General features: G+C 41.9%; 2 protein-coding genes across 7 annotated transcripts in view; both read left to right on the plus strand.

The window, feature by feature from the left end:
* The window catches only part of pacrg (PARK2 co-regulated), a 123,260-nt gene extending 98,371 nt beyond the window's left edge, over positions 1–24,889 (plus strand). The window contains exon 5 of the mRNA XM_023407472.1: positions 24,424–24,889. Coding sequence (XP_023263240.1) covers positions 24,424–24,584 — 161 coding nt within the window. The 3' untranslated portion in view covers positions 24,585–24,889. The remainder of the gene's footprint in view (positions 1–24,423) is intronic.
* Positions 24,890–34,964: 10,075 nt separating this feature from the next.
* On the plus strand, positions 34,965–107,736 carry qkia (QKI, KH domain containing, RNA binding a). 6 transcript variants are annotated; one of them, XM_087174287.1, is made up of 8 exons: positions 34,965–35,387; positions 60,537–60,679; positions 73,838–73,954; positions 81,557–81,700; positions 101,961–102,048; positions 103,512–103,952; positions 106,013–106,106; positions 106,225–106,878. In XM_087174287.1, the coding sequence occupies exons 1-8, from the start codon at positions 35,243–35,245 to the stop codon at positions 106,277–106,279; spliced, it is 1,227 nt and encodes a 408-aa protein (XP_087030413.1). In that variant the 5' UTR covers positions 34,965–35,242; the 3' UTR covers positions 106,280–106,878. The 6 variants fall into 6 exon arrangements, with proteins under 6 accessions (XP_087030413.1, XP_023263222.1, XP_087030412.1 ...); XM_023407454.2 differs by lacking the exon at positions 106,225–106,878 and adding an exon at positions 107,363–107,736 and having other exon boundaries at positions 34,966–35,387; positions 106,013–106,087; XM_087174286.1 differs by lacking the exon at positions 106,225–106,878 and adding an exon at positions 107,363–107,736 and having other exon boundaries at positions 34,966–35,387; positions 103,512–103,811; positions 106,013–106,087.
* Positions 107,737–134,642: the final 26,906 nt, after the last annotated feature.

Raw genomic sequence — 134,642 nt, forward strand, 5'->3', positions numbered from 1 at the left:
CCCCCCCCCCCCCAAAAAAAAAAAAATCTGGCAGAGAGCTCTCCTCCCTCCTATTTATGACTCTGCTTTCACTCAAACCGCAACTTTCAATTTACACACTACCACAAATCTCCCACACTAACTTTGGGAAGCTGAGTTGTCTACATTGTAAGAAGGTTTGATGGTGCGAGCTTGGCTAATAGGCTGGAAGTAAAAGATGTAGTGAGAGTGCAGGTATAGGTTTGCTTGATACATAGTACTGAGGAACTTGTTTTCAAAGGATTGGATGATGATACCACAAGCTAAAGCCAGACGGGTAGAGGATGCAGTTGTATCACTTTAATCTCCCTGATGGATTTTAGTATTCAGCCAGAGAAGACACTATTCTTTGTCATATTATGCCATAGTGTCCTCTCAGTATTTGTGTCCATCTGTACTGGAAGGCAAAGCCAAATAATATTGAGGAGTCTAGGGCCATCCTCCCCCTGAAAGAAAAATTAAGTCCGAAAATCGCTGCTTTACGACAGACTCAAAATGTTTCATTTGTTGTTTAAATTGCTCAAGCCAAGTAATTTCCCTTAAATTTAACACTGACCACCTTGACTATACTTAAAGTCTAGATCCCGATAGCTACCTTTCATCAACTTAAGTTTCCCTCAGATGTTGGCTTTTCAGATGTTCAGTCTGATTGAGGTACTGAGGTGAATTTAAGATGATAGAGAAATGTGCTGCAACTTGATACATGCAATATTTAACATTCTGGAGTATCTCACCTGCCTGATAATCTAAGGAGGCAAGCTTGAGTGAGACCTGGCCATGTGTGTACAGAGCAAAGAGGCCAGATTAGTAATGCGAATGTATCAAAGCTGATGTTTTTTAAACCTTTAGGCCACAGAATTACCTCCAACTGTTATGCCTACACTGTGGTTTGTAGTTTTTTAAAATAATCATAAACATTATAATCTCGTTTTTGCACAAACATCTTATCATAAAACCACAGCAAACATAAAACATCATTAAAGCACTGAACATAAAAGCAACATAAAAGAAGTCAAATAAAACAATGATTAGGAGACTTTTTTAAACTCAAGCATAAACAGGCATGTAAAAAGGGATTTATTTAAAGGGAAAGATTATGCTTATTTTGCCAAATTGCACAAATTCATGTGCATGGCTGCACATGACAATGACCCAACCACTGTTAATTTTCTAGACTCTTGGCTGGGTCTTGGTTGTGGAAAGCGAATCTGCATCTTCCTAACAAAGAGAAGCCGACTTGATTTCTTATCTCCATCTTTAATTTTTCAGATGTTGGCTCTCTAAAAGTGAGGACATGCCTTTGTTTATTCAAAGCTGCCTTTGAAAGGTACCATGAGAAGAAGATGAGAAGAAGAGATTTGTTTGATAGCAGCGCACACATGCACCCTCACGCGCACACGTACGCACGCCCCTGCACAACACAAGCCCATACCACGCAGCGGCCAAGGATGGCAGGCTTTCACTTTTAAAAGACTGTTATGGAAAGCCCCATTACAGTGCAGAAGGTTTCAACCTCAATTATATGGAGAATATATAGTAGTCAGGCCGCTAATGAAAATGGAGGAGAGTGTCTACTCTAGCAAACAGCTTTCTGTGAAAGATGGGGAAGTAATCTATTCTCTTTACGAGGAGCAGTACTTTTTTCCCCTCTGATTGCCACAACTTTAATGAAGAGCTTACATACCTGAGGGGAATGATTCAGGAGCAAAGCATTGGGCAACATATTGGATGTGGCTCGAAAATGGAAGTCAGGAAAGCAGGTCTTTACATTATATATATATATATATTTGTGTGTGTGTGTGTGTGTGTGTGTGTGTGTGTGTGTGTGTCTTCTTTCCTGACCACTGATGGCCAAACATACCTACACACACACACACTAGATATGCAAGCAAATCCAAACACGTGATGGAACACAGGAAGGTGAAAACATACAGAACATTCCGCATGAATGCCTTTGTGTCTTGACACTTTGTGTGTGTGTGTGCGCGCGCGCATGTGTGTGCATGTGCGTGCGTGTAGCCAGCCGAGTGAAACCAAAGACACACAACATGAACACACACTTGTCAACATGTTGACGTCCTCTATGTCATCCTGCAACTCTCAGGCCAAACTCTTCTTGTCTTCAGGCTTATAAAAGATAAAAGTTCACCATTCTTTAACAGAACAAACAAGCTGGTCTTTACATTCTCACTTGTACACAGTGAAAACTCCGCACTACGTGTGTACATGTAAGTCTGGGGAGGATTTGTATTTAAAAAGTGGGTGAAACCAATAAAATGGTTAAACAGTTTTTTTAATGTCTGTACCAATCCAACCCTTCATGAAGGTGATGCCTGTTTAAAATTGTATGTTTGTTTAGAATTTAAACAGGAAGTTGTAACAGAAATGAGGCCAACAGTCTGTGGGCACTTCAATCATTTATGACTAGATGTATATTATGTGGTGACAAGCAGTAATCTGTCACCGCTAATTACTGCCACACTGTTTGGGAACCTTTTCGATATGATAACAGAGTGCTGAGTTGAAAACTTGGAGCACTTAAAATGAGTAACTACAGTCAATTGATTACGTACAATAAAAAGAATGTAAAATTGGCAAGGTAACTTGTTTATATGAAAAATTCATAATCCTCTTTGTCAGTAAAAACTATTCTTGGCAGCAGGTGTGTTTATTTATTTGATTTTCTGATTTTTATTGTTTACCAGCACTTGGAGGGGGATACAGACCCTAATCTTGGACACTAAGTAAGAGTTCCTGTAGACAATCTGCAATCAGTGTTGTTTACACTACAGCTATCCTGCAATCGAATCCAATCAAGGGAACTATACCTGCTTGTCTGTGTTACCTGTGGTCAAAAGAACAGCTTGTTTTGTTAATCATTTGTCATAAATATTGGTCTTGGTAATATCGACTGAAGCACAAAATTCTGTCTAGACTAATGTCTGCTATTACAAAAAACTCAAGCAACGCTCAGAATAAAGAGCGAGAACTCCAGTAAGTCAGGTCTGAGCTGCAAAAGATCACGCCCGGGTTAATACACCAAGCCAGAGGGAGATAAAGACAAAGAGAGAGACAGGAAGAGGGAGAGGAAGAAATAAGATTTCATTTAAGAGTGCGTGCTGCTGCCTCAGAGACTGTGCAGTGATGTGAGGCTGACCTCTGGAAGGAAAGCAGCAGCAGGGGTCACTGAGGTTGATCCAATTCTGGGCAGTCAGTGCCAACACTCTGATTAAGAGGTGATGAAGAGGGCAGGCTGACCATCATCTCTGCAGGCAGATTCACTCTCGGCTGCATGTGGGGTGGGAGCAACAAGGGACGAAGAAAGTTCAAGCAAAATAGCTTGATAGATCATGAGTAAAGGCACTAAGATTGCAGTTCTTGCATACTTTTTGTCTGTTTCGATACTTTGTCATCACAGTAAATTAGTGAGATCAGTGTGATTTCTTTTGTGGTGACTGATCATTAATTCTGCTTGTCCAATTAATTAAAGTAAGTTTAGAAAGAAGAAAGAATTTATGAACAGAAAAAAAAAGCTTAAACTGGTTACACTAATAGCTGATTGTAGCTAATGGTAGCTACCAATTAGCAAACTTTACATGAAACTTTACATACGTGCTTCTCTGTTGTTGTTGCTGCTGGTGCACTGCATTTTAGAATATCACAGATAAAATTTTTATTGTTTTATCCCAACAATAACACAAGAAGTAAACAACACCATACCTCACCAGCAGACTCTCAGTCACGTCACTTCATTATGGATGTTTTTGAAGCAATTACCTCAAGAGAATCTTGGGCAATGGAGAGAAATTCAGTGCGCCATCATACTGTGAATACCACTTGCGGCCACAGCTGGTGCTGTTCAGCAAAGTCTTGCTTTATTGCCATGGTTACTGTGAGACATGCAGTACAGCCACATGCCCATGAGGAAGTAATGTATTCTGTTCATAGTAGTTTAACGTGAAACGTTTAAGCAGCACAGTTCACCCTAGTGTTAAAATGAGTGTCCCGAGGATATATCTATTAGCTTATTAGGTGTGACTATAAATACATAATTAGGGGCGTAAAGGCGTAGTGGTTAAGATGGCATTTAATTGGAATGTCCTTGATTTGATTCAAGGAGGAGACCACTGTTGCCTGTCATCACCTTCTTACTACCGATGTTGTCTGTGTGTCTGTAATATCGCAAAAAAAAATTCATTTAATTTAAATGGACTGAAATGGACTGTAACAATGTAGACAAAAAGAAACAAGAGATAGCAGGTAATGATAAGCAAGAAAAACACAGATGACAGTTTGCTCCTACACAGACAAGGAAAACACTGAGGTCAGCTGAAGTGAGTTTAGTGTCTTCTCCCAGCTAGTGAGCCAGTGTATCACCAAGTATTTATCAGTGAGTGAGTGTGTGTGTGTGTGTGTGCGTGTGCGTGTGTAGTGGTGGGGAGTAATGGCATGGAGGTGGTGGTGTGGAGCTCCCCTGCTGGGCCAAAAGCTGGGCGACTGCTCAACTCTAATTAGGCCTGTCTCAGCAGCCTTTCCCCGCCCTGGGTTCCCACACCTCTTTCTACCTGTCTGCCAGCCTGCCCATGCTGGGCCAGACCTCAACACACACACACACACACACACACACACACACACAAACACACGCACGCACGCACACACACACACACACACACACAGAGTGACAGCTGTAACACACAAAGATGGAGGGGAGGCCTGCAGAGAGATGTGAGAGAGTGCGTCAATCCACACGCCGTAGCATTTCCTCTGTGGATCTGTGTGCATTTGAACTTTTCAAGGGGAGGATGGCAAGAAGCGATCGGCCACTCTGTAAATGTCAGTGGATCTGAACAGCCCGAGCCCAGACAGCCTTGCACCGTCGCCTGCCACTCACACTCTTCCCGTCTTTATCCAACCTTCTCTTTTTTTTTTTTTTTTGTCTCTGTCTGGGTGCTGTTTATTTTCTCCTCTCCTCCCCATCCTCCATCTCCTGCCCTCGCCCATACTTTTATTATTTTCTTTTACCTCTGCCTTGCCATTGCCTGCAGGAAAATAGCACATCCTGTAATATACAAGGCTGTTTTTTGTTTCTGTGTTTTTCTCTCCTTCCTCCCCCTTTCTCCATTGCACCTTTCCTCAGTAGCAACCTCTCTGTCTCACATTGCTCAGTTTCATAGACCATATAGGATTCTGGCTACTAGACTTTATTTCTTCCTAATTTATTGGCCTACCTTTATTATGCTCTGCTGGTAATTAGATTTTTTTTTCTCTTGTAGAGGGAGTTGTTGTTTTATTTCATTCTTCAAAACCATCTTCAATTTCCTAGAGAGTTACCAAGGGAGAGTTCCTTCATTTAATTTGTACGGAAATTAATTTGTCAATGTGAGAAATAGGATACTTGCTAATCTGGTTAGGCCAGCGTTTGCCCCCCCTCCAGCCCCCACCACCCCACATTAAGCCTACTCTAACTTTCATTCCAGTGTTGAGGACTACGTGAGTAAAAAGACAGAAGACGTGCAGCGGGAGAATTCAAAGACAAATGAAATGAATATATGGAGCTTCTTGTGACAAAAGAAACACAGAGAGGGGAAATGAGAAAGACAGAGGGAAAGAGGTAGAGAGAGGGAGAGTATTAAAATCAAAATGCCGAGAGGCGGGGTCATAAAATGGCTGCCTTTATTGAGCAGGGCACAGTGGGGCAGTTGCTGCCTACAGGCCTTTTCTAGTCTATCTACTTGTACTGCACTCTCTCTGTCTTGCTCTCACGTCAGTTCAACACAGTGAACCTTTATTGTTATGCCATTTTGATTGCAAAAAAAATTTGCGTGACAGGATAAGGTAAGTGAATTCAATGTACTTGTTGCCCAACATTAGTGCCTGATCTCACTAATACTCTTGCAGTCAATTGGGAGCAAAACTCAGCGGCCAGGATCTAAGAAGAGTGCATCAAATTAAGCAGTTCTTGTACAGATTGGGAAATAAACTTATTCACTTCCTTGGTGACTCTCATGTCTGTGTGATACATAAGGCTATAATAAGGCCAGCTAGCTTTAGCATGACATAAAGGAAAACAGCTAGCCTGGCTCTGTGTAAAGGTAACAAAAACTGCCTACCAGCACCTCTAAAGCTCCATAACTGACACATTATATCTTGTTTGTTCACACACAATGTAATTTCTGCTTTACACGGGGCTTATGTGTTGGTTTTTGTAAAGATTAAACAAAAAAGATACACTGTGAGGTGCAGATTTTTTTATCTTATCCTTGGACAGAACCAGACTAGCTGCTCTCCTTAAGTCATTTAGCTAACCATCTCGACAGCGTGTCTGTCAAATTGTCAAATTTACATACTTCCGCATGCATCTGTAGGACATAGAGTGAAACAAGTAGTTAAAATGTATGAAGTCTGAATGAAGTTGGTGGTGCTCATTGATTAAAGAAATATGGAAGTTTATGTGCATTGCAATATCTATCAAAACCTATGAATAAGCGAAAGAAGGAAAGGAAGAAAAGGAGCTAAATAAAAAATGTGTGTGTATATGTGTGTATGTGTGTGTGACAGTGTGTCCCTCTTCTCAGTCTCATCCCTCCTGGCCATCTCTTTTCTAGACTCAGGCAGACTCTTTGGCTGTTGTGTGTTTGTCTGAGATATGGACTTGGATGCGCACTGAGCGACCGCCCACTCCACACATTCCTCTGTAGTCCGCCTGCTTCTCTTGGACGTTGAACAAATTGATTTGGGCGTTGATTATTCAAGGGGCATATTTCATAACTTTTGACTGGCTTCTCTCTACTTCCTACTTTTACTTTTCTCTGTGCATCTGCCTCTCTCTCTAATTCACACTCATATCCAGCTGCTGCTCTGCAGGATACAGCTAAAGGAGGCCCGTGGGCCATGTAGTTCAAGGCTCTGTCTCAAGTCTGATTGCACTGTAGCAGATCAGCGGTGTAACCTTTCTCCTTAGGGAGCCACGCAAAGTGCCCGGGCACAGCTGAGAGTCAGAGATAGGGAGACAGAGAGGATCCATAAGAAACTAAATCACTATCTTTGTTTGGAACAGAGACAAACCTTCATATCAGGCTGTTAATTTCTCAGATTGCAGTGGATGTAGTTCAAAGAAAGTTTGTGTATTCAAGTTTTGTCTGTTGCTGTTTTTCAGCACAGTGTGTTCTGACACACAAGAGCCAAATTCTTGCGACAACATTTTACACGTGTGTAACCTCACATAAATATGTCAACTTTTCAGGCCATTTAATTATTTTGTACCACTCCCATATAGATTAAAGGGAATTGCAATATGGAATGAAATCCATGACTGCATAAAACCTATCTACTGATAATGAATATTCAAGAAAGATTGGACACCAACCAATAAAGCATTCATCATAGGGACATGAGCTAAGGCACGGCTGCAAGCACGCTCCCGCTTGTTATTAATATAAATGATCTTCACCACAAATGACTAATCGACTCTACTCCATCCCTCTCTCTTGGATAAGGAAGTCAAATTCTTTTTCCCTGAAGATTAGTCCTTTTAAAATAAAGTGATAAACTTAACAAAGGACAAAATCCTGAGATCATAACTTAAAAAGCATCGATTTACAATGCACTGTGACTTATATTTGTACATCCGGTCAAGGCAAAGATTCAAGAAGAACGGGAACAGTTGGAAACGGGGCTACAGCTGTGGATTATTTTCATTATTGATTAATCTGCATATTATTTTCCTGAATAATTTATTCATTTTTTAATCTGTAAAATGTCTGCCAACATTTCCCAGAGCCAAGTTGACATCTTTAAATTACTTGTTTTGTCCAAAACCCAAACATGTTTAATTTTTAATGACATAAACAGGGAAAAGCAGAAAGTGTTCATATTTGAGAGGATGGCATCAGAGAGTGTTTGAAATTTTTGCTTGACAAAAAGAGTCAGACAATTCATCAATTATTTTCTGTCAATCAACTAATGAATTAAAAGACAAATTGCCGTCGCCACAGAAAGAAAAACTTCTAGGTGCAGCTCAAACTTTAAAATCAATCGTTGAACCACAGAGTGCCGGTGGAAGATCACAAACAAAACCTGATTCTTCAAGATAACAGAATATCTGCTCTCTCAAATTGACAAACCATCCAGCTGAGACGCATTTTGCAGACTCAGATCCACAACTTGAGGCATAAAAGTTCAGTTCATTCAGGGCTGAATAGGCATGACAGGCACTTGTAAGAGTTAACAGAAAGTAAGCCATCAGCTATTAGAAAACCAGTAACAATCCCCGCTACTGTCATCAAACTCCATATAGCCAGATAGATTAGCAATGAGAAAAGACAGCGAGGGAAGAGTGACGCACAAAAATGAGCCACAGAGTAAATGAGGGTGTTATAGAGAGAAAATGAGACACTAGTGATTAATTAACTACTCTCTCCTCCTCGTCCTCATAAGGCCAGGATAATTTTGTGACTTTATACGAGTGCTGCAGTGCTGTGTGCTCCGACTTGGTCTCCTACATCCCAGTCAAGGCATGAAACATAGATCAAGAGGAAAGTTTGAGCAAGGAGAGAGTACGTATTATATGAGCCTATGGTTGATTGCTCTGAAACCAGAGGAGAGTGAGGGGGAGGAATACCTCTGGTGAACTCACTAGTACGTCTGATGTATTTCTTCCTCTTGAAACACACCTTATATAATACAAAAGTACTTGTAGATATAAACAGTCCACCCCAATGTCCCAATCCATCCTGAAAAGCAAGTTGCAGCCGCTGCTTCCCATTGGACCGTCAGCTCCTCAGTGTGTGTAGATTTTGTGTTTCTGTTCATGCCAATTCATATGCATACGTATTTTTTATTGTCCCCCAGCACTGTGCTGTAATCAGGTAAGCGCAGCGGCAGAGTAATCTCATTCAGATACTATGAACCACTACCTGACTCCTCCGCTGCTCCCCTCACATGTTTCATCTCTCTTCTTACTTTTCTTCCTCCCTCTCTTCCTCAGCAGCCTCCAGGCGCTCTAATCTGCCTTTCCCCCACTGGCTCACCTTCCTCTCCTCCCTCATCTAGTCCTCCCCTCGGGCACTCTCTATCGCCACATCACCAGCACCTAGCTTGGGTTTGTTTCTCTCTTTCTTCCGGATTTCCTGGGAAGACAGATCTGTGTCGTCTCATATTGTGTGTACGTAAGTTCATGTGTGCGTCGGGTGGTTGGGTGGAGTGGCACGTTTCTTGGGTTTGGATGCAGCATTAATTCACCCTATGATTTGTGTGGTGATTTGAGTGTGGGATGAAAGTGATCATGTGCACAATGGACACACATGTACCAACAGAGCAGGAGCTTGGACACAACTGGGGGATTTACACATCATCAATCAATGATGTTAGATATTAAAACAGGCTGCACCACACAAACAAGTAATAACTAAATATATCGCTACTAAATATTTACACCCAGTAACCGCAAGGTGTATCTGCTTCATTGTTAACCAAGCTAACTGTGAAAAATTGGTGAAATTAAATATGGTTGACATCTGACCTGAGAATTAATCAAAATGATAAAACTGGATATGTAAAAAAAATTATTCCATAAAGAAACACAAATTATAAAACTGAAATTCTTTACAAGCTAAAACATTTCTTTTACTGGTGAAACCTTATTTTATTAGTTTGAAACTGGCTAGCAGTTGCTGAAACTCAACAAGCACTTTACACACAAACGTTTGAGTAGCTGGTGCAACGCAATCCAGGTCTGCACATATAGCTGCCTTCAGTTTATTAAAAAACACAAGCAAATGCGTTGGTGGTCATATACACTGACAAAACAGGAATGCCTCTTTTCCAATTCCTCCCCAAATACACACAACACACATCTGTGTTCACACCCTCCGACCTGTGTGTGTTTGGATTGGAAATGAAAGCTCCCAGTAAGAGTGTTTGCCAAGGCGTCTGTTTGGCGAATAGATGATTTAGTGGGTGATTCTATGAGGAGATTCCTCTGTGGTCTCAGCTGGGATGGAGCGAAAGAGATAGTGAAGAGACACGAGTGGAGGACACTGCCCTAGTCGTTTGATGGAGAGGTGGAGTGGGATAGGAGCCTGGGTAATAAGGCTTTGCTTGTGTTCATATGCACACACACACGCACACACATGCACACACACGCACACACATGCACACACATGCACACACATGCACACAAACCTGAACATACACACAGAATTATCCAGATTAAATGCACTGCAGGTTGTATGAGACCAGAGAGTAAAAAGAGAGACAGGGAGAGGGTGTTGAGTCAGTGTGTAAGCCGCAGGGCAGCAAAGTCTTCCTCTACCACTAAGTCAGCTACTGATCTCATTTCTCCACAGATGGACTCCTAACACACTCTCATCAGGGGACAAATATATATTCCCTCTATTTCTTTTCCTTACACATTCCTGCACCAACGACCTCTCTTTATTCGTCTCCCACTCTCTCTTTCTTTTCCTTGCTCCTGGTTCCTTACTCTTTGCGTTTCCTCTCCCCTGTCTCTTCTTCACTCTGTCTTTATTATCCTCCTCCACCTCAATATCCCTCTCATTCTCTCATGCACTCTATTTTTCTCTGTGTCTCTGGTTTTAACCCTCTCCTCTATCCCATCACTTCATCCCGTGTCAGACTACACACCATTACCCTCTCCTCTATTCCTTTGATCAATCACAGCCAACAGGTGCTGTAAATTGTGCCTACTGGCGAACCGGCTGCCGCAGTGTCTCCCGTTTGCGTTCATTCCCTGCCCTGCCTCCACCCCTGCTCTTTCACTTCGTTCCCCTTGCCACATCCCTCCAGCTCTTGCCCCAGTTTGTCAGCGAAGCAAAACTGGCCGTGTCTTGGAGCCCATCATTCATCTCCCCCCATCCTGTCATGTTGGCGGCTTGGCTGGTCTCAGACAAATAGCTTCACAGCAGATAATACAGCCACAGCCAGAAAAGAGCCAAATAAATGGCCCCGGCTCTGCCGACCTAATGGTCTTGCTCTCCACTTGGCCAGGGGACAGCGCTCAGCCCAGGGACTACATGGACATAAACATCCTCATCTAATGACGAAAACCTATAAGCTTGCACTAGCCATGACATACCCGCATCACCTATACACACCGTATGAATAAAACCTGTCGAACGTCAACACAACCAGTCTTGCAGTGACAAACATTTTATTTGCCTGGGGATATGGTTATTTTGTAGAAATCGCATGGTGATGTACAGCTGTGATGTGAAGGCTTCTGTTGCAGGAGTACACAACACTGAATTAATTCACATCTCAAAGCCCTAATCAAATGACACACGATATCCTGTACATACACACACACATACATACATACCAATGAAGCCCTCTACAATCTGTAGGGGTATTTGTCATATGTCAGGAAATTACAAAATCTGTGTTTTTATTCAAATGTTCAGCAAATTTTAAGCCATTTTCCAAAAAGGTGGCAAAGGGAAATGCTAATCACTGTGTGTTTCTGTCATTTAGTGCTGCAGCATGTGAATATTCTCAGCAGAGTGTAATAAGATTGCATAATTAAATGAATGCGAGTAACTTGTCTGTAAATTCGGCACATCGTGGCGTTTCATTTTTGCCTCCCACCTGAGATGGTATTTGTTATGGCGTATGTTAAAATTTGTCTCTCTGTCAGCACACCAGGTGGTGATTTCTTTTTTAGCAATCATGAATATTTGGGTTCCCTGGTAGAGTAGAGGCTGTTGCAGAAAGAAATACCAATATGCAATCTTCTTTTCTCTGTAGAAAAAGAAGTGGAGGCAGTTTCGATTGTTCAATCGTTGCTACAATTACATTTTTTTTAGGATACCAATTTTTCAACTTTAGCCAAGATTACGCAAATTTAAAATGTTTGTTAAAAACAGGTACACTGTAAAGTATTCATTAAGCATATATATTTCTGTTTTTAAGAATAAGTAAAATAATTCAACTGAATGAATTTCCACACTTTTTTGACACTAGACTTTTATGGTCTGACAACAGCATCATAAGCTAATTATCTAAACCAGCACAGTGAAGGTTTTCATTTAGGTGTGTCAATTCAGGCCTTCAAACAAGCCGGTCTGAAAGGTTTTTATCTTCCCACATCCTAACAAGGGAATTTAGTGAATTTCACTTCAACACTTGTTTAACACACAACTACAAAACATATAAGGTTTATTTTTTCTAACCCTGTTGGAAAGAACATGAAGAACCCTAAGTAAACAACATCTTTAAATTTAATGAGAAAATGTGTTATTTATAATTACCCTTAAGCGGTTTCTGATCTGAGCCAAGGTTAAGGTTTCTGTAAGGTTTAGGTGTAAAAACAACTTGGTTAAGGTTAGGGAAAGATTATGGGCTATTAACTGGAAAGGGACGTGGACGGTGGTCTTCTGTGTCAAAAGTTCGACATTTGCTCGACTTGTCCATCCACCCTGACCTCTTTCTTTGCCCCTGACAGGAAAGAGTCATCATCCCTATGGCCGTAGTGAACTTTGTCACTTCAACATTAGTATATTCTCTGTTTAAACTGCATTAATTTGATCATTAATCACTTATGAAGAAAAAAAGGAACAGAGAGTTTTAAATGAAAATATTCAGTCTGCTGTGGGTGTATTTATAAGCATCTGAAAGTTTTTGTGCCATTATCAGTGTAGGACTGAGAGAAGTGCCACCACCATAATTGCTGACTGCATCGTCTCTGTCTGCCTCTCACTGATGCGCCTCTGCTATTCCCCTTGATCATGGCTACTGTTGTCATCTCCTCTCCTCCAGTGTAATGAGTCAGTGTGTGATGTTGGATGGCTGCTGACAGTGTGTCCTATGACTCACATTGGGGTGGTACTGCTGTCCCTGCACATCTCAATACAGCCCCCCCCCCCATCCCTGCTCTTCTCTCTCTCCCTCAGCTTCTGTTTGGACTGTACCTCCCCCAGTGGGTAGCAACATCAGCTAATAATACGCAAACATAATGTAAATGTGACACACACAAACATGAACCCCCCCCCAACACACACACACTTACATACGTGCGTGGTCCAGTTGGGCAGTTGTGCAGCTAAGCCATGGTGTTTAATGTCTTTTCATCAGTCACATACCTTTTTCTCTGTGGAGTAAGAGAAGCAAAAAAATAGATAAATAAACTGGGGAAAAAGGGAAAGAGCTGGCAGAAGGCACAAAGTGTTGGCCAGTGGAAAGTCCAATGATGATAGGGGCCAAATTGACTTTGGAACTGAGTGGGACTGTGTGGGTTTAATTGCATGTGCACGTGGTATGAAGGTTTGTGGCACAGTTTATACTTTGAGGGCTATTGGCTTTTGAGATTTAATACACGTGCCACTGCTAAGGTGTAAAACATAACACAACATATTTTATACTTGCCCTTGTCTTTATGACATTATTTCAGTCTTCATACCACAACAGTATTTTTTCCAAGTAGGATTTGTTTATTATTTAGATCCACAGACACAGAAAGATATTATTATTGCTGGTCATGTCAGTGTCATTTTGTCAATGTATGGCAAACATAACACAATTCTGTACTGGTGTGAGGTCTGCTTAAGAAATACAGCTTTGCCTGCTTTATGTAAATACCACACTTAAACACCCTAGCTTTAAAAGGCCTGTGCACACGTAAACCTTGACGGGGGGCCTCAGGCCGTGCCGCTGCCTGTAAAACACTAACTGTTTATGGACGCCTGTACCTGCATCCTTCCTCCCATAAACACTTTGCTTTGTCCTCCTGAGATGAATGGGTGAGGAGGACAGAAAGAGGAAGAGATTATGTTTTGTGTTAGGCCATGTCTGTACTAATTTCAAAACTACAGACGATCTGGTGATGGGATCACACCAGCTGCGGCGCCCTTGTCATGACTACATCACCAGTACTCAGTACTCCTACATCAGAGAACTTAGTCTTAACTTGGTCTTTGTTTTGATCTCAATTACACACCTGTAAAGTTTTGTGACTGTGTTGTGACGCTAACACTAAAATCTTTGCAGAGACATATTAACACCTGCAAAATTACTCAACACCTCTGTTGACTCACACATACACAGACTGACAAAGTGAAAACAACAAAACAACGTTTCTTGGCCAAAAGTTTTCTGTCCGGTAAAAAAAAAGTTTTTTTAGGTTGTTTGTGGACCACATTAAAACACCAAAACAATGCAAAGGCACGTATATCTCTTCAAGTGAAAGGACATTTATTTTTTATTTTTCAAGCATTTCTGGCTGTTTTCAAAACATTGTTTGTAACCTGAGCAAGCGTGAAGAACTGAGTGTGCCAGCAGGTCACAGCTCTCAAATCACTTTCACTTCACAGTTAACACCTGTCACGTGACAGTCAAGTTAGCATATATCAGTATTCTTAGAAGTTCTCTTTCACTTCTTGTTTATCCACTTAGGTGAGAATCTCTTTTCTGTGGTTGAAAAGCTTGATTTTGTTTGCATGGAAGGACTTACTAGAGAAAAACAATGCATTTTCAAATTTATTTGCATTTGTATGGACATGTTTTTATTCTCCCTTGTCCATTACCCTTGGAAACTGCTGCCCTCAGACTTCCCGTTGCCTCTCCCATGTTCGTTCCTGCTCTGAATGCAGACAGACTTTGTACTGTCCGCTTGGTGCCATTGTCATTGTTGAACCAAAGTTCTTTTTATCACACTGCTGCCCCCAACCCACTGTGATTTACTAGCTCTCTTCATCCATAGGCATCCACTCCAGCCAATCGCATTAAAGAGATAAATAACCAGACCAATAAAAGTGTTGTGAGGGGGCCGAATGGGCCCTGGAATGCTCATCGTCCATTTGGTGCAGTAAGCAATGGGGGGTGAGCCGGGGGAGGGTGGGGCTTTTAGTGGAAGGTTTTTTAGGGGTGATATCGTGATTGGTGGTGGAGGTGATGTCATGTCATCCATCTTAGGGAGCCACTTCATTAGGCTAATGGAAGGGCTGGACCGCTCACCGTTCATTACTGTACGTGAATGTGTGTGTGTGTGTGTGTGTGTGTGTGTGTGTGTGTGTGTGTGTGTGTGTGTGTGTGTGCCAGTATTTCCACCCAGTGCAGTAATGACACTGTTTTTGGTGAGAGGAGATAATACAGTGCACCTGAGGAGCTAAAGCACACCTTATTCCTTTGATGTTTAAACTACAATCACGTTCTTTCAGTGACTTGCAAAAATGTGAAGTGCAGAGAGGATACTCACCACGCTTTAGGGTAATATCAGTGATAGACTTTGATTTGTCACTGACTTAAATTAGTATGTCACTTCAAATGTTCATTTTGTGACGAGTAAAGAGGACAAATGGAATCGCTCTTTGAATTTACTACGCTGCTCGACCTCCCTTCTCTCTCTGTCACTCTTCCTCTCTCTTTCCGTGTCTCCCTCTTTGTCAATTTTTCCACCTGAAGCCCACATGATTTTTTGTCTGGACATGTGCTGTCTCTACGAGAGTGATTCCTCTGATTCCATTCCTCCTTTTGTTGTCCAGGTCACTCCACCTTCAGCAGCGTGTTTTATCCATTTCCTTATATTTTTTTGATGTCATATGGGGCTTGACTCTGACGCGTTTTGTAACACCTTGTTGTGATCAGTGTTCTGTCCTTTACTATTCCTGTCTCTCAATTGTCCAGCAGTAAACCCTTTGTCATGTTCTCTGTTTATTGATCAAACTATAATGAAATGAGTTGACGTTTGAGCTCTCATGGTGCTGACAACAGGCTCCCATTTATCTCTCATTCAAGTCTCTGTTTATTCTAACTTTCATGTTAATACCTTAACAACGATAGTGGAATTAAGGGTGACATCAGACAAAGCATAATTTAAATCACAAACCTGGATTATTGGATTTCAAATTAAATTACATCTACACCTTCATTTAAATTAAACCCTTTATTTTGATTTTGAACACGAGAGATCAGGAAGTGAACCAGATGCAAAGTGTTTTTTCTATTCACAAACCTCAAATTAAATTCATCACAGGCAACATCAGGAGAACCCCTCCATTGGCAAACTCTTTCAGTTTCCCTTCTCTTATTTTGTGGCACCGATAAGATGTCTCCACAGGACATTAACCTGATATTCCTTTAATCTTTTTATTCACCTTATTTAGACTATAGTTTCAGCGTAAGTGTACTATTTGTGCATCCATACTTGCACTGCGGAGGTGTTAATGAAACAGAATAGCCACACTGTGCCCAAGCTGTGCTTTAATGTTTTATTCAAAAGCCTCCATTTCTCATGGAAAGTAAATCTCAAAAAACAACAACAATGAAAAAGAAACGGAGTAGTTTCCTTGTAGCAACTTAAACATATGCTCTGTGTTGCCATTAAGATGTGTAAATGAGAGGAAGGGGTGGCCGGTAGCCTTAGCAAAGCCACCGGTATCCCCCATTCATTGACACCTGTTACCAAAGCAAAGGTACACCAGGCAAGCTGTTTCCTATGAATATTAATTCCTTCACTTTTAGCTTTTGTTACTGAAGGTTGCAAACTACTCCGAGTAGAAATAAAAATATTCCTTGCTTTTCAGTTATTATTCTTGGCAGCCATTAATTTGACGTGACGAGATCTGAGGAATGAACTGTGTTGTGACGTTGTCAGGCGAACATATGTAGCCGTGGACGTTTTCTTTGTACTCTGAGATAAACTTTGATGGTCTGATGGATTGAAGAACGCAAAAATCTGTCAATGCTTATTGGATTCCTGTCTAACATTTTAGACATGCGAAGACAGTCTTTCTGCTGACAGCTCTGAGTAAATATTCGTTAGCTTTTTATATAACAAGGGACAACATTATCCGAGGACTTGGGGATGTTGTTGTCGTAACTTGACGTAACCTGTAGCCCACAGGTTGCGTAAGGCTAGGCGTGGAACAGATATGTATGAAGTGATATATTTGTACAGGTTTTTACCCAAGGTATTTCAGCACCTGCTTTTAAGTGATAGCACTGAAGAAGATAAAGAGTCTTCCATTATCTGTATGAAGCAAAAACAGATAAGACAAAGCCTTTCGACCACTTACTAGATATGGTTCCTGGTGGCATGTTTGCTGAATTCTTCTTGCGTTGGTAAGTGCAATGTGTTTATATGTTAATCTGCAGTCATTTCGCATGGCGTCTGACTCTATAGTGTGCTTTCATAGCTTTGTGTACATATGTTACGTGCCTATGCCTGTATTAGTGGGCTTTTGCATTCCAGTTTGGCTCATGTGCGGGTGTGCGCATTTACACACCACGGTGGCCTTTAACACCTGTCCCTGGTGCAGATCGATTTTGTGCCTAGCCAGCAGCCCGCTGCTAACCTTGAGGTAAGCTGGCGTAATGAGATCGCATCTGACGACATTGACTCACACCTGACAGCACTGACACTCTCCTCCCAGCCAGGGAGAGACACAGGCAGGCAGTGGGAAAAGCTACATCCTCAGTGGTAGACTGTACTGCTAAATGCTTTGATTGTTTATTCTCTTAATATCACTTTATTATATGTTTCTGCTTTTTTCCTTTTGAATGCATAAATGGGTGACAAAATGACAGAAAAATATTATTACAATAAAATTTCTTGTCACAGCAGATTTTAATCACATTCTCCTTAATATGTTTAACTTGCAAGTGACAGAGTCAGTGTGTGTTGCACCATTGCAGACTTCTTTTGATAGCCCATAATCCCTAACTTATCCAAAACATCTCTCGGGAGAGAAAGTGGTATGTTGGGCATGTTTGCTCTGTGAGAACACCAAGATTTCAGCGTGAACCTCGCTGTTGTTCTTGAGACCTCAGCAGCTGCAGTTTCTTTGCGTGCAGCACAGTCGAATTCAGTCGTGTAGATTTGCTGTTGCATTGTGTGCGATCTGTAGGCACTGCTGCGTAATGCATGGCCCTCTGTCTGGCCAAAGCTGCGATAAGAAATCCTCTGTCTGTATTTTCTGACCCAGATGAAAACCTTGCTACAGCAGACCACAGAGATCATTCGTCACCAGCCAACACACACGCATTTGTGCACCCTGAACAATGTGGAATCTAATTTGAAAATAATTCAAAAGTTGCTGCCTGTCTGAGCCATCAGTGTAATATACTTGTGACCATAACATGAGATTACTCTTTCCTTTAGACCTGTGACAAGCATACTGAAACTGACTCACACATGCATGTATCAGGCTACAATTGGATGAGATGGGACTGGCATAACCATTATCTGAGTGGTGGTAATTGAAACAATAATAGACATGGTAACAGCTTGGAAAATAGCATTGATCCATCATCTCAGATGAGCCCTCTTTGTGCATTAATGCCATGACTAAATGGTGCAAACCGATATTGCTCTCGGTCATGGCTAGGTCTAGTTTGCTAATTGAAAAAGAAATGAGCAAGAGGAGGGGTTTGTGAGGTGTGGCAGAGTGATTCTCCCACCTTGCCTCAGCAGGGTTTTGAATCCCTCCCACAGCTGTTTTCTAAGGAAAAGATTAGTCAAAGCCATGGCACGATTTTGGCGGAAGTGTGGAATTGGAATTCAATTCTTGTATACCTACGCACAGATGTAAATGAGTAAGCCAGTGGGAACCAGATCGATAGGAATCTAACAACTCAGGAGCATCCTCAGTAGGTTACATCTTCTTCTCAACCTCGTCTACACGTTCGTCCTGTCTTGCTTTCTGCTGTGCAATCTGACCTTGACACATTTTCCTCTTCCTGGCCTACTGCTTTGCTGATGTCCAACTTTCTCCGGGTTGAAATGGCACTGAACTGCAGCTAGCCTATAGACTGAGCACTGCTGGGCTGGATGAACACATGGAAAATGAGATCACTGACCTACAGCAAAGGTTAGACTTCAGTAAGCATGAGCAGTCAGATGATGGCTGGTATAGGGGTTGGGGGTTTAATAAACTACTGCTGGCCATAAGCCTATTGTTTTACTTCTCTGCTCGCAACCTCATGTGGATATGTGTGTGTTGTGATGTGACTAAAGTTGCAGCTCTCATTGTGGCTAGCTGTATTAAGCTGAAATGCTGTTATTGATTACGCACAAAGGTTGAGATGGAAAAGCAACAGAGTGGGAATGGGCCCAGCTCCAGGTGCGTGTGTGTGTGTGTGTGTGTGTGTGTGTTAGTGTGATTGTGTATGTGAGCCGCAGCTGTGCCATCCGTCAGCCTCTGGCTTATCCATTAGGGGAAAAGGGGGCTGGAGAGTTTGGCAGAGGGGAAAACCAGTGTGAGGGAAAGAATAGTGTTTGAGACAGAACTGTAAAGTAACAAAGGAATTGTACTTTACTCATGTACTTTTCTGAAGTACTGGTACTTCTCTTGAGTATCTCTATCTGGTTAATATTTCTACTCTATAACTATAATTAGCTAAATCTATTTCTTATGCAGATTTGCATGTAAAACATATGATCAGCTTAAAATAAAAAGCACTGCTGCAGTTTAAACTACCACCTGGACCAAATGCAACACCATAACAGTTTCTGCATCAGTCATTTAACAGGGACCATTCTTATGAATCAGTGCATTTTGCTGTTAAATCTTTTGTTTATTTTCTTTGTAGTTTTGTTCTAGTTGCCGTTACTATTTTAACTAAATGAAGGATCAAAATACTTTTTCCTCTGCAAGTCCTCGTGCGTCTCTCCCTCTCTCTCTTGTTCCACTCACTCTCTAACCCTCTCTGTCCTTGTCACATGTAATTACTCACAAGCACACGCATTCTCTCTCCACATGTGTGCAAATCTCCACATCTATGTGTTTGTGTGTGTACACATATGCAGTATACACACAAAAATACATGGAGTAATTACGTCTACACACACACACACACACACACACACACACACACACACACACACACCTGGTCTCTCCCACGTCTGTGCCAGAGTGTGAGTCTCTTTATGAGAGGCCTGTCTGCACCCAACTGTGAGGCCCTTTTAATTAGAGCCCTGCTGTTAAGCACAGGCCTCCTCCAGTGGTCTCATCCACTCCCCACCACCTCCTCACACCTACACACCCTCTATGACACACACACACACACGCGCACACACACACGCACACACACACACACACACACACACACAGACACACCACCACTATGCTCCTCTTCCTCTCCCTGTCCATATGCCCTGGTTCACACATAGTATCCACATACATAGAGATTGTATATACTGTAGCTCAAATTGGAATTCATACCACACCTTCAGAATTCATGTCAAGAATCAGTTTATTATCAGATTTTAGTCTCCATCTTCAGTTTGGTTTTATTTTTTAAAAACTTCAACCAGTTATAAAGGGAAAAAAAATGCATATTTGAGTTTGGCCATACATTTATAAAAGACCTTTGCAGTGGTTGCTTGAATTCTGTGTGAAATTCACAAAAAGTCTAAGCAAGACATGTAGTTTTGGTATATTTATCTACCAAATGTCATCGGGATATTAGAGAGTATAATATTTTGTTAAAGCCTTTTTTAAAATGGAATAATATGAATTAAGTAAATTTAAGCTTGAGGGAAACATTTGTAAACCATGGCTCTCTTCACAGACGCAGAAGAAAAGGGAACTAGTTAGACTTTTATGTTTAAGATTAATAGTATTAACAATTCAATATATAACCTAATTTATTCCCAATGGAAAATAGAGAGTTTTTGCATCAGGAAAAGTTAGTGTACACCTGTATGTAAAAAGAGTATATTGATGTAAAAGACAATATGTATTCCTTAGTCTTGAAGTCTTGAACAAATGGGTTGTTAATGAAGGATGACCTGAGCAGCATCTCTCAGTGTGTGAATCGGTAATAGGACACAATGACAACACAAGCACTCATATAACACCCTCAGCTGTGCAGCCACAGTCAACTTCTCCACAAAGTATTCCTGGAACTCAAGCTGTTCCATCACACTCATAACCTACATTCCTCCATTTCCCTTTTCGAGCAAGGCCAAACCTCTATGAAAAAAAAGAAAGAAAGAAAAGAAAACCATGTCTCCCTCATTCATTGATTCTCTTGGTTGCTATGATCAAAGAGCTGTTGTGTTTGGGAGGGGGACCTCCCTCTCTAAGCCGCTTTCATAAGGAACCTCCACAATCAGGGGTAAGTTGATTAGAAACAATGGCAGGTGGGTTGATATTATGTTAATCAGCTCTGGAATTTTCAGCTAAACTTCCTTAAGCTGCTGCAGTGTGTGTGTCACCCGGTTCCTGGCAGGAGGAGAGATTATAACCATACAACATACACATAATGCTTGCTAACCTCGGTCAGAAGTCTTACGACAGCACAGCTTTGTTTGAGGTTTAGAGAAAAAAAAACAGTAAGGAGATCTGATAAATAAAATTAGTTTGGAGGAAACGCCGAGTACTTCCTGCGTCTGTGACTGCTTGTCTTCAGCTTGATGTGGGAAGACAGGTTGTTTAGGACCGTGGGGAATGAGGGATGGAGAAAGAGCAGGGTGGAGGAGGAGGAGGAGGAAGGCTGCAGCTGTTGTTGTGTGTAGTTTGTGGTTTGCCAGAAATCACAGCAGAGCCCAAGAGAGGCACAGCCCAGGTTGCCTTAATGAAAGAATAAGATAGATAGATAGATAGATAGATAGATAGATAGATAGATAGATAGATAGATAGATAGATAGATAGATAGATAGATAGATAGGTTGATTGATTGATTGATTGATTGATTGATTGATTGATTGATTGATTGATCAATCTACCTCTTTTCTCCTCGCCTCCCCTGTCTACGAGTTAAACACCCCTCCAATCCCAGGGATTTAGCATGAAAGGCAGAAACAAAGCACCTTTTCGGTGCCACCTTCCTTTTCTTCCTCCACCTTCTGTGTAGTAAATGTCGCTGTGCTGAGAATCCTCCCCTGTCTCTATCTGTATCGACCCTTCCTCTTCCTCAGAGGAACAGACAGCTAGCTCCTGCTAGGGCCCTTTTCCTTCTGTTCACAGGGCGGACGTTTTTATTATGATTGTTTTTAAAGATTTTTTTTTTTACTCTCTCTCTCTGTCTCTCTCCCTCTGCCCAGGGTTGCAGATATTGCCGAAAGCAGAGAGAGAAAAAAAAAGGACAGGGAGGGGAGAGAGGAAGAGCGAGAAAGAAAGTTATTTTGCTGAAGGACATTTGCAGAGGCAGCTTTTAACACCCCCCCCCCTTCCTTTTCCCTCCATCCCTCCTTAAACACACTTCTCCCTTTTCTGCTTTTGAAATATTGAGAATCATTGCAAATTCCTCTGGCCTCTTCCTGTTTGATGCTACTGTCCTCCCCACAGCTCAGCGATGGAAATGCACTTGGAAAGGGCTGAGCAGCAACAATTCCCCCCCTTGCAGGACCTCCTCGCTCCCCCCTCCAGGCCCCAGTAAACGGGTCTGAGCTTTGTTGGTTCCCAAGCTGCACCTCTTCTCCGGCTCCCCGTGCTCTTTGCCTGAAGGCCAAGCTCTCCCTCTGGGCTGGCTTTGGCTGCTCATTTCTACTAACAAGGGGTGGCTCTCCGAGGGCTTGCCTTTTTAACCTACACCAACATGCATGCACACAAACACACACACACGCACACACTCAGCTGAAACAGATTGTAAGAGTGACCCGGCTGACTCCTGTCACTTTATTCTTTATTTTTCACCACTCTCCCAGCGTACACACATCACAGCAGACTGTTGTCCTCATTTCTCCCTGATTGCTTTGCCGTTTTTCTTTTAGTGCACAGATGGATGCATTTTAGATGCTATTTAGGTTTTCGCTAACTAGTAGGGTGCAGATGCCTGTGTTGTGGGTAGCTCAAGAATAAGCAGCCTGAGCTTAGATATGAACAAGAGCTTTTCTTTTCTTAAAGGCTGCATTCTTTAGCGTATGAAGCTATTGCTGTCGTTTCTCCAAAAGGAAAACAGTAAATAGCTGCTAAATAAAGCCAATGCTGTTAAAGTTGCACTGCGCAGAGGCTAACCAACGGTCAAACCACGGCTGGAGAATTCTCCCCCGTCGCTTTCATGTAAAACAGGAGAGCGGATCTTGACGATGAAGCGAGTGCAGCAGACTGAGATCATAGACGTGTTACTGCTTAACAGCCTGCTTTATGGGACTGGCTCTCTTTGTGTTTTAATGAGGAGGCCATGGATGGGTGGAAAGGCGAGGAGAAAGAGAAAGAGAGAGAAGGGGGAAGGTTGAGTCTGTCAGGGAAGATGAGAGATTAGAAAAGATTGAGAAAGAATAAAGGATTGAGTGTTAGAAGAAGTGAGAGATAAGTTTTATGTCCCTTTCTCTTTTCTGGTGTAATCAGGAGTGAGAGAAGAGGCTGAGGGGTCCTCCTTAAAGTGCTGCTGTTAATTTTTCACATCACAGGTACACTTGACAATACTCTTCTCTTCTCTTCTCTTCTTGTCAAATGATTCATTTTGTGGTTTGTTTCTCTCCAGGATTTTCGAATTGAACAGGACTTTTTTTTGCAAATAAATGTAGACACCTTTGTGCGCGTGCTCAATTCCTCTCTATATTTATCTCCCTCTGAAAAGTGTTTTGAGCCCCAAGTGCATTGGCATGAGATTGGCAGTTTGCTGTGTGCTGATAAAATCACGATCCGTGTGTGTGTGTGTGTGTGTGTCTGTGTGTGTGTGTGTTTAAGTGTGCCTGCTGGTTAAAGGGAGGAAGAAGGGGGGAGTGAAGGCTGGACACCTCAGGAATCTTTTTTCGATAACAAGTTCCCCCAGCACGCTCGAGCTCTGTTGTACAATTTTGTGTGTTTTACTGCACTGTCTGTGTGTGTTTGTATGTGTCCTCTGGGGAGGGGTGTTTCTGCAGGATTGTTGCTGTATTGTTATTGGCCACAAATGAATTATTTTTCATTTGCCATTGGTCACACACAAACACAAACACCTGGAAAATGCAAAAACATACTCACAGCAAATCAAAATTGACATTTTGATAGTGGTATGGTTTTTGTCTCATATTTTTTATACTAGTAGAAATTCACACACTCAAACAAACAAACAAGCGCACACACATTCCCTCCTGTGGAGCGTGACTCCAGGTCACTGCTCATGCCTCGTGTGCACCAATGCAGGGTTTTGCAACAGCAGAGCCGTCACTGACTCATCTGTCCTTTACTCTGCTCTCCACTCTGCAGGCTGCCTCATTAAACTTTCAGCTGAACAGTTAAAAACTCTTCTGCTGTTCGGTCCCAACTGGCCCCGGCATAAGAGGGGTAAATTAAATTCAGTCTGTCCATTGGGTTTGAACTCAGATGGAAGGATGGCATTTGCCAAGTCAGTCTGCAGCAAAGCAATGCAGCGTGGCCACAGGTGGTGCTTTGTGAGCCCTGACATCAACCTCACAGTCTGTGATGACCCAGACTGGGCTGTAATATAACTTATCTTTGTTTTGTTTTTTTTTCTTTTTTCTTATTATTCTATCTGTCTCTCTCTCTGTTTCCGTGTCCCTAGTCAACTCTGGAGATGGAATCGACTACAGCCAGCAGAAGAGAGAGAACATCGGTGACCTGATCCAGGAGACTCTGGAGGTGTTTGAGCGCTACGGAGGAGAGGACGCATTCATAAATATCAAATACATGGTGCCCACCTATGAGTCCTGCATGATCAGCTGAGGAGGGCCATCACCTTTGACGTTGCACAGACTCTTGACTTTACTTCTTTTCCACTCTTTTTTTATCTGCCCTCCCCACCACCACCTCTACATGAAACCCTTATCTTATCCCTTTTTTATCCTTGTTTTCCCCTAATCTCAACCCGACTCCACTTGTTCTCTTTTTCTTTCTGAACCCAGCACTACGTCCTCTGCTCGGTTTTGCTCCCGTCCATGAGCTCCAACCCACCGCTCCTTCCTCTCTACCTCCCCCCGGCTCTTTAGCATCCTTTTTAAATTCTTATTAAATTCACAAGTCTTGAAGTATTTTCTGTCCGACTATATTTATTACTATAACTTAATACCAATATAAGTTTGACAGAACAAATTTTCCTCATTAAAATATGCCAGTATGTTATGATATATTATCCTTTTATTGTTATTTTTTTTATTACTTTTATTTAGCTAGCCGATAAGGAATCCATGATGCATAGTGATGTATATTTCAAACAGAGTTATGCATCACACACTCTTTCAAAATGTATGAAAACATATTGATTTTAGTGTAAAACTTCACCCAGAATTTATCTTTTGACTATCAAACGCTCATCCCCTGAAGACCTGAATGTTGACTGTAAAAAGTTTGCTACTTGCTCCTTCTCAGAGAATAGCAGCTGCGGCCAGCTTAAATTTATGTCAGCATCAGTAGATTCCTCTGCATGGTGACAAGATTTCAAGGCGGAAAAAGTGTCAACAGGTCTATAGAAACTTCTCCAACCACTCCTGCAGCATTTTTTGTTTTGTTTTTTTACAGCCACCCTTTACAGTAAGTATGCAGGGTATGAGTACTACTCTAAAGACTGGGTCACTTAAATAGATATGATATTTTGGAATATAAATATTAAGAACTTCATTTTCCTGTGCTGAAACAGTAAACAAATGAAAGCTGTTATCTCTACACTGCAGAGCTTTGAATTAAAAAGGTGCTAATGCAGTTCTGAGAGGTAGAAAAAAAGAGTGATTTTAGTTATGCAGGTCTGTCTTTCCTGTGTCAGATCATAACGTCCTGTGGCACTGTGTTTTGTCCTGCTCTACAACTGCTTCTTTTCACAACTGCAGTGATGTTTTGTATTGTATTGTAACACTGTACCCATTCTGTCACAAACCCAGCTGGAGACAGAGCCTGTCTAAACACGCAATGCAAGACGCATAGGAATGACGGCCGACAGCATTCCTCTAGACAAACACACACTCATATGTGCACACGTTTGGGTACCATCCTTTGAACTCACAAACCCCACAGTGATCTTAGCAAACACTTGGTGTGTATGCAGGCTTATTGGTTGAGTGTTTGTGTATGACATCATATGTGCGCTCTTTGTTTATCAAGACCAGCCAGTAACTCAGTCGGCATCTTTAACCAACTTTGTGTTCTCACGCTGTGCAACTGAAGGTGCTCTCTCCCTTTATCCTGTCATAGACAGTCCAGACACAATAGAAGTTTAGCGACAGTACCCAACCCACCCTCCCCCACACACACACACACACATACATATACACACACACACACATACACACACACACACAAGGACACACACTTGCGCATATACATATACAATCCTGCGACCCACAGGGGAAACATGGTGTAATTGATTTCTGACACTCACAAGGACACTTGCACCGTCTCTTATTGTAAGTCATGTCTCCAGCAAAAGCAACTTTACAGGCCTGCGGAGGAATCTATTCTCAAGCAGAAGACAGGTTCATAATGCTCATATTTCAACCTCAGAACATCTTGAAAAGAATGTTACTGAATAGGTGTTCCACACTACTGAACCCGGCCGAGTGGCTCTCTGCCTGCTGCTTGATCTGTGCAGTGAAAGACGAAAAGGAGTACCAGAGTGGTCCCCTTTCAACACAAAAAAACACTTTTCACCTTAATAACTGAGGCTGCATAACAAAACAAATATAGCAACAGTGGAGGCGCATGAACTGCTTTTAAAGGGGGTACAATTTCACCTCTGTTCTCACTTGATGAACGGATCGAACTCTGAATAGCCTGTGGTTCTGTCGAACTGTATCAGTGACGCCCCGCTGTCCCGCTTCACCTGTCCAATTTTACTGAGCCACAGGCTAGCAGCTAGCCAGTCACGGAAGGAGAGCTTAGAGATACAGAGGACAACTACAAAACAGGATCAAGTGAAACATGGCAAACATTTTTGCCAAGCTTTTTTTTTCTTCTTTTTTCTTTCATAGAGCGCTTCCAATATTTTTCTTCAGAACAAGACTCGACAGACATTTTACTCGCACCTCCCATCTGTTCATCGCAGCCCTTCGCTTCAAGCTAGCATACAGTGTCACACAGCCCATAATATACAGAAATTTCCTAGAGTTCACATCTTCACACTTAGAGGGCTGGGGCAATCTGATTGCTTTGGCTCAATTAGGTCACATCACAGAAGCTAATGAGCATTAAATGTTAAATGGCATCCGTTTCAACCTCTTCAGGAACCCACTGAAGCTCATTAAGAAAGGTGACAGAAGGGAACATCAGAGTATATGGTCTCGAATCTAGAGCTGCACATACATACACACGCACAGAGCTAACCACACGACGTACGCATACACAGTAATGGCAAACAATACCAAATAACAACACCAAGCTGTAATTGCTCATGCAAGTAATAGAGTCAACTGTGAAATGAACAGAAATGGAGGCAGCCAATGAGGTTATTTGGTCTATCAAAGGCATCAATGCGTGACTGGTCCAGACCTACAGGCCCGGAAGGACCATGCATGACATTATTTGAATTTCTCCCATATCTCGTCCTGTTGACATGAAAAAACTGAAAAAATAAATGAATTTAGCATAGAGCAGAAATTGTCCTGATAATCATATTCTGACCCTTTCCCCTTAGTCATAATGAGCAATTGATCATTTTGTGACTATGGGTACCCTAGCATACACAAGGAAATAAATAGATCCCCGTTCAGTATATTTCCTCCAGTCATAGAACACAGGTTATAACATCATGCTCTACTTCCCTACAACAGATACTATCTATCGCAGATAAAGTCACATTATTATTTTCAGTTGAGAGCATTTCCAAGTTGTTTTTTTTTTTTTTTTTTTTTATTCCTTGTCTATTGTGAAAGATCTGGCTGATGGCATCTGGGTGATGTTACTGACCTTAAATGTTACTCAGCCATTTTGCAACATCTCTAGGCTCTTTGTTAAAGATATATGCTGAAGAGATTAAGGCAATTCTGTCTTTGAAAAAAGAAAAAAACCCAGCAGCTTCAAATTCAAGGTAAAAAAAAAAAAACACTTGCTGATACTGTTCCAATGTTTCACTGCTCCTGTGTGTCTATTCAAATTTCTTTGTAGTCTAGGGGAAAATCACATGGTTATCACATGGTTCACGTGTATGTTTTCCACAGGTTCCAAGGTGGTGCGTTCAGTGTGCTGTGACCCCGCTGTTAACCACTGAGCGTGTAGCATTCTTGCACACCTGCCTTCGTCCTTACAAGGGTGAAATGGTGTTCTCTAATCCACAACCTGGTCTAATCCTCACTCTCCATTGCAACTGGACTCCGGGGGTCAACCCTAGACGTTGTGGGGCCTGTGGGCACTCGCTCAGCTCCGGGGTTATTATTAGCCTAGCTAGCTCAGCCCTTCACAACAGCTGCCACTGCCCTGCAGCAAGCAATAACTCCCACCGAGGAACACATGCAAGCCATTTCACTGATGGAAACCCTAAGCATTACACCGACATGGGACGATTTATACACAGAATTCATACAGCCACAGAGATCAACACATTCGACCGCGCAGACAAGTGTTTACATGTGTGTCTGGCTCGCACCCCGCAAGCTACTCCAGCCTTCAGGTTGAGCCGTTATCTCAGAGTTAACAGTGAGCTGGCTCCACGGAGCTCAAGTTTGTCCTTGTGCATCTCCGTCTCACCACATCACAGTGGTGGCAGGCCAACAAAGGCTTTTGTATTGCAGTGAGCTGCGCAACAAAAGCTACACAAACACGCAGATAGCGTTCTGTTGACGGAGGGGAAAAAAGAGATTGAGAAAAGTAGAGAAACGGCTGAGATTGAGGAAGGAAGAAAAAGACAATTATGGAAGAGGAACGTCAGCTTGAAATATGTGTATGAGTGTGTTTATGTGTGTGTGTGTGTGTGTGTGTGCACGCGCTTGCGAGAGAAACCGTGTTGAATAAAGAGGAAGACAGGGAGATATGTTGTGCCTGAGCTTGGAGTCGGACCGGCAGTCCAAGATGAATCCAGCGTGGAGAGAAATGATGGGAAGGATAGACTGTGTGGGCCGTGTGGAGATGGATGGATGGAAGGAAGTGGGATGTTGTGTCACCTGGTAGAGAGAGCTGTCTAGATCCGGCCAGACCTGAGATTTAGGAGCAGTCAGCTGCAGAGAGAGGAATAAGAGACCAGGGAGGAGGTGGAGAGCGTGGAGGTTTTTCCCTCAAAAGTGAAAAACAGAAGAGGACTGAGGGGACAGCTGGCACTCAACGATGTCACCATGCTCACTTATCCAGACAAACTAGCTGAATGCGAATGCCCTGCTTTCCGTTGAAAATATAATAATTGATCCATAAGGGTCATATTTATGATCAAAGTTGGATTATGTGTTGCATGTTGGAGAATTTGTTAAGCATTCAAGAAGTCTTCATTTGTCCTCTCCTTTATCACATACTTCCTTTTTTCCTCTGTTCCCTTCTTCTGCTGTGCTGTCTCTCTTATCCCAATGTTATAGTCTCAAAAGGCAGATTGTTAGGACCAGCAATGAGGGGATTGTGCTGTGCAACAGAAATAAATGCCCCCCTGGGAATGATTCGTCTTGTTCGTGTCTGCCTGGCGGACTCCGGGGACCGACTGAGCATGTGCAAGACAGGACAGCACAATGGAGATTTATCTATCTGCCTCTCCATATGCCAGGTGTCTGATTCACAGGCTTAATTCAAGAGTGGTGGAATAATGTAAACATTTTGAAAGAGGAGCTCATATTCTGTTTTCCTTGTGCAGTCCTCTGTAAAGCTCCCCTTAAATATTAATAATGTCTGCTAAAATCTCACATCCTGGTTTACTGTTTAGGTTTGTATCTGTGCTTATGTGTGTGGCTGCCAGCGTGTTTAGATCCCAGAGCAGGCCAAACCACAGGATCAATCGTTCTCTGAACAGATGCGATCAATCGGGATTCTCTTCGTCAATCTCCTTCTCCCACTTTCTCTGTTCTTCTTCCTCCTCTTCCTCTCCTACAGGTCTTATCACTCACAAACACTCATTTTTGGGCTGGCAGGCGCATACAAACAGGCGAACGAGCAAGTAAACAAATACAGTGGGAGCAGGAATGGACCCACACTGTTAACAAGTGGCGGGGACAGACGCAGCATCGGCTGGACTTCTTTAAGCTGTATTGACACCAGTGTGTTCTCCGCAAGAGACGGAATGAGGAAGGAGGAGTGGGTGAAACTTGTTTATCCTCAGCCTGTGTGAGTGTTTCTCACTGCAAAATAGTAAGTTGTGCTTTTGTGTGTCATTTCCTACTGTTGATTGATGATCAGCAGGTTCGAGGTGGGAATTTGGAGGTGATGTTTTCCCATCACAGCCTTCTATCACAAATGGCTCCAGCTGCGCCGACCCCCCTCCCCTACCAATCACCCCTCTCCCCGCCCGTCTGTGCGACAACAGGCAGGCCAACAGGCATTTCCATCACCAGATTGCCAAACCACTGGAGCATCTAGAATACAACACCCAAGGTGACCTTTAACAAAATAGAGAATGGTGAATGGCTGTGGCAATGAAGAAGAGTTGGAATGTTTGAGCTTCAGCATGAATTGTGATATATTTTTCCTCATGCCACTCCACAGCGTAACACTCCAGCTGATACTTCTTCCCTATAGCTTTTCAATAGTACTCACACTTTTCTCATGCGTAGTGTAATTTGTGAATGATAAAAACAAGCCTATTATAATTACATTCTTGTCCCTCTTCTTGAAAGTACTGGCTGTACAACATGCGTACATCTTTTCTTCATCCACTTTTAATATCCACTTTCCATGTTTCCACAACCACAAAAAGGCCAAAGACCTGTGGAAAAATACTGGTTTAAACATACTAGTGTAGCTCAAGTGAGGTCCAAGTTAAATTTGAAAATGGATCTTTTTGTAGCCCTTCCTTAATCCTGTAATCCAGTCAACAGGTAGGTGTCAAATAAAACATGAACAATACGATTATTGCGTAATGATATCATTCAGTTTTACAGAAACAACACAATTATGTATAACGACCAACATTTGGCAAGGAGTGCTCTCCATGGTCACCTATTAAGTGTGTTAGTAGAGCCGAGCTCACAGTTTTGTTGTTCTAATTTAGGTATTTTTCTATTTTGTGTTGTCAGACACCTGAGTGAGCATGAAACTGTGATTTGATCTCGACTCATAAACTTGTTAACCGTGTGAGCTGCCTGTGCGCTGCTGCACTGGGATGTTGATCAATCGTTGAATTTCATAATTGCGAGGTCTGACAAAGTAAACATTTAACAGACACAGCCAAATGGCAACACAGTTGAATGTCAGTGTAGCAATATAGCTATAGTGACATTTAAAATGAGTGCTCTCAAAGACGTGTAGAGGTCCTTAAATTTACGGATTTTTAAAGATTTGATATTCATCAACAAAAAAATAAAACTAGGGGCATCATCCCACCATGATCCACTATCACTCACTTACACATCCTTTGATTGTCTACAAATCTTACTTCAGGTGGTTTTTAGACAAATAAATAATGTTCAGTGACTGACATTAACAAATGCATACATACTATTCAATACAAGCGCATACAAGCAAGTACGAATGCAACAGTGCATGAACACGTCCACGGGAGCACTAGCAGGGCATTTGTCATGTCATGCTTATGATATGAGTTAAAATGAATAATAGGGACATTATGTATTTCTCTGTATATGCTCTCTATATGCTGTGGTTGCTAGAAGGACATTTATTTCCGTTCCCACCTTCCTCAAAATGTAAATGACCCAGATTCTGCCAGCACTTTTTTCCCCCACAGTCCCCAAACTAGTAATTCTAAAGAAAAAAGGAAAGATGTTGTTCTTGTTTGTATGTATGTGTGTTATCAGAGCCTGTGGGCCTCTGTTTGCCTCCTCCAGAGCCCCAGCCGTTATCGCAGACAGCCTTGCCTCGACAGAGTCACCAGCTCCCACTCAATTTCCTGCGGCTCTGGCCCCTGAGGCGGGCTGCAACCAGCTACAGGGGCCCTACCGAGGGCCGCATTGTTTCCATTAGCATACTTTCAGTTGTAAACCCAGGGCGCTCTCCAAGCTCATTGTGAGTGAGCTAACAGCCTCTCTTCAAAAGGGGCTAAATGCATGTTCATTAATTATCTGGATCCTTGTTAATTGGATTAATTGTTGAATGGAAACCGTGTTATTAAAAATGACGAAAACACAAGGGCAGGGGGAGCAAAAGGGGGGATTAATATCGTTTTCTGTTTACTCTTGGGCTGTGCGAAGCCACAAGCCTGCACACACACACATTTAGGTTTGCTCTTCCTGTCTATTACTATGTCTCTAACTCTGTGTTGCTATTTTGCACACATATCAACACACACACCGAAGCCGTATGTGACCCAAGCCAGAAGAATGAGCGCTAGGCAAGGTGCAAATTACCATGCGCACCGTTGGAGATAAGAACTAAACCCATTTTCAAAGCTCAGAATAAATGCCAGATCCTTTTTGATGCAAGAAGACTGTGACTTTTTCCATCGCTTATATTCAAAGAATAAGGGAGGAGGAAAAAAGAGAAACATAAAGTCAACACCATGAACAATTTAGCTATCTCCAAGTCACATGAAAAATGGGGTTCTCATTCCCTCTGCCTATCTCCTTACGCTTATCCACCAAAATCACTTATCAGTGTTTGACTTCAAGGGATGTCTTATCATTCTGGCTTCAAGATACTGCAGATACTGCAAACCATGTGGACAACAGGACTAATATGACATGTCCTGTGTAATTGGTGGTGGTGCAAATGACAAGCCATTATGCAAAAACTATCTGTGTTTTCCTGTGGTCACAGGTTAGAATTATGGCCATCAAATGGTGAATACCAGACACTCCAGAAGACAACAGATAATCTAACAAAATCATTTTCATCTTGAAATGCAGTGCACGGTTACAATCACAAGTGCAAATTGACGTAAAAGTTTAAAAAAAATGTATTTCTGCTCAAGCTTTACTGAATTACCACTTCTTACATTTTTTAAATCAATTGAATTCAATTTTATTTGTATAGCGCCAAATCATAACAAATATTATCTTAAGGCACTTTACAATTTTTGAAAGAAGTGACTTGATTCCAACATAGATGAAGAAAATAATTTATAAACTATATTTTTGTCCAGATACCAGTATTACTGCAGTCTTTCCCAGTAATCTAGCTCCATTGATAATATAATAAGGCCCATCAGAACTGAAGAAGCCTATGTAAAATCTTTCAAGATTAATGATTTCATTTTTTAAAGATTTTGTCTCATCAGAACCAGACTTTGTTTTGTCTAAGACTCAATTGAACCTCGACAAGAATTATAGTAGTAATATACTGTAGCTATATGTAGATGCAAGCTGAAGGGCAAAGAGGAATCATCCAGTAAATGCATTGCATTGGTTGTTAAGGCAACTGTATCTGTCTTCTTCCTTTGATGTGGAAGCTCCTGTCGCCTGCTGCACTCCCAAATGCTGTTATCTGGGGCTGGAGGACTGATTGCACATGTTTTTTTGGGAATACATGAGATTTTTTTTTGTGTGTGTGTATTAGCAGCTTTAAAGTTTGTTTGGGTTTTATAAGTGCGTGGCATGTGTCTCATATGTTAATGATACTGCAGCACTATTTCAGTCTAATTAAACTTGTCAAAAGGCATCACCAGATGTAGTTGATCAATTTATTGGACATGTTGCACAAATTTTTTAAGAGCTTGGACTTAATTTTCTATCCTCCATACCAACACAGTGGCAACAAACTGAAGCCAGAATGTCATGGTGCAGCTGTTTGAGCATTCATGCACCCAGTGTGGGGACTACTTTTACAAAGACATGAGTGGGTGAGAAGTAAACGGACAAACTGAACGAGGGCCAAGGTCAGGACTCAGATTTTGCCGGGCCCCTCTTAGCCAACAGCTGTTAAAATCAAAACGGACCAGTTGCGGTTTATTTTCACACTAAGCAGGAAACCGGAGGTAGCTGGTTTGTGTGTGTTCCATTGATCAGGGATGTTAATCTTCTGAGGATATGTAGAAAGGTCCTCCCAAGGACAGGACAATGAAAAGGCTCTATTGATTAGTGGAGCGTTGATCAATCGGTCCCAAGACAGATAACAAGATGTACAAGTCTTGAGTAACAATAGGCATTTTGTAGGATAAGGACTGCACCAGTTGATCTTTTTTTTCATATTTCAGCACGTTAAAGTGAAGCCTACATATGAAAGCCACAATCAGTCTGACTCGTAGGTTGGTCTTGGCAAGTATGCAACCTCTGTCACACACGAACCTTGTGCATGAAGTGGGAGACTGAGCCCATATTCAGGCCACATGACTATGCAAACCAGATTAGTAGACCCATACACGTCATTGTGACACCAGACCTCGTATAATGTAAGAGACGAATAAATGGCGGTGCTGTGCTTTCAAGTAGCCACTGTAAGTTAATGCAAGTTGATGCATGGCTGGTTAACTATAAGATTTTGAATCCCTCTACAGCATTTTTAGTATGCTAACTCTGTTTCAACCCAGATCCGTGGAAAAACCAGCTGAATCTGACAAAAAAGTTATTTTCTGGGTTTGTTTTATTTGCTGTCTAAAACAAAGAAAAATAGAAACCAAAGCCTCAGGTGGGTCCACTCCACTTTGCACCAGGCTGCCCTTTAGTTTTCACTCTTTCAAATCAAAGCTGAGTAATATTAGACCCACAACCAAGATTTAAGGTGGATCCACTGACACACAGTTAAAGTTATGAGACCTCTGACGACAGTGTCATACTCTTAAGGAACAAAAAGACTGTTTGAGAGTCAAATTTTTAGATGATATGATGTTGCTGTTAGTGAGGAAAGAGAGAAAGAAGTAAACGTGTGCTGGTCGGTGTTGACAACACTTCAGGGGCATTATGTGCATTCCTGCGCACTGCGCACCATTGGCCCGAATTCCTGTCCTTCATTCCACCAACTGCTCAGCCCCACCCTTGTTGCTCGGATCTGAGCGCTCATTGGCTCTCCCATTAGACCCCGAAAGCCCCACTGGCCAATAGGTGTTAGGGAGGATGGACCCTTTCCGGTGGAACAGTCTCTCGCGCCTACAGTGGTGGAATCGAACGTCCCCGAGCGCACACGGCGTAGAGGAGAGTACGGCGCACGAGTCTCTGGAAGGGAGATAACGGTTTGTGTTTTTGCCCCCTCTCCACTCAAACAACAAGAACAAACCAAACCTGAATTTTTAGGGGGGTTTACAGAGTCTTCTGCTCACTAGGAGGAGGGAAGCGAGGGATTGGAGCCGCAGGTTTTTTTTCTTTTTTCGTTTTTTTTCTCTCTTTTTCCTAAAAGAGGATTCTGTGTTTCGCGGTGGTTTGTTCTTCGCTCTCGCCGCAAAGATGATGGTCGGAGAGGTCGAAGTGAAGGAGCGACCGAGGCCGAGTCCCGACTATTTGATGCAATTATTAAACGAGAAGAAGCTCATGACCAGTTTGCCAAATCTCTGCGGCATCTTCACACACCTGGAGAGGCTTCTCGATGAAGGTAAGCGGACAGTCTGGGGCGAAGGGGGAGACACTGGGGAAGGGGAAGCGTGACCACGGCGCAGTCCGGTGTCGGCTCGGCTTCGCTGGGCGTCCCTGCTGTGTAACGTTAGCGAGACCCAGACGCACACACTATTATCCGGTTCCCCGATATTGCTGACTGTGGCAGGCATAGTAACACTCACAACTTACACTGAGCAATACCTCACACCCAAAACAAGACATCCAGTAGTATCCTGGGTTAGTTTGTTTTACCCAAGAGCTCAGCGAGATGTGGATTTGAGAGTTGCGCTGCTAGCGTTAGGCTTCCCCGGAGTTTGTTACTGCACTCTTGACTTTGAGGCTACAAGACGAAAACTTTCTCACACTCACTCAGAAAAAGGAGAACTACATATCACTGTCAAAGTATTAACAAAAAGTGTTCACAGAGAAGTTTTGAAGCCCACTTTTGGTTAATCAAATGTCTGTATCAATCTATTTAGATGGGGCCCTGATTCCACATGTTCCACAGCAATTTAGCTCGGGTTAGCCACATTTTAAGCTAGCGAGACTGGGTGTCTGCGTTCCGTTGAACTCTTCTGGAACCAAAACGGTGTCGTTAATGGAGCTACGTCTTAAAATAAGGACTTTACCAGTCTACGCTGCGTCTCAGACATATGCAAAGAAGTGTTACAAGGGTTCACTTTCGCTTCCCCTTGTTTTTCTGCTTCGAGGGTTGTATTAGTTGTTGCCGAGCGGCCGAGCTTAAAAGCACGGAGGAATGTGTCTGCTTGTTGCCCAAACAATAGCCAGTGAGTTGCTGTTGGGGAGGGGGAGTGCACGAAGATTATTTCAACCGTCTAACTTTTTCATTAAAAGGGACGCCGTTTTATTTGTATCCCTCCTCTTAGCTGCTACAATATTTGTCTTAAAACGAGGGTATGCTTCTCTCGATTAAATTTCCTTCCCTTGCTGCAGCAGCCGTCGTGTTTTTTTTTTTTTTTTAAACCAGTCAAGCTTGCCCTACCAAAACTGCGTCGCCTTTTGTCGGCGGCGCCATCCCGACGGGATTTGTCTGTCTACGTTTATTTTCTACCCGTTGTCACTGATTTTGGCACAAGCAGCGGCACAGATAAACGCAGCTTATTTGCTGTTTATGTTGATGGTATCAATAACATAAGCTGGTCTAAGCGGAAGGTTGGACCTATGGTTTATGTAACTGATCTGGGGACACTAGAGAGCGCCACAGCCCCCTAGCAGACTGTCCCCATGCTGTGTGTAGTATCGTGTTGGACACCGTGACACTGATGAAGAAAAATAATAGGCATTCAGTCTACTTTACGGGATAAATGTCTCCATAGACAGCATAGTAGGTCAAGGCCGTGCATACTTGATAGTTTCGGCTGCATGTCTCGATGAGTAGGTTCTTTAGTATGTAGTTGCTAAACCGGTCTGCAAAGATTTTCTTGTTTCCTTGATGGGTGATAAACAAGACAGTTCAGGCGTAAAGTGGACTGTTTCCTCCCTATCCCGCTAGGAAACCACAATAATGCAAAACGCACAACACTGAATAAAATACCTTTACTCAAATTAAGTTTTAACCTGAGTGTAATGTCGGGGCACTAGATGGTAAGGTCCCTCTAGTCTGCTCATTAAAGACCACAGACACAGTTTTATTAACTAGAGTAATGTTATAGTGCTATACATCTGGAGAAATGGACACTTCAGTTTCAGGTTGAAGCTTGCAGAAATTTTAAGCAGTTAAACAACAAAACACTGCTTGTTTAGTTTGTTTAGAAAGGAGAATGACGGTGTTTAAGGGGTGTGATGAAAGCATTGTCCCCACATTAGAAGCATCAAGTTTTACTCTCCACACCACATAAATGCCTTACAAAAGAAGCACTATTCAGTTTTTGTTTTTTTTTGGTTTTTTTTAAGAAAAAAATCGCTTTATTGTACTCAATTGGGACTGATGGGTGTGTTGATATTTTCATTGAGGGGAGAGTCAGGAAGCAGACTTGTTTTCTTTTTCATTCCCGTTCCCTTTTGCTGTTACCCAGCCCCCATGGCCGTAGACCCTTACAGCCTTCTGAACAGTAAAGAAGAGGGACCATGCACACAGTCTGTGTTGCTGTGCTGCTGTTGGCACACTATATGGGCTTACCAACTAGAAGCAATAAACTTTGTTTTAGATTCTGTGTGGTCAACAGAATTTTTTTTTTTAAATTTTAATGTATATTACATTCTGCACTTACTGGCTTTTGCTTTGTCAAACTAACTAAATCAACCAAGAGTGACTAGAACTGCTGCGCTGATGACGGTTCACGGTTGAGTTTTTTAGGTTGACTGTTAACTTAAATTCATTATTTAACACATTGAACATACAATTACTTTCTCAGTGACTTCCTAAATCCTCTGTTGATCATAGGTTGCAGAACATTTCTAATACAGCCTAAGTATTAAGCTATTTAAATTTTTTTTTTTTTTTTTTGGTTAAATTGCATTACATTTTGAATATACAGCTCTTTGCATTTTGTCTGTTACCTGCTCATATAGACCATCAAAGCTAAGCAATAACAGCCAGACTAAAGTATGAGAGGAAATACCCTGCACTCAGCAGATATGTGGTTTTAATGTGGCATAAGCAGTAAGTGCTTATAAGTAAACTCGACGCATCTGAATTCAGATTTTAATTTTTTTTTTTCAATCTTTACTTTGTAAACCCTGTCTTTGGATATTGTAAATGCTTTTTTTAAATCTACTTTTGACCTATAAATTTAAGCTTTGCTTTATTTGCAAAGTTTAAGTAAAAGGCTGATGTCAGAAATAAAATGAAGGAAGTGATTTGCATATAATTTTTTCTTAAAAAGAAAAGCTTTTCCAACATATAGTTTGATGTCTTGCACCATATGGTTTTGTAGCTTAAGGGAAACTGGGCTGTTAGAAGTTCAGAAATTGATCCTGTAATGCTGAACTGGGCCGAAGCTTCTGTGCAGTGCTTGGCAGATAGAAAACGGATAAAACGTTGGTCTGGTGTTTAAGAAATCATGGCTGAGACACTTGCTACTCCCCAGTCTAAGGTTTACAAGGGTTTCCACAGCACCAGCCCAAACTTTACCACGCTGCCAAAAATTGCGTGTGTGTGTGATGAAAGCCACCCCAGTGCAGAAGAGGCCCGTCTGACTGTCTGGTTCCTGTTAGGGGCTGTTAGGTTTGCTTTCCGATTTTGGATGGGGCTGAAGCTCTGATGTGATATTTGGGGCCAACCTCCTCCCACTCCCTGTTTGTACTGGTGTAAGCTGACCCCACCCAGAACTAACCAAATGCACAATCCAGTGTGTGCAGTTTTTGAAAAAGAGAAAAATAACAGTGTTATTTTAAACACAGTAACAGTGTTTAAAATAACCTTTCCCTTTGGCCTAGTCCTCTTACAATTTTGTCAAGTGTGTGTGTGTGTGTGTGTGTGTGTGTGTGTGTGTGTTATTTTTTATGTGCTGTGTTAGGTGCCCTGTGCTGTCAGATTGCTTTATTCCAGTTCTGAAAAGTAATTTTAAATTGTTAAATGTTTTTTTATTTATAATTTGTGGTTGATAGTTGTGTGATGATGGCTGAAGCACATTTTGTGACTATGGTTTTTGCCAGCAGTAAAGATAAACACTACACTCGACTTCCAGACTGCGACTTTCAGTCGGACAGGAAAAACTCCAGAAGAGAATCTTTAAATTGTGGTGATAATTACATTTGATCTAACAAGTTATTTTGTTTCCTATGTTTAGTTTTCTCCTCAGAGCATTTTGCAAAATTTTTGAGTCGGTTCTGTTTCATTGAAAGGAGGTGGCTTTTCAAGGTGACAAGAAGAAAGCAGATCTGACTTGAAAACCTATTGATGTTCAAGCAGAGGTAACAATCTTTCAGCAACACGTCAGTCGTCTTGTCTGCTGAGGGACAAAGGTTTTTGTATTGTCGATTTTAAAACACCATTTCTTTTCTGAGTCAGTACTATTTCATACGCTTAAATGTGATTGAACATCTTAAATACCTTCCTTTGTCAGACGTAATTGTGTCTAATATGAGAAACACGGTTACCAGTTAGAGTTAAACACTTTAAACTGTTTTCCGAATTGTCCGTCTCAAAGAGTATAGTCTCCCGACAGCTGCACATCTCTCCCTCACCCACCCAACATTTTGTGCATGTCTACACAGCTGTTTCCACGGCGGAAGAAAGCTGACACCACCCTCGTGTGTGATGACTGCTCCAAACTTTAGTGGTATGTGTGCATGGACGTCCATGTAATGTTGCCAATATGTATCTAGTCCCTCAAGGTCACTCTGGCCGATTGACAGGCCCCTTTTGAAATCCCCTTGCGTTGCAGTTGTTCATCTCCCAGAGGTGACACCTGCTATGGAGGGTTTTTTTATGTCTCTTTACGATCTGCCAGCCAACAAGCTGCTTCAAATTGCTATATTTTCTCTTGGCAGGAGGAGACAGCCCGTATAACATCTAGAGATGTAGCCTACTAGTGAAGTGCTGGCGTTGTTGTAAGGTAGCGGAGCATAGGAGAAAGGGAGGATTTTTATTTTTTTGTTGTCATGAAGCGTAGTGTGTGTTTCTATGGGGAACAGAATAGTCATATTGACTGAAAAAATATATTCCAAGCTCCCCTTACCTTTCCTTACAGACTCATTTTGAGTTTTATTTGTATAATAGATTAAATGGCCATTGTTCTATTACACGCTGTGTGGTGGAGCTACACGGTGCATCGTACCATATTCGTTCATGCCACAGCATCACCCTTTGCAAATACAGTTTTGTGTCTGCTTGTTTGTCTCTGTGTGCTGTGATTTAACAGGACATTCCCGGGAGAGCTGTCAGCATTTGGAGGACAAACTGTCTGCTGTCCACTGTGGTACGTTTGAAGGGAACTGGTCCTTTGGGAACAGCTGTTTAGAGAACAGATTTTGATAAATAGGAGAACGCTAGAAGTCTGGGGTTTGTTTTCTACCTGATGTCTCATATTTCTATCAGTCCGTCTCTGCGGTTCTACCATTTATATATTTCTCTGTCTGCATCTGTGTTGCAGTCTGTACTTTCCCGCTGTAGCTTGACCCTTGGCATTCCTCAACTCAGGGCTAGACCTGCACTCACCTCTGACATACAATCAATTTATCAGCTAACAAGATTGAGCACGGCTCGCAAAGTAAGATACAGCTTAGAGCACAGATAGAGACTGACAGGAAGAGAGAATTAGGGGTGTTAGGCCAGGACTGTTGTTGCAAGCAGAAACCTGTTATAACCCCCCACCCCAGCCCTTTCTCTTCTCCCCACATTCTATCCCAAAGCGCAACTTATAAGCTGGAATTTAATTAACCGAGAGCCATTCTGTGAGCTAGTTTACTGAGCCGTCGCCACCAGTGAGAAAGCAGAGGTGGAGGCTTTGTGCTGTCTTTCTCTGTCTGCCTCTCTCTTGCCCTCATGCGATCCCTCTTTCCCAGTCTCTCCTCCCTGGTTATAAATTAGGTGGTGGCATTAGTCTGACAGGGTGAGGTGTAGGGGTTGTGGCAGGACCCAGCGTTGCCTAGCCTGTCTTCCTTCTGACTTGCCTCTGCATCCTATCCAGTAGCCCCACCACAGTGTACCCCCCACCTGTGTGAGCTTCAATCCCTGTTTTAACTCAAACACCGGACCTAACTTGCTCCCCTGGCCCTGCTCCAGCACCAGCAATGCCACCCCCCACCCCCACCCCCAGCGGGTGCTGTATGATAAAGTCATCCAACGGCAGCTCGGGCTCTTATCTCAGGCCTCAATCCCGTGAGTGCTGGGGCCTCCTTATCACTGCTGCCTCTGCCTGGCCCCCTGTCTCCGTGCCCTACCCTGACAGCCTGGCTGACTATCTAGCTCACTGTCGCCAAAACCAAGTGTCTTTCCCTCTATTACTGCCGGCTGTTAGACAACACATTGCTAGAGGCGGTTTATCTCTCGCTTTTTTTATTTTTTATTCCTCAAGCCTTAAAACAGAGCAATCCTGTTAAAATTAACAGTGAATAAGGTAACTAGATGCACAGTGAATTTCCCTGAAAGAATTTTAATGTGTGGTTTCTGTCAAAGCGAGACTCATGGCTCTGTGTTTGAGTGGCGACCAAATGAAGAAAAGTGGTGTTAAAGAGGAAGCTGTAGCAGGGATGTTGTAATCAGTATGTTACAATAGCTCGCTGATATTGACTTGTACATTAAATTGTGTTGCTTATTCCTTTTTTCTTAAACCATGGTTCCTCCCATTGCACTTGACCCAACTTTAGTCAGCTTTTACTGTTTTTTTTTTCGTAATTTTTTTGTGTCTCATCTAACAACATTTACGGGAAGTAACGCCCGTTTCAGACTGGAAAGGACGACGGAGAAGGCGAGTCAGTGGTTTGTTTTTCCTTCAGACAGACAGGGAGAATGAGGGGGAGCTGTTTTCTTGCTGTGGTGACAAGAGAACCCTGCTCCTCTATTGCTCTCTCCCACAGAGGTGGGTCTGTCTCTCAGCTTTCTTTTGACTAATTTAGATTACATCATGAATCATTTCTTATCTCGTCCCTCCTCCACACATTTGTGCGGATATGCAACACAGGAGAAGTATGGGCCCCACCCTGTTACATTCTTTGAGTGCTTCAAATAGCACTCCCACCCCCCCCTCACCCATAGTAGTCCCCCTTATTCAGTCGCCCTTTATCCGCCTGTCTTCGTTTTTAAGATTCTTAACTGTCACTGTCAACAGTTAGGTTTCTCAGGGATCATACCAGCAACATTTGTCACCGATTTCCTGTTTCCTTCCCCATTTTTATCATAGAAAGGAGGTGAAAAAATGAGCTGAATGCTCACTCTGTTCCTCTCACTCGCCCACCCCTCTGCATTCATTTTCTCTCTCCTTTCAGAGGAGGAATGGTAAGCGAGCGTTGGCAGCCAGCTCAGGAATTTTACCGGGAGCACAGTCAGAGCACTTAACCTCCAGCCTGGTGTTTGTTTTCCCCACACACTCTCTCATACTGTGTTTTAGCTCAGATGAATGTGAATGCCATCCACAGTGAGGCATAAGAACTTTTACTTTGCTTTAAAAATCTAGAAATGTTGAGTGCATAATTTGGCTGTAATTTGATAGTTTTGTGTCACAACTGGCAATACCACGCTCCAAATATCAAAGTCCAGTACTGTTTTCCTAAACCGTTTAATTTTGTGACACACTCACTCCTATTTCACTTAATGTTTATCTTTGCAACAGTTCGCTCATTCTCGTCTAGTCTGAGAAGTTCACAAGCACCACCCTCCTTCACAACACCCCAATGGATCAGTGTGCTTGTGCTTTGCAGCCTTTGCCTTGGTGTCTCACTAGTCGCAGGCTGGCCGATAAATCAAAGAGGAATAATGTACCTGTCCCTCAGGAAACCGTGTTGTTTCTGTGAGGCTTGGCAAGAGCAGGCGGTGCTGCCATAACCTTCCCTAAGGGCCACAGAAAGTGAGGTGGCAAGGTGGTGAGATTCCTCCGTAGTGTTTTTCCACCAAATACCAAGCACTAGGAACTCCTACCATACCTCGGCTGTTTCCTTGAATCTATTCCCTGCAGCTTCTACACATTTTCAGTCCTTACATGTCAAAATCCATGTTATATTCACAGCACTCCCTGTTCTCTTCTGCTTTGTTGGTGCTACACTGTATTGATTCTACAGTCTCTACAGTTTTATTATTAATCAAAAGCACAACATATTTTTGTCAAATGTTTCTTAGCCTAAATTTTATAATGTTCATTTCTGCACCATCCAAATTTTTACTGTGGCATTTCCCTGCCAATATGTTTGGCTGTAGTTTTTATTCACTGTTACATTAACCTCTGATGCAGCTGTCTACTCACACAAATTCTCCAACTGCAGCTGTATCATTGTCTTTGATACATCTGTAGACAAGCTTTCCAGCAGCCAGTCTTCACTAGAGAAAATGTGATATTTAGACTTGTTTTTGGTACTCTCAAAGTAATGCTGCAGTTTGCCAATCACATTTTGTATTTTTACCTAGAGCAGTCATTGTTCAACTGGCTTTGTATCTTGAATGCAGAGGATGTCTTGTAAAGATGTTTGCTGCACTGTTTTCTTTTGTTTTTTTAGATGATGGCGTCCCTTTAGATTTCTCTGGTCTTTTCTTTGAATGAAATTGACATTGTGTGAAAATCTTTCTAGCATGTGTTGGACTGCCACCTTGGGATAGCTTTTCAGCGCTGACAAGAACAAACCGGTACCAAAATAAATGTTGTCAATGTTGTTTCAAACAACTGTAAATATTGTTCAGATGTTGTTTGAGCTTAAGGTACTAGCAATAGTGATAATAACCATTTTATTTTCTTTTATGGCTCCTGCTTAATGTGTTTTTGAGAAAAAAAAATCCCTATACGAATTAATTTTGATACATTGAGAAACATTTGATTGTAGACGAGGACTTTTGGGCACCGCTCCATACCCGTATGTCAAATGAATGTTGTATTTTTATGAGAATTGACTTTGTGCAGGCAGTTTTACAAATTGTATTTTGAAGACAGTGAAACAAGTTTGATCACACCTCCTTCCTCCTATGGCCTAGAGTAGCCTCTAAGCATTCATGCTGCAAGGCTTTCTGTAAGCACAATGTACTCTGTTGTATTGTGCAACTTTGAGGGCCCATTCCAAACTGCAGTTATTCAAGTTTGTTGTGTTTCTACCACCTTATCCTCAGTCACCCGCGTCGCTCTGTACGTGCTTGCAGTTGGATGCCATTGTTTAAGTTATCAGATTAGGGGGGTGCAAGTTAGCAGCATATTGCTCAACTTGTTTTTTGCTCCCTGCTTGTAGTGATGGAATTTATGCTGGTGTCGAGGAGGAAGTTTGCACAGATTTCTTGAGGCAATGTCACACGGCATTCACTTTTTTTAAACCACTGCCCTTTAACCTATTCAGCATTGTTTCAATTGCTTGAACAGGGTCTTTTCTCTCTCACTGACAAAGTCACACGTAGTAACTTTCTAGCCTAACCAGAATTACATGTGTTGCACAGTTGTCTTTTACAATGGTTGTCTGCCCTGAAGTCTTGTAATGTAAAACATGATTTGCTTAGCATAATTTATGTCCATGTGCAATGCGTCCAACCAAAAGTGACGATAGCAGCGCATGAATGAAGTCGCAGTTGTACAAGCACAAGTGAAACAGTTTTGTGTCTGTTCTGTTTGTTTAGCGTTTGTCGTCACTTGTCTGTTTGTGGTGAGGCTTAAGTCTGCCTGTCCTTATCAGTGCAGTGGTTGGGAGGAGATTACCAAGCAGGAACAATGGGTGGTTTTGTATGATTAGTTTTTAATTGGTGAAACAAAGAGCCTCTTTAGCACTGTTTGTAACATAGGAAAGACTGGCATAAAAAACCCACGATAACTGGTAGGAAAGAATGTGCTGTCTGTATGAAAGGGTTAGTGAGCGTGCACCTCGTCCCTGCTCAGTAGATTGATTGTGTTCGCTGAAAGGAAAAAGACGAGCAAGGCTGCCTAGAGCGAGGGGAGGATGGTGAGTGTGATAAAGAATAGTGGGGGGAGACAGAGGATTCCTATGTGCTGTGAATGAGGTCATCTGGTTGGTTATGAGGAAGGTCACTGACCCCTCCCTCAGCTCCACACGCCACCCCTGTGTCTCTCCCTTCCTCCCCCACAGCTAATGATACACAATGGCTTTTTGTGCTTTAATGGGCCAGACACACACACTGGGTCATGCCTACCAGTTCACATAGAAGTATGCACACAAGTGCTGTCTGTCAAACAAGGCCACTACATCGCAATTTTTATGCATTGCATTTAGCACTTGGTTTATTAGCTGCACATACCCTCCCACCTTCAGTGTCGCTCTAACAGTTGAACGGTGATAGCTGAGACAACCTGGAGTATGTTGAAGGAAGGATCTGTAATCTTTTTCTTATATTTTTGCTGGCTTGAAAAGCAGTTTCCAGTGTATACCTTCTTGACAGAAACATTGCTTTGTATCACAAAATGAACAGCTGAATGTTAACATGATTACACAAGATAGTGTGTGGATTTTTAATCACATCCTTTTGTATTTTGTGATCCAGCAAAGCCAATTCCAGGCAGCTGTTTTCTTGCAGTTGTTGAGTATAGTGAATGAAACAATGTAAATATAAAAATATTGAATATATGATCAATGCTAATTCCTAACCCATAAAATAACTTCTTTGCTAGAGGCGGCTAGGATGGGATCGGAAAAACACTTCTGCGACAAATACAGTTTTACCGGACTTTGAATTTTTATTGTTGGCAAGGAGCGTTTATTAAGTACAGCATAAATTGGTAGTGCTCATGGACACAACAGGAATGTATTGTACTTTTTGATAACAGGCATACAAAATTAATGATTGTGCTTGCAGATCAAAACAGCCATCACCGGATTCCATTCAATAACATCCCTAACCTCACATTACTTGGACACTTTTCCCCCTTGACCCCAAACATGATCCTAATTACTGGGGCTTGATTTTCTAGATGCACCTCTGACCCAAGACCTAATAGTCTTATCAATGACTAATACACTGTATACCAGCTTACCCTTGGTTACGTTGCTCACACGTAGTTAACAGACCACGGATGTAACAGTATTTGATAGGTCACTTAAATCCTAATTGAGCTTAAAAAAGTTACCATAGAGTTTGATGTTTTAAAAAGGCACAGCCAGCCGGCACAATTTAACAGTTTCTTTCTACCATCTACATGCTGCTCCAGTACACTGTGGCCTTAACTTCTACCATCTCGGCTCAGTGTAATTACACAGGAATGTCGCCCATAAAAGACTTACAAGGTGTTTCTTTATTGTTGTCTTGGATAAGAGTGCAGCTGCCCCTGTCTGTCTACTGTATACATTTTGTTGCAAAAGGTGCCAAGATGAACCTACTGACATGGAGCGCAGTGATTTCAGAGTGATTTGTCTCAAATTGCTGTAAAAGTTTAAATTTTAAATCGGATAAATGTTTGTGGCCATGTGCATTGTGTGGGTAAATTATGTATTTTATTGTTAACATTATTGGTCCTCTAGGGAAGGTTAAAGGCAGCTGGGGATGGACGGTGTGTAGACACAGCAGGTGAGACAGGTGTGGCCACAAGCAAGGTGCCAAGGTGCCAGCTGTTGTTGACACCTTAAGGTGAAGAATAGTCTGCCAGGAGATGGACTTGTCTCTCTCTGTCCCATCTAATCCTTCTCTCCGCTCCCTTCGTCCACCTTTCCTCTCCTCTCCCCTACTCTGCTTTCTTGGAGAGTATTTGTCTGACGTGAGTTTAGGCTGTTTGTGATGGGAGCTCTTCCTGCAACCTTATTTTTATTGAACGTCTGACACTTTCGATGAACCAGACCTCTGTTCTGTCTCCACTCCTCCCTCATCACCATGTATAACATCCTACTCTCTGTCTGCATCCCAAACACACATATACAGTTGGCTTTGCTTTCTCCCTTTTATCATTTCCTTTTTAGTCTTAAACATGTACATGCATCACTCTCATCTGTTTATGTTATATTGCCTTTTATTTTGTAGAATAAATGATAGATATTGTGGTGCTTGGCATGAGGAGTGTTCCATCGTTTTTCATACATTCTCCAAAGAAAAAAATCAGTATCTGTTTTCCCAAGGGAGTGAGTCATTTTTCCTGGCTATGTCTTTTTACCTATTTATTTTAGCAGAGTGACTGTAGTTCTCGTCACCCTCTTTTCCACTCTGTCTTTCTGTTCTCTTCTCTCATCTCCTGTTTCTCCAGATTTTTCTTCAGCCGCTCTCTTCTTCCATTTGTTTCCTCCTTTGTAGCTTCCCTCTCTACTTGAATGTGAGCATGTGTGGCAAAAATCCAGCCTTGGGGCTACATTGCCTCTTTCATGTGAGGACCAGTGGTGACATTAAAGGCCCGCAAGGTGGTCCGTCTGTTTGCATCAGCCCAGCTCTCACTGTCTCCACTCAAGACCTTAGTATGCGCTCGGCTCTCCACTCACTCACTCCCAGGCTCAAACATCGGGTGGTAGAGAACAACATGCCTGCGCCCGCTGGCTGTAATTGTGCACATGTATATGCATTTGCAGATTTGTTAAGCCCTCACACCCAAGCGCTTTGAGACAGATCGATGTTTAAAGGCTTAAGCGTAGTGGAAGCTTGGTTAATGACAGATGAATCGGCTAGAAGGCTTCCCTCTCTTTTTATTTTATCTCTCTCCCTCTCCTCCCTTTATGACATTGTGGCCCAGTTGTTACATCCCCTTCAACATCTTTGTTTTTTAAATGCTCTAAATGGTACATTCAACAAGACTTGGCAGACAAAACAGATCAACCAGATGATCTCTAGGACCAGACAACCAGACCAAACAAATGTACAGCTAAAGAGCAGCTCTTCTTATGATCTGCAGACAGCCGGGAATGAGGGAGAGCCATTTCCTCTTCTTTTCCGTATCTGTCCTTGAAGACAAGCAATCTTAATATCTGGAAGTGCATCAGGCAGAGTTTTTCAGCATCTCTTAACAATGCCAAGCCTGTTTGTTCTTCATAGAGATTCAGTACCAGTTTGACTTACGACTACCAACACTTGTACACAATCCATCCCTGAATACTTGGCTCGTAACAGTTGAAGTTCTGGCAGAGGACCATGCATATCTATCCTGATATTTCTTACAGTGTGGCTAATTTGTAATGTACAAAAGAAGGCGTTTGAAGTGGCAAGATTCAGATCCTGGAAAAATGGTATGTCAGGCGGTGAAGACAATAAAGAGCTACCACAAAGACACAACAACAGCTGTGATGTGAGTCTGTGTGTTGTCACACCCAGGGACAGCGACTAAGTGGCTGTTGGACTGGAACTTAAGATGGTAGCTACAAGCCCCAGCAGGCCCTGTTCCTGGGGATGAAACAACAGCTGACACGCACACATACATACACTTTGAGATGTAACCTGTTTGTCTTCCTGTGTTCATAACTTGTGTCTTTCCAGGGTTCCAGAATCTAAACCTAAATCGCTCAAATTCTGCGTCACATTAACTACATCGCTGTCACCTATAATTGCAGCTGCTAAATCACTTCAGGGTGGGTGAGAAGCTAACATTACAGGATGACACATTAGCTAATTAGCAGCAGCGAGTAAAATTTTTGCAATTTACTAAGAAAATACAGAATACAGGACAAGTACTGGTGCCATCAGTATCAGCTGTTAACTGGTGACTTGAATCACCTGAATGTGTCATTTGTGTTATACAAGTGTTTAAATATGTTGTCCGGGGAGAACATAAACCCTGCAAAGCAACCACGGAGTTGAAAGAGTCTTTGGCACACTCTTATCAACAGCTGAATATGATAAGATTCATAAAGGTAGGAGTTATTACAGGGTTGTTGGATTTAATTGCATCAGATTGAAACAGTATTTATTGATAACAGAGGCCATTTATTTAAATTGAGTCATATTTTAACAGTAAATCAGTGACAGTGTTTAATATTATTGAATGATAGCCATGCACATCTGCATTTTTACATTCATTGTCCCTTTGAATAAATCAAGTTTCAGTATGTGCTGTGCTGTTTGAGGTACTACTTTTTTCCCTTTTCATCCAAGAAAAACCCACCTCCTCTTGCTATACCAAGAGAATTAAAGCTGAACTTCTCTTGGTATACCAAGAGAAGTTCAGCTTTAATTTTGCCCTGTCTGTCACAGAAAACAGGATTGAAAATAAATTGCTACTGAAACACACTTGAAGGCAGTTGTCCCTCTTTTGGCTTCTGTCTCTGTTTCGTGGCATCAATTCTTTCCTGATGTAATCAAGTGACCTTGTTCCCTGATAATGAGAGAGCGAAAAGAATGTGGTTGTTCCTCATTCTGGCAATCCCCACCTACCAAACATGAATTAAATAAAGAGATTTTTTTTTTTTCAATCTGTTTGTTGACATTCTCAATACTGCACTTCTGGCAGGCTCCTGCTGCTCCCATCTGTTCCTCACCAAAAATCACTTGAATCACAGTTGATGTAAGGATTTGTCTAAGATCTACAGTTAAAATGCAGCCCCTGCCTTATCCTCCCCGTGTTGCTGTTTGGCAGTGTTTAACTGTGACGAAAATGACCAACCGAATAAGCTCAGCCTTAACCTGAATTCCTAGTTTGTTCCCCACGCATTAACCTTACAATTACACCAAAGACATTGTAACTCAGTATGTCCACATTATTTTGGAAGCATGGGTAAAATATCCCTTTGAACAAAACCAGAGATTATGTCACAAATAGACACAAAGTTAAAAATGTTTTTTGAACTGATGGTGGAGAGTATTAGAAATGATCTTTTCTCCCTCCCGTCTTCCGCATTGGTTGTGAGCCCTGTGGTCTCCTTAGTTACAGGGGTGGGGACAGGAAGCACAGTGCATGTTATCGTCTCCAGTCACATTGACAGTCAGAGCCTTTCCTTCCTTCCTCTCTTGTTTCCTTTTCTGACAGTGGGACCTTTCCTGGCATTGTTGCATGACGGAAGGGGCAGCTGTGTGTACGGATAGACACAGTTGAAATGTGTTTAGTAGATGAATTGTGGTCAGTTCTTTGGTCACCCCTTTGAGGCATATTGTTTGTTTATATCTTAACAAGAGTGGGTGTCTACTGACAGGAAATGTCCATTTTCTTGAGCCCCTCTGGGCAGTGGACAAAGGAAAGGGATACCCCTTTTTTCACAGACCAGAGAATATGGTTCCAGGGCAACAGTGAGCACAAATCGGGGCCAAGGACTGCTCTTCCAGTCCACAACGCAGGGTAACACACATCCCATCAGCATGCATCCTGACTCTTCATCCTGTTATTCTTCCCATACCTTATCTCATAGTCTCACATCTTGTTGAACTCGCAGCATGCATCCTGTGCTTCACTTTTACATAGAGTCGCTGTGTGTCCGCGTGTGTGCGCGTGCATGCACAAGTGTCTGTAAAAAGTATGCCTGAGGCCTCAGTGGATAAAATTGTTGTGCTACTGGAAGCATATGTTGTGTGTACACATTGACCGAAACACTGAAAGTGGCATTAAATGGGTTAAAACAAAGAGAGAGAGTGATTCTTGAATAGCACTGTGCAGCACGGCACAGGTCTCACTTTTGTTTGTTTTGCCTGATTTCTCTGGCAGGTAAAGTCTGAAATGAGTTCCCATGAGATGCAGAAAAATCAACAATCTGTTTGGCAGTACACGCATGCTTTGTTCATGCTTTGAATGTGCATTTGTGTTCATACTAATTAATCCACCAGTTTTGACTGCTGCATATATCCTTTTTAGTATGCAGAGAACCACACAAGTTCAAGATATATCTATGGAAGTAGAAGGGTGGACTTCCTCCTGGTATTATAGCTTAGTTAAGTCAGGCTGTTTCCTTTTTTTTTCACCAAGTGTATCCTTTCAAATTTGTGAAACCATTTTCAGCTCATGAGGCTTCTCTCTTAAAGCCAGCCTGTTAACTGACTATTGCTGTGTGGCTTCCAATTTAACGCTACATATTGCTCCCCCTTAAGATGGCAAAAGCAGCAGTAAAATAGCCCATCTTTGCTTGGTATTTCAGAAGGATCCTGAGTCTGCATTTGTGTGCATTAGGTTGTCTGTTTCAGCTGAGCTAGGGTATTGGGCTACTTTATAAGGTGAACCGAGGAGAGAGGAAGTATAAGCACTGCTTCTACTGTGCTGCAATTGCTGAATAATTAGCAATATTACAAAACTACTCTGGGAAAGAGCTTATCCCATTCTGTTACCTACCACAATAACATTCCCCAGTGCTTCCTGAAAGAGAACTCTATCTGTGTGAGTGTGTAAAGGAAAGAAAACCATTTCAGTAGCTCTGCACCTTGTGCATGTGTGCTTGTGCGCACACACACAAGTTTCACCTCAGGATCCTGTCGAAAGTCCCCCACGCAGAGAGTAATGAACGTTGGCCCCTTGCGGCAGCCATTAAGAGTAAGCCATTATGGTTCAGTATTGAGCCAGCCCTCCCTGCCCGTTTCACCTCATTCTATGGTAGACCCCACTGAGTGCACAAAACTGGCACTCCTATGGCTCATTGAGCTGCCAGCATGCCCCCCACCAGCACACAGCCCCATAAAGCAGTTCCACATCATCAAATGTGATGATCCCTTGTTCTAATTTTAGTCTGAGGTCTTAATGGCTCTGCAGATACTGTCTGAAACACTAATTTCACTGTTAAGCTGGGGCTGGGAGAGCATGGTGATGTGAGTGAGAAGAATAAAACAGGTTTTCGCTACAACTTTGAGGAATCCTGGATCCTGGAAAGATTTACCTAATTTAACCACATGTGAAATCTTTCTATCAAAACATATTTTTTGCAAAATAGAAAGGGATGCTACTTTAAGTTTATACCAAGCTTTTTTTCCCCATTTGATTGTCAATTGTGATTCAATTCAGACAAAAACGCAAAAAATGGGTCTGCTAATCTTTTTACATCCAGTTTGCCATCCCCCAGTGAAGCGCCAGTGGATGAATTGTTTTGGCAACTTGAAACTTCACTAGTGTTTGCCATTTTGTCATTTCATTTCTAACACTTGGAATTTGCCAGTTTTGGGGCCACAACAAGATTTTCTTTGACTTTTAGCATTTTAAAGACTGTTTTTGTGGTCAGGCCATTTCAGGATATTCTGTAACACTGTATTTCTTGGCCGCTTGACAGTTATTTAATGACTTTGCCTCACTGTTTATCATGAGCTCAAATTTGACATAACGCCTTCTTAAGCCTCAGTTAACTTGGCGCACTTGTTTCCAGGACAATCACTGCACCTGTTCATCTGTCACTGCTGGAGCTGGAGCTGTTAAGTGACAGTAGTTGCTCTAGTCAAATGGTAACTTATATTTGTTGTTGAGTGGTGGTAAACACATATTGTCAAATGCAAGACATCCCAGGTTTTTCAAATATAATTTCCAATTCAGGCTGATGTAATATTTTTTTCTACTATGCATTTCACTTCCTAGCATATTCAGTCCCTTTTGTCCCACTCCATCGCTATTTCTGCTTCTGTCTTATCTCCCCCTCTGTTCCGTCTTAGCTTTGGTCCCTCTTTCCTTGTCTACTCTGTCGTTTGCTTTGTTTAATCGCCAAACTAACGTGCTATGACACGTTCTTATAGCACACCGTCACCACTGCTGCCAGGAGCCACAGAAAGCCACATTCAGCTTGGCACTTCTTCCCCTTCCTGCATGCAGCCACAGTGACGGCCCCAGAAAACATTGCATTTGTCACCGGTTATGATTAATGGCTTTGCTGATTGCTGTTCGTGGCCATCACCACACCTACACATTCTGCTTTTAGCATACATATTCTCAGGGGTTCAGCCAGAGTAGAGGAAGATATAAATTGTGCCTCCAATTTGTTAATGTTTCTGACATGATTAAGGTGTTTAACTCATGGTTTGATTTGATGGACTATGGACATCATTTTTTGTCAATATTTTGATTAAAAGAAAATGACAGAAACCAAATTTAGACCAAACATGACTTTAACGGGTTGCAAAAACAGGTCATGCTCTTTATGTTTTAGCTGTGCAATACATGTAATTCCATTTTCCAATAAAATATCATATGTCTGTAGTTGTAATAATCCTGATGAGTTTGCTCTATTCTGCTATTAAAGGTAGAAGAAGCACTATTGTAAAATAATGTAAGAGTTCAGGGAGAGTATAGGGTTGATGCATGACAAATAACAGCTGTGTGTCTCGGTAATCTGTGTTTTTACTCTTTGTCACTAGACTAAATATGAAGCAATGGCTATTAAGGCAAGATGGAGGAGAGGTGCAGCGCTATTTCCTTCTTGTTTTCTGCTGTATTTGTTTAGCAGATTTTCCTCTAAGGCAATTTCCCTCCTCCTTCTGTGAGGGGTGTTATTTTTGTGGGTTCACTCTCTCAGGGGAGCCTTGCCTACAAACACACAAAAACTTATTAGCTCATGCGTGTGTGGGTGTTTTTAATGTTTAGCTGGTTGTTTGTTTTTATATAAATGATATGTACTTGAGTTTATGTGAGGACACACATATTCCTGTCCATTGTTGGACCATAACTAAATGTTGTGTGAATTGTTACCTATGTGTGTGTTTTCAGGCGGCTTCAGCTCATTATTGAGATCAGAGAGCGGAACGTGCTGCTTTCAGGGAGGTAGTTGGCTGAGATGTAAACGTGAACGTGAACTCTCACACACCCGATATATATACTTTCTGCAATGTTTGTACCATAGTGTACACCTCAGACAGATACTGTGTTGCTGAGAGTGTGTGGAAGCATTTTTCCGTTTTACAATGCATCAACTGTCCATTCCAAATTTGGATGAAAGCATAGTCTTGGCTTTGCGCTTACCCATGAAATAGCTGAGAAAGTGTGTATGTGTATGTGACCATTTTTCTTATTTTATTATGTTTTTTTTTTACCTGGCGAAGAGAAGAGAAGATCCAGAAACCTTGTTATGCCAGTCGTTTATTTAGTGGCCTATCTACTTAAAAGACCTGACGCTGGAGCTTTTTACCCAGCCTGCCTTAGGAGAATCCCTGACACACAACATAAATCTCTTCTGGCTTCCAGCAAACCGCACCGTCATTTCTGTCTAGAGCCATTTAGACCCCTCAGCCTGTGGGGCCAGCACTTATATCCACATCATGTCAGGGTTCAGGAACTATGTGGATGAGTCACTGCAAAGTAAAACTGAAATGTGTTTCTCAGTACCATTTTGAATTTGACAGTTAAGATGCATTGTGAGACCATTAACAAAGACCTGATGGTAAATTCAAAATGTGACATGCATGTTAATACTGTACTTTCCAAGTCTGATTCACAATACTCTCAAGCCGTATTTACATTAAAAAAGTTGTTGGTTTCTGTAATGATGTACTTCTCTGAAGTGATCACTCGCAGAGAGATGGATGACAAATTTCTTTCTTACTATTCTGTTCCAAAATGGTAAAATCCCATCCTGTGCCAAAAGGTCAGCCAAAGCTAATATGATGCTTCAGCAAGCAGAGTTAGTCAAATCTAATGTGTATCTTGCAAAGTTTTTTTCAGTCAAAATTTGTGCGACTATTCCTTCGCTATAGTTCAGCAAGGAAACACAAGTGCAAGTGGCAAGGTGAAACTGGAGGAACATTATCAGGGGTAGGACGGGACTACTAACGACCAAGTGTAGTCACATATCCACAGCAATGCACTCCTGCGCTATTCGTTATTACCCTTTCTCTCTCTGAATCTGTGGAAAGAGGATGATTGGATGCCATGGGGAGAACGACCTGCACCCCAGTGTGTTTTAGACTACTGCAAGTAATAGACACAGTTGGATAATGCTGTCGCAAATGAGTTGGTGCGTTTGATGTAGCCATTTCCACAGACATAACATTACCTTAATTGGGTTGAACAATGGTGATCCACAGTTGTCGTCTGATCGACTCCTGCATGTCCAGTGTCGCTATTATTTACTGGGAAACGATAATGGCCCATTCCCCATCATTTTCTTGGTTCATGAGCCTACAAAACCAAAATAAGATAATACATGTACTGTCACACTCCTACTATCCATTATATTTATCGTACAATCTTGCAAATTGTAAACAATGACAAATGAAATAGAAACCCTCTGGCTATAGGATGTTAACATTAATCTTCACTGAGGCACATGTTCCCTAATGCAAACTCTTAGAACAAGATATATCAAACCTAAACCTGGTATGTTCCTAGTAGGAACTGAAATGCATGTGCTGTTTTTGGCTATGCTGATAGTACAGCATACTCATTAACAGCACAAGAATAGTTTGTGCGTGAACATCAAAGGATTGTGCACTACAGGCCTACTGTTAAATCAAAGATTAGGAAGTAAAAATAAGACAGAAGCATGAGGAAACTTCTTTTTTCCTTCACAAAGAAGGAGGGAGAGAGAGAGAGAGAGGCAGCTGTGAGTTGATGATAAGACCCAGAAATGCATACGTTTTCATGGCTCGGTCACCCCCACCAATGCACACTATACTTCGGCTCTCTGCTTTAAAAGAAACCTCCGTCTTTCATATGCTTGGCCTGCCAAACCCCTAAACTGTTGAAGTGGAGTGTCGTCTTGGATAAAGTTGTCTGTGCTGTGAATAAAGGGCAGGAATGCATTAAACGCCCAAATCCTTTCGCTTGCAACGGGTACCCAGGCTTTGTGATTGCTAAAGTGCACAGCTTTAAAGTGAAAAGGCTTGTTCCTCGTCTGAGTCTTGTTTCACTCAGCACCAGCACATTTAGGTCTATCTGTGATTGCTGTAGTTTTTTTAGACACAACCTCCACATTTCTTGTGCCTATATTTACCTCAGCTTCCAAGCCATTTCTTCACCTGTTTAAATCATTAATTGAGCTTGCATCCACGTGCAAGCAGGAAAAGATGGAATGATTCCTAACTCTATAGGTTTTTGATCTTAAATCAACCTAAACAGGAAAGACTCATTCAGTCTCTCTGCAGAGTTGAACATTTGATCATTTTGGCTTTAAGATTAATTGGTGTTAGACTCAATCTGTCTCAGGTGCCAGATATTATCAGCCTAATACCAGGCATCACAAGGCATCTAAAGCTGCTTTCCTCAGGCAAAGCTGATCATACACTGATTACTCACCCATTACATTTCTTTTGCTCTCTCTCTCTCTCTCTCTCTCTCTCTCTCTCTCTCTCTCTCTCTCTCTCTCTCTCGCTCTCTCTCTCGCGCTCACAGAATGTGTATGAACAGATTTGCTCTGCATGGTCAGAGGACGTTTTGCTGTGAGCTACAGGGTGAGGACAAAGCAGTTATGGAGCAGGTCTATTTTTGGGCCCTTAATGGACTTGTTCCCATTCTCTAGTGAAGCAGGTCTAGCTGAATGATCTTCACCAGTCTTAAACCTGATTACAGTATCTCCTTCTGGACTTCTCCATTGTTTTTTAATTTGACTCTGCTCTCTTTCTTTCTCTCTCCCTCTGGCTTGTCTCTTTGCTCCGTCTTTGATCTTTCCTTTTCACTCCATTCCCCCAAATTTGTCCTCATGCTGTGTTTACATTCATTAGATCATGTTAGATCAGAGGAGCTGCAACATTAGAAAATATTCCTACCTCATTTGGTTATTTTTCCGTCTTCTACTCTTTCTCTCCTCATCTCAACCACTCCTGAACCGTTCCCCTTGTTTCTGCCAGTGCTGCCACTATGGTCAGTGTTTTTTGGCATCAGGCTGGGTGAATAGATTAAAAGCTTCTCTATCCCATGGTGCTGAGCTCCTGGTGGCTGACTCAAATATCACTCATTCAGATGAGTGGATAGACTTAATGGAATTTCTTTTCTCTGTTCCGTTTATCTTTTCCTTCCTTGTGCATGTGAATCTCTGGCGTAGGCATAGTTCAACTGTGCTCTGTCAAGGGGTAATGGTTTTGCAATGGTTGGTGTGGCAGCAATAGTAAGCCTACTGAAGAACCAATTATGGCAGTGATAGCAAAAGTGCAAAGTGTGCAGATTCTCTCTTGAGCATACTGCTTTTAAGCTTGAAAAATGTATATTATACTTATACATTTCATGTTGCTTACCAGTAAATCAATTTTTTAAACGTAAGATTAAGTCAAATGTTGTGCTTGGAAACTTAAATTATTAATCATGGCTATCTTTTACCTTTTGAAGTGATTTTTTTTTTTTTTTTTTTTTCCCCTTTTCCCAAGGTCAAGAATGAACATTCACATCCAACATCCTCCCACCAGGCCCCACTTTTATTCTCTTAACTTACAGCCACATCCTCTCCCATATTCCTCAGTCCACTGCCACTCAAACCCCTCTACCTGACATTCGCCCCTCAAGCATCCTGTCCCTTATGTGTTCATCTCTCTGCACTTCCAAGATCACTGAGAACATGAGGAAAAATCTTCTTTTCAATTGAACTCACAAAGGGCAGATGCATATGCAGCTACAGCCTGTGCCATTTTATTGTTTCACTGCAGCTTTAAGAAGAAAGGACAGAAATTGAGAGAAACAAAAAAAAGAGAGAGAGGGATGAAATGAAACATGTTTTAACTTACACTGAGGCAGAAAAGAGTAGCATGAGTCAAGAGGAATACAACTGCACTCTGCTTGCTCAGCACTGTGGTTATAATTCTTCCTCGTTCCCCTGGCATTGTCTCATTGTCATTGTCTTCCACTTTGCCCTCCAACTACTCTCAAGGTCGATTTTTGTTTCTTCCTGACACATGTCTCGGTAAAAAAACTAAACAGAGATATTATTATCTCTTCCTGTGTGTGTGTGTGTGTGTGTGTGTGTGTGTGTGTGTGTGTGTGTGTGTGTGTGTGTGTGTGTGTGCATGCATGCATAAAGCCACCCCACACCCCCACACCCCCCACAGATACATAGACGGATCCGACAGGAAAGTGCTGTGTGGGTGTGTGTGTGTGTGGTTTGCTAAGTCAGATTGTGGATGACACACTGGCACGGAGCTGAGAGAAGGCTGAAGTGGAGTAAGAGGGGATCTGTTACTACTCCTCATATAGCTGTTAAACACATCCGTAATCCAGATTTTTGCCATCTAATGCCAGAGTTGAAGAAAAGTTCTCATTTGATAGCCTACCCTTCTCTTACAGTTGATTTTTTTTTTTTTTCCTCTTTTGTCTTTTCTTTCCAAGATAGTGATCCTCAGTCTCCCTCCCTTGTGTGTCTCTTACAAAATCAGCCTTTTCTGCTGGGGTGGACAGCTAGACAAATGATTTTGTCGGTCGTGCAAGGCAGGGGGTAATTTTTAGGTGAGCACAGCGCTTCAGAAAAGACTTGCCGCGCTTAAATTAGAGGTTGTCAAATGCTGCACGTCTCCACTGATGGCCCAGCACGGCCCCCTTATGTTAATGTGGCATTTCAGCAAGAGGAAATAGAATTAGAAGGAGGAGGGCTGCTGCTGGTGGTTGCTGGGTTGCATTGTCACATGTGCACACTTCTTTTTATTTTCTCTTGTCATCTGAAGCACTAATGCTCTAAGATACATTAGACTTTGCATATATATTTATATATAACCTACAGAATGCTGGCTCCTCTTTACTCGTCATTGATGGCTCCTACACACATGCTTAGCCCACCAGTAGTGTGCTAAATCACTCTTCTCTGTTATAAATGTTGGCTTTAAGAAATAGACGAAGCAAAGAAGATACTGAGATTTACAGCTAGTAGCTGCCATTTTTGCAGGATACCTTTTAAGAGAGAAGAGCAACAAGAGAAGCTAGCAACAAATAACCAGGCTGCATATCAACAGTTTTGGACGTTAAAACTATAACATGGTAAAAAATACTGTCTTTAACCAGCAGGCCTTCGTGTTTAAGTTTTATGGACTTGAGGGTTCTTTTGGATAGACAACACACATTCATTTGCCATTAACTGTTGTGTTTTCCAGTTAGTCCCTGTGTTAGACTGTCCTGATCTCCTCCCTGTTTGATGTGTCACTGCCAAGCCCCTCTGTTCCTACAAACAGCCTGAATGTGGCCTGAAGCTGCTGGTGTCGGTTAGGGCTGATGTAATCTATCCACCGGGCTAGATACCATGTGGATGAATTCATATTTAGGGAGGACTGGGAGTATCTATGTGCACTTCAGAGTGGTGAAGTCATGTGGTTTGGGAAGGAGGCGCTCTGGGCCAAGTCTCTCCTGGCTTGTTCCCCTGGTGTTGTCCACACAGCTGCAGGCCAGATGTGTATGCTTGTCAGTGTCCGTGAGCCCATCAAACACACCTCAGGCTGTCATCGATGGTATCCAGTGAAAACACATTTTCACCTAAACAGGAAATCCCTGCAAAGTAATTTCATGGCTAAGGTCCACGAGTGTCTTGTCATTTGTAAAAATGTTTAAATATTTTACCTTAAAACGAAGACAAAAACTTCACTGAAATCGTATTATGTCAGTTTGACCCCCCTTTAATATTGGCATGAATGTAAGGATAAGACTTGGAGGTCAAGCATGCTTTGCTAAGGGCATCTATAGTTGAGTGTCAAGTTCCCCTGCTTGAGTTTAATATAGATCTCCCAACTGCCTGAAAGTGTCAGAGAGAGAGATGGAAATAGTGCCTAACAGCTGTCCCAACCCCACCCCAGACAAATCATTCCTTGATACGAAATGGTAGGCCTCACCAGGCCTACGATTTTGTTTCAACTTTGTCATCCTCAAACTTAAAAACTTGTCTTTGTAGATGCCTCCTTTTTTGATTGGGATTTTTCTACCCTGTACTGCCGATTAGCTTTTTGGTTTAGCAATGGCATGACTGTTTCATATGATGATGGAAAACGTGGGAAGTTAGAAAGTGTGACCAGTGTGTGTCCTTTATTAACGGGTGTTACAACCACAGCTGTCAATCCTAATGCAACTGTGACACATTCAACATGAACATTACACAGACACACAGGATGAATGAAGACATTTTCTCAACTGGCAGAGCACAGCTTTCCTTTTGGTGTGTGAATTTGTGTGTGTTACAGAACAAGTCAAAGTGGGGTGTGTGTGAATTTTGGGGGGGGGGGTGAGAGAGAGGGAGAGGTCCATTAGTTTTATCTGACAGGGGGATCAGATCTGAAGGCATATACCTGAGCCTGAGCAATTCTCTGTGCCTCATCTCCCCACCTTCACAGCTGTTCGCATAGGCTGCTCTATTAAAGAACAGCCGCTGGGGAGTAGCAGGCAGACAGGAAAGACGGTGGCCTTAACCCTTCAATAATGCAATGCTTAACTTCTGTTTCTGTCATATAGAATAACTTGCATACTTTCAAACTGTTTTTATTCAGAGGAGTTCATTTTTGAAAAAATGGCTATTTCCTGCAGGTATTAGGAGGCATCCCTGTTCAATTGTCATATATTTTTACACTTACAGCTGAGTGTAAAATGACGATAAAGGTTTTGTGACATACTCTCCAAAAACAGGTTAAACAGCTGCTTTTCCTATGAAATACATAAAGTATTCAAGACAATTGACAAATTTCTGTTGTTTTTCTTTACTCTTTTTAAAGCAAAGATTTATATGCTACATTAAGCCTTTGCCCAGAAGTCAAAATCAATATGACGGTGATATATTAAATACAAAATTAAAAAAAAAAAGTGCAATTGTAATTTAGTTATTCAGTTGCTTACCGCAATGTACATATTTTTGTGTGTTTCAGAGATCAACAGAGTGCGTAAAGACATGTACAGTGACACAGTGAATGGCCTTGTGGACAGACACCCGCTGGAGCTGCCTGAGCCTATGGGGCCCATCGTCCACCTGCAGGAAAAACTGTTTGTGCCTGTCAAAGAGTACCCTGATGTAAGTAGCTGGTTTACACATCTCACACTGTGTCGGCTGCCCCACTGTACCAATAATATCAGTGCATTTGCCTTAATTGTTTTAGGACTAATATTTACACTGCAACCGACAGACTAATAATTTGTCTTAAGAAAAATACAATAGAGAAAATAATTGTGAGGTACATAAAATTGATCATATGGTATGTCTATAGGAATGTTTGTTGTCTTAGCAGCAGTTAAATGAGCCTCTCTAATAGAACCACAGTTCTTATATTTGTGGACATCCACTCCCACACACACACTCCCACACACACATACAACACACATTCATTTACAGACACCTGCCAATAGCAATCTGCCAGCGCTGCGGATATACCCATTGCTTCTCTTTTTCATTTTTTCAGTTTCATAGTTTTACTCTCGGTAGTGCCTTCCTCATGCACCCCACTCTTACCTCTGTCTTCTTTACTCTCCCTTTTCCTTCCTATTTTTCATTTATGGTTGGTAAAGACACAATTGCTGACCAGCTTGACTTTTAGTTTGTCAAGCAAAAGTTGGTGGACTCATTGCACGTGTGCCAAGTTGTTAATAAACTACCTTTTAAAGCTATATCAGATGGCAGTGTAAGTCGGTCCTGGTCTCAGGAAAATCCGACATGCTGAGGTGTTTATGAGCTACCTCAGCGGTAGATGAGAAGGAGGGGAATGAGAGGAGGAACATCATGAAAGGTAAATCACAATCACATTCCATAAATATTCAATTGAAAGAGATAGAAATCTTTTGGACTTAACACTCGTATCGGTTTGAGTGGTTTTTTTTTTTTTTTACATGCACACACTCAGCTGGGTAAAGAATAGTACATGGTGGAGCTGTCATACTGGTTGTAGAGACGAGGAGGATGGTGGCAAAACTGAAGAGGCCAGTCAATAAAAGCCTTGTCTGAGGAATGACAGATGTGTTTGCTTGTATGTGTGTACTATGTGTGGAGCCATGTAGTGTGTGTTTAAGGTTTTGACCACGGTCAGTCAGCCACCATCCTGACCCCGCGGTAGTCTCTGGCACACACATGAATGGTTGCATCACGTCTTGTGGAGCAACGTTTCTCTTCGTAATCCCAGCAGCTTGCAGTGAGGAAATGAATGGAGGGAGGTGACAAAGGATAAGAGACACCGTAGAGCAGGGCAGGGCCCAGCCAGGCGTGGATTGCATTTTCCCCCTGACAGAATTGATAAAGGGCACCAGGGACTGGATGGGATAAGCTGAGTTCCAGCTGACCCTCAGACCAAACCCAGCCTCTGAGCTCACAAGCTAAATCAGCCAACCAAATCCCAGTCTTTCACCTTTCATCTCTAGTGACAGGACTTCAGGTCCTTGAATGGTTCCCTAATTAGCTGTGAGAATCATATTTGCACTTGGTGCTTCTTTAGTGTGCTAATTGCTTTATTTATGTTATAATTATTATACTAATTATAATTATTAAAATTATTATTATCCTTGGTGTTTGTACAGAAAATCATGATTGGTGTAATATATCATATAAAACAAGTTTAAGTTCAGTTAAGTTTAACCTATGCCACTATACCTTTGTGACATTATGAATACATTCATTATGTTTCCTTACATAGTGTAGATCATGAGAAAACAAGAATAATACACATAAACATCTACTTTGAAAGGAAAGTATAAATGTGGTTGGACTGACCCTGTATGGGTGATGAATCAGTTAGGTGATTTGCAGTTGTCTGTTCAGAATTTCATTGGTCCACAACATTACTGTTTTTATGTTTTAGCTTTACTTTATTACTTTATTTTGAAGGGCATGTCTGATACTGTGGTCTGTAGCTGAAATCATCCCTCTCTGTAGAACATGCTTCTTGAAGATTCACTGATCAGTCACAACCACATTAAAAGCTGTAACTGGTTTAAATGTTGTGGCTGATCGGTGAATGTGATTTATAGAAGAGTGAAGGAGGGCTGTGAAAATGTGTGAAACAGTGGGTGCCACCTGTGGCAGAAAAGAATATTAATGGAATGATACTCTTTCTCTCTCTCTCTCTCACACTCACACACACACACACACACACACACACACACACACACACACACACACACACACACGCACTATTGAAAGTGTGGCATCCTAGGATGACCCCTGTGTTCCCTTTGCTGGATGTGCTATGCTGCTCCGAATAGAGCACGACTGTAACTCAGTTTTGTGTTTACGAGCTGCCGGGAAAGCTACTAAATTAATTAGGCTTCCCCCTGGTGGCTGAGATGACTCACTGATGACCTTAGTAGACACAAATTTATACACACACTAACATGAACACAAGGATGTACAAGTACAAGCAAATAAACATCCACGGTGACGCAAAAATGGCACATATTTCACTTGGACATTTTTTCCCTCTATTTTGGTACATACACGCACACCCCTTCCAAGTGTAGTCATTAAGTCTGCAGGAAAAAAGGAAAATGCCAGATGATTGGAACAAAGGGAATTCAGCAGCAGGTCTAAATGGAATTTTTTTCTGCTCATACCTCTCCTGTTTCCAGAAATTATATCTGTTAAAACAATGTCTGCAAAAACTGTTAAACTGGTTACTATTTGAATTCCACCTGTATAACATTCCCTTTTACATACTCCCCTTTTTTCCTTTTGCTCCCACTTCTCTTTGCAAGTGTAAGCTAGTGGGGTGGGTAGAGAGGGAATGAGATGTAGGGATTCATTATTTAAACAGCAGATAAAATGTTACTATGTGTTCAAGTGACTTCCACCCAGAACTGAGCTCATCTTTTTTGAGCTCTGTAGTTTGATAATTGTTGTTTAAACACAGAGTGAGCTACAGTATGTCAAGATCCAGTTTATGTTTTCACGGAGGATAAAGAGTGGAATCCTTTAGTAGTGGGGTAAGAGGGGAGATGATGTGGGATCAGTGTGAAAAGGGGGAGAGGAAAGAAATGATGAAGTAAGGGAAGAAAAATGTCACTCCCTATCCCCGATCTACCCATAGCTAAAAGGAGAGGAAACTGTAATGATGATTATTAGACTGGGGAATAGTTCTCCCCCACTCACATTTCCGTCTGATTTCCCAGATTCCCCACACCGAAAAGACATATGCATATGTGTGCATGCGTGTGTGTGTGTGTGTGTCACTGACGCAATTTTAGGTTCTCCCAAGAAAACCGAGGGAGATGGTCCAAGTCTCTGTTTTGTGTTCTTGGCATCAACTCACCTGCCATGGAAGATTTGTCATCGTTCATACTATTTCCCTGTCTCTTCCCTCTTTCCACACTCATCTTGTCATTTTGGGATACCTGCCATCCACTTGCCTTCTTCTCAGTTTTTGCTTTCATTTAAAACCAAGACTCCCACCATATCCTAAGGCAGAGGTCACACTCGCTCGATGGGGCTTTCTCTGTCTCACCTACGACTCCTCTGCTCTGGTTTCACCAGTAGATAATCAGATTGTCATGGTGCCTGGATGCAGTGCAGCATGTCAACTCTACCAAAATAACTTGCCTTGCCAGCATGCTTCTACTCTAATTCCCTTAAGTGTGTCCCTTTTGTGGCCTGTGTGTACTTGCCTGTGTGCTCCACATCTGTCTGTAAATGTGTTTGTGTAAAGGCCTGTGTCTCTTTCACCCTGTCTGCCTGTGTGTCTGTCTACCCACTCCCTCACCGTTCTTCAAAGTCAGCCATTTCCTGATGTCGTCAGTGGTGCAGAGCACTGTGAAGCGTCACCGTGGTGACTGCATCTTGACTGACAGCTGAGTCGCAGGCTATCTGATAACTTCAACCTTCAATTAAATGCTATCTGTGGCTCCACTTTTTTCCTGAGCACACGCTCACACACATTGATAGGCGTCTGACAGACAGCTCAGCATGTCATTTCCGTTGACCTTCAGGCATCTGATACGATGTGTGACATGTCTTTTAAGTGTGTCTCCGTCTCCACTTTATTCCCTGCGTATTTGCATTTGCCAACTGTTAAATGCCCAGATGTGCATGCACACACAAACGCCACCATTGCTTTGCTGACTCTGTGAAATACGACCCTCAGTTAGTTGCAAACCGTTGTGCAACTGGTAAACAGGACTGTCTACACTCTTCTTGCCAGCTTGAAGGGGATGAAGAGAAGGGCTGTAATTTATGCGATACAGCTCTGCTATTGGTGTTTCTGTGGCATTAGTGTTTGCCTCTTGTTTAGCGGGTTGTTATGGTACTTTAGGTTGTTTACCTAAGTGATGGACTCCTCAGAGGAACAGATGTTTGATCCCCCTGCAAGTCTTCATTTTTTGGTTATTAGTCGGTATTTTGAAGGTAAATGAATCCAGTTGAAGACTGCAAATGACTTGTCGGCTGAAAACACCAAGAAATGGTTGATCATTATTGGTTCTGTGCTCTCCATTGTCAGAGACAGGAGATTGGTGTCTTTTGTTGTCATCAGTGTATTGTTGTTACAAGAATAAATGTTGCTATGGTCTCATAAATTTTAAACTTGAATCGGTGCCCTTCTTGAAGAGAAGAGATCTTTGCTCAATTAAAAAAAAAAACAAAACAAAACAAGGTAATTAAAACATTGAATAAAAAACTGTGAAAATATATGATAGGGATAAGATAAAAAAATATATGGTATTATAAAAACTAATATAAAATAATATTAACTATTTGCTCAAATACATGAATTAATAAACTACTAACACACGCAGTAAAACTTCATAATAAAACAAAGAGTATGTTGCTGTTCTCCATGTTTTGTTCTCCTCAGCTTAACAATTAGGATTCGATCTACTTTGCCTTTCAGTGAATTCTCCTGTGATGGTGCAAAAATATTTTTTTTGGCACAGTATGCTGTGTTGAAAGTGTGAGCTTGTTATACTGTATTCGTGGGGTCCGAAAACTTAACCAGCAGTCCACTATGCTTGAGGGGCCGGACCAAAATGCTGAACCCTGCAAGTTTAAATGGCTGTTTGAAGGCCAACACTTGGTTTAAGGGTTAGGAATTGAGTTGAGATGGTTAAAGTTAGGGTAAGGGTCTAGGGAATGCATAATGTCAATGATGCTCCCTGCAAATATAGTAAAACAAAGGTGTGTGTGTGTGTGTGTGTGTGTGTGTGTGTGTGTGTGTGTGTGTGTGTGTGTGTGTGTGTGTGTCTGTGTGTGTCCGTGTGTGTGTGTGTCTGTGTGTGTGTGTGTGTGTACTTGTCAGGTTTTAGTGAGAGACGGTGGTAAAATTGCTTTATTGCCTCATGATACTTCACTTCCACTGCAAGGTACAAAGATTTGAGAGTACCAAAGAAAAGGCTCTGGTGGTTTGAGCGGACAAGTTGTCCTGGACCTTTCTTTTTCATTGCAGTAAAATTGCCCGGCCATCCTGCCAGTTCCCTGCACAGGGATAGTCATTAAGCTGGTTCCCATGAGGGTGTCATCACTTATCATGCCAGCTCCTGATATCCTTCTGACCCCCTTAAGTCATTACCAGTCCTGGAAATGTAGCGCCCCACACCTCACCTCACCTCACTGACAGAGCAGCAGAGTGGAGGATTTTGATATCTCTAGCTAGCCAGCCATGCATGATGATGATAATTTGATGAACGGATGGTTTTCTAGTTAGCTATTTGATGAGGAGGGTAATTACAATGATAATTTAAACAGAGAGGACTATTTGTTGTAGTCAGTTAACATGACGAAGGGCAACAGTGTAAGCTGTTAAATGTGTATTTATAACTGCACTAATGCCAGTGGTTGCTTGCATATTGGCAAATTGTGCTTGTATACTGTACGCGGATGGCGTCTTGTGATACTTTGGCCTGTCTCTCCCTGAAGTCATTAAACTGAGAGGCACAGAGAAGTGAAAATGGAGAATGAAGGACAAGGAAGTAGGTTTACCTCACAGGGATCAAAGGCTGCACCGGGGGGACATAGTGTCAGCTTATACAGAATCTGTGTGCATAGACTAGATTCCAGTGATACATGATTTTTTGAGACCACAACCAACATCAATGTTTTTTTTTAGTTTTAGAAAGAACCCTGACTGATATACAGTACTGTACTAATGCTAATATTTTCTTTCTTTTAACAAATTCTGATAAAAAAATTTTGGCAGGGATCCCTCCTATTAAGATGTGACAAAGACATAGAAGTAGGTTATTTTACAGTAGGACAATAAACTTGCAAAATACTATCAAAGATGATGCATAGATTCAATGCACAGGATGGAAATCTATGCCAAAACTGACCTTTTTTCAACAGAAGACACTTGCTCAACGAATTGACCATTTATTGTAAATAGTTAAACAACAAAAACTAATCCCTTGAGCTATGATTTACAGGACTCAGAGATAGTTGCAAACAAACACCAACACTGGATCTTAACATAGTCAACAATACTAAAAGCTCAATACTTTAGATTATATATGAAGCTGTCTTCCCCTAAAGACAACACTATATATTCTGTACTGTCCTGTACACCTGTTTGAATATGATTGGATGTTATTAGTCAGCTGGTAGCCAGTCAGGTGATTTTGAGTGAAAGATGATGAAGCTTGAATGAAATAGCTGATGCCTGATCAGGTGATGCAAGTGCGACTTCAGTGCTCTGCCTGAACTAACACAATGCTCTATTAAAAGGATTGAGTATTGGCCAGATGTGACTAATCTAAATTAGATACTGTTTCCCTCCCTCTCTTTATGATAGGCTTGCGGATAAGGTAGCAGAGCATGGCTAACATTATTCCACAGCTTTGTCAAAGGGCAGTCTTCTATTGACTTATGATGATTAACTAATGCTCAAGTGAACACAGAGGGATAGAGTGAATGCTATTTAGCATCTTCCTGCTCATTAATTTTTTTCTTTCTACAGTTTGCTTATCTAGAAGTTCACAAACTTTGCCCAGTGCTTCCCTCAATCACGTCTTCCAAACTTTCAGCCGACATCAATCTTTACGCTTTCCACCTCTTCGTCTTCACTTCTCTGTATTTCCACCCTGCCTGCAACCCCAAAATAAACCCAAACAGAATTATCAAAGGAGCCATGGATTAGGCGCTAAATGCTGGATGTGCTGAATAGAGAGCTTTGAAGTCTATAGGGCTTTGAGGCGAAGATGTCATCATTGGAATCTAAGTCTAATTTTCACCCCTTCATCATCCCAGCCTCACCACCTCTGTCCCTCCTGTAGATCAAGCATGCAAACTGCTGTAGGTTATTCACCTGTCTGCTCCTCATCCCCAAATTCCCTCCATTTGGTCCTTTCACAGTGTGGAAAAGATACCTGAAGCGTGTGTGTGCGTGTGTGTGTGGCATGTGTGGATCAGGCCACAAAATGCAGCCGGATTAATTGAATGGTGGAATATTTCCACCCAAAGATGAATGAGTGATGAAAGGCAGGCTGGTGGCTAGGTAGGTTCGCTTAGTCAGAGAGAAAACATTGATTTGCGCTGTGAGAGACCCATGCACAACTAGAGAATAATGGATATGCAGAAGAGGAAAAGCAAAATCCTTGGTACTAAGAGAAATAGGAAAAGGAAGCATGCTCAGTTTCCAGAACCTATGAATGGATACAGAAAGGAGGAGGTGTGGAAGGAGAGGGGAGGTGTTTTTGGCAGCCAAGAGCAGTGTTCAACTTTGTGCCCTCTGTGAAGCCTCCAAATACTCTAACTTGAAATGAAATGAGACAGAGGGTATCTGAGGAATGAAGAAAGGGAGAGCTTTGCTGTTATAAATGGTTAGCCATTACTTTGGTATGAGCTGTTTCACAATCGTACATTACGGGAGGGTTAGAATCAAGTGAGATGAGGAGTGATGAGATGGGTAAAGACTGTGAGCTGGAGAGAGATGGCCGTGCCTGGTGTAACCACAGACTCCACCTTGCTTTGATACATTGCACTGAATGAACTGTTCCTCATTTCTATAAGCCCAGCAAGGCCGGCTAATAAGTGATTGGTATTCTCCTCCTGGCCTGGCCCCGCTCTTTGATAAGCCCTGCGCACACACACAGCCAGAGAGCATGATCTCATTTCCTGTCTCCCCACCACCACAAACAAACGCTGTCAAAGGCACAATTGTTCTGCTTCTCTGAGCATTGTTGGTGGAACTGCTGTTGTTTCTCAGTTGTTCACACAAAAAACAAACCACAATGCACACGCACACAAACCCATGCGACAATCAGCTCTGGGTGCCGAGGGTGTCTGCAAGAGTTCACCCCATGTATTGTGGTTTCACACACACTCACACTCATAAACACACAGTGTCACAGACGTAGATATGCTCACAACAAAACCCGCCTGTGGAGTAGCGATAACTGGGGCTAAACAAAGGCCCTTTAATGTCAGTGTAAGCCCTTGTCCTGAAGGGGGCTTTGTGTGTAAGTGTGTGTGTGTGTGTGTGTGTGTCGGTCTGTCTTTCTGTGTTTGCACACAAATTATGTATGTTTGTATGTACTGTACGTGTTTCTCTGTAATCTGTGTTTGTTTGAAAAACTAAAAAAAAACTTGAGTGACGAAAAGAGTATGTCCACCAAAGGTCCCGACAATCTTCTAATGCTGTGAATGAGCAGGAGGAATGGGAGAATACAGCAAAGATACAAAGAGAAAGAGACTGCTGAGAGTTTCCAAGTCAGCAAAACACAGTTTATGCATGTAATGTGGGTGCTGACAGTGTTTGATTAAACAGAGCTGTTAAATATGCATACTTTTTTTTGCATTTTTTCAACCCCAGAATGACTTGTTGCTCTCTGTTACTAGGCATGGGCAATCAGGCAGTGATGGAGAAAATAGAACTGTTAATTATAATCATCATAATTTTTACTTTTTTTTTTATTTTATTTTGTGTTGAATCATTAATTGTTAAAAGCCTGCTAAATTTGAGTTTCCCTGTCAGCATTGATTGCTTCAAGGGCTCCTGGAGGGTGCAAAGCTCGGAAATTCAGCCAAAAAGCCATGGTGGTTCCCAGACGTGACTTTTTTTAAAGACCACAGTCTGGCGAGCAAGTGGAGTTGATGTAACAGCAGGAATATAGAGGATGAAAACTAGCTTTTTATAGTAGGTGTGGAGGAGGCTAGATAGTTTAGCAAGAGGAGGTGAAGAGAGGATAGTGTATTTGGCAATGAGGGCACTGTATCCATCCTACTCCTCTGGCTGTACTGAGTGGAGTTCCTGGCAGGCTCAATGGCCCTGCACCCTTCTGATAACTCACCCGCTTGGCTCCCCATTGTCTCTACATTCCAGTGGCTTAAAATGGAGGGCACCTTTTCTAACAGCATATCAACATCCATGAGAAGAATGCCTAACCCTCAGTACAGAGCAGGAAGCTGGGGAGGAGAGAGCGCTTTATTCTATCACTCTGATGATTTTGGCTTGACTTTTATTTACAGTGGAGTTGCACTTTGAACTGCATGGTTTTAATAGGATGAGGCAGTGTCGTTTCTTGATTGAGACTGAGGTGAGAGGCTTGAAGCGCGTTCATTTGATGTGTGTTAGCGATTAAAATTTCCTTGAGTGATGTGTGTGAATAAAACTTGTGGTGACTGCTTGGCCAGACACGGCGCCTACTCTGTGCCCTCTGCCCACACGTATGTGTGTGCATGCCTCTGTCATTAAAACACATCTGACACTGGTGCACCAGCCTCTACCCAGAAGCTCTTACTCCATGGGGGGAGGGCTATAAAACCTGAGCCACACACATGTAACCGCCTGCTCTAACCCCCTGTATCCCCAAGCAGCTAGAGTGGGAAAACTGTGAGAGTTTAGTGGCAGTGTTGGCCCCTCTTGTTCACATAGACTCACCCAGTACTGGAAAAACAAGATGTTCGTGACTTTTCCCCCCTCTGCTCTTGTGTCATCATCTCTCTAACCCTTTTTCTCTTTATTTCACTCAGCTTTCCTCCATCAGGCCCTTGCTTGCTGTCAAGTGCAATTGTCATCAGCATATTCATGTCCACAGAGAATACCTTCCACTGTCACAGAGAGAGAAGTATTAGCAACATGGTGAGAGAAGGCCAGAGAGTAAAATATTAAATGTTCTTTCTGTATCATTTTGGGATTTTTCAACCAGCAACCACCTTAGATCAGTCATACTTTTTGACATTTTGGGCTTGCTCTGTAATACATCTACTGTATGGCTTTTAATATATTCATGGCCTGTAGATCTGATGGGATTTGGACTGATGGAAGATCCTGTTGCCCCTGTAGCCTGTTAAGCTGCTGGGAACTGTCACATGTCCTACCTCCAGAGAAGCCTACATATAAATATAGGAACTTTTTAAACCTTGTAGGTGTAAAAAAAAAAAAAAATTATATGCCAAATGACAGCAAGTATTTTTTTCAAATGTGGCACTGCAGTTGCTAGCAGGGAAGCTGTGTAACAACACACTGGACATTGTCACTATAGCCTCTGCGCAATAGGCTAGAGGCTGTTTGTGTGTTTATGTGTGTTGTATAGGAGTGCCACAGCACCAGCACAATGCCCAGAGCTTGGGGTTCACCCTTGTCTGCAGTGGTGCTGTGATGCAGACAGACAGCCCTCTCCTGTGCTCCTTGAGGCTCTGTCTGTGTGTGTATATTTGTGGGTGTGATTACGTACGACTCAGAAGCAGGCCAGCATGCATCGTTGGTGGCTGACCTCCAAGGACAGGTGCCCCTGCATCCTTCAGTAGGCACACACACCCTCACAAAATAGCCCCTGCACCCGTTTCCTCGATTAGAGATAACCGAACAGACAGTTGCCTTGTGACAAAGAAACGCACGCATCAAGCCTGTGTAGCTGCATGCTGTGATCATCCGCAGGGACTCCATCTTCTCTGCAGCCACAGGGTGTGTCTTTCCTGCCAGAGACAGACAGGCTATGCATGCAGGCAAGCCCAGTGACAGGGACAAGGAAAACAACAGCCTGGAGTTTTTGACTGTCCTCACCAGGGTTAGTTTATATTGTTTAGGGGAATTACACCAACATCACTTTAGATTTGTAATCCCTCTGTAATTAAATGTGACTTCTCTGATGGCCTTTTGAATTTTGCAGAGGCATTGGTGCGGTGGAGTGCGTAAGCAGATGTGGCTATGTTTAAGAATTTAATGCAGGGGTGTCACGGCTCATTGTAACAGCTCAAGAGACGAACAGTTGTGCTTCTCATTGTCATGGAAAGCTTTCCACTGTGCCATTTGAATATTTCAGGTTTGGAAATTTAGCTTGAGTGAAAATGTCCCATTTTAACAGTGTCAGAGATCTCTTACCCTTCATGGTCCCCATTAGCCAGTGTGTACAGTATTTAAACATGGGTGATTTGTTTACCACTTAATGCATCGCTGTGCTCCCTAGCTCTCCTCCCTTCCTTATGTTTTTATTTTGGCTGAAAATTGTGTTGGATTATTTCAACACATTTTCCCTTTATCCTGTTGGAAGCCAGTTTCAAGTGGAGAGGATTACGTCGGTGAATACGTTTCCTTTTGGTACAAAGCTCCCAAGCCACTCACCAGTGAAAGGGGGCCTTGATAAGAAAATTGTGTCAAGCAAACTACCTCACGTCACAACTCGCCTCCCCTTTAACACCCTCTCCACTCCATTTTCTCCTTGTTTCCACTCCACCATTCCCACCCAGACTAATTCCGGGTAGTTACTTTTCTTTTTTCTGTTCAGGACTATTTTGACATCAAGTGTGGATGATGAAGTAGGGGTAAGCCAACCCCAGTGTGGCCTGTGCTGATATATATGTCTTAATATCACATCAGACAGAAAAAAAACTTTAAAATGTATCCGTTAGAAAGCCCATATATGATTTGAACACTCTTCTTCCTTGTTAATATTTTATAAACTCAAGTGCTAAGTATTGCCAAAGTGTGGAGAATAAAGGCAAACCATGTTGCTGAAATTGCTATGTTGCAGGTGATTTGTGAAACTCGCTATATTTGATTCTTGATTCTTCAGTTTCATCGGATACATACCAGTGCAGCGTATAGTGTTTCTTAGAATTTATCCTGAAAACTTGCTTCTAAATTCAACAAGTGAGAGACTCTGTTATTTCCTTGAATATAAAATTGCATATAGATCACATTATAGGCTGAAATGTAAACACATTTCCCATTTACAAAACCTTGGACCAAGGAGTTGTTTTCCTGAGCTAATGCAAAATGACAGAAACATGACATATGGCTCAATGTTTTTAGCCCTATCTGTGCATCTAAACCTGCGCCATCACAGTTATGAATATTTTAAATAATAAATCCAATCCCATACAGCTATGCTTGGACTGTTGGTAGCAGGTGCTTCCACCAAGTACGGCACATCCACTCTAAAAGGCATAGAGCGGGCACGAACTCGAAGTCTGCTCGCCAATTCATCTGTACCGTTTGTGTTGATAAGGAACCGGCCTGATATCTGCAGACTGCTGCTAGCTAGCATTAGCTACCTGGCAGGAACTGACTGAATAAAATAGAATCCGCACAGCTTCACATCTCATATCCACAGATGATATCTCTTCAACAAACACAGAGCACAGATCACATCAGTCTTTTTTCAGTTTGTCCTTCTCGTAGATGTGATCTCTAGGTTTGCTACAAGATAGCCACCGTCCGCTTACCATTCCGTATTGTGACAGTCTCATAAACTGCAATGTAGAGCAGCTTAAATAGGGTGTAATTATTCGCGTCACAGTTTACGGGACTATCGTGACTCATGGCGGCTCTTATAGACAGCCATCATCTGTGTTACTTTTTAAAATACAAAAATCTTTTTGTGCACATTGTAAAAACGAATTTTCCACATGTACATCATACAGCTCTAAATTAACCATTAGCTACAAGTACCCACTGCATACACATAACATTTAGCACAGATGTACATGTTTACTGAGAAAAGGTGCAACTGCGTCCAAATAAAATGATGTAATAAGGCATAGATTGGCATGATGTGTGTAGTTGAGGCAGCAGTCTTTGGAAGTTCACAGAAAGTTGTGTGTGTGTGTGTGTGTGTGTGTGTGTGTGTGTGTGTGTGTGTGTGTGTGTGTGTGTGTGTGTGTGCAAAATACTGCCTATGGTCCAGTTCAACATGGAACCGGACCATTTGAATTCAGTCTTTGTTAATGACGGTAGATTTTAATTGCTTATTAAGCCATTGTCCACTGTGGTCTGATTCTGCTTTCAGCCATAGGCTCACCAGTTTATTTCTCTCTCTGTATCTGCAGTATAACTTTGTGGGGAGAATCCTTGGCCCTCGGGGACTCACAGCCAAACAGTTGGAAGCAGAGACAGGATGCAAAATCATGGTGCGAGGCAAGAGCTCCATGAGAGACAAGAAGAAGGTAAGTTCATCAGGATGGCAGTGTGCCCAGTGTTAATGTGTTTTATCTCTTGATAACAATGTTACTCAGTAGATTCCACTCACAAATAAAAAGATTACATTTATTTTGCCAAACCAACATACACCAAAGCTTTCACTCTCCACAAGGATCTGTCTAGAAATATTACACAATAATGTGAAACTTGGTGGGACTGCTGTCACGCAATAACATCCCACCAGCCCTGTAGAAACATGAGGCAGACACACGTTGAGTTGATGCCTGGTGGCTGCATTCTGACACTTGATAGGGCTGTTTGCACAAAGCTGTGCAGTGGAAAGTACAGAAAGCAGTAGTAAGGAGACAGCCAAGGCCAGGGAGCTGCCTCTATTTCTGGACCTGCTGAGCCGAGGTTGGAGACATAAAAGGCTAATGCTGTGTGTCAAGATATCCCATAACCCAAGGGGTGAACTTAGGTAAAAACCTATTTGCATTATTTTACTAGGAAAATGTGTATTTGCACAAACTTTTGCACAATGTTTTGGCCTGAACCAGCCACAGCATTTGAAAGTCCAGACTGACTGTGTTGCACAGTAATGTTGATGAAAGTCTGTCAGACTACTTTTGGTCGTCCTGTATCGCAGTAGTAAGTCTTTTAAGCCTACAGAGTTGACTCATGTTTGACTCATGTTTCAGCCTAAATATTGAATTTTGATACACGATACGATTACGATTAAAGCAGATAATTGAAAAATGAAAACCTGAACTTTGAATACAAAAAACTTGCATGCTTCCCAAGGCGTTCCAAAGTGTGTCAGATTAGATTTGTTGATGTTCTCTGAAGTTTTCTTTGAGGACAAATTGACAGTTTTTATTTCAAGCATCTGTGCGTGTTTTGCCCATGAGCTTTAGCCGTGCTATTATGGCTGCCTTTGGCTGTTTTTATTTTTATTTTTTCTTCATTGAGTGACACCTTTTGGAGTTGAATTTTTTTAATCTTATTTTTTCCCTTTGTCTGAACCTCCCAGTTGCCCACATTTGCTAGGCAGTGGTGCTATATTACAATGCATTATATTACAAGTCAGAAATGTAAGTGTATTTCATCCCTCTTGGTATGGGAATCACCTTCTCCACACACACACACACACACACACACACACACACACACACACACACACACACACACACACAGAGATGCACAGAGATTTTCAGCTGAGTCATAATCTTAGAAGCTCCAGTTTGCTGCAGGGCTAACATTTTCTTCCCTCTTTCTTTTTTATGGCTCCTACATTCGTATTTTAATTTCTATCTCTTCTCATTTCCCTTGGAGTGTGTTCATTATCACAGAACAAGATGAAGACATTCTGCTATGGTTCTTTCTTTGGAATTAGATCCAGAAGTAGTTAAATGGGAGTGAACACGCTCAAGCATGTACAAACCCGCATGCACGCACACACACACTTTAGAACTTCTTAGCTCATTACATGAATCTATGATTACCTTCATAATCTCTTACTATCTTAAAACTTAATGACATGTGCCAGTTTGTTATGCTGTGTGGCGCAGTGACGGGACCTGTGAAAGGCCCTGCACAATTAGTACACCAACAAAGGCCCAATACAGTTAAACATTTATACAAAAATACAGATGAGTGCTTTGTTGAAGGTACGAAGTTAATGGGAACATTTTAAAGCAGCCAAACTGATTTTCTACACACAACCATATAATTAAATAATTATTGAAGTCCTCCATTAAAATTATGTTTTCCTTTCTCACCACGTCCCTTACCTTATAGTCCTCTGGTGTGTGGTTTAGATATTTACAGTAACGTTGGGTTATGCTGGGGAAAAGATTATGTGAAAAAAAAAACAGACACTTTTTACATCCTCTGCTGTTTCCACTGTTAATAAATCCCAAGAATCACTATCAGGATAGCTCGCTGTACCCCAAAACATTTTGGATGGCCCGGGTGTGTCATAACTGTGGCTCAGTTGCAGACAAAGCCACAGCTGTAGCCTCCAGTCACTGCATCCTCAACCTCAGTATTTTCAGCTTGATGCCCTGTGGCAGCAGAGGAAGCCGCGGCAGCAGCTTAGCCAGTGTGTTTATTCAGGATCCATTAGCGGCAGCGTTTTTATGCTCTCAATAATTCAGCTGGTTGCTCCCTCCTGGGCCGCACTGCCTGACGGGGAGTCGGCTCACTGGAGCTACGCAGTGCTAGAGAGGGAGAGAGAAAGAAGCAGAGTAAAATAAAGAACAATGGCAGGGGAAGAAAAGCAGATCAAGTAGAAAATAAGGAGGAAAGAAGCAGGTGAATAGAAAAATGTGGTTCTTCACACTTTGATCATACAACACCAAGTATAATTCTTATAATTGATCACTTTCATTTTAACTCCATCCCTTTCAAATTATTTTAATACCAAGTATTTAATGACTCAGAGATTTTAATTGTTTTTGTAAAAAAAATGTTTTACACAATACAGCTTACATTGTACATCCAGCCCACACTTTCCCTTCATTACAGATTTCCTTTGATTGTATCCTTATAATATTTTGTGTGCAAATTATTTTGGCTTTTGTCATTTAATTCTGCCTGCATGTGCTGTTCAGGCCTGCTGCCACTGATTCTGTTAAAACAAGCCTTTGCTTTGTTAAACTCGGTCACATAAATTATTTCCCCCATAGATGGTTTTTCTTATTCTAGATTTACTGATGATATTAAAATTTGAATGACTATTTACTACTACTGCAGTTGCTTGTAAAATTTTAACACATTGTTGTTTTTAACTAAGATGAAACAACAGTCATTAGTTACCATTAGCATCACATAACAGTCTTAGTGACTGTAGTGCTGTCACAGGAACTGTATGTTAAGGAAAACAAACTAACTTAGGTCTATGCTCAATTGACAAGGTATATGAATTTAAGAGAGTAGATAGAGCTATTTATCTTAGAATATGGAGAGAATCTAGCAGAAATGTTTTTTTTTTTTTTGTTTATTGATATGACACTCATAATCATGAGCATGGAAATGGTAAAATCACTAAACCCACGTGTGTGTGTGTGTGTATGTGTGTGGGTGGGACTTGATGTTCGACTTAAATCAAAGGAGGCAGGAGAGACTAACGCAGGATAATAACCTGTCCCCAGACTGCACGTCACACTCTGATCAAACAAGACTGAATGTAAGGTGTCTGTGAGAGTGACTGAGTAAGTACAAGTACATTGCTGTGACTTCTCTGATGGAGACTTATGGACATCCTTATTTTTTTGACAGAGATGGGATGGATGTATATGACACCACTAAACTAAACCCTCTCCCAGTTTCTTGTAGTTGAGTTATTTTTTTTCTTGTTTTGTTGTTAAATCTTGAGCAGTTTTCAGATGCTGCCCAAAGGGACAAAGCTTGCGAATAATGTCCTTTTTGATGATTATTGTCTAAACTGTTGGAAGGAAGAGGAACTCCTTCTGGAGCCTGATTCCACTTAAACTTTCATCTAATGTGGCAGCTTGAGTCTCCCCGGTTTTCACTTTTACAGTCATGCTTAATGCAAAACAACAGCAGGAACAACAGCAATTAAATTACAGACACATTATATCGACCACTGCATAGACAGAATAAGGATTTCCCTCGCTTTTGCAAAACAATTCCCTAATTCTATTTTGGCCTTCACACAGTGTGAGATTACAGATGTCACCATAGACAGCTGTTTTACTTTGAGCCACACTAAATGTCCTTTCAGACTTGCACTTTGAGAAATGCTCTATATCAAATAAATTTGCTTTGATTAGTTTTTTTGCTGATTGCCCCAACACATAATAGCTAAAAATTGTGGTATCAGCACGGTCACTGAGAGAACAGTATAGGCCCCCACCTCCGGCTATATTTAACTTCTGACAGCCAATACACAGTGCCATAGCTCATCTCCCACCTTTCATTGCTCAAGAACTAATATGTGACATTGGCAGTCAATATGTTGAACTTGATTGGCCTGTTGGCACTGCAGCAAGCCTGCTTGTTTTGTTTAAAGTTTAAGCTGACTTTTTTTTTTTTCTCTCATTTCTTTGTGACAAATTACTTGACACAGCACAACTAAAAGCTTGTTTCTTCTTTATTAAGAATTTAGAGGGTGCTATTACGTTGATGAGAAAAGCAGAGAAATGTCCAGGTACTACTTTTGGTGCCTAGATTTTATTGGCTGCAAATGGCTTGAGAGGGCAATAGGAAAATGCGATGGTTCAGGACATTGAGGATGGCAAATAGCAGGAGGTGTAGCAACCACAGCAGTAAGGTTTATTGGTGCTACAATTAATTTAATTACTTCTGTTGAGATATACTGTAGTATGATTCCTTTTCTACACAGAGCTAAAAATCCTGACATTTAGCTGACCTGTTCAGGATGGCATACTGAAATATGCCTAATCTAACCCAATGCAATCATCAGAGTTCACTAAAATCATCAAGCCTTATTAAGTTGTGTGTTATTTCAATTCTTAACAGCCTTTTCCTCAGTGAATGCATTCATATTTTATAAGTTATTCTGTCTTACTTGGAAAATCAATTCAGTTTTGATTCATATTATTTCATATTTCTTTATCAGCGTTGATCCTTCTTCCTCTTCAGTTGCGCTTGTCCTCTCTTGTCCTTCGATGCCCCTGCAGCTCCCTACTGCACCTGTTTTGTCTGCTGGCATTTAGCCTCAGTTGCGTTGACCCCAGTTGGGAACGTCTGATCGAAAAAGAAGGGACTGTTCAGAGTGGGAGAGTTGAAACAGTGCAAATAGTTTAATTTATGAGTGTTAAAGTGCAACATAGCCAGGACAAAATTGTGGCGCCACATAATCCAAAATCCTATTGAAGCAGCAGTGTGGTATATTAAGTAGGGCTGACCTTCAGCCTCAACACCAAGGATTGAGAGCTCTGTGTCTGCAAATGTGCACCCTGTTATGTGCCCTTGCAATAAATCCCTTTCAGCTTCGGGGGTATACCTGACCCTGTAGTGTGACTTCCCTCAGGCGAAACAATGACACTAACAGAATCAATAACATAAAGAAAAGTGAACATGAAAACAGCCAGGTTGCACTGCCACTCTTTTAAGTACAACCTAAAAAAGGGAGGGCAGAGCTAACAGAAAAAGAGTCCTATATTTTTGTAACTTTTTTGTATGTGCTGTCATCCATGTTGAAAATTGAGGCCTTAAAGTTTATTGGTCTCAATCCGAGGGGTGTGAAAGCCAGCAGGCAAACAGGTGTTCTAACCAACACGCAATCTTATCCCCTCTGAACCTATTCTTAGATGTCGTCTCTAGATGCAGTGTCCGTGCTATTTATTCATGCTACATATTTTGCCAAAACCGATTACCCTGGTATGTGGTCATTGCCATGGCATTTGATGTCGGCCAGCGTGGACATTATCTTCAAAGGCTTTCCCAGTATTCCCTTTAGCACTTGCCTCACCTCCTGTCTCTTTTGTCACCCTCCCACCCTGCCTCCCCCCTCCACCCTTCCCCCTGTTTGTCATGCTGTCACTTTCTCTCAGAGGGCACACACTGACCTTGTTCACAGGCAGTCATGCTGGTGTGAGATGTGTGTGTGTGCATGTGCATGCGTGCATGTGTGTTATTCCTCTTTTCCCAGATCTCTTTGACTACAATCTAACCAAATCAGAATCTGCCAGGGCGAACACAGACACGTGATTGACTAATCTTGTTGGGTTCAACTTCAGCAACAGTCTTGTCAGTATGTACTGCGTCTACCATGTGTTATTATACAGTGACCAGCATGCAGAGGCAGCCCTCGTGGCCTGTCTTTCTGTGTCCTCTCTAGAAAATGCTGAGTCACCTTCCAATCCCCATGTCCCCTAATAGGCCATAAGCAAACAGCCATGGTGAAATAATGGCCTGACAGCTGAAACTAGGCCCTCCCCCTGTGTGGAAAAGGGGAAAACGAGAGTGGAATATTGAACTTTCTTGTTTGTTTGTGTGTGTGTGTGTGTGTGTGTGTGTGTGTGTGTGTGTGTGTGTGTGTGTGTGTGTGTGTGTGTGTGTGTGTGTGTGTGCGTGCGTGCGTGCGTGTGTGTGTCTGTTGTAAAAGAGCAGTGCCATGGCAACAGCTCTCTGTGGAGTAGAAAGCAGGTGGGTGGCACTCAGCTCAAGCTCTAAGCCCTGCGTGTGCACGAGTGCGAGTGCGTGCACGCTCCCTCTCACTTTGTGGTGCTGGTTGAGTGTACTGAAATCATGTCAGGTAGACCCCCCGTAGAGCGCTGCAATGCATTGTTTGTAATTAGACACCCTCACAGTAGCTCACTACTCAAAAATGAGCAGTGATCTGAAGTTGAGGTGGTTTGTATGGGCGAGGTAAACGACACAGTGCTCATCAACAGTCTGCACAAACCTGCGCCAACAGCAGGAGGGGAGAAACCTGGGACACAGTTGACTTCGAAACTCTGACCTCCTTTGGAAAACGAAATCACAAATTTGATGTTTAAACATTTTAGAGTTGCATTCGTTTTGACGTTCCTGATTTGTTTTTGTAAAATTTGTCAAATATTAACATTGTAACACAATAATCCTGTTTTGATGATTTAATATGGTGTCATACATCAGAGAATCCGAGGTTGTGTCTTTTTCAGAAAACCTAGACCTCAACTCCTCACCTCAGGGGGAAGTCAGCTTTAAAACCGCTGGCTGTCATGGTTGCACAGTGACATGTGATACAACCTCAAAAGCCTTTTAGAGCGTTCTCAGTGTGTCTTCGCTGCATTTACTATCAGCGGGGCAACCAGAAGAGGGAGGAAAGGAGCTATGCTAAATGGAGAAAAATATATATGGATAAAAAAAACTTCTACAAATGTGAAGCTACTCCATATTTGTATCTACATATCCCATTTTACCTTTTCACAAGAGTGAGTTGTGACTGGGCTTTTCTTAAAAGCGCCTGAAAAACGTGCGCATTGTGCACCATTTCCAAAACTCAGCCTCCCCAGTTCAAATCTTGAAACGGCTTCACATGTAACTGTGTTGAAAGGCTATTGAGCAGTGATGGTTGGTTTTCAATACAGCCCATTTTGCCTTTGATGTAGCGCTAGTGCTACAATTTGGCACTCTGAGTGCTTTGGTCCTGCCTTTTCAGGAGAAAAAAAAACAACTCCCTCAGAGAGCTATTGTTACTTAGACAGTATTGTCCACACAAATACAAGTAAGAGACAGAGGCACACACTTGTGTACCTTCACTCACAATCCTTCGGCACTTTGAACTATCACATGCATTCCTACTAGTTAAGTTGGTATGGTTTAAAAATCCCCATCCATCTCTCTCTGATCTCTCCATCCATCCATCTTTCACTGATATTAATTGCTGCAGGGCTAGCTGTCGTCTTTGTCTTTGTGAAGCGAGGGATCTATTAAAGAAAGGTGTCCTTTCAAAGTTAAAACTAAATAGCTGACTAAAGGGCCACTCCTGTCATCCTGCTTCTCTTCACAGGGCCCTGTCGTCCTCTGTGTATGCCTGGCTCTCGCCTGCTCTTCCTCTGATATGCTATGTTACTGCACTGGAGCTCCAGCACACCCACACTGTTATTTTCACTCACAGTCTCTCTCACTCTCACTCTCCCTCTTTCTCTGTCCAGGAGGAGCAGAACAGAGGGAAGCCAAACTGGGAACACCTAAATGAAGATCTTCATGTCCTGATCACAGTGGAAGACACACAGGCCAGAGCTGAGATCAAGATGAGGAGAGCAGTGGAGGAGGTCAAGAAGCTCCTCGTACCTGCTGTGAGTATATACCCTGCACTTGGTCATATACAGACGTCATGCATGCAAAAGTAGCACCCTTTGACCTAATAAGATAAATAGATTACAGGGCAGTTGATATAAAGGACATGGTTTAACTCTGATTTAAGTGCAGTAATGCTGAGAGAAACATCTCAACTGTCTTAGTCCAAACAACAGGATAATGGGGCTACATATGGCACAACACCTCTATCCCACTGTTAGCATCCTGTTTACTTCCATATATAGACCAGGGGAACAGGTTGGCTGTACCCCCAGCAGAGTGGAAAAACATAGCTAGCTGCACACACCTCCTGTGAGTGCCACATTTCATCTCCGCATCCCCTCTGCCCCAACTTCCTCATACACTGCCACTGGTGATATCTGCTGGTAGATTTTTGGCATGCAATGTGTATTTTCCCTGTTAACTGTGGAGACCAGGTGGGCAGGGCAGCTGAAGGCCCAGATTTGCCATCAGGTGGCAATGCACAGGGCTTGGTGGTCTGCGGAAATGAGACCAGCCGATGCCAGGCATGCAAGGTTAAACAAGGGATGTGGTGTCATTTGAATGGTAATGTTGTTAAGCTGCTTTCCTTCGTGCACTTTATCCTGTAATTGCAGAACTATGCTTACATGTGTGCTTTGCATTTGCATTCTTTCACTTTGGGAGAAATAAATGCAGCAAGGAGGATGTTTGCCCTAAATATAGCTGCATCACAGTACAATTCATCAGCCTGTAATTTTTCAGTAGCAGAATTATGATGCTTTTTACAACCACTGGGCCAGTGAACACCCCAAGAAAGACAACCCCCTTTAATTATAAACAAATATACAATGATTAGAGGGGAGCAGGAAGACTGTATCTGTAAGAAAGCACCTTAAAGGGATAATCTGTATCTGTTCACATGGAAGTGTAGGCTAACTTTATTATGGCTATATCTACAGCCATGAGCTGTAACTTTTTGTTCACCTGACCTGCACATTTAAGATCTTACAAGAGGTGCCATTATGCTGAGGTGCTGCTTTCTGTCTAGTATGAGAGTTCCTCCCCGTCTGCCTCAGCGAGGCCTTAGCCCAGCCTGACAATGTGGAAAGCACTTCAATTCATGTCCTCTTGTTTAAGGATTACTTGTTTCTATTCAGCCTGCCTGTCACTTCCTTAGGCACTTGTTTTGTTTCTGAGTGTAGGAGTGTTTCAGATCTCCACAGCCTGTATGTACACAGAGGATGTTGACACACTTATACATGCACGCATGCACACAAATATGTGCATGCTCACACAAACTTGAAGATGAAGCCGTTTCTGGAAGCGACAATGTTCTAAAGAGTGATGCAGAATGAGTCACAGTTAACACACACGTGTAGACACATACACAACAAAACCCCTTTTGGCGTCCATTTAAGTCAATGACAGCTCTCAGCAGCTAACACTCATCTGAATGGAGTGCCACAAAAATAGCTTGCTGGCTCTTCAGAAATCTCTGTGCATTTCACAGCCTAACAAGTGCATTAAAGATGGTCTGGTGATTCAGGCCTTGAACCATTTAGTGGGTTAAGAAGAAGCTCTCCTCTTTTATTTCTCAAACACAAGAGAGCAGCTTCTAGCTCTTTACAGGCACTAATGAAATCTTGCTCATAAAAAAGTTTCACTCTACCCTTAATTCAAATAAGAGTTTTATAGAACTAATTAATGACCCATTGCAGTCCACCAGAGGCAATTTTTCCTTCAAGCAAGGCGTCTTTGCTCAATTAAATGTAATGAAAAGATCCTTCTAGTAGATACATATTATGTGTTGTGTGTTTTTCAGGGCCCATCAAATGAACCCATAAATTCTTTGATCCTTGAGCAATAAAATGTTCCTGTCTTGTTTTGTAATATAATAACATCAACAGCAAATTTGTCCCATATGCTTATATAGTCCTATGTTAAAGCCAGTCACTCAAAAGTATATTTTTGATCACACTACGCAACATAATTCGTATTGTTAATAGGAATAAACCAAATTGTGAACCTGGCCTTTCATTCTGCTTACATCCAGCTCTTAATGCACATTACCACAGTGGCCTGTCACTTGCCAAGGGTATGACATATCTGAATGTCAATAGAAGTGACGTAATTTCAGGGTGGCAGAATAAGCGTTGAGTTGCCCTGTCCCTGAATGTTAGGTTGGTGCATTATCTACCAGTGAACCCCCCAGGGGACTATATTTTTTCATGTCATTACATGCATGTGCATGCAGACGTCATGAGTGGGTGGGCAGTAGGACTGGCTGGCAGTAATGCCCTTTATCATGCTAAACTAAATTGGATTAAAGTATGGACGCACTGGGTACACACTGTTCTAATGAAGGGCATCTTCTCCACATTTGGCAGCATAAAATCGCCTTTATTAAATTGCACAGGAAACAAAATGAGGTCATGCTTTTTATTTCCTTTCAAGGAACAGGCTTTACTTGTCATTGAGGAGGACCCAGCTCCAGAAGTGAAACAAAGAGGAGGGATAACCTAAAGGTTGTTTTGACTGCAGACCTGCTGGTAAATTGAAGTTAAAGGCTTTATAATGATAGTTTTGCTTTGAAATTATCTCATAATTGACTTGCTTGGATTAGAAGCCAGGAAGTCTAGCACGGAAAAACCTATACTTTAAAACCAATTTAGCTAAACTCGCAGTTTATTTGTGTAATAAGAGAATTGTATTTTATAAAGGAAATGTTTTAACTGTAATGTTTTCATTTGATCATTGAAAGTTGTACATGACAGATTTGTTCAGAATCATAAAACTAATTAGTTGAATTTTTACCTTAGATAAAAGACTCTGTCAAGACATATGACAGTATTTACTGTATATTGTAAATACACATTGTATGTGTCTGAATTCATTATCGGCATTTCAGTGGTTGACATGTTAGTAGAGCAAACATTGACTATTGTGTAATGCCCTGTCAGTGGCTGCTCCTGACTCAGACTTTGGTTGACAGTTGAAAGATGGTACTGATGGGAAGTGTTAGGTTCACACTTGTTCCTCTTTGCCCTCGGTAGTGCTCTTTTGCACCCTAGTCCTGTGAACTTTTCAACTATCCATGAACTGGGAGCAGGGGAACATCAGCGAGATGAGAGAGACACAGGGAGGGAGGGAGAGAGAGATGGGTGGGAGAGCTTGATTGAGCTACTCTTTCAAGTGTGGATTTACTCCACTGATCCTGCCCTAGTACCCACACATATTCACACACTAGCTTACACCCACCAGCACACACACACATGGATATGCATGCCCGGAAAAATGCTTCCACATGCATGCACATACACACACATACTGACTAAAATGCCCCATTTATCCCTTGAGTCCTTGGTTAAGGCCCTCAAACGGAGCCGGCAGCAGAGCCCCACTGCACTTTAGGTAACCTCCACTTAGATACTTGCAGAGCTGTATGCATAAACCCTGACTGGCTTTTCCACTGCCCCTTTCTGTCCCCAGAAGCACTGAACAGCAATAATGACTCAACTGTAGGCAGCTATTGTCCTGTGATTGACAGCAGAGCCTGGCCAATTGTGAAAGAGGCTGGAAACCTGACTTGTGTATATGCCATGATTATGTAGAATGATGTAGCTATCACAAATAAGAATCAACTCTCGGCTGACATTTGTAAATAGACACCCGCTGAGGTCCAAATCCATCTGAATTACCTCCATATGTTATTAATGGTCTTCTGGTGCGTTTTAGTCCCCATGTCAAACAAAGCTTGCATAGCAAACACAGAAATTATTCTCTTGTGTGATTAGTCTTGGACTGCTAACTGTATGCATACAAGGTGCCACATATACACACGACTTTGTATCAAGCTAGCCTTCGGCTTCAGTGCACTTTCTATATAATCCTCATTAAAATGCCAAACATGTAACATGGAATACAGCAGAGGTACAGATAACACCTTTAATAGGGTAACTCAACCTAGAAATACTTGGGGCAAAAATCCTCTGCTTTGCTCCTCTATATGGGTTGAAACATTCAAGCATGTTGCATCTTTGGACACACACCTATTAAATTATGTCAGAGAAGATATTTTTTTACCTTTGACAAGTGAGATAACATATGCTGTGGCATCATTGTTGGGGATGAGATCAGAAGTAAAACATTCCTTAATGTTTCACCACATGTCGTGCAGAAGCTCCAAGTGATTTAGTGTAGATTTACTGTTTAATTGCCAATAATTATGTTAATTGAGATAGGCATTAAAATGGTATTGGGTTACATTAAAATGTACTTTTATACAGAGTAAGATAGTGGTGGAAAGGGGGAAGCAAGAAAAAGTAGGGCATCATTTACTTTTTTACTGATAAAAACCTGATAAGCTGCCTTCCTGTGGTGCTTAATAGACTTAACCACTGTTAAACTAAACTTTTAAACTGTGCCATGCTTGCCCACAATGCCTGCTATATAAGCAGAGATTAAAGGTCTTCTTGGTCTTTTTGTGTCACATGTATGTGATGAAAAACAATTTGATCAGTCTAACAGTTTATTTAGATCTATGACTGGTAGTTTTTTAGGCTTTGGCAAATGTGACATCATTACAAATTTGTGGCACTGTGCTTGTGTCTGTTTGACTCTATTTGGCTGTATATCTGTTTTTGTGTGTCAATGCACATTTGTGTGAGTAAGATTGACAGTTGTGTGCACTGGACATTGTTATGAATGTAATTGTCAGTCATCCTCTCAGGTCACAGTTGTGTTTGAAGGGTTTATAGGAGAATTGCAGACAAGTGGACAATTGAACGAGACCATCTAAGACCAGACACAGGCCTTGTCCCTTAGGTAACCCTCAGTGTTTTCGCCTAAAGACACCTTTTCCTAATAGATATAAAGAGTGCTGGAAACGTCTTTGTGTTAACATTTTGCTTTTAGCCACGTGTAGATATGGTATTTCTTTTTCAGATAAATTAAAGAGACTTTAGATTTTTATCATGCAGAACTTTGTACGCACTGGAGTGTGTGTGGACAGCCGAATCATATTCTGACACAGGGTTAACACACATCTTCATGCTTCACATGCTTGAAGATTTAAGAGTAAGCCATTTTTTGCTTTTCTCTATTTCTAGCATTTGTCTTTTAAGTGATAATTCTAGATATAATTGTTAGGGGACAATGGCTTTGACCTTTGCATTATTTTTACTTGTAATGTTCCTGATATAGAAAATGAAGCATATAATTCTGTCGCTTATCACTGCAAGTTGCACTGTAAAAATCCCAAGCAGGGATGAATCCTAAAATGTAAATGTAAACACGTTACCCTGGAAACAAACCACCAGTACAGCACCTCATGCTTTCTGAGCGATCAAATTGTTATGCTCTGTTTGTGATATGTTAGCTACATACAGGGTTTTTACCCTGGTGAAAAGTCTGTTGATTCTGGTATTTTGTGATTTCCCTTGCCAGTTTTTTCAAGTTAATTTGTTTGACCTATGGGGACTGGTAGATTATGGTGTAAAGCAAATGATTTTCATTTCAGAAGAACTTAGGGAGCAGGTCTGTAAGCATAGTCCTATAAACTAGAAACTAACACCATTTGGTTATGTTTAAGGTATGTGAGATAATTTGATGAAGGAAGCCTGAGACCATGCCAGCCACACTGCCCTACATCCGATCCAGTGCAGTGATGGCTGGCACTTGCCGCAAGGTACATACAGTACATTAAGAGAAGTAGTCTCGCTAGCCTTTAGTCTCTCTCTCTCTCTCTCTCACACACACACACACACACACACACACACACACACACACACACACACACACACACACACACTGAAAAAGCAGGAAAGGTTAGGTTTGAAAGGAGAACAGCACACAGAGAAAGAAAGAGCTAGTTGGCGCTGAGGCACTTTGGCTCCGGAGAGCCAAGTGCATGTCTCCCTGAATGAAACTGTCATTGCCGAGAACAAAGTGAGCATGCTAGCAGCCCAAGCAGACCAGCGGCCTCGAGCGCAACTCTCCATTTGCAGCACAGTGGGAACCCTGTCCTGCTTCCTGGCTTCAGCTCACCACTCCCGCTTGTGCTCCAACCTGCTTTCGGTTCCCTCGATCTTTCTATTGTGCCTTTTTAAAGATCTATTTTTGGTATTTTCTCACTTATGTAGTTCTAGTCCACATTATGGAAATTAAGAGATGGTTCCATTGCTCCACTTTTTTTTTTTCATTTTTGTAAATGCCTTGGCAGTGGCTAGCATCGTGAAAACTTTCCATCAGTTGCCACCGGTTTCATTGTAGTCCGTCTAGGCCAAGGCTAAGTTTCTCTTTTGGGAAACCTGTATGCCCCTTTGTTCTTACCCCAGTCTCTTGCTTCCCTGGGCCTGAGTCTCTCTTCATCTCTCTTTCTCTCTCACTCTGCCTTGGACCACCTTTGAGGAAGAACATACAGTAGATGGTGTTTTTGTAAAAGGCAGACAGATGGACCTTAATGGAAGCCAAGTTTGGCGATCTGCGGGGTGTTGTGTCTGTACTCGCCAGTATGCATCCGGCTTTGCAGAGTGTTACAATAGCAGCACCATCAGAGCCACTCAGACAGGAAAGGCACAGAGAGAAGATGATGCAGAACATGCCGAGCTAGATTTAAACAGTGGAAGTCTGTTTGAGGCAGCGGTATACTGACTTTGCAATCAATAAACATCCCTTTTTGTTTTTCTTTCCGTTTTTCTAGCTCTCACTCTCCTCTCTCTCTGTCAGCAGTGTATGACAAATGAGTACAAAACACCATCTGGCTGCATCCATCCATGTGTGCCTCCCCAATTAATGATGTTTATTCTCCGTTAGGCCTACCTATCACTACCATTCTCCACTTATTTACTCTTAATCTACTCCCCTCCCCCTCCCCCGTCACTACCTCTGTCATGCATGATATCCAGCCATATCCATGTACGGAAGCTTATGTTTCTCAGTGGGCCTGACTGATTGGCTTGGGTGATGCATGCCTGTAACTGTGCTTGATGCACGTGGTTTAAGTGGCTCTGAATGCAATACTCATACAATGTGGGAGTTTATCTGTCTTTGGTTACTGAAGGGAAACAAGTTTAGGTGTGATGAAACTAGTTTAGGTGTGATGAAACTAGCTTGTCTGTGTCTATCATCCCTGGACATCTTAGATTGCACTCCTACCGTAAAGTGTATCACCTGTAAGCCACGTGCAAGTCCTGCGTTACAGCTGCTGAGTAAAGGTGGTCATAGGCACACACATCACACTATGTGAGAGAGGCTATAAAATCTGTTCATGCCCCATGTACTGTACGATTTTGTGCATGTTAATGTGATGAATAACAAAAGTAGCTATCATCTCGCTATGCCTGCCAGCTCAAGTAGGCTTAGAGGCCTTGCGGGTAGGCAGTAGGTAGATGGTTTTAGTCAACCTGGCAGCCTTTCTTTCCCTGTTGGCTGTTATTACCTTCATCAGGCTAATGAAGGAGCTGGATTGGATCATATTAACCTCCTGATCTCCACCTCCCAGGACACCGTAGCTACAACAGGCTGGACTGCACTGTTCACTGCTCCCTGTGTGTGTGTGTGTGTGTGTGTGTGTGTGTGTGTGTGTGTGTGTGTGTGTGTGTGTGTGTGTGTATATGGGGAGCCCGTCCCACCTGCACGTAGACGCTGCATCTCCCACATGAATGTTAATCATCTTTTTAATTGGCTTCCTTGACTTGGTGACCTCTACTTGAGACTGCAAGACTGCATCACTGTGCTCCTCCTTCAGTGCTGTTATGCTGTTTTCTTACTTTGCCTGTAGAGTGTGAGACTGGAGCTGGCCTGGAGGCAGGGTGACCTTAGACTCTCAACAATCCTCTTGTCCTCCACTTTCATCATTATCCATCTTGACATCCTCACACTCTTTGCACTCATTTATCCAGCCTTTTGGTCCTTTTATACCCTGCTAATACATTTGAGACAGGTACTTCACAGACACCTATTGAAACCCTGTAACCAGGAGAGCAGAGGAGAGCAAACACTAAAACTGTGATGTATAAATCGCCTCTGATTAATGATCTAGAGGTGATAAGTGGGTAATTGGAATTGACCACTTAGACCATTTTACCACAGGAAACAGATGTGGCTTTTGTGACACGTATGCCAATAATGATCACTACTGCATGTCATTTGATTGGTCAGTGTGTTAGAAGTGACCATGATTGGCCAGGTCAGATAAACATTATTTACTCAAGCATGTACGTTGACATTTCTACATCCACTGCTAACAGCCTTTTTCTTTATTAACTTCTTGGTTACATAAATAACTAGCTAGCTGAGGTCCAGCAGCCCCTCTTCAACTGCACATCAGACACCAAAAAAACAACAAAATGCTTTACTCCTTTGGGTTGAATGTTGGCATTAACCTCAAACAAATGAATGCAGGCTCATACATGACCCTGTTTGGTGTCCCAATTTACCAGTGCAGAATGGTTTGAACTAGGGCTGTCCCAAACGATTATTCTTTAGTTTGAACATGGCCACACATGGCCACAAATACAACCTGTCACATCACGTGGAAAAAATCACAAATAAAAACTCACAATTATTGGCAGTGAATCTGAAAGCTATTTTTACCTGGGCTTTGTGGCTTTCAAAGAGGAAGAGAGAATGAAAGAGAATATTTTTGTATTCATCACCTCAGAAATGCGCAGGAGGGAAAGCCACCATACTCTCTCCTGAAGACCAGGGTCGATGGCGTATTTCACTGTTGGCATACTTTTTATTTCTACTTATTTACCACCAAAAATGTTATCTCACTTCTCCCTATATAGGAGTTGTCTCTCTGAGTGTACATCATAACACAGAAGAAAAACATATTTACAACACTGCCATTTGTTGTGGTCATAGTTTCATCAGGATAAGTTATTTACAACGTCAGTGCATAATTTGAAGTATAAGATATCTCAAATTTTTGTTTGCCTTGTCTTACTCTAGTGCTGCATATAGAATCTATCCATAGTAAAGGTGTACATTCATTCTCTTGTCCTACTCTCTTCTCTCTTTTCCCCTTCTTTTCTTCTTACCTGTCTTTCCCCACCCTCTATTCCCTTCAATGTGTCCTTTAGCTTTTCTTTCTTTCTTGTGTATTTGCCCTGTCTCTTGCTGTCTGCTGTTCTCTTTCTCTCTCTGGGTGATTGAAGGGACAAGCCTTTGAGCACTGTACTCACTTATATTACTGTAGCAGCAGTGCCCTGAAGCCACCACATCCTGTTAACAGCACACAGGTTACAAACCACAGACCAGGCTGGAGATGTCTGTCTCTACTATATAAATCACAAAGTCATGAAGCATGACAGTGTCACTACATAATAAAAGTATTCAAAGATTTTTTTTCCCTAGATTGTATGGAAAGGATGTGCCACAAAAAGCATCTGTAGTTACTTAATTGGACCAAATTTTAATGATTCTTCAGTCGCACACAATCCTCCTGTGTAAGATTTTTTTATTGCTTTACAACATACGGTAACTATTGAGCTTCTGTCCATGTGTTCCAAGTCCCTCCTGTCAGCCTAAACCCGGCAGGGGGGACTTGGTCTGGTCTTGGCTAGAGGGTTCCTCCCCTCCACATCTCCATCTGCCCATCCCTCCTCATATCCAGCTCCATAGCTCTCCTGGCGGGCAGACAGGTGGTACTGACCCTAAAGAAACAGCACCCCTGTAGGGTACAACCTGCCTAAGCCTGGCAACCTTCCCTGGTCCTGTCCTCCTCCTCTTTAATTTCCTGCCCCTAGCACTGAAACGCAGGCAGACTTCCTCAGTTAGTTTCAGCCTGGAGAGACTTGGCCCACCCTGTCTCCTATATGTAGCTGAAGAAAGCTAGAAAAACAATCTACAGCAGGTGTGAACAGATAATGCTTTTATCATGATGATAAATGTTAATTATCATGAGATAACGGTCAACAATTTAAAGCATCCCTACAAAGGAACAGTTTAATGCAGTGGCCTTGTAATCACGGGAGTATTTGTGTTTAATTTAGATAGAATTTCTTGTGTATGTGCATCTCTCCAGGGGAATACCTATAGTAAGCTCATTAGTTGTTGTGAGGGTTGGTGTTTCAGAAATGCCATAAGAGCAAATAAAGAGACAGTGTGACTTTGAATTCCTCGCTCCCTTCTGTTCACCCCATCATCAGGAGTCTGCTCACGGAGCCAGCCACAGAAAATGGTGAAAACTCCAAGGCGGGGAAAAGATTCAGATTGCAATAACATTTGTGCTGAATGGCATGTTTCATCTCCTTCCCCACCTTCCCTCACTTGTTTTATCCCTCTGTCATTCATCAGCTCGCTGGTGAGGACAATTGGGGAAGAAAGACAGCAGCACAGTAACATGGATATGCACTGTGAGGCACATTCTACAGATGCTAAGAGTAGAGTAAATGATATATAATACAGAGACAAATGTATTCTTAAGCCATCTAATTCACAACAGTGATTAATAAACAATTAATTACTAATATAGACTTGTTGAACAAGGCTAAATGTCAGGATGCTGGAGTGTAGAATACTGCCGCTAAGTCACTTATCGTCTGCAATGACTCTGTGTCTTTAGGTTTGGAAACTTGTCATTCGAGGTCCTGAGCCCAACTTCATCACACCACAATTAGCACTTTCTCTCTTGTGCTCTCTCTTGAGTTCTTCCTTGCCTTATTTCTCCTTGAAACATCATCCTGTTGCTAATCCATCTCTTTCATTTCTTCCCTCTAAGGGGAATTAATCCTGTTTCTTCTCCTGTCTCATTCATTAGATTTTTAAGTCCGCCAAGATCCCCAGCGAAGGTGCATTCTATGTACACAGGCCCTCTGCACCACTTACAAAATTGCCTTGCCCGCTTGTGCTGTCCTTTTAATTTCAGTTCACACACATACACATGCACTTCAGTCCCTAGCCACGCAGGTCCCTCACATTGTAAAATAACCTCCTTCCTAATCCACCTGGTTGTGCTTGGCTCCTCCAGGGGGTTTTTTCAAGTGTCCTAATACAGTACGCTGGAAGGAGGAGGCGGGCAACAAGGCAGGCTGAGAGGCCCGGGCAGTTTTAATCTGCCCTGGTCCTCCAGTGACGAGGGGAGGGACCCTGCAGGCCCCTGGCCAATCTCTCTGCCTCTCTTTGAAGGTCCACTTAATCCCTTTACAGAGAAGCAAGGAAATGCAGAAGTGTGCGTATGTGTGTGGATATTTTCATGTGTGCATGTGTGGGTTGATTGTAGGGAAGCTGCGGTTAGGACCCTGCAACTCCAAAGGCTCAATGCTGATCAAGACTTATGCACATTGTCTCTCTGCCACTCTGTCTCATTGTCTTTGTCACACACACACACACACCACTTTATACATTGTCCACCCGCAGTAGCTTCTGAACTTCCCCCAGGGCCTTACCAGGGCCAAGCATCAACATCTGTGTAGTGGGAACAGACGCACACACACACACACTCTGTGCTTTCATCTCTGCCTCTCCAGTGACTGTGTGTCCCAGTGTTTAGGCAGGAAAATAGGATTGTGTAGAGCTCAGCGTTTAGAGAGCCCAAAGGCCGCCCGTCAAATTCAGCTCCTACAGTCTGTGATGCCTCGCTTTGCCAGCCATCGCTCAAGTCATTTCAAACTCCATTCTCTCAGTCCCACTAGCCAACTCTGAACTGATGGCTTTCTTTGTCTACTCCATGATGTCTCGAGTGTAGAGGCTTCGCTTTTATTTTTTTCATCGCACTCAAAGTCCCCTTCTTTTCTCTTTCACACTGTTTTTGTTTGTTGATGTTTGCAATACACTCCACTTGCCGTCTATTGCACTGACTGGTTTTCCCATGGTGGAACTTGGGTTGTGTTCATTGGGGCACAACAAAACTAAAACCAAAGATTATTTTTTCTGTTCAATAAGCTCTGTTGAAATGCCAATGTTTTTGTCTTGCCAGAGAAGGCACACAACCTCTGTAACAATAACGTAGTGAAAAAAATAGAATATACTTTTCAACAACGCATTGAAGGAGCTTTACACAGAACAGCTAACTGCCTCGTAGCTCTTCAAGCTAGTCTGTGCTGAAAATTTTAAAAACTATCACAGTGAAAGTTTTCTCTTTGGTAACATGGGGACATATTTTTTCAGTGTCAGATTCAGTTTCATGTGAATGAACTGGATTCCCAGACCTGATCCATAATCAGCCTAGCATGTTGACATTGACACTTTGCAGAGAGAAGTTGAATCAAGCCAGACAAGCTGAGGAGGAACGCTTGCCTAAATAGGTTGTTAAAAATTACGGTCTTTGGCTGACTGCACATATCCAGGTAGATCCATCCAAGTGGTTCCAGGTTTGAATCCCATGTCTTTCAGGAGGTACTTAGATCTCTGTTTTATGAGAAGACTCCAGTGATCAGCTCTGAGTCAGGATCTCTGAATCTGATGCAAATCCCTTAGCAGCATTTAAAGCTCCCAAATCATCCCTGGCCAAATCCCTTCAAGATATTCCCTGCTCGATTGGATGGCATTAAAGGATCGCAGCGACAGAACAATACACCGTCTGGCAGCCTGGTGGAATGAAGGATAAAGAGAGTGGGGGGGGGGGGGGGGGGGTGGAAGGAGAAATGGAATAGCAGTGGGTGACTAAAGTAGTAGAGATTGAAGGTGCAAATTGGGAATATGGGCTGGGATGACACATGAAAGTGATTTATCGGTAGGTTATTGGTTATTGGTTGTTAGGGAACAGATGATGAGAGAAAGGGGACAGGAAAAACTGACAGCTGTTTGTTGGGCTGTACAGCATGGTGGGACTGCATGATCCCTCCCTCCCCTGCTCTTAGCCTGTAACATCATCTGTTTGTCAAAGCTGGTGCAGGCCAACAAGCTTTAATAATATATCTAAATCGTGTTGTTAAATCTGTATATATTTTTCTAGGTTATTTATATGAAGTTTAATCCGCTCTTAATGCTGTTATGTTACATGGAATACCAGCCCAGTTTCTGAGGATAAACAAGATCACTCAGAATTTCCGTACAGCTTTTCCCCTGTACTACTGGAAATGCTTTTGATGGGAGAGAAAAACTGTTATTTTTTTTCTCTCTCTTTCAGTTCTAGAGAGTGCATTGAGCTAGTAGAAAAACATATTTTCTTTCCTTCTCTCGTTTTCCTCGCCTTTCTCCCGTCGGTGACACTGAGTCCATGTATTTGTGTGTCAGTTGATATTGATGGGGTTAGCACAGAGCACCAAGGCTGCCCACTTCACTGTTGTCCGGCACAATAAAAGGTTGTTATAAGTCCCATAGATCGAGAAGCCAGACTGGGCCCGCCACCCATATATACATTGCGTGTTATGGATAACCCGAGAGAAGCTGTGCGAGTAAACTAGGCTCTACCAATTAAATTAATGCTTCTCTGTGACATATTGAATCACCCTGAGCAACCACCATTGCTAAATCAGACAGAACAGAGGCAGCTCTGTTACTCAGAGGCCTTGGCACTTATGAGCTTTGTTATGATTCAGACAGTGGAGCATTAACAGAAGAGTTAGTTCCTGACTTTGTAATGTGCCACTTTAAACTGTACCTCAGTAAGCTGTGTGATTGACAGTAATGGGGCGGAGCAGCCGTGATGTGTTTGTAATAATCTGACTGGAGTCAGGTTCGCTTCTATGCTAATGAGCTAGTGTGTTGGTGGTTTAGCATGACTAATGGCGCACATTGCTAACAGAGCTGTCTGGGAGTGAGGAAGGGAGCAAATGAGTAAAGGAGAAATAAAGAGGCTTTACGGGAGTGTTGTGAAGGTAGAAGACAGTCAGAGAGGAGAGGTTGCAGGAGATTGCGTTGTTAGTCTGTAGGGAAAAGGAAAATACAGTTGAGTCCTGATTCTCTTGGCAGATATGTTCACAAAAGCCGAGGAGCAAGGCAGAGGAAAGAAAATTGCCTTTGAAAGTGCTGCAGTGAATTTGGGAAAGGACATGCAGCACTTACTCCCAGCACGAACTTTAAAGGTGCTCTTTATGAAAGAGAAAAGGTTATAGTTGTTTGTGGAGTGTTTTTATGTAGTTTTTACTGTAGTTTATTGATACATGGTCTTGTCATTGAAAAGTTGACAAAAAAAATGTGTGTACGTGTGGCATGTATGTATTTTTTAAATTTTTGCTGGAGTAGTTATTTGATTTATGGTGTTGTTTATGAGAACATGGGAATCAGATTTGCCGCGCATCGCATCTGTGTTCATTTCTTACCCAAATCCAGCTTCCAAGTTTGCTTTAGTTGACTTGAATTGATTAAACTTTCTTGTCATTTATTTATTTAGTGTGGAGATGTTTTGAAGCTTGCTACAAGTACTCATTCCTTCCTCTTCTCTAACCCTACGCTTCTGGAGAGTGTGGAATTGTTGATAAGTCGTCTTGGCAGCGTGGCGAGAGTAATCATTTTCCTCCAGATGTTAGAGTTTGGGAAGGAACCAAAAGGGAGTGGAGAGAGGGAGGGGAACGGGAGAAAAACCAGCTGCCGCCACTACCAGTTCCACCCCTCTACATCAAGTCATCTACTCCTCCCTCCCCAAGGCTCCCAGTACCACCTCCTCCACTCTGGTGAATTTTTCCCCCCTCCCCTCTCATTCTCAGTTCTACACATTCTGCCTCTCCCTGTATCCCAGGAGGCAGCCAGGGCAGGCTGTGTTTACTGCTGAGGTAATTGGAGTAGTTTGGAGAGAGCCTGACCCTGGCCCTGCTAAGGCCTAAGATGTGTGTGTGTGTGTGTGTGTGTGTGTGTGTGTGTGTGTGTGTGTGTGTGTGTGTGTGTGTGTGTACACATGCATGTGTGCATACACCAGTTTGTGATGACTGACAGTGAGGCCAGGGAAGGAAAGCAGGCCTTAGCCAGTGTCAGCCCACTAGGGAACAGACAAATTGGTTTTCACTACGCTGTCTGTCTTTTCTTGTCTCATATTCTCCAGCTATCCCTTTCTTCTTCCTGAATATCTCTCCACCAACTCAATCATTCACGCTTTCTCTTGTACATGCTCTGCAGCGCGTTTTCTCCTCCTGGTACTCTTTTGTTTCACCTCTCTTTCTTTCTCTCTCTCTCTCTCTCTCTCTCTCTCTCTCTCTCTCTCTCTCTCTCAACTGCTCATCATTTCATCTCTCCGAGCTGAGCTGTTAGCTGAGCTGCATAGACAGTGACTCTTGCCAGATATGAGCAAAGACGCCCCCTCAGTTGCAGCCATAGACATGAGCAAATTCATCCAACCTAATCCAGGCGCCTGTTGTGTTTATCTGTGGGTGAGATGGATAGGAAAAGGCCCAGAATTGGGGTGTCAGGGGGAGAGTGAGGGTGCAGCTCTGTTAACACTCTCAGACAGCCACTCATCTGTTGCTCATTGTCATCCAGACGCACACACTATATAAGTAGCATTGAACATAAGCTCTATTGTCTGTAACAATTGGCATTAGCTGCAGTTTGTATTCATCAACATATGGGCACAAGCTTTGATCAGGCGAGAGGCACAAAGGAGTGAAGCATGACAGTGATTTAGCATGCATCTAGTGACCTCATCGCAGGGTTGTCAGGTAGGCAGTGGGACACGGCTCACCTACTTTAGCTCATCGCACTCCCGTCTCCCTTCTCCTCCCCCCTCCTCCTTTTCCCTCCTTCCCTCATCCCTCTGTCTTGCTCCTCCCTGATAGCTTTTACCGCTCTGCTGATTTCACAAATAGGCCTCATTGATTGAATCTGATTCTTGTGGATAGAGCAGCTTTATTGAGTGGCTTTTTCGCTGATGGACAGGAGTGTGTGGGTGTGTGTATTTCTTTCACACATGCATGTGTGCATGTTAGGGATGATAAAGAAAAACTTCCTTTTCTCATCCCTCTTTCACTCTGTAATCCAGCAGCTATTCCTCTCCTGGGAATTCCAGCAGCCAGATCATTACAGACACATATACACACATGCAGCATGCTCACACACACAGTCCTAGTAATGGCTGTGTCTGAGCGAATGTTTTATTATGGGTGGTGCATGCTGACTGAGGAGTCTGTTAATTGTGGCGACACCTTGAGCAAGGCAACATTAAAGTGTTAACTGCTCTCTGTGGTGCTGTTCATCAAACATTCATCTAAGCTGTGCTTCTGTGGTAGGAAGCTGGCCCAGTACACCCAGGGCTACACAGTTCAAACCAAGAATATGTAACTTTTGCTGAGGTGCGGCAACAGCGGCCTCTGCAGACAGTGGTAATTACAGGACACTGGCGCATTAAATTCTGTTGGCCTCTGAGACCCATCGGTTAAGGATACTGCAAGCAGCATACCGGTAGAAGCTAAGACGTCATGTACAAAAAACAAAGCCTATCAGCCGCTCAGTGCAAACCAGCAATGACGCTGTCAAGTTAGCACTCAGCTAATCCAACTAACCGAAATCATCTGAACCATCGGCTGTTGAGTGCTCAAGTTTAGATGCTAGGAGCTAGTCTGTCTGTCATTGCCCAATGTCCATACTGAGAATACTAAGCTAGCTTCTTCTTATAGCTAGATGTCTATTGACCCAACTATGGTCTGCAGGTGGTGGTGTATGACCGAAAGCGTTTCGCACTTATTGTGGGAGATCATAGCCACTGAACATAAGCAACATAGTGCAAGAAGAGGTGTTTGGGATACAAGTCTGTGTGCCATCATAACAATTTTGAAGCTGTTATTTTAAGGTAAAAAGTCAATCCATGTTCACTCTGGTCACCAAAATTGTCTTTCGGTTTCTCTCGATCTCGCAGCCATTTTGGATATGCAATTTTATTTGTTGTGTAGGTCAAACCAGAGTGCTGACATTGCTGGCACTTCTCAAAGCATCCACAGAGCACTACAGAGAACAAAAACAGAGAAAAACAGGGAAGTGTTGCAGCAGGGAATTCGTATTTTGATGGGGAAAAATGAGCTTGTTTCAGATGTAAATCAGAAATGATCTGTCGGGGTTTGGGGGCTTTAGCTAACAAACTGTGTTAGTGAGAAGATGGAGCTATATCAGCAGCACTCCACTGGGGATACACACATTTCACACACAGCAGCGCACACCTCATCCTAGCAGCAGCATCTGTGCTCTTCCCCTCTCGCTGCCCTCTATTTTGTGCCTCTCTCCTCTCAATAGGCAGTGTGCCACCTAGGCAGAGTTGGATGGATGGTGGCACCCTCTTCCCCCGTGCCCATTTAACCCTCACAACCCTGCAGATCCATCATCATACAACACAAACACAGCCCTAACATTCATATCCCAGCATATATTTGTCCTGAGCTGCAGCCCGCTGCCAAGTCCTATGTATCTTGTGAGAGACCAGCCAATCTCTAATGACCCCAAAATGTGTTCAAATTTTTCTGAATTTTAAAAAGTTAGTCTTGTCACAAAATATTTTAATTGTAGCTACAAAGACACTATGGATCTGTGGTTCTGCAGTTTGAACCTTGCTCATGAGGGCTGCCTGCACTTGATTCGGGATGAAAAACTAAGGAGTTTGTAAATGATTGTTGGGAGACGGCAGACCTGTGTGTTAGGGAAAGCTAATGACAGGTAAGGTTTTTTGCAGAATGGATAGTCTTTATATAGCTCTCATTAAATAAAACGCAAAAACTAATGTTTTTGTTGTCATGATAAACGTGTTAAGATGTGAAAGCATCTTAACACCCCCCACCCCCCATCTGCCCGACCACCCCCACCCCCTGATGATTTGCATCTGGTGAAGTTATATTTTCTTTTTGTCTTGCCTTTTTCCCTTTCCTTCCCTCAGTTTTGTCTAGCAAGTCGGCTTGGCCTACTTCCAAAGAACCACTGACACAGTTTTTAGGGAAACACACACAAAGAAGGAAGAAAAAACAGCTGCTTTGAGTCATTAGTACATTTTAGCTTGTGGGGGTTATTTTTGTTTGTTTGTTTGTTTGGTTTTGTTTTATTTTGTTTTTTACTTTTTTATATTTTACAAGTTTGTAGAGGTCATGGTCTGATTTAATTTGTGGTGTAAGTAACTGAAGAGAAGGAGGGAAGGAAAAAAAGGAAGAAGCAAAGATAACAATGACAAATTGTATTCAGTGCTATTTACTTTGCACACTTTTAGGTGTGATAGGCAGCTATTTCAGGTCTTGTTCATGCATGTCTACAAGTGTTTGCATAGAGGTTGCAGCATCTAATTAGAAATGTAAAGTAAATTTTGACTCTCCATTGAGGAAGGTTTACTTGCCCATGTTAGCCATTGACCCAGGCCTTGTTTAATTAACCTAGTGATGTTATCATTGTTGATGCTGTATGTCAAGTGGTTCTCTCCTCACCTCTAAGGCTGAGGGTAAGGAACAGAATACGGCTTGGCAACAATTTAGGAGGTGTGTGTGTGTGTGTGTGTGTGTGTGTGTAAAAATGTGTTAAAATTATTGAGGAATGCATTTTTTAATAACCGCTTAATGTGTAATTAGGATAATTGTATCACAGGGTTTTGATTTGATATTAAATACCGGGTTCACAGTTGTGCATTACCATGTTTTTTTTGAGCACAGAACAGAATGACTAATGAATTTATAATTTGTAATTTTTTGTAATGTAAAGCGGTTTGTTTAGTATCATATTTTTGATGATAGGCCACAGTAAAATTGTAAATTTCTTCAGCTCTGGGAGCACATCAAATTTTGATAAGAAGAAAAAATGTGAATCATGTATGTTGCATCACTAGTTTTTGCACCACTGGTCTTTTGTCTGTCTTTGCAGGGAAAAATGTAGCTTTGAAAAATGTTGGTGTATTTTTGTGCTTTAAGACTTCCCCAATAAAAGAAAAGAGAGACAGAGAACTGTGGAGGTAGTGAAGGAGAGAGAGAATTTCCTTGCTTCGTTAATTGGCAGCTCTGTGGTACACTAAACATTGCACACACACACTCACTCACTCACGCACGCACTTTCACACACACACACACACACACACACACTCACTCACTCACTCACTCACTCACTCACTCACTCACACGCTTTCACACACACACACACTCACTCACTCACTCACTCACACGCTTTCACACACACACATACATACACACTGAAACTGAAAACTGTGAAAACTGTGACTGCTCTGAGGCCAGTGCCTTATATTTAGTCAAGGGAGACCAGCCTCTGTCACTTTTTCTCTTGCTTAACCTAGCTCTTTTTCTTCCTCTCTCTGTGCCTGTGTTGAAGAGGAGTCTCAGGGGAGGGCTTAACTCTGAGCCCTCGTTCTTTTTTCCTTTCTTTCTCTCTCACCCCTTCCACGTCTTTCTTTCCTTATCGTCCTCTGAATGGAGCGGCAGACTTGTTGTTGAACTGTGAATTAGTCCAGGAGACAGACTCTGCGCAAAGATAGAATAGAGAAAAGAGGGAGGTTCAGTATCTGCCTTCCTGCTTTATTACTGCCACCACATTACTGTGTTTGCAGGTGATGCGTTTACATGTAGATGCAGAGTGCATGTGCATAAGCCTTTGTGTTCGTGAGTTGAAACAGTGAATGAGCGAGCACCACAGCTTTACCTTTTTATAGTGGCAAAAAGCATGAAATCAATAGTTCACTTAAGGTGAATCTGAGGTCAGTGAGGTTTCGCATGCCTGTCTTTGAACCTTTTAGTTCGGAGAGTAATTCACATTTTGTGATGAAATTGTGATGTACAACCTGGAAAATCACAGGGGCTTCTGTGTTGTCATGGTTATTGAGTGTTCGGTAGCTTCAGAGGAAATGGAGTTTGGGGGTGTGCAAAAGGGAAGGGGGGAATGGATGGGTGTGAGTGGGAGGAGGGGTGCTATCTTAATTGCTTTCCGTGAATAATTTCAGTCCCCTAATTTGGCGATAATGACAGTGGCTGCTGCTTTTGTATTTATTTATCCAAACATTAATTGACAGGACTGACATTAGCCAGGGCGGTTATTGCGCATTTGATTGCGCACAAGGGAGCAAAGAAAATTACAGTAATTATCATTCTGATATGGATTATGAATATGCATTCCCACACTTAATGTTTCTGTCAGCATTTTAGTAACAACAAGGCACTCTGCCATGACAACAGCACTTTTGCTTATCTCTATCTCCGTTTCCCTAAACCCAATCCAACCGGTGCTCTTGGAGAACAGATGACATGTCTTGTCCAAATGATTTAGCTGCTCCACTGCTGCTTTTTAACAACACGGTCATGTAGTTAGGTGAGAAAGTTGTCATGTGGATTGTTTCAGCTGGCGTGTAAAGGAGTGGGATTTATGTGTGGTTTGTTTTTGTGGATAGATGTTAAAATTTTCTTCTTCTTTTTTTTTTTCTTTTTTTTTATACAGGCGGAGGGAGAAGACAATTTGAAGAAGATGCAGCTGATGGAGCTTGCAATTCTGAATGGGACATACAGAGACAACAACATCAAAACACGTAAGTGAGACGCCATGAATACTCTCACACATATCCACACTCCACATAGTCCATCTGTTTTGCACCATACACAACTAATCTTTTGACTGCATTGACTATACATACTTTGTTATATCAGAGAAAACATAATCTTTTATTTCTGTGTTTCTCATTAACTAATACTGTTTACCTTCATCAAATTAATGTGTAGTCAGATCTCCTGTGTACATACCATCATATTATCTCTTCTGACCATTAGCAGACCTCTCTCTCCCTCTCAAGCTCTCCAAACAATTCATGTTTACCTACCCTTCCATGAGGAGGACAACTTCCATTCCGTTCTTCTCCGTACTTCTTTCCTCCTCAACCATCCCACCCCACCCCCCCATCCCCCACCCCTGCAATCCAGATGCAATCGCTCTGTATCACTTGCTCTTGGCGGACTCTAAACCTCCAGCACATTGCTGTATTCCACTTGCTCAACTCTGCATGTTCGTCACTAGTTCACACATCTACAGCGTTTTCTCCTTAATCACAAAGTGTCATTTCTAAATGCATAATCACATCTGGATATGGACAGAATAAATCCAGATCTTGTGCAGTTGTTCTGAACTCTTGGTTATGTGGTTAATTATTATTCAAAATTGAATTCGAACATAATCAGAAACTCATCAAATTTATAAAATGAAACTCAAAGTGATTAATTTCACTTTTTAATGTTCCTTATTTAACATGCTCAAATGGTAGCCATGATGAACTAGCCCACCACCTAACCACAGTTACCATAGCATTTGATTTAATTGACCTGCCTTTGGGGAAGCTTGTGTGGCGCAGCACGTAGTACATGCTAATGCAAAACCACTTGAAAAATTATTTTTGTGTGTTCATTTGTACACCATCCAATCTAAATGGACTGCTGACTTTATAAAGGACCAATAGTCCTTAAAATCACCATAAACTTGAATGTAACATTGTCCATCAGCGATCTTCATGTCAAATACAAAAGTCTTACCAGTCTTTTGTGAAATCTGCTCCTTTGTGTCCTCCTCCCTATGTAGTCAACTGCTCCATTTCTGTAAATGTGTGTGTTTTTACCTCGCCTATGCCATTTCCACTAGATGAATGTGTAGCTGCCATGGTGATTGGTATGCTTTGAATGCATTGGGATGACAGCAGCATTTTGTGCTTCTCGTGTTTTGGTGTGAGGGGTTATTTTTTATTTTGTTTGCTATGTTGACCTTTTCTTTGCAACAAATTGTGGCTTTTGTGGTTCACCACCATGATCATTGCATGGACTAATTTTCCCTTTTGTCCCCCTTCCTCCCCTCTCTCCTGCCACTTCCTGTTCCCTTTTCTTTTCCTCCTTTTGTATTTTCACCCTTCACTGTTCATATGTGATTATGATCAACCACACTACACTTTATCTCTTGTTCTCTTTCTTTCTTTCTTTCTACTCCTGTCCTTTGCTCTCTTGCTTATGGCAGCCACCCTTGCGTTCTCTCTTGCAGCGGCGGCAGCAGCCGCACAGGGCCCCCGTCTCATAGCAGCCCCTACGGGTCAGGTGTTGCCTCCCCAGGCACTCCGGCCCCCAACACCAGCTGGGGCCCCCATCATGAACCTCATCCGGCCCACTCAGATGGCTGCCATGCTGCCCAATGGCACCCCCACCCTGGTGCCTCCCACACCGGATGGCGGGCTTATCTACACCACCCCTTACGAGTACCCTTACGCCCTGGCACCCACCTCCCTGTTGGAGTACCCCATCGAGCACAGTGGGGTTCTAGGTAAGAGAGCCTGGGGAAGCATGGGTGCGGCAGGTACAGCGGCCAACTTTAGCCAGCCTGGACAGGAGGGCAGCTTGTTTTACCCCGGAGCTGGGGTGCTGGACGCGGCTTCCATGAGCCACAGTCAGGACTTGTTGAAAGGTAAATATGTCGTGTCCACCTGAGGATCAAAACAAACAGACAAACTCACAGGGTGGATGTGCTGGTGAAGCTCTTGGTAATGGGGATGATCAGCTACAGTATGTGGCTCATATGGACGCTATATTAAAATGGCAAAGGGGGACAAATCTTACCTTGTGAGGGCTAGGCTCTTGGAAAGTTCTCTTCATAATTTAGACTGAGGTTACTTCACTGTTTTTAGTTACGCTCTCGCCAAACAGTTATGCTCTCAGGTTGACATTGCCTCTTTTCTGCAAGGTTCATATAGGAGGACTTGGCTCAGTGTGAAATGAAGCACGCTGACAGAAACACGCTCACATACACGCAGCCTGCTCTCTAACCCTTTCATGCACTGGCCTGGAGGCATATTCAGTCTGGCGGCAGATCCCCTCGGATTTCTGCAGCTTTTGAAATCATTTCTCTGCGCTGTTCTCTGCAGGCAGGCCTTGATGCCTGCAGATAGTCCCCCTCTCACTCCCACTGGGGATGTTCATTAAATTCCTCCAGTCTTCCCTTTTTTCTTCTCCTTCCCCTCTCTCCATTGTCTTAGCTTCACCCCTCTTGAACTTGAGGTCTGTGCTTTTACCTGACGTTCCTCTTAGTGTCTGTGTCAGGAGTACAGTTCAATATCAGGGTGTATATGTTATATTCATTCTCAGTGGTGCTTTAAGCTCAACACATCTGCTACCAAAGAGGCAACTGAACATGTATGGATAGAGCAGTCTGATATGAACACCGTATGTTGTATTGATGCTGCAGTTAACAAAAGCAAAGAGCAAAGAAAAGAAGAGCCTTTGTCAGTTGCTTTTCTGCTTTAATTTGACAAAGTACTCCTTTAATATTCGTGCCATCATCTGGCAGCATCAGACACAAGTGTGATTTTTAGGTGACCTGTGGATTTGAGGTGCCTCTGGGAGTCATGTGTAGAACAGACAGGGGCAGCTGACTGGCTTTTCTCTCTTTAACTTGCAGGGTTACACCAGCTTAGTGCATTTTATTTACTCACACTATCGATTGGTGCCTTCAGCAACACAGGGCCCTGTGGAACACACTCACTCTCATACTCACACAAATACTCGTGCACTTGGCTCGACTGCCTGCGCTACTGTATCTAGCCGCCATTGGCTTCTCTGAGAATAAGGAAATATCAGGCCATCTGCTGCTTCAAAGTAGTGTAGGTGGCTGCGTATTCATCAGCCAAAACTTGCTCTTAACTTGACAATGCCAGAACAAAATCCTTGTTGAATTTTTTTTACTTATTTCATATAGCTCCTTTTCCGCTGAGATGGCTTGATTTTTTTTTTTTTTTTTTTACCCTTAATTCCTGCACGCATTGCATTTTTGTAATACTTGAACATACATGACACACACGACAAACACTCTGCTTGTGTCATTTACACGAGGAAGTGCCAGGCACTGCAGCAGGAATAGATCAGTAGTGACAAATATAGCAGGTAAATGACAGCCTCTGCCACCATGGAACAGATTGACCTGGAGAGAAATGGTGAAAGAAGGAAAGAGAAAATGAATGAGAGAGGGAGAGGCAGGTGGTATCTGGCACTATTCAATTACCATCAGCGCTGTATTGGATTTCCCCACCTTTCAAAATAAAGAGACAAATTTCTCTCAATCCCCCTCTGGATCCCACAGGAAGCAGAACATTATTTTTCCAGACAGCCCAGGAGCCTGTACCCTTTACCTGCCCCCTTTTCAAAGAGTCCTCTATATAACTCTGAGCACTGTGGAATTTTATTACTTAAGTTATGCATTTTTAAATACCAAGAAAAACTCCAAAAAGGTGTATTATTTTTTTCTACTGCATTTTTCTAAACGTAAAAAAAAAAAGAAAAAAGAAAAAGATATGTGTGGTGTGTAAATGTACTATAATCTGTATTATGTTGCTATTCTGTGTATTGTTGTATTATCCAAGCATTATAATGATAATGGTTAAAAATGTGAATGTTGTTACTGTAAAAGATGACTGTTTTTTTCCCCTCCTCAAAGTGAATGGTTTCTAACCTTGTGGACCTGTTACAATCTAGGTGCAATGGCTACTAAAGTGAGACGGCATGACACGCGGGTCCATCCTTACCAAAGGATTGTGACCGCTGACAGAGGTCAGTTTAGTCTCTTAGCTACACTCTACTATTGACTGATGCATTTCAATGATTATTATGCCTATTATGCCTCGATGCCTTAGTTGGGAGTTTGTATATTGTCTATATCGTATTTTTATTTTTTGTTTTGTTTTCCTTTCCCCCCCACCACCTTTCCTACCCCATACATCCACACACCAGCTAAATGGTTGATTGTGGTCTGCACATTTTGTTTACATTTAGTACTTAACATATACAATATATGTTGACTGTGTATATGTCAAAGCTCAGGCAAAAGTGATCTTAACAGCTTTTGGTTCATGCAGCTGTGAAGCCAGGACAGGTAGTACTTTGCAGGCAGTGTTGAAGGTGTGTAATGACATTCCTCTGATGTGAGATTAGAGCCTAAAATGGGGCAGGCTTGTTCCCATACATGATTTATCTCCTTAGCTCATAAGGAGCAAAGAAAAAGGAGAAGCATTTCTATACTGTATCTGAGAGACCTAGTAGGCAGAAGACAAGTAGCCATGCTGCTACCAGGCACCATTTCACCTTGAAATTTAAATTTATTTTGGATTTTATTTTTCTATGGAAGACAGACACGCACAGACATAAGCTGAGGTAGCTTGCATTCTCTCCAGTGTATTGCAAATATATTGAAATAAAGCTAAAATACATTTTTAATATTTCAGTTGTACATGAGGTACTGTCATTTTATATTTGAGCATTTTATATCAAATGTATTTATGGTTCTTGTGTATATTTATATTATATAAAAATATACTGCTAAATAAAGAGAAAGAATCGGAAAACATCGATTCATCTATTCATTGCACATTTAACACTAGTCACAGTTATCCCTCACATAACATCAGTTATTGTAAGTCCTCCTTACCACTAATCACACTGTTTGTAACTTGCACTCCAACTTGAAAGACACTAAAACACTAGATTCTTGTTTTTTGTTACTTTGTTTGTCTGTTCGTACCTCTCTTTGCTTCAGTTTTTTTTTTTTTTTTTGGTTTTGGGGGCAATGTGCGCTTAAATTAAAACCGCCAAGCAACATGATTCAGGGTGGGGGCTTAGTAGTTGGGATCATGATGTGACAACGTCATGATTATGATGAGATTAGCTGGGTTCATCTCATATTGGCAGGGGAGTTAAGAGCAGGGGCAACATGAGAGATTGCATTCATTTTATTGTTAAAATGATGTCATTCCAGTCTCTTCTTGCTGACACTAATATCCTTTCTATCTTTTTTTTCTGTTTGTTTTGTTTTTGTTTCTAACCACCTAGCCGCCACCGGCAACTAACACATGACCTTCTGACCTCTGAACTCTTCACCCAATGACGAGCCGCCCCAAGCCTGCCTGCTGATCAGTTAACTGGTAATTGCCTTTTGCTAGCCTCTCGGACGCAAGTGAGAGAGAGAGAGGCGCCTGCCCGTACAGTTACCCTAACACGTTCTGACAAAAAATAGAAACCAACGCAGAATCTTCACAGAAACACAACAAAACCCAACAAAGTTGTGTAATATTCATTTTTTTCCCTCTGTTCATTGAGTTCAATTCCCATTCTTTCTCTTTCTTTTTCTTCATGAATCATATACTGGGTGGATGTGTTTGTGGTATTACTCATAAATCTGCACTGAATTATATAGCAATAAAGACCCCACCCCACCCTGCCCACCCACTCTCCTTTAATTGCTGATTTGGTGACCTCACTTGTATGGATCAAACATCAAACTTCTATTTGACGCAAACCATTTGGTTTCACAGTAATGACATAATTCCCCCCCACCCCTCAAATGTATCATCTGTCTCTTATACACATCTAAACAAAAAACAAAAAAACAATACTTACCTGCCCCCACCCTGTTACACCACCCATTTATTGGGAGAGAAAAAGAAATAGAAGGAAAGAGAACACACACTCACATTAACTTGTTTAATTTCTGTCATTTTTCACATGTAGTGCAGTTGTTGAGCTCTAAAATGTAATTATGAGCTGACACATTCTGGGTGTGCCCCTTCAAACAGCTTTCTGTCTGTTTTTTTTAAAAGCATGGCTGAAATGATTGCAAAAGGAGCTTTTTATGATTTCTGTGTTTTTCTTCTGTCTTGTTTTTTGTTTTGTTTTTGTTTTTTAATTTTGCTTTACTTTTGAGTCATTTTCTCCACTTGATTTTGGTTTCTCTGTTGTTCATATTTGACTAATTAGCTTTGCTGAAATTGACTAGCCAATCTGAGGCAGGTGGTTATCTCTGGAAAACAAAGCGCAATCTGATGTTTGAAGCAGGCTGCAGAAGCAAAGAAATGATGAAGGGCAAGATGGGAAGGTCAAAATTGGGCTGACGGGTTTGTGTGTGTGTTTTTTTTTTTTAATTAATACTACAATGAAAGTAGGGTGTGCTGAGGCTTCGGGGACATTGGAGCAGTGCTTATTAGCTACTGACCATTGCTATGCCCCCATCCACACTACATTCATTTTACAGTGCCTGATGTATTTAGAAAAATATCTCAATGAGTTAGCTGAGCTGTGATCAAAAAGACAAAAAAAAGTATTAAGTGTGCATATTTAGCCAAAGGGTTTTCCAATGAATTATTATATCTAATATTATGCATCTGTCTCACAGAGGGCTCTCTTTGTGATTTTAGAGTTTGGGGTGTGAATTTGTGGTGCCTGCCTTCAGCTGGAACCGACAGCTGCTCAGTTAGATGATTTTTGACCCATTAATGCTCTATTTTTTCTGAGGAGGTGAACGCAGGCAATTAACACTAAGTCAACATGCTACCAAGTTACAGTACATTGCTAGGGGGAAGGGCGCTTAGAGGCTTGGTACATAAAAACTTTTGTCATGATAACTGGCTTCTATATTGATTTGTTTCATCGGCCACATTGCCATTGTTTATTTGCATTATCTTTTTTTTTACATCTCAACATTTGGCCAATTTCTTTGTTGAAGTGTATTTTTTTATTTTTAACCCCAGTTGAACATTTTCCATTAGGTGGGCATAATTTAAGCCCTCCTGCAATTTAGAAAAATATTTTTGAGTTTTAATTATTTTTGTGATGAAACATTTATTTTCAACACACGCCAAACCATCCAAAAGCGCATCCACAATGTGTCACACCTCCCTGTGATCGTAGTCTATCTCCTGAGCCCCACAATCTTTTGTTTAACTCTCTCAAGAAAAAATAGGATGTGAAAGCCATGCCTGCCTGTTCAAATTGCTTTATACATGCGTCTTATATATATATATAAATATATATAAATATATAAAAATGTAGATATCTGTTATTGCATATACAAATACAGAAGAGAACAAAAAAATAGATAATTTTACAGGGTGCTGGAGAAGAGAAAAAAATTGAAAAATTCTATTTTTGGCAATTTTAGCTTTTGATACTTTACTTGCAGTTACAAAATCTGAAAAAAATAAAATAAAAAAAAGTTTAAAACAGTATATGGAGAAAACAGAAAAACTGAGTGGCTGAGGAAAAAGTGCTGTTACTTTGGATATGATTGGAAAGGAAGACGAAGACCAAAACAGTCATAACCCGTGGAAAGCTAGCAAGGATCAGTGCGAGATAAACGCCCAGAGAGTTTTAAAAGGATCAAATCAAAGTGCCTTATCAACAGTGGTTTCTGTTTTCTGAGTATTCCAGTTGTGTTCAATAATATCCAGCACCCACCAAGTGGCGCAGAGAGGAATGGCTAGTGTTACACGCTCTGAATAGTTGAGCAGGGTAGCTCTCACCATATCGTGGTGTTACCGAAGTTATTCTATGCAAAAAGAATAGCAGTCGTTTTGACCAGCTAAAATATGTGCCATGGTTTTGTCTTCCTGAAATAATTTTTTTCTTTTTCCTTTACTTGATGGCCCTTTACTCTGCTGTATGAGCAGGTTTTGTTCTCTTTTTATTTAGATTTTAATGATCATATGAAATATTGTCTTGATTTTTTTTTTTGGTGACTGTGACTACCTTCCTAGAACAAATTGAACTGCCAATAGCAATGCAGTAGTCTGCCAGAACATGTTTTCATCATGAGCTGAGAAAAATACACGACATTCAAGGGAATGGATACGAAAGTGGGGCTCGTCCCTGTTGGCGTTCCGCCTGTTTGTTTCAACAGCTGCAAACTGATAGCACCCTGTCCATGTCAGTGTCTCTCGATGTCATTTTAACAACAAACTATCAATACAATCATGAGATTCATAATGGACAAATGAAATAGTGGTTAATGAAATAATCAAGCCTATTTCACAGCCAAATAGTTTCCAGTTATTGAAACAACTGACAGTTTATCACTGGAAGGTGAAATAAACCCATAATATTAAATTGAGGAATTGTTAGATCCCAATATTACCCTTGGCAGTTTGTTTTTCTATTCATAGCTCTTTCATCATGCTGTTACACCGAAAGGTCAATGAATTTTTCTTTTTCAGTGTTATTATTTTAAATTGAAATGCAATATTAAAGTGGAGCAAGAGATGGCTATTCAGCATTTGACAGTATTAAGAAAACTCCCTCTGCAATGTTACAACTTGCTGTGTCATTGTGAAAGGCTGGATAAGTCCATCAGGTGAAAGATTAACTCTATACCTACCGTATTCTCTCTGGCCTGCCTACTACATGTATGATAATGTAATTAACAGCCATTGTTACAGGTTTATAATGTATTTTTCTAATCTCATTTTATATGTATATTAATCATGTTTCTGAGTGTTTTTTTTTTTTTTTTTTTTTTTTTTTTTTAAATGAAACCCACTACTACTTTTTTTTCCCCCTCCTAAACGGCTCTCTTCCTCCCCCCTTCTCTTTTACATCTTGAAAACTGTCTCTTGTGGGGAGTGTTGCCTTTTTCCTGTTATATTTTGTTTTGTTTTCTTTCCAATTCCCAGCTTGTTTAACTCATTAGCTACTTTATTAGTTTTCTTGTCATAAGTATTTTTACATGCTTGCATTTAGTTTTCATGGTGTATGCTGTTATTTTTCTTATTAACCTCTTGGCATTTATTTTAATAAAACATTCTTAGTAAGAATTTTACTAACTTGCTGATATTTTGTCTTGTGTTTTTAACCAGTTTCATGAATGTATTACCTTGGTCTGGTTCACGGACTAACACAATTAAAACTGGTGTCTGGCCACCACTTACACTGACTGATGACATGCACACCACATACGCACACACACTATTCATCTGTGCACATATGCTTTACAGACAGACACTACACATCACATGCACACATACATCACATGCACACACACATACACACACACACACAACCTAACTGGAAACTGCACGAGTTGATCCGCTCACGCACTCTCACCTCTGTGCTGGAGAAATCTGCTGACACTCTTCATACTTGCCCTCCCCGCTCAGTTCCAACACCGCTGCTGTGTCTCGTCGTCTCTGTTAGAGACAACTCTCTTGTTAGTTGTCCTGTCCTTCTGTGTCACTGACCTCATGAGACGGCAGGAAGTGTCGCAGTCTCCGGGGGGGGGGGGGGGGGGGGGGTATAAGCTGCACGTTACTTGAGGTCACTGGTTAACTTCTGGGTCAGCTGCCCCCTCTTGAACAAAGCATCGCTCTGATTAAAAGGGTGATTTGCCTGTACACAATGGTTACTCTCACAGAGTCAACAAAACCTAATCCCTAAAGATAAAACTCCTCTTTCTCTAACCATTCGATAGTGCAGGACTACATAATCTGTGCAAAAAATACTGCATATTAGTCATCTCAAAAGGCTTAATTTTACTGTGAATATGTGGAGCGGAACATCTCATCACCACACATTATAGATGTAGTGAGTTATTTGCAACAGATACCTGGGGCAAATTTATAGATGACAGTTAAGTGCGATCGTCTAAAGCTTTCCCCAGTTTTTTTTTCCATTGCTTCAATGGCTTGTTATGCCTGGATAGCAGCGTTACAGTTATCACCAGCTGTTGTCTGTTTGGTGAACACTTCTGCCCATTCAGCTTATTGATATAACTGCTAATACTGGGCCATTTGGGAGCATCCATAATGCTTAGACACACACCAGTACCACCAAGCCAATATGAAGTACTTTGGGATCAAAACAACCTTACTATTCCTTTCAGTGTGAAATGCTGATATGGCTTTCAGCTAGCTAGTATTTATGATTTTTTTGGGGGGAGTTTGTTTTTTTTTTTTGTCTGAAACACTGCCAGTGTGTGTTGTTCATTCTACTACTGTGTCAGTGCACTCATCCCAGGGTTCATTCAGCTCTCCTCTCTCTATTCAGCTTTCTTCCTCCTCCCTCTAATTCAAGGTATTGACACTGACACACGAGCAAAAGATTAACTTCATTAATCCTGATTATTACTTTAACCCACTGAGTGATGCCTCCAGATTTTTTTTTTTCCCCGTCCTTTTAAATCTGCACAACAAAAACAACGTGGCCTTAACTGTTGCGATTCTCTTCATGTCTCAGCAAGCAGAGAACAAGGATTAAAAGTGTCTAACATCAAACTTAACATTTCTCTCCACTCTGAAATTAACATTTTGTGTCTTTGATCTGAGAACGGGTGTTTTTCGCCTATAACACCTGCTTTTACACCAGCAAGTAGAGACAGAGATTGGATTACTGGCAACCTGCCCAAATTGTTTTTTTGTTTTTTTTTGTTTTTTCCTCCTTTGTGCATTTGGTGTTAGGAGCCATGCGCTTTAAAAAAACAATATTTTATTAATGTAGGATTGGCCTTTCATGTTTTTGATTGGCTCCTCTGTGCCTTAATGAGCAACTTGAGCAAAAATCCGTCCATTAGCAGCCTTGCCTTTTATATGTCAGAGACGTTTTCAGTGGCTCGCCTCGAAAACCAAGCTGATGGAAAAAAAAAAAGAAAAAAGACATTATGGGCAAGTTATTTTCCAGAGCACAATGTGTTACAAACACTGCCTAAAATTTCGCTACTGTGAGTTGAAAAGTGCCTTTTTTCCTAAAATTGGAAAATTATATATTTTTGTACTTTATCATTCAAGTGCCAATTTTCTGTCTCCCTTTATCTCACCAAAAGCCTTTTTGTTGAGCACAAAAAAACTAAATGCCCACGCTTTTTTTTTTTTTCTCCCAGCACAATGTACATACACTTTGAAACATAAATTTGGGAAAGGTTGATCAAAGTGGGGAATTTGGTCACAGGTGTTTCCCTCCATTAAACTTTGGCTTAATGGGTCCTGTTTTTGATTTGATCCACTGAGAACTACTTCTTTTTTCCTGTGATTGGACCACAGTATGCAGTAAATGGCTGTGTGCATACTGCTGCCACCTCTGGCCGAGTTCTCAGTGCATTTCCAAATCTGTCGCAGGGCATTCAGTGTATTTATCTACTAACTGCCTTTTCACCTGTCAATCTTTTATTTTTCTTCTGTTCTGTTTAACAAACATTCCTCCAATGAGTTAAACGGCAGGTTAACCAATCAGTATTGGTCTCAGCGATGTAGCACTCAGGTGGTTAAAGGGCAAATGCTACCAAAATACAGAAAGAAAAATTTAGCCCCACTGGATTTTTTTTTTTTTTTTTTGACTGTGATGAATATGCATTAAAAAGTATAATACATTTTTTCCTAAAATTATACTAGTATGATTATATACTGTAAGTTCCTCATCCATATAGTGGTGCACTAAAATCTGTGAGATTTTTTTTTTTCTTTTTTCGTGGAGTTGTAAGTTTTTATGTGAAGTAGCTTTTATTTTGTTTTGTGTTTCCTTGTTTTTATAGAGGATTAGAATGAATTTTGACTAGGGTGTAAAACATGTAATGCCAGTTTTTGTTGCTCACACCAAAAAAAAAAAAAGGAAAACAAATGTCATGTGTGCAATAAAGAACCATATTTACAAGCTTCCCTCTGACTGCTCTACCTGGACTGGTCCTTTGCTTCTCCGCTCTGCTTCTTAATCGGTGACATCATTCCTTTGGATTTGCTGTGACTTTTGGACATTTCGAGGTAGGTGTGCCGCATTTGCAGGAAATAAAATATAACAGCTCAACGCTGGCAAAATAACTCTCACCTGACCCCTCAAAGGGAGATCAAGCCCTCTCTGGGGTTTTAGTGTGAAGTTGGTAACATGGTGTTGGAAATGTTGACCTTCAGTGCGGATCACATAGTTAAATACCATCTCCGCAGATGGTATTCAGTTCCGGCTGAAGTCATTTTTGTGTTTAAATGTACTTTTACCGTCTGGGCCAAGGAACAACTGGCTCATAAATCCTCAGTGTTTCACTCCAGTCTAGTCCTGACAGTTGTTGTGCACCTCCAGCAATCATACATGACAGACGACATAAAGTCATGTGGCATCAGGGTAAAGGTTTGACACCTCGACTGCAAACTGAACACACGCTATTTAGAGACATTTATTTTAATAAAGGCTGATGACAGACAGTGATGTGTCAGCGTGTCATTGCTGCACACAGTGAACTCATCACAGAGGTCAACCGCTCACTAAAAGCTGCATGGTGCACTGAATGAGCCGCATGCAGTGTTTACATGCTTAATAAGTGTATAAATAACAATAAAATAATCATGTCTCGAGCAGCGTAATAAGGGAATTGGTGAATCACTGATGTTCTCCATTTAAGCCTCCTGCAGCGTTTGACCCCGTGCCCTTTTTAGCTGCTCACAAATCATACAGAACATTGTTTTATTACCTTGATATTTCACGACTTTTCTTCATTTCATGACAATTGCTTAGAAACATGATTTACCCTCTGTTTTGGGTCTCGGAGGCCTCGGTTGTAAACTGTGATTAAATATATTCTCTATATCTGTGATTGGTGTATTCCCTCCCAAATGAATCTGTTTCTGTTATTGTTGTTTTACAACATAAGACTGTGTCTGTGTCTGAGTATATATTTATTCATGCGTGGCCAATGAAATATTTCCTCATTTGGTGGAATAGCAATGCTTATGTGTTTGTCATAAATCAATAAATGCACAGCTCAGTTTGAGGCAAAGGGAAGGGTTACCACTTTGATATTTCTTTTTCACATGTTTGCTTCTTATTAAGGTCAGGTAGGCATTATAAAAAGTATTTAAAAGATACTGATATTGCAGTTCTTTTCACACATACAGCAATGTGCTGTGTGGGAGACTTACCACTGAGGTGGGTGAAAAAAAACAAAAAAAAAACACCCATCTCACATCCGTAGCTGTGGTCAAGGTAGTGTGTTAGTACCCACAGAATATCCTGTCAACTGAAACAGCTTCTGAAAATTATTTCTTCAGCTAATGTGTTTACCTAACAATCTTTACTGTCGCTGTGTTCACCTAAACACCATCTTTGTTATTTTAAGGCTGAAAACAGAAGCATAATCCCATTAACAAACTGATTGAACGTATGTATACTTACGCTTCAATCTGGTGTCTGTTCCAAATTTTGATGTCACACATACGCCAACTGGATGCAAAGTGGTGTTTCTATGCTGCTTTTAGCTCATGGCAAGCACAGGTAGAAAATTAAATTCATCGAAACAAACAGCGTCCCTCTGTTTTTCTTCTCTTATTTTGTGGTGTCAGTATGAGAGATTAGCTGGAGGCAGCTGCACATCCTTCCAGACATTTACCTTGATTATCAAACACACCATGCCGGCTCTGGGTTACTGGGAGAGCTGGGTGCATGTGAATGTACCGGCACAGGCGACAGAAAAGGGATTTCTCTGAATCCCATAAAAGTAAGTGCAACCTGCCACTTCAGTGGGTAATTATCACCTCCTTCCTTGTTAAACTGATGAGTCAGTGCTGCAGGTTCCTCTCATTTACACCAGTGTGCCATGTACAACTCCTATGGGCTTCTTGATGACTTATGACCTGTGAGGAGGCGAGATTAGCCAGCTGTTGTCTCGCTGTGAAAGTAGAGCAGCGTGGGTGTACAGTTACATCTTATTCACAATTGGATTCACACTGATGCAGTAATAAAAACAAAGGACTTTGAAGTGGACGTCTCATTACGGCTCAAACTGGCAACTCTGCAGGAAAAAAAAAATCCGAACGATAGGGACGAATCTCCATCTCCCCGCCTTTCTTATTCTCTCATCCTCTTGCTGGAGGACAGAGCTGCTGAATAGGACAGTGGGGAGTAACGGTTCACGAGGGGGCTGCTGGAAGTGACTTTAATGTCATGCAGGAAGCGGGGAGAGGGAAAGAGCGGAGAAGAGAAAGGCAGGAGGAGGAGGAGGGTGCTGATGGTGGCTTTGGCCCCCGGGAAGATGCATCAAAGGAGCATTTGTCGCAGAGACCAGCTGGGAGTCTAATCGGAGAAAGAGAACTGCAGTTAGTGTGTGTGCATGTGCGTGTTTTGAAGGGGGAGTGTGGAAGGGTTGCATCAGTAGTGACAGATGAACCAGCTTCCTGTGGAATGAATATAGGGCATTCATCAGAGTGCAGCTGTTTCTCTGTCTCTTTCTCTCTCTCTCTCTTGCTGTCTCTGTGTGTGTGTGTGTGTGTGTGTGTGTGTGTGTGTGTGTGTGTGTGTGTGTGTGTGTGTGTGAGTGAGTTGTTTTAGAGTGCACAGTTGTTGCAGGTTTCAAGCTCACATTGATGAATGAAACTCTATAGTTCTTTGGGCACCTGTGTCGAGTGACACAGTCTAGCAGCTGGATTCTGTAAGTTGGCGTCTGACTGTGAAAGTGTGTGTGTGTGTGTGTGTGTGTGTGTGTGTGTGTGTGTGTGTGTGTGTGTGTGTGTTTGAAAGAATGAGAGAGTGAGAGAAATTTAATTTATATTTTAGCAAGAGAGAGTATTTCTCCCTCAGGAATCATAACAGAGTCATTTCTGACTTTTTCAGAAATTCATCACTTTGTATTGTAAAGCACAGGTGATTATGTCTTCTGAAGAGTATCTATCTTTCTAAGAAAAGCTCTTGAGAGCATTTCTTGCTACTGTTTGTCAGCTCCAAATAATATGTCAGAGTATGTGGTAAGTAGATGTTGTATGGTCTCCTGGTTCAATGGTCTTCATACCAAAGGAAAACTCTTATATTGATATTTCATATATATATTGTGATTTGCCCAAAGCAATGTTTAATCAGACAGGTCAGCTGACATTTCCCTGGTCTGACACACAAATATCCCTGCAGGGAGTGAAGTCGATGACCCATCACCACACCTAGACCCAAATGTCTAGGTGTAATAAAGGCAACAAACTCAGCTTCTCTCTAACACAAACTTTATTCACACAGAATATTCCCTTTCGGTAAAGGCAACATTCTCAGTGCCATGTGTTGACACTGAGACAGCACACGGAAGATGGTAAAGAGTAACAATGAATCCACTTGTATGAGTTAGTAAACTATGCTGTATTTACAATGACTTTATGCTATCAGTTGATACTGGTTACAGAACAGTAGTCACTGTAATTGTAGATGCTGCTCTATTAACAAAAAAAGTAGTACTACTGCTGTGGTTAAAACAGGTTGTTAGTATTTAATACTCAGTTGTTTCTAACCGCATTCCCCCACCAGGCAGTAAAGGTTATTAACAGCAGACATTTTGACAGATGTCAGCTCCAAAACCACAGGTGCAGCTAACAACACCGGTGATCACTTTGTTGTGAATAAGTGTCTCAGTAATTCAAGCCAGTGTCTGCATGTAGCCTTCAATACCAGTGACCTGCAACTGAACACCTGCGCTGAATGCAGCAATTAGTGTCATTAGTTACACCTGTGCTTCTCCTGCCGTGACATGGTACTTTAACATGTCAGAGTGTGTGCACTGAGGACAGCCTGTGGCCAAGGTTACATTGCTTTTTGCCGGCTCCAGAAAATGAGCAAGGTGGCAAGTTTTCATGTTATTAAAAGCTGTTTTGTGGTGAGAAATCAAGCTCCAGGCTAATGTAGCACTGTTAGCTTGGTATGAGTAGAAAATATAGCAGTCTAGCTAGCTCTGTGCTCTTCTGTATCTTGTTAAGCTCCACTGTGCTGTACATTATTGTTGCTTTCCCCTATTGTTTTCGCCGAAACAGAACGGCTTTCTTGATTCGAAAACAGACTTCTGTGATGTGAAGGTGAAGGAAAAGGTGATCACCTCAAAGCACAAACGCATTACGTTCAAACTTTGCTTTCCCTCAGCAGGGCTCTTTGAAGGCAGCTGATCTTCCTCTGACCTGACTCCCCTGCGGTTTGAACCATGGATAGGGCGGCCTTCTAAACATAATGTCCTCACGCCTATACATAACACAAAAGGAGAATAAAAAGCCTCCCACCCTCTTCTTCCTCTGTGTGATTCAGACTGAGAATCTTTATTTAGTTGCAAGAATAACTCCAAATCCTGCGTATCTGGAAAGCATCCACGTGTGTGTACATGCATGCATACTGTATTGTGCGTGGTGTGTGTTCTTATGCATAGCAGTGTTTGCATCAGGGTTCACTTTCAAACAGCACAATTCTGTTTGTATATATGTGTGTGTGTGTGTGTGTGTGTGTGAGTGTGCTCACCCTGGGAAATGAAAACGCTGACCCAATTTAATACACCTGTGTCTCGCTGCACTCTGGCCCAGTACTCAATCACACACACACACACACACACACACACACACACACACACACACACACACACACACACACACACACATACATATGCACACACACACCTACACCTCAACCTGACTCCAGTGGAGTTCAGCTCTCCAGCACCACATTATCCTAAAGCACTGCCTCGGCTGTGCAGATATATTCAGTCAATTCAAATACAGAAGGTGTTTTTTTTTTGTTTTTTTAACCACCATTTTTTTCTTTTTTTTTCAATTCAAAATCAGAAAATAATAAAGCTGCAACATGAAGATGTACGTATAACTCAGAAGATTTTTATTAGTTTCACATTTCTTCATGTGCACGATTGCAGCCCATTGTGAAACTACTCTGGTGTGCAGTTGTTTCAGAATTAGATTTACAGTTTTAATAATTATAAAACAAAAAGCTGTTTAAAATGAATAATCTCAAGTCATTTAAACAAAACTATTTATCCGCAGGTGTACCTGAGCACAGCTATTATAATCAATAACACACAGAGTATTAATAATATATACAAATATACAGTGGAAACAGCAGGTGATTGTGGAAACAACAGATTTCTGCTTTCATGTTTGTGTTATATGTCTGCTGTCAAGGATTTGCCTCCATACCGGCTACGCTTCCCCTCAGGCTGAGCTCCCAGCATGCCATTCAAGTCCCGGTGAGCTGCTCGGTACTGGGTGGCCTCACACTGAGCGGTAAGGCGGTAATGAACTTCCTGCCACACCACTTCCACACGCACGCACGCACACGCACACACACACACACACACACACACAGACATAATCTCATCCACATCCTGAAGGCACGAAGGGATGTCACATTAGCATGATGCTATCTTTTCTTGTATGTGTGTGTGTGGGTGTGGGTGCCCGTGAGTTCAGGGAGACAAATGATTACATTGTCCCTGGATGCGTACTTCCTGTGTGTGTGTGTGTGTGTGTGTGTGTGTGTGTGTGTGTGTGTGTGTGTGTGTGTGTGTCTGTAATTAATCTGGGCACACGGTGGGTGTAAACATTAGGAAGGACAGTTTTTTTGTTCTTTTTATTTATTTTTTTTTCTCAGATTAATCTGTCTGTCAGATCTGCATCCACACTAAATCTCCACACTGTGGCCTGGCAGGGGACTCATGAATGAGCTAACACACACACACACACGCACACACACATGATAAAAGTATGTTGTCAGTAGTCATGTCATGTTTCTGTTTAAAATCTTTCATGTTTTAAGTGAAGTTCTGCAAAATAAAACTTGAATCAGGCCGTTGTTCCATCAACTACCTTCATGCAAATTTATATGCAAGCGGACATGACAATATTACGCAATTAATCCAACACCAATTACCCTGATTCATTACAGCATTTTGTTGCTGCTCTCCACCTGAGGTGACATTTGTATTTTTTTTTCAAATTAATTATCTTCAGCAGACGGAGTTTGCCAGTTGTCATTGAACTGTAGATTCATTTTCAGTCAGGATGGAAACAAATGTGCACTGTTTCTGTCTCTTTCAAAGGATGTCAAAGAAGCTGAACTCTTAGGAAGGTTTTGGTTTTAGTTGCATCCATGTTGCAAGTGGAAGTCACAGCGCTGGTTGAACGGATAGCGATCGTCAGGGTAACGTCTGGCTTTTACCGTCCAGCGTCATAAGTCTTCTTGATGAAGGTCCATCTTTTCTCAGGGGCGAGATTTCTCGGTTTACCCGTTGACGTATCTGTAGCTATCAGGTTTTTCTTATGGGGTCAGGGCTGGGACTGGCAATGGCAGAGTTAGATGTGGGTGAAATTGCTATGAAGATGGGTCACAGCTGGGGACAGCAGGAGGGGTTTGTGCTTATGATGATTTACAATGCATCAGAGGAAAGTAAGAAAAAGAAGAATGGACCACCCTTTGTCACCCATCCCTCCCTTTCAGTACTTTCTGTGACAGATCAGTGCCATTACATCTTGTAGTTTGAACCCTTTCTCTCATCATCATCCCCACTTTTGCTTTTCTATATGTAACTTAGCACTTCTCCCAAAACATTTGCTCCTCACTCATCCCCAGCTTCTCCCCTGACCTCCTGACATCAGCCATCACCCTCTCACCTTACTTCCCGCCTCAGTTTCTGCCCCTTAAGCCTTACACACAACACTTCCTCCCTCTTCTGACCCTCTTGCTCCTCTGGCCCTTGCCCAGGCCAGTCCCACTCCTCTCATGCAAGACATTGCATCTCTAATTGAAGCTGACAACCACATCTACTTCACAGCTTGCTCTAATGTGGCTGTCACTGTTACACACAGTATTCTACGCAGGTGAAACCACGACCCAGTGAATAAATGGAAAGCTGTAATATTACCCTGTTAAATCATTAGATTGGCACATCTGGGGTCTTCATCAATATAGCTGTAATTGGCACAGGAGGGAGAAATAATTGTGTGGTAATTAGTGAAATGAGGGAATTTGGAGCTTCATACCTCTCGCTGTTTCGGTACCAGAGGGATGTCTTGGTAACTAATGATGCCTCCGTGTAAGCAACTGCATCACATACCTGTGACATCTGAGAGAGTCCCTCTGACACCAGCTGAAGGAGATAAAGGCACTGAAATGTACACAAACCCTGATGCAGATGTGTTGTGTTTGGAAACCTGCTGGGTGACAGCGGCAGCAGAAGATGTGGGAGATGATGTGCACATGCAGAGGGGAAGAACGAACGCTGATGAAGGTAAGAGAGAGAGAGAGAGGAAGAAGGAAACATGGACTCCTTCACTCAACTGCATTGCATTGCACTGCATTGCACTGCGGGATGGGTTGCAGAAAGAAGCGTACACACTGTGGACGAGTGCTTTTTCTATTCCATCGCTGGAACTTTCAACGGAAATTAGGTCTAAATAAATTTCACACCCACGCACACATATGGCCACTCCAATACAATAGCGCACAATAAATAACTGCACCATATGGAAAATAGATTTTGGACACAGCCATGGTTTTGTGATTCCAAACACTGTGTCTCCTAGAGAGGATTGTTTTGGACAAACAAACTCTAAGCAACAGCGCCGCAAGGTCTAAATGACTAATTCACCTTTAAACATTTTTTGTAATGTTATGTCCATACTTTTCTAAAGATGGTCTGTTTTGGGCATCTCCTTACTGTGGAAGCTTTTCACTGTAGCCTGTGGAAAAATAGTTTTTTCCTCATTTATTTATTTCTTATTGTCTTAATTCTTGTTTTTTTTTAATTTTTATTTATTGATTCATTCATTCATAATTCATTCATAATTCTTCTTTTTTGGTTTTAGTTGTTGGTCTTGTTTCTTTTCTCCCAGGTGTAATTGCTTTCCCACTTTTTGTTCATTGCAGGATGTGTCTTTTAAAAATGGATCTGTCATTTGCTCTGATGAAAGCTTCACCATAAGACTGCAAACAACAGCTACTTTCATTATTTATTACTCTGTTCATTAAGCAACTGAACATTTAGTCTGTCTGACAATAGTGGAAAATGCTCATAGAGCCCAAAGCAACATCATCATCAGTCTCATGACCAGTGGTTGGCCTTTTTTCCTGAGTCTGTTTTTGAGGAAATTAAACACGCAGTTGTTGTTTTTTTTTGAAGGCAGAGCACCCAACTGACATTCAGGGCAGTAGAAGCACACCGGTTTCCTCTCAGGGTGTCATGATAGTTGGAGGTAAGTCTGGGTTATGTGTGAGACTGAGGCTACTGAGGGTCTTGTACATGCTTTTATCGCAGTCTGCACCTCCCATTCTCTGTGTATCTCTGTCCCATTTTTGCCAATATCTGCCCATCCAGCTCTTTTTATACCTGCTAAGTACAGCCTGTGCAGCATCACTGTCTCCTCTTTCTCCTGTTCCTTCCCCGTTTTTCCACCTCTTCACTGCGAGACTTTGTCTAATAGAAAGAGGAGGGAAAAAAAACAGACATAAAAACCTCTTAAAACGTACCTGTGCTGTCTGTGTTTATTCATTTCAGTGCCAAGGCTGAGATGTTTCTGCTTTGATTAACTGACACAGCTCTGCTTAAAAGAGTGGCAACGAGCGCATGTGTATGTAAACCTGTCTTTAGAGACCAAGGTTGGCTGATTTTATATTATGAAGACCAGGGTGAGGTTGAGGGATAGACACACTTAAATCTTTAACAACAGGCACAATTTGTCTGTTCTCGATGTGTTGACCTCCTGACAATATAAAAAGAATTCTCTGGATAAAGCCGGCATTGTGTATACAGTTTGTTTGCTTTGGCAAAACATATACAAGAATAGAGCATGATGAAAGTGTATTTTTGTTGTTCTGCATGATGTTAGCCACGCCATCCTATATGTGGATGAATGAATTATCTGAACCCTGCAGGAATTCCCTCTGTGGCTTTATCTGACATTGCAATAAGGCTGCATTTTGATAATAAAAACCTACAGATGGGGAAAGTTTTAAAAGAGAAGGAAAGAAACCCTACTCAACAATATATGTTTTTAAAAAGGCAAGTTTGCGGAAATATTAGCATTTACTGAGCTGAGCAAGATCAAAAAATGTTACCAAGGTTATTAGAAACTATATGAGATAGAGCCCTGCCAGTGCAGATAAACCAGTAAACATGAAAGAGTTTAATTAAATGTGTTGTGTTATACTCCAGCTTTAAGTGTCTTTGAACGAACTTGAGGAGAAAATGTAAATTAAGGATTGAATACATACATAGATAAGCAGACTTCAGCAACACTGTGCGTCTGTCTGACACAGTCAAGTCCAAGCACATGTATGAGCAATCCAAAAACACGCACACACACGTACACACCCATACAAGTAATCCATGGACTTATGCTAAAAATAGATTCCAACCTATGGACATGATGACATCGCATGACAACAAAAAAACAAACAACAGAAACAATGACATCCACTCTGACAATAGCTGGGCGTTTTCCATGAGCTATGTTAAGCACAGCTTATCGGCCAATCTGCTTTCTCGCTCCCACACATGCTCACACGCACACGCACACTCATACACAAACACACACACACACACACACACACACACACACACACACACACACCTACCCACCCAATCATGTAGGCCTGGGGCAACTTTTCATTAACGTTGTGGTATTACTTAAAACCCATTAAAATAGGCCCTTCCTAATCTAAATCCAATAATTTGTGCACTTCTCCCTCCCTTCACTGGCATCATGCTTTCCTCTATCTAACCCAATACTAAAAGAGAAGATTCATTATCTCTTGTTTGGACAGGGATTATGCTGATCGGGGCGGCTTAAGGCAGAAGATATAAAGACTCTTAATAAAATTCTTCAGCCGTTGCAGCAATGTGCAATCTAATTTAAAGCAGTCAGACCCCTTAACACTCACACACACGTTCCTTCCATCACTTCCTTCTTCTTTCATCTTGACGTACCTTCTTCTCATCTCCATTTCCGACCCCCTTAGATCATCCCTCTTTCCTCGTCTTTTGTCACTAAAACCTGCATTGAAATGTTAGTCAGGGCCCGTTTTATTGTCATACTGACTTTCTACATGAGATTACCTGCTGTGACTTCCCAATTCTACTCCTAAAATCAATGCATTTTCTTCGTCCCTGCATGTCTGTGTCTCCTGCACGGCCCTGGAGGTTCACAACAAAAACTTAATCATGTCTGATCTGAAAACATGCATGTCCTTTTTTTTTTTCTTTTTTTTTATGCATATAAAAAATTCAGTTCCAATATACAATATGTAGATGACATTGGATGTTGAAAAGAAAAGAATATAATCAAGAAAAGTATCAGATTGATGTGACTTATAATGTAATATTCCTTTCCCCTCATGTCATGGCAGCTGGAGGGCCTTTTTTCACTTGTTTCTATTCACCGAGGCACCAGAAGAAATGTGTGTGGGATTCATGTGAAGAGCTCATTTCCAAAAGGAATCCTGTCCTTCAGCACCTGAAGTTCATCATCAAACACTTAAGTATTCAACACTTGACAATGTAGAGGATTCTGTTTATCACACCTTTTTTCTTTTCACTTTGTCAGCGAGAGACTCAAGCTTAAAAAGTGCTGTTATTTTATCTTGAGGTTACCTGTGACTGTTTTTCATAAGGAGATGAAGAATAAAACAGTGCAATTTTTATTATTTTGAATGTGTTGGAGTCAGAGCCCCGGAGGATAAATGCATTGCATTTAGATGTAGCAGATTAAGTCATGAGAGTCAACATAGATTAACCTATGGAGCTGTAGATGTTTGCTTGGCCATCCAATATACATGCAGAAATGAGTCTGGGGAGATGCGATGAACTTGCATGAGGCATGAGGACGGTATTGGAGGCTCCAGGGGACACATCCATCCATCCATCCTTTACAGGGATCATACACCTCACCACATCACACTTGTTAGGATTAGGTCCTGTTGTCCCTGTTTTACTGTTCCCATGTTTCTCTGCTGTGTTCCCTTCCCTCTTGTGTTTGTTTATGCTCAGTCCATGCTCTGGGTGTGTGTGTGTGTGTGTGTGTGTGTGTGTGTGTGTGTGTGTGTGTGTACGTGTCAGTGCAGCTGGGCGTGGCCTCCTGAAGTTCCTGTTCCCGCCAGTGTCTTTCCACACCTGATATTCATCTTGCCATCAACTCCACATGCTGCTGCAGTGTAAAGAGACCAGTCAGCTCACCGTTCTTGGCTAGATCGTTCAGGCACCTGCAGCGGTATTGTGCTATGGCCTTCTCTGTTTTTGGATCTCAATCTTGCCATTTTGGATTTTTTTTGGATAACTGTGATATTTCCTGTGTCCCAGGTGCTGTATCCTGCTTCTACCTGGTTTACCACATCCAGCTCTGTTTTTGACTGCCTGTTCAGTCCTGATCTGGACGGATGGACGGATTCCTATCTGTTGGAATCCAGTCACCTGTGGCTCTCTCCCACCCACCCCCCACCCGTCATCCTGCCCAAACACCCGAGCCTTCTTTCCCCCATCCTCATCCCCAGCTCACCTTCCCTCTTTTGGGTTGGCAGTAAAGAACTTATTTCACCTTCAACCCCTGGCTTGTGTTCTTCTTTGCGGGTCCTGAATCAAAGAACCCTTACGACTCTCTTTTGCAATTGAAACTCCAGTTCACTTCCTGCTGCTGTTTATGTGGCAGTGAAGGCAGTTTTTATGAAGGTATCCGTCTTTTTGATACCAGCGCCATTTGACAATTCATTGTCAGCTGAATTGAAAGTTGGAAGAGTGACTGTTAGCCACGGCACTTTTACAGACATAATATCAGAGGATATTTTTCCTCTGGCCTGCACTCCCCTTGACTTTGTTTATTTGTTATTTGCTTGTATGCCATTATAGTAAATAATCAGCTTCATAGTATTTGAGAGCAATTGAACTGATGCATCTATTTCCTGCGTGTTTAAATTTTAACTACGGGTGTGAAATGTACAGATGTGAGTAAACAAAATTATTTGCAGAGACGGCTGAGAAGTGCGCTCAACAATAATGGCTGGTGCTGGAGGAAATAAGTAAGCACATACACACACACACACGCACATACACACACACACACACATATACACATACACACACTGTAGGGTCAAATGGGAACCCGGAAAACACCACACAGTCATTTGCAGGCAGCTGGCCATACACCTACACACACACACACATATCCAATTACGATTCATTGAGTGACCAGATTTCTGAGGTGACCAGGCAGTGAGTGTGTGTCTGCTTCAGTCATCATTAATGTTAATTCACAGGCAAGAGTCCTCTCTCCCACACCTGAAGAGCACTGGAGCACAATATCAAAATCTTTAAAGCAAATACATAAAATATGACCTGTTCGGTAAGAGAATCAATATTGCATGTTTGTCTGGAGGAAAGCTGCTGATGCATTTGCTGTGCTGACTTTTCCAATTTCTACATCTGAGATTACCATCGCTTTTGAGTATGCTGCTCATTTTGAAAAACAGAATTTCATTCAGTTACTGCTGTAGCTGTATGCCCCGAGGCTCTGTGAGAGAGGGAAAGTGTATTAATGAAATGAGAGACAGACAGTGTTATTTAAATCACCTCAACAGCATAACCTGAGGCCTAACACTGGCTCTCTGCTGCTTTCCAGACCTGTTTTCATCCCTCAGCCAACCAAACCAAACTTAATCATAACTCAGCCAAAGACAACAAACCTGAAACACAGTGCCAAACTTAGCAACACTGAGTCAGAAGGTACTGAGTCTTCGGATCAAGTCAAGTCAAATCAAAATGTCTCAAACTAAATCAACCATGCATTGCAGATAACTGTGCTACACAGTGCCATACACCAAACCCCATAAACCAAAATGCAGATAACTCAAACCAAAACTTGTTGGCCCATGTTAATGAGTGGTTAGATCTTTTGGGAAAAGACGGTCACGTTCTACCTTCTCCCTGAAAGTTCGATGAGAGTGTTGACACTGCTCTCACTTTGTATGCTAACTATGTAGCTATGGAGCCAGCAGCTATTTAGCTTAGCGCAGAGGTTACATTGTGGGCAACCGGCGAGAAAATTTGGGGGAAAGTATAATGTTGTCATGGCGACAGTGAGTCGGCTTAGGGCTGCAAGTTGAGCAACATTTGTTTACAATTTGAAAAACTGGCATCATGGGAGGTTACGTGGGGTTATGTGCCAATCTATTTTGTGGCTGCTGCGGTAATTTTCTGTAGTTTCCGCTGGTTGCCTGGCAACCTCATTGTGACGACAAGAGCCCAAGAAGTTACAGCAAAGGAAAACAAAATGGTTCGCCACATAACCCCGTGTAAAACCACAATGTGTCGTTTTACTCATCGGTTTCTGTACAGGATTTCCCAAAATGTTGAACTATTATTTTAAATCCTGTGGCTTTCAGCAAAACGTTTTGACACAGAAACCACAACATACCACTCTGTATCACACTTGGCCAGTTCCTATAAAGTTTGTAAAACACAAGCCTCCAAAAGCTTTAATGGTTTCCTAAAAACTGAAACTGCTGTCAACACTGTCACAAAAAAGAAACTCCAGTTTCAGGAACTTACAGAGCTGTAGGAGTGGAAAACCACTCGCAGCTTTAAAACATTTCATTATTGCTAAAGGTCAAAACTTGTCTACCTTGTTATCTATTGTTCAAATTATTACACTCAACTGAATGCATTTTACCTAATAAATACATGCAATCACTCACTACATGCATGACTTGTGTCCTCGTGTTTTAATCACATTGGCAGTAACAACTGCTATTAGCTTCAAATTAAAATATCAGCTCTGTTAGTGTTAATCCTGTTTGCCCAGGCTACAGCTGAATGAATTTTCAGTGCATTCAGAAAGTGTTAAGACCACTTCAATTTTTTCACGTTGTTATGTTGCAGCCTCATGCTAAAATAATTAAAATTTCAGACAGCCTCAGAGCTGACAATGCATATCAGAGGGAAAACCAAGCCATGAGGTGGAAGGAACAATGCAGAGCTCAGAGACAGGATCGTGTCGAGGCACAGATCTTGGGAAGTCTACAAAAACATTTCTGCATTGAAGGTTCCCAAGAGCACAGATTCCTCCTTAATTCGTAAATGGAAGAAGTTTGGAACAACCAGGACTCCCGCCAAACTGAACAAATAATTTCTTTCCAAATCATGTCGAATCAGTTGAATGGACCACAGGTGGACTCCAATCAAGGTGTAGAATCACCTCAAACATGATCAAGAGAAATGAGAGGCCCCTAGGCTGAATTTCAAGCATCATAGCAAATGGTCTGAATACATACGTCAATGTGATATTTCAGTTTTTCCTTTTTAATAAATTTGCTTATAAAGTTCTGTTTTCACTTTGTCATGAATGGGGTAGTGAGTGTGGATCAGGGAAAATGCATTGTTTTATTTCGGCATAAGGCTGCAACATGCAGACTCAACACAAAGACTCAACTGTGGACTGAGCATCCTGTTTGTCTCAAGGAACTCATCTGGTAAAAGCACCCAATGGATGTGTATGTCTGTGTGTGTGTGTGTGTGTGTGTGTGTGTGTGTGTGTGTGTGTGTGTGTGTGTGTGTGTGTGTGTGCATGTTCCTGTGTTGCCTTCTGCATGCCAAGGCTTTAGAAGCTACCTGTTCTCCCAGAACAATTAAGCCAAGCCTCTTTACAGTATCTCAGCTCCAATTAATTTTAATATTTAAACAGCCATGCAGAGACTTCTGAACCCACTAGCACAAGATTAGAGTAAACTCAATTAAATATTGATGGCCATAAATAAACATTCTAATTTGGCGAGTCGCCATGGTGCGCCGTAAATCAAGAGAAAAATGATTTCAGTTGAAATGCTATGCTTATTAGCTGAGCAAATGTTGAACTGGGGGGTCAGGAGAAGAGTTTAGAGGAAGGACAGGATTAATGTGGAAGGACATTGTAGGGGGCAAGTGGGAAGAACAATAGAACATACTGTACTATAGGTGCTTCTGTCCTCAGTCAAAGAAAGGTTAATGTGTGGATTAAACTCCTACTGGGTTCAAAGTTTAAATCCAGTACCTTCCATGGTTTTTAGTTACATGCTTAAATAACAGCAAAGATGATGAAGGTGATGTATCTGCAAAGACGATTCACCTTGTTCTTCTTCTGTATATTGCAAAGATGACATCGCTAGATCAAGTAGTATTAACATATAATATAATAAAGTTGAATTTGCATTTGTCCGTCACAGAGGTGAAAAACACTTTCAGCTTTTGTAACCACAGTTGTATGCGAGGCCCTGAAAGTTGCAGAGTTCAGGTTTAAAGTAGCAAATCAAGGACTTTTTCAAACATATTTCAGCACTCTGTTGTGGACTGCTTTATTCCCACATGTGCATTTCATGAAAGCTTCTTACATTTGCTGCTCTATTAAAACACTCACCGTCTTTCTTGTTAAACAGATGCACAGGGATGTATTTACATTATAGTACATTACTGAAGGCAGAAAAATAATTTTTTCAAGAGTTTTTGATGTTTGCTTTACAACTACATTGTGGCTCTTTGTAGCTATAAAATATGACCTGAACTTTCAGAGGATTTAACAGCGGAAGTCTTGCCTCATATTCCAGCTTCATTGACCTACAGAGCTCCGCTGTGGTAAAGGTTTATCGCAGAAAAGTCTTATGTGACATTATCATATCCCGCCTTCATCCTTTGAGCCCCCAGAATAATTTTGTTTTATCTGAAAAAGTCTGAAAGATGTTACAGAACTTCCAGACAGAAAACAAGTTTTTGAGAGGCTGTCCACGTGCTCAGCTCCGACTGACAGTGAATCATTCATGGAGCACAGGAAACATGATGAGGGCTTGATTAAGGGCAGGGAGAGATGGGCTCCAATGTTAAATCAGTCCAGGCTGAAGGCTGATTAGACTAGACCTTTTACATAAAAGACTGGAGGAGCTGAAAAATCTTCTTTCAGACGGGTCTGTGAATTTAACTTACCTTCAAATAACTGACAACTTTTTAAACAGTGAAGGTCACAAAGTGCCCATATTGAAACACCAGGACCACGCACATAATTTAACTAAAGACTGTACAAACTTGTAAAAATTATTTCTCGTAATGGCCCATGTTAATTTTTTGCTGTGTTGTATTTATGCAACATGTCATCATAGCTGTGCTACCTGAATGCAAATGGGGAATCAAAGGCAAGCATATGTACACACAGACAGTGAAACACACACAGACATTTACAGAGATTTTTCTACTTCAAGCTCATGAATTCATAAGACAGTGTGTATGCTGAGTGGAGCAGACTAACATGACAGCCTCCTGACAGCTCCTGTACACAGGCAGCCTGTTCTGTGTTTTAGATATACAGTATATTTTGAAAGTTATTCAAAAGGGGGGGGGGGGGGGGCAGACACATGAATAAATAGAAATCAAACACTCAGCGGCGGCAGTTTTGGCACTTTGAGCGAGAATATGGGGGAAGGTGTCAAGGGGTATGGCAAAAGGGTTTGACAAGGGGGCCACGACGGGCAGCAGCCGCTGTCAGAGCGCCAGGTGGTGATGCGTGAATTGGGGGAAAGGAGACGTGACGTGGTGGATTCCTCTGCTGGTCGCTGGAGAGGACCAGAGGCTGTGATGGGGGCCCTTTAGCACACCGTCCACCTGTCAGAGCGCTGGTCAGCTTCATACATACTCATATGCATGATGGCAGACACGCAAGTGCTGCTTTTTGTGGACGCAAAAGCAGCCTATCATTCGACCGTGGTTAAATGTGGTGAAAGCATAGGGAATCCCTGTGAGTGGGTACTTAGTTAAGGTGTATTCAGACTCTGTAACACAGAACACAAGAATTAAAAGGCCAAACATTTAGAGACACGAACCATCAGCCAGCTCCAGTCTACAGATAGCCTGACTGAGTTTTCAATGAGTCTTTTCAGTCATTCCTTTGAACTTACTCAGAGAAAAACAGATTTCATTCATTATCTTTTATTTAATATGAGTGCTAGATGAAAACATTTCTCACCCAATAATAAAAATCTACACATTCAATTTGTAATATCTGAAAATTACTTGTGTTCTGCACTTGAATGTTTAATATTGACAAGTTTCAGCATAAGGATCAACCTGAAGGAAATTTTCCAAAGCTTTCAGACACACAGTGGACTTTATCAACAGATGGTTGTTATCGGGTTTTTATTTGTATAGCACCAAATCACAACAGAAGTTATCCCAAGGTACATTTAAAAGAGAGCAGGTCTGTACTGTACTCTTTATAATACTGATTACCGGGACCCAACAATTCCTGCCATGAGCAAGCACTTGGCGAGAGTGGCCAGGAAAAACTTCCTTGTAAGTGGCAGAAACCTCGAGCAGAACCAGACTCAGGGTGGGCGGCTGTCATCCAATCAGGTAATACAATATAGAATTCCAGTCATGTGATAACAGGTGGTTGCATAAGGGGATTGTAGGAGGATGGTCTTTGGCAGTGGATGTGGATGATCATTTACCTTTCTCTCAGTCAATGTTGTGATCACTTTGGGTCTATAGCTGTCGCATACAGCTGATGTGTCTGGCGTTCATTCAGTCTCTTATCCAGTGTCTCGTGGTCATTTCACAGGTTTAAAGTGAAGGTGTTTAAAAGTTTGTGGTGACCACTGACTTCTTTTAACTTGACAATGGTCTCCAAAACTGCATCCACTGACAAAAGCCGAATCTTTGAGCCAAAGATTTGGCTCAAAGATTTCATACATTATTTTTTCATAAAAAAAAAAAAAAAAAGTTAAAAATTGGCCTCATGATCAGAAAATTACTTGTTTTGTCTTTAAGTCAATATAATACTCAACAAATCATGTAATGGCTCTCTAATCCTGAATATAAGCTTCAACGTGGTGTTGCCCCCTCCCCCTCCACTCTCTCCATCTGTCTCTTTGCATTTCCTGAGGGAAAAGTCGGACAGTGGGCAGAGTGTTTTCAGAGCAGACATGGGAGGCAAAGGCAAAAGGCAGAGAGAGAGAGAGGGGGAGAGAAAAAAAAAAGCTCCCATTCACAGCCCCATAATACTCTATTCATGAAGCCCCATGTGCTTTTATTATTTAAAGCATTCTCCCAGCACAGAGAGCTCCATCCTGTCTCATTGTGAAGCCATCATCTGAGGAGCTATATCCACAGAAGCAAAAAATAGTTCTATTTGCGAAATACTGATTATCTAAAATGGGATCCCAAGGCCTCGATGGAAGGGAATACCGGATTCCACAGGCTTCCACGTCCCACTGGTGGATTAGGTTTTTTTTTTTTTTTTTCTAACTCTCCTTTCCCTCATCCTGGCTCTGCTTGATATCATTACACAAGCCTTGGATACCAACTGTCAGGGAATGCAGACTGTAATGCATCACTTGTCAGCGTGAAAATATATAATTATGCTCATTTAACAAGTTTTCAAGGCCAAATGGAAGTAATATCTCTTGTGTGGAACAATAATCTCGCAATGCATCAGTGTAATTGGAAAAAAAATTGCAACATTTGCTTATTTGTCACCTTGCAGCAAATGTGCTGTTTTGACAGCTACAGAAAAAGAAAAAAAATTTCACAAAGGATGTAATTAGCTTTGTGTAGGTGGACTTGGGTAGATGATGCACATGAGGGTGCGTGTGTGTGTGTGTGTGTGTGTGTGTGTGTGTGTGTGTGTGTGTGTGTGTGTGTGTGTGTGTGTGTTTGCTTGTCCTGCTCATTTGGATTACATTGTATTGTCTTACCTGCCTGTATTGTATGTTTGGTGAATGGTCCCATCATCTCTTGTACCTTGACACCCAGGCCTATTGTTGCCACAATCAAATCACATGAAAGCCAGACTAATTGAACATGTATTGATGGAAATGCAGTGCTTTGACTCTCCCCTTTGGCAGCCCTGGAGCTGACAGCTTCATCGTTACACCGGAGTGGAGTATTGCAGGAGGATGAGATGCTTGAAATACATGTTGACAGACACATCCAGAGAAGAGGACTGACAGGGACCTCTGCAGAAAGAGGGGTGAACATGAAGTTACAGCTCAGACAGAGACAAAGACAGACATGTACTGTAAGAGAAGGAACTGAAAGGATTAACAGCTACCTGTCACATGTAGTGCATATGTGCAATCAGGACAATAGTCCTAAATACTGGCAATCAGGGCAGATTCATCAGAGTCTTATTTTCCTGTCCAGGAAGGCAGCACACTGTAATTATGTAGGCATCAGCCTCTGCGACAGCCACCCGCGCTAGTTGTAATTTTGCCCAATTTACGTTAGAAGGCTTCAAAGGGCCTATAATTTGAATCCCTTCAGCTTTATGGTAATGTGTTAGCATTGACTGTCACACCTTTGTGCTCACATAAAATGAGCACACGTGTTGTAAGATGTGCCAGGGGGAATTTTTGCGAGAAGAGAGCCGCGTTGACTTGAGGGGAGTAGCTGTAATGACAGGGAGATTGAGGGAGTATTCATGTCTGTATTTCAGTTCAGATGGTCCAGAACAAGGATACATTTATGCCTTTTAATTGTGTTCCAGATCATGTTCACACAGGGTTTTAAAACAAAAGTCCTATGGACAGTTGATTGGACAGTTTTACCGAATACCCTGCATCATCATAGCTGCATGCACCCTTGTGGAGAAATCAAATTATTTTATTAGTTGGTTTATTAGTTTATTTATCTTCTCTGGTGTTGCAAAGAGCTCACAAAATGAGCTTTGTGCTGTTCTAAGTGATTGTGAGCATTATTAGTGGAGACTGTAAGTGGACCTAGTGACAAACAGAGATCTTACTGGAGGGTAATTGGTCCTACTGTGAGGTCGCTGCAGCATGTTTCATTCCTTTCACTTTGTTATTAGGCAACTGCTACAACACATGGAGGAAGACAAAAGCTCAACACACCTCCCTCCGATTTAACTACTTTGAACACATTTTGATTTGCGTGGTGACACATATATATGTTACCATGGTTACTAAATGATATCATAGGCTGCTTGCACAGATCAAAGGATCCCTTTCTCAACACTTCACAAACAGCGATATAGTTTTTGAATTTATGCTAAAATCACTTATATTCTCTGACATAGTTCTGTGGCTGTTCCACTTACACCACCAACAAGCTGCACCAGCGTCTGCTCGGAAGTAGACAAAGACCCTCCTTTTCAGGTGGTCTCAGTTTATTCCACACCAGGTTTCACCAAGATTGACAGGTTTCACACCCGCCCAAATAAACCTAAAAGGGCAACAGGTTAGGTGTGAAAGCTCACACACAGACACGCACACTCAAATATACACACAAGTGATGACATGAATCCTAGGTAACCTCTGTTCCTCTGCCCTGTGTGCATGACTTTCTGTCCATATGGTCAATTACAAGGTGTTAAAGGCAATGACACCATCAGAGGACTATTGGCTGAGGTGTCCAGAGGTCATAAGGAACTCTAAGAGCTCTTCTTTGAATTTCACACAATGTGTCAGGAAAGAGGCAGTCAGTGAAAGGGAGGAAAACAAGCTGTTGGGGTCAAAGGTTGCTGTGCTTCACATTGTGTCTGACCAGGATTAATAACAATGCCACTATGCCTTCTCTCATACTCTCTGCTCTTTCTCTCAACCCCCA

The sequence above is a fragment of the Seriola lalandi genome, unplaced genomic scaffold (genome assembly GCF_002814215.2).
Source record: "Seriola lalandi dorsalis isolate HSWRI2012SDOR001 ecotype SW California unplaced genomic scaffold, Sedor1 jcf7180002054335, whole genome shotgun sequence".
Taxonomy (NCBI): Eukaryota; Metazoa; Chordata; class Actinopteri; order Carangiformes; family Carangidae; genus Seriola; species Seriola lalandi.

Excerpts from the sequence above, each read along its gene's own strand:
- qkia (XM_087174287.1), top strand. The coding sequence starts at position 35,243 with ATGATGGTCGGAGAGGTCGAAGTGAAGGAGCGACCGAGGCCGAGTCCC. Across the intron at positions 60,680-73,837 it reads CTGTCAAAGAGTACCCTGAT|TATAACTTTGTGGGGAGAAT; the intron begins GTAAGTAGCTGG and ends CTGTATCTGCAG. Across the intron at positions 103,953-106,012 it reads CAGTCAGGACTTGTTGAAAG|GTGCAATGGCTACTAAAGTG; the intron begins GTAAATATGTCG and ends GTTACAATCTAG.